Source organism: Schistocerca americana, chromosome 4, assembly GCF_021461395.2.
Source record: "Schistocerca americana isolate TAMUIC-IGC-003095 chromosome 4, iqSchAmer2.1, whole genome shotgun sequence".
NCBI lineage: Eukaryota > Metazoa > Arthropoda > Insecta > Orthoptera > Acrididae > Schistocerca > Schistocerca americana.
This window is the reverse complement of record NC_060122.1, coordinates 393092380-393236558: the sequence shown is the minus strand read 5'-3', so window position 1 is coordinate 393236558 and position 144179 is coordinate 393092380. Positions and strand designations below refer to the sequence as shown.

The 144179-nt window shown below is 43.8% G+C and overlaps 1 protein-coding gene across 1 annotated transcript; it reads left to right on the top strand.

Moving 5' to 3' along the window:
- Positions 1 to 43181: 43181 nt before the first annotated feature.
- On the top strand, positions 43182 to 131263 carry LOC124613508 (ionotropic receptor 21a-like). Its single transcript, XM_047142217.1, has 4 exons — positions 43182 to 44425; positions 95764 to 96013; positions 103777 to 103862; positions 129729 to 131263. Exons 1-4 carry the CDS (start codon positions 43182 to 43184, stop codon positions 129766 to 129768), a joined length of 1620 nt encoding a protein of 539 aa, XP_046998173.1. The 3' UTR covers positions 129769 to 131263.
- Positions 131264 to 144179: the final 12916 nt, after the last annotated feature.

The following is a 144179-nucleotide window of genomic DNA, read 5'->3' as shown; positions in this document are numbered from 1 at the left end:
CATTTGTAAATGGAGTGCAGGAAGAATGACTGCTGTAATTAGTCTATGTTGTATTTGTGGAAGCAATTTGTAGGAGGCCATATTACATTTCTAAATTACTCACTTAACACTGGTTCTTGAAATGTGGTGAGTAGGCTGGTCCTGAGCCCATCTCATCAGTACTCAATCTGCAGTCATTGCATCACAGCCAACTATCTGTGTGATCTGTTAATGTGATGTTCCTATATTCCTCATTATAACACTTATTCTTACTCAAAGTCTGATACTGCACATTTGTCTCCTGTGGACATCCACCTGGAAAGTTCAAATAGAGTTAGACTTCTCACATCATGTACTTACACATTTCTTTGTCTGTGTCTACATCTACTTCTACATCTATACTCTGCAAAACCACTGGGAAGTGCATGGTAGAGGGCATATCCCATTGTACCAGAATTAGAGCTTCTTCCCATTCCATTCATGTATGGAAGACAGGAAGAATGATTATACAACTGCATCCACATGTGTTATAATTAATCTAATGTTGACCTGTTGATCCGTTTGTGAGCAGTATGTAGGAGTTCATGGTATATTCCCACACTCATCATTTAAAGCTCAAACAAACCTGTTCCCAATCATGTTACCCTTCTTTGTAAGTGTTCAATGTCTCCTGTTAGTCCTAACTGGTGTATGTCACACACACTTGAGCAGTATTTTAGGATGGGTCATACAGGTGATTTGTAAGTAATCTCCTATGAAGGTTGATTGCATTTCCACCCCGTATTCTACCAATAAACTGAAATCTACCAATTGCTGTGTGCATGACAGAGCCTATGTGCTCATTCCATTTCATATTCCTACAAAGTATTACACTCACATATTTCTATGGGTTAACCAATTACACAGGTGACTCACTGATATTATAGACTCAGGTTACTGTATTTTCTTCATTTTCTGATGTGCATAATTTTATATTTTTAAATATTTAAATCAATCTGTTGATCTTTGCACCACTTTGAAATCTTATTAAGATCTGACAAAATATTTAAGCAGCTTCTTTGAAAAAGTACTTCTTTGTAAATAACTGTACGACCTACAAAAAGCCTGAAGTTAACATTGTCTTCAAGTTCACTGATATACAATATGAACAGCAAGGGTATCAAATCTTCCCTGGGGAACACCTACTGTACTTCTACAGCTGTTGATGACTCTACAATCAAGATAACTTGCTGTGTCCTCCCTACCAAATATTCCTCAAGCCAGTCACATATTTCACTTTAGACCTAATATGATTGTACTTTTGATAATAAGCATGGATGTGATACAGAGCCAAATGCTTTTTGGAAATAAAAAAAATACTGCATTACCTGAATTGGTCTCATAAACTGACATACAGCTGGGAGAGCGGTGTGCTGACCACATACCCCTCCGTATCCACATCCCGTGACGCCTGTGGACTGAGGATAACATGACGGCCAGTTGGTACCTTGGGGCTTCCAAGGCCTGTTCAGATGAAGTTTAGTTTAGTTTGCCATTATCTGACTGCCCTCATACAAAAGCTTTCAGTATGTTATGTGAGAAAAGTGAGAGTTTTGTTTCACATGAGAGATGTTCTCAGAATAAATGTTGGCTGGGATGGAAAAAGCTAATCACTTCTATAACACGTCCTGTAAGTATGTGGGAACTGCTCTTTCTTCCAACTACTGGGCCCGTGGTTTTTGTTGAAGGGATCTATGATACATTGTGAATAAAAGAAGGACTGCAAATTTGGTGTACAATGTGATAGGAATTGCACTGGGACATGGTGATTTGTTCAGTTTCAATGATTTTTAGCTGTTTCTCGATGTCACTGACATTCACACTTATGTCACTCATCTTTTCAGTGGTACAATGATTAAATTGGGCCAATTCTCCTGAATTTTCCTCTGTAAATAAACATCTGAAGGCATAGTTAAGCATTTCTGATTTGGCTTTGCTGGTCTCAGTTTTAGTTCTGGTCTCATCTGTGAGTGACTGGATGCTAGCTTTGGTGCCACTACCAGTCTTTACATATGACCAGGATGTCTTTGCATTTTGTCAAAGATTATTTGACAATATTTTGCTAGAATAGTATTAAAAGACATCTCAAGTTGCTTTCATGACAATCAACTGGAGATGAGATGAAAATTCAGAGCTTCCAGAGGAAAACAGTGAATCTCCTCGCCCTAAAAGGCACGTCATTCAAAATCGAATATCAGAGTCATGTTCACAGTTTTTTCCGATACTGGGGGCATAGAACGACCAGAGTTCTCTCCAAGGGGAACAACTGTAAACGATGAATTTTACAAGGGGACACTGCAACGTTTGCAAACCGATGTACGACGAAATATTAGAAAAATGAACCAATTGCTTCCTTGTGCATCACGACAATGCACCATGCCACACCTCACTATTTATTCGCGAGTTTTTGGGAGGGAAAAGTGTTCCTGTCTCTCCACATTCGACTTGCTCACCACATTTAGTACCATGTGACTTTCGGCTCTTCCAAAAAATTAAAAGGATATTTAAAGGGATCAGTTTTGACACTATTCCTGATTATGAGAGGGCCACTGCAGAGCAACTGTACCCTTTTCCAAAAGAAGCCTTCCAGAAATGCTTCTAGTCATGGATTCAACGTTAGGATGAGTGCATTGCTAACCAATGGCAGTAATTTGATGGAGACTAAATCAAATTCCATGTAAGCTTATTACTTTGTTTCTAATGAAATGACATGTCCTCACAGCTTTAAAGCTTTCTTGCGAAACTTGCAGAACTAGCACTCATGTAAGAAATATTGCGGAGATATGGCTTTGCCACAACCTGGGGGATGTTTCCAGAACGAAATATCCACTCTGCAGCAGAGTGGCGCTGATATGAAACTGGGAACATCCCCCAAGCTATGGCAAAGTCATGTCTCCGCAGTATCCTTTCTTTCAGGAGTGTTAGTTCTGCGAGGTTCGCAGGATAGCTTCTGTGAAGTTTGGAAGGTAGGAGACGAGGTACTGGCGGAAGTAGAGCTGTGAGGACTGGTCGTAAGTCGTTCTTGGGTAGCTCATTTAGCCGGCACGGTAGCTCAGTGTGTTCGGTCAGAGAACTGCCTGGTTATTGCAAAAAAAAAAAAAAAAAAAGTTCGAGGACCCCTACGTAATCCTTTCAGCCAGCGATATTCTCGAAGTGCAGCTGCAGCATTTCTGTCATTTTGATACTAGAGCCTTGCTCCTTTTGTCCAAGCTGATGTTGACACGTCAACAAGTGCACTGTGACTGGTCAGGTGTGTGAGACTACGATTCACGATGACTGTGATCACTGCACCTGGTGGACATAGTTGGAACTGGACGGTGGCGCTGTGACGCATAGAAATCATGCACCCGATACTCTGGACATTAATGCTAAGAAGTTTGGTACTTGTACGGTAATTAGTTTCCGTGTTCTCACGTGTTAAATAGCGAAAGTTTAACTATAACCACCCGGTGCTAAGGGATGAGAATATACACTTGAAGGTCGCTGAGACTGTAGATATTGTCATAAGGAATAGGTTAGTGGGCAGTTTAGTTGAAGAGGAATGGACATCCCTAAAAAAGGGCAATCACAGAACCTGGAAAGAAAACCATAGGTTCAAAGAGGGTAAATGTGAAGAAACCATGAGTAACAGAGGAAATACTTCAGCTGATCGATGAAAGGAGGAATTACAAAAATGTTCTGGGAAACTTAGGAGCACATAAATGCAAGTCGCTGAGGAACGAAATAAATAGGAAGTGCAGGGAAACTAAGGCGAAATGGCTGCCTGTAAAATATAAAGAAAGCGAAAAAGAAATGACTGTCGGAATGACTGACTCTGCATGGAGAAAAGTCAAAACAATCTTTGGATTTAAAAGCAAGGGTGGTTATATTTAGAATGCAAGGAGAATTCCACTGCTGAATGGGGAGGAGAGAGCGGACATGTGGAAATAGTACAACGAAGGCCTCTAAGAGAGCAAAGATTTATCTGATGACTGATAGGAGAAGAAATGGGAGCCGATATAGAAAAGATAGGGGGCCCAGGATTATAATTAGAATTTGAAAGAGCTTTGAAAGACGTAAGATCAAATAAGGAGGGAGAGATACGTAAAATTCCACCAGAATTCGAAAATCATTGGGGGAAGTGGCAACAAAACGACAGTTCACGTTGGTGTGTAGAATGTATGAATCTGGCGATATGCCACTGGACTTTGGGAAAAAACATCATCCACACAATTCCAAAGACTGCAAGGGCCTACAAGTGCGAGAATTATCGCACAATCAGCTTAACAGATCATGCATCCAAGTTGATAACGAGAATAACATACTGAAGAATGGAAAAGAAAATTGAGGGTGTGTTATGTGACGATTAATTTGGCTTCAGGGAAGGTAAAGGCACCAGAGTGGTAATTCTGACGTTGCGGTTGATACTGAGAGCAAGGCTGAAGAGAAATCATGATACGTTCATAGGATTTGTCGACCTGGAAAAAGCGTTCGACAGTGTAAAATGATGCAAGATTTTCGAAATCCTGAGAAAAATCGGGGTAAGCTATAGGAGAAGATGGGTAATATGCAATACGTACAAGAGACAGGACGGAACAATAAGAGATGAAGGCTACGAAGGAAGTGCTTCTCACGAGTAAAAAATGTGGAATGAGGGTAAATAGAAGAAAAACGAAAGTAATGAGAAACAGCAGAAACGAGAACGGCGAGAAATTTAACATCGGGACTGGTGAACACGAAGTAGATGAAACGAAGGAATTCTGCTACCTAGGCAGCAAAATAACCAGTGACGGACGGAACAACGAGGACATCAAAAGGAGGCTAGCACAGGCAAAAAGGCCATTCCTGGCCAAGAGAAGTCTGCTGGTATCAAACATAGGCTCTAATTTGAGGAAGAAATTTCTGAGAATGTACGTATGAAGCACAGCATTGTACAGAGTGAGAATCGAAGCGTTTGAGATGTAGTACTACAGAAGAAAGTAGAAAATTAGGCCGACTTATAAGGTAATGAATGAGGAGGTTCACCAGAGAATCTGCGAGAAAAAGAGGATATGGCTGGTTAGTTGATTGATTTGGGGGAGGGGACCACACAGACAGAGACCATCGGTCCGATTGAATTAGGTAAGGATGGAGAAGGAAGTTAGCCGTGCCCTTTCAGAGGAACCATCGCAGCATTTGCCTGAAGCGATTTAGAGAAATCACAGAAAAGCTAAATCAAGATGACTGGAGTAGTGTTTGAACCGTCGGCCTCTCAAATTCGATTCACGTGTGCTAACCACTGCGCCACCTCTCTCCATTGAGGATATGGAATACACTGACAAGAAGAAGGGACAGGTTGGTATGAGAATAACTTCGATGATACTGGAGGGAGCTGCAGCGGGTAGAAACTGTAGAGGAAAACAGACTTGGAGCTCACTGCTACTCTGAGATCAAGAGGCTGGCACAGGAGAGGAATTTGTGGCGAGTACAGAAAACAAATTATTCCGCTTCCTTGCTTGATACATACGATGCAGAACTCATAATAAAATACTCTAAAAAAACTATGAACAGACCTATTGTCGCAAGATAGGTAATGCACTAGAAAAACTGTGTGATTAAAGCATGTCATTGTCGAGTCAAAGCTGTCGACACATGGAACAAGGAAAAACTGCTTGAACTAGTACTCAGCGTAGTAGCTAGGGTCATGAGCACACTTGGCAAGATATGAATTTCGCGTCTCGCAAGATTTATTTTCTAGGAACAGAAAGAACACAACTTCGAATGTGCACCTTCAAAAACGTTGCCGGCCTGACTGGCCGAGTGGTTCTAGGCGCTACAGTCTGGAACCGCGCGAGCGCTACTGTCGCAGGTTCGAATCCTGCCTCGGGCATGGATGTGTGTGATGTCCTTAGGTTAGTTAGGTTTAAGTAGTTCTATGTTCTAGGGGACTGATGACCTCAGAAGTTAAGTCACATAGTGCTCAGAACCATTTGAACCATTTTTTTCAAAAACGTTGCGTCCCTGGCCACCTCCAGCTACGACGCTGCTCGTATTTATTGCACATACCGTGCAGTCCACGCCGTATGACATGTGACACATCTGATGGCGATGTCGTAAATGCTCTCACTTTGAGATGTTTGAGTTCATTAACTGCATCGGAATCAAAGATAAGCAAGGGATTGTTGTGTATTACATCCTTCGTGAGGAAGTTCACTTACTCATTTTCTTGAATGCCTTGATTCGATAATATCCAGAGGAAGTCACCGAAATTCCGAACGGATGTGGCTGAACTGCGTTCTTCATTGTCTTCATACAAAAAATACTGTCGTCTTCTGTACTGCTTGTGTGGCCCAATGGTAGAGTGCTCGCTACTTAAATTGGCCCATGTCTGTGAAGATGGTGTGGTATAGGTGGGGACACGTAGTGGTGGGGAATCCTACCTGAATGGCCACAGCACGGTGGGGGAGGTGCAGTCCAACAGCACACATTCAAATCTCCCGTAATGTACAGCTAGCAAGTCCTCAAACGATCGTGTTAACAGGTTATGCCATTACAACCAATAATCCGACAAATATAGAATTCCAAGGTCAACAGTTTCCCATTAGAGTAGCGAAAAGGAAATGATCGCATAAACAAAGGGCAAAAAAATGCCCAAATGTGTGTAAATTCCTGAAGGACCAAACTGCAGAGGTCATCGGTCCTTAGACTTACACACTACATAAACTAACTTAAAGGAAACTATGCTAAGAACAACACACACACCCATGCTCGAGGGAGGACTCGGACCTCCGGCGGGAGGGGCCGCGCAGTCCGTGACATGGTGCCTCTAACCGCGCGGCCACTCCGCGCGGCAGCAAAGGACAAACCTAAACAAAAAAGAGTCTGATCATGCACTAGCAGAAGCAAATCTCGTACAACAAAATACGGGTAAACATGTAGCATAGGAGACAACGCTGCTCACTACGATATTGACAATGTGAAATAAAGAACAGGGGTCACATCGAAATTATGTGTTAGTCCCATGATTCGAAAACATTACCTAAAATAAATTTTTCTTCTCCATCTTGCGTGTCTTTCTGCTACACTTTCGTATGGTCTACATCAGTCAATTAAGGTCCTAGCAGCACCGCGGGCTGGTTTCGGGGAGCTCAATTTCCAAAACAGTTTGAGGAAAGAGGCACGCTCTCGGTAGCTCGCATTGGCATTATCAGTGAGAGGTTGTGAGATCCTATCCCAAAAGCCGAATTCGTTCAATGTCTGTTGACATATCTACTTGGCAAGGACTCTGGATACCGCGTACTCTGAAATTTTACGCATTAGTGTCTTGCATGCGATTCCCTTTACTCATGTATTTTCGCAGAACCTTCCAAGATATTTAGGTCTCCCATTTGCTTTCGCTGATTGTACATAGTCTCCCATTTCATATCGCTTCTGATTATTGCCTCTGTCTACTCACACGATGGAATGAGCTCAAGATGACTATTATTCTGGTAATCAGATGCTTCATTACAACGGCTTAGTATTTTCAACCTCACCAGATACATTCCAAACATGGTGGGATGCTGACGGGGCAGCAAAACTAATTTAACGACGTAAATGTCTCTTAAATTTTTGTATGAGTAACGCAGTGCTATTCACCATGGGAAGTCACTACGCTAACAACGCGAACTGACTGGCGAACAATACACACTACACCACTTACTGAATGAAGCTAAAAATTTAGATCCAGTCAAGCCTAGAACAGTGACTTCTTCAAAAGGAGTTCATGATAAACCACCACACCTAGCAGTCTATTTACATTTAGAGCTTATCAGATTAGTCGGGCGTTCACTCCATCATAAGTTAACGCTTGGATGGATTAGAAGGCTGGAAAATCCTTAAACAGAGGTGCCCACCGCACGTCGTCTGTCTCGTAGCATCTGACCGATAGCTGTAGACTAGTGGTTCTTGACCTATATCTGCGTGTTGTATGAACTCTGCAATCTACTGTGTTGTGAATGGAATGGAGAGCTTTTGCTTTATTAGCGACTTTTTGTCATATTCACTGGCATATTCCAATCTCGCCCATCTTAATCCCATGGTCCTCGCAAGCGATACAGCAGAACTATCGCACAATATTCCTCGAATATTGATTCCCTAAATGCATTCAACAGAATTTCACGAGAAAAACATCGTCTTCGTCTCAGGTTCTCATTTAAGTTTGCTATGCATCCTTGTTGCACTTTATTTCGTGCTGTGCTGATTTTTTTCGACCTTTGTAAAGCGTATCTGAATTCGTTTGATGTCTTGTGTCATGCCGCTAGCTAGAACAGTTGTCAAAATTTTTCACACTGGCACCTTGCATGGGGTTTCCTGTATAAATAAACCACTCTTTCTCTGAATTTACCCAACAAATTTCTCTTCCGTTTATATTTCCTATTAATGAGTTCATACGTTCGTTCAGTTGCGCTGGTTGGTAACCATGATGTTAGGGGTTGTACTACAAAATTGTGATTAACTGAAGTAAATTTTAATTTCTAAATGGTAGTCGGATACTGGATGACAAAGGTAATATTGGTTGTGACCCAGAAAAGCGTAATAGGACGACTAATGTCCTCAGTGTAAGAAATTCAGGGAATAAGGTCAGCAGCATTAATAATATTTCACGTGCGTGTGATTTGATAGACTAGTTATCTGATAATGCGTTCAGTAGTGCGTCACAAGACTGTTTGTCCAGTAATGTATGCGTAATTTTCCCGGTCGATGCTACGCAAGTTAGAGTTCTCCCTCCCCCCCCCCCCCCCCACCCACCCACATCCACAACTGCAAGCCTCCTTCCCTACTAATACCGTATGGTTGATCTCTTTCCGTAATACTGAGTGTAGACTATCTTCGAAAGACTCTTCGATAAACATATCTGTATCTCCCTGCCATTAGAAACATCAAACCAATACTGCCACGCCCCTTTATCTTTGTCATTGCAAAGTCGTTAGCCTTAATGCTCCTTCAGCTTCTTCTTATAAACCCTCCAACTCACAAGCAATCTAATCAGTCTTTCAGAAAGCCGTTCAGTGATTTGTTCAAAGTCTTCCCAGCGTTTCACCCGACACTCAGTTCATCGTGATATAAGAGGGCAGCTGCTTTCTTAGACACAGGTGAGTTCTGTGATTTTACTACAAACGCAGCGGTAATTAACTAATATTTTAATATTTTCACTTTTCAAATTCGGTATTCAACCGAATTTAATAAATGAGTCTTCAGATATCAAGTGCAGAGAATGGTGGCGCCGTGTGCTGGGCAATGGACTCGAATTTGGGAGGATGACAGTTCATACTCTCGCACAGCTATCCAGATTTAGGTTTTCCGCTGTTCCTTTGAGAGGGACTCGGCTCATTTCCTTCCCCACACTTCCCCAACGCAAGTGTGTGCTCTGTCTCTAATGGCCTTCGTCGTCGATAGGGCTTTGTCTCCAATGCTTCTTTTCCCTTCCTCGGATAGCGGATTTTTGTCTGAGTATCTCGTAGGATCTAATGAATGGAATGGAAAGTCTAATGAGCACACACTGCGGATCGATGAGCAGCAGAAATGACATTAGCGATCAACTTGACAACAAAATTTGAGACCGCGAAGTAGAGGAAGCGAAGGAAATCTGCTGCCTCGCTAGCAAAATAACTCATGTTGGACGGAGCAAGATGGACATAAAAAGTAGATTAGTACAACAAACATCGGGCTTAGCTCGAGGAAGAAAGTTCTAAGAATATACGCTTGTAGCACAGCACTGTATGGAGGTGACTTGTGGACTGTGGGGAAACCGGAAAGAAGGGCTATAGAAGGATGTTCAAGTTGAGCGGTGCGATAAGACATGAAATCGGAAGGCTCTCTGCGGAACAAAGGAGGAGAAGAGCACGTGGAAATCATGAACAACAAGAATGACAGTAAGTATTTTAAGGTATCAAGGAATAATCTCCATACTACTTGAAGGAGCTATAGAGGGTAAACACTGTTGGGAAGACAGAGATTGGAATATATCCAACAAATACACTCCTGGAAATTGAAATAAGAACACCGTGAATTCATTGTCCCAGGAAGGGGAAACTTTATTGACACATTCCTAGGGTCAGATACATCACATGATCACACTGACAGATCCAAAGGCACATAGACACAGGCAACAGAGCATGCACAATGTCGGCACTAGTACAGTGTATATCCACCTTTCGCAGCAATGCAGGCTGCTATTCTCCCATGGAGACGATCGTAGAGATGCTGGATGTAGTCCTGTGGAACGGCTTGCCATGCCATTTCCACCTGGCGCCTCAGTTGGACCAGCGTTCGTGCTGGACGTGCAGACCGCGTGAGACGACGCTTCATCCAGTCCAAAACATGCTCAATGGGGGACAGATCCGGAGATCTTGCTGGCCAGGGTAGTTGACTTACACCTTCTAGAGCACGTTGGGTGGCACGGGATACATGCGGACGTGCATTGTCCTGTTGGAACAGCAAGTTCCCTTGCCGGTCTAGGAATGGTAGAACGATGGGTTCGATGACGGTTTGGATGTACCGTGCACTATTCAGTGTCCCCTCGACGATCACCAGTGGTGTACGGCCAGTGTAGGAGATCGCTCTCCACACCATGACTGCGTAGGATCCTACGGTCTTGGCGTGCATCCGTGTGTCGCTGCGGTCCGGTCCCAGGTCGACGGGCACGTGCACCTTCCGCCGACCACTGGCGACAACATCGATGTACTGTGGAGACCTCACGCCCCACGTGTTGAGCAATTCGGCGGTACGTCCACCCGGCCTCCCGCATGCCCACTATACGCCCTCGCTCAAAGTCCGTCAACTGCACATGGGGTTAACGTCCACGCTGTCGCGGCATGCTACCAGTGTTAAAGACTGCGATGGAGCTCCGTATGCCACGGCAAACTGGCTGACACTGACGGCGGCGGTGCACAAATGCTGCGCGGCTAGCGCCATTCGACGGCCAACACCGCGGTTCCTGGTGTGTCCGCTGTGCCGTGCGTGTGATCATTGCTTGTACAGCCCTCTCGCAGTGTCCGGAGCAAGTATGGTGGGTCTGACACACCGGTGTCAATGTGTTCTTTTTTCCATTTCCAGGAGTGTATTTGAGGAAGCTGGATGCAACTGCTACTGTGAGGTGAAGAGGATGGCACAAGAGAGAGACCCGTGGTGGCCAGCATCAGACCAGTCGGAAGACTAATGACCAAGCGCCTGCCCCCTCCCCCTCCTCCTCCTCCCTCCCCCCCATAGAAAACAAATGTGGTTTAACCTGAATTATAAAAAAAAATCACGTGTATTCCTCACGTACTAGACCACCCTAGTGGCTGTTTCATGAACCTGTGCACAGTGCATACCTGACCCATCCAGAAGATATTAAAAGGATATTCCCTGTTTTGCATGTCGAGCAATCTACAGCCAAGCTCGTCACACAATCGACAAAGTCTCTTGTTTGGACTCTGCTCTAGGCTCCAGACCAAGGGCTCCCAATCTGTCCTTGGAAGCATGCTGAAAATCGATAGCTACAGCGAGACTTCAGTGGGAAGATTAGGTGTCTTGAGCACTGCCACTAGTGTTGGAAAGACCGAGCATACGATGTTGCATTGTCTTTGTTCTGAAGACGTAGGATACACTGTTCCCTTGGACATGCATGGTTCTTTCATGTTGCCTTAACCGCCCTTGTTTTCAGTGTTCCATCGGTTACAAATTATATTTGTCACAAATGTAGGGTCTGCCGAAGTGACCGAGCAGTTCTAGGCGCTACAGTCTGGGACCGCGCGACCGCTACGGTCGCAGGCTCGAATCCTGGCCCGGGCATGGATGTGTGTGATGTCCTTAGGTTAGTTAGGTTTAAATATTTGTAAGTTCTAGGGGACTGATGACCTCAGCAGTTAAATCCCATAGTGCTCAGAGCCATTTGAACCATTTGAACAAATGTAGACAGAATAATATAAATAAAATAGCTATACCGATTTGAGTGAAAGTGCTCATGTATCCTTTTTTTTATTTCCAGTCTCCTTACGAATTTTTTCTTCTTTCAGGGTAGAGATTATGAAAGTAACAAGTAAATAGTAGATATTGATTATTTCCAAAGCAGCGAGATCCAATCCACAGACTTCGGGATTACGAAACTAAGCGCTTATTGGTTCTCTTTCTCTCCCCCCCTCACTTTCCGACCGCATCGTATTTTGGTCCCTTACTTTAAACTACGTAAGATGAGACTTTAACATTAATTGTTTTCATTACGTGGGCGGGGCCAGTATAAGCTGAATACTTTGTAGGAGGCCAAATAAATGCTTGATTTTATTTTAGATCAGCGCCAGGCTCCCTACAAGTTAACGATTTAACGAAATGAAGTCCAGCCAGGAGTTCACTGATCTGCCTTAACTGATATCGCTGAAAAATCTGAACTCTTATAAACGCGAATTACTGAAATCCTCAAACTCAAAGTAAATAATGATTTAAAATGATTTACTAGCCACTGCTATGAATGAAATCTGCAAAATAACTTGATATTTGAATCTGCCGCGTAATGTCGGCCAATTGTTGCCCTTCAGCGATAAATGCTTCTTTCTCTGCAAGTGAAACATGGAGATGAGGTGCTTATATTACCTTGAAATAATAACATGAGCTAGTTTTTATACATATAATATTTATACATATAATAATAATATAAATATACATTTAATTTTTTATACATATAATATGTAAGGTAATACTTTAATACACAACATTATCTAGGAGAGACAACAATAAGAACATCCGAAAGCGTTAAGCGCTACCCACAATCTCTAACGAACAAAAGAAGCAGAAGAAAAAGATTTGTTCTGTCTATCGTATATATATAATTACACAAAGATATAAACATTTGATTTCAATATATTTTTCACTACGATATTAATCATCAGCGATAAAGTTCTTTTCGCTTTACGTTACAGGTTTTCATAAATGTTACTAATATAGTTCTTCACAAATGCCTTTTAAGTCTTGTCTATTTTATGTTATTCACTATTTTTATGTTCATTGCGCACGCACTGTCCGTAAAAATCGCCTAAGGGACATTACAATCGGCTGTCCGAGCAAGACTCATGGCCAGACCAAAACTTCCAAAAATTGTTGTCCATGTGTCACACGTGTACTAATATATCCCATTAATGCTATTCCCGTGCAGGGGAGACATTTTATTTGTATGTCGCAGACCCGGTATTGGCCAATAAATATGAAATTGTATTGCCTCTGCTGTGAAGAACTACAATGTAGTGTTCCTACGGACGTGCACACAAATCGTTAGCTTTAGCGACGCTCCACTGAGAACGCTACGTATCTTGACCACTTCCACTAGAGTCGGGAAAGAACTGAGTACGGCTGCAGATAGAAGGCGATACAAGTCGTTGACGCCGACGAAAAAGACGTTCTGAAGGTAATTGGCACCTGTGAATTCGCTTACAGCCGGGATGGCATCTTCGATCTGACAGAGAGACCCTTTCCCCTGCAGTGATTCTATTTTTCTACAAAGCGGTACTCGTGCAATAAGTTCGACCTACGTGCCTCTAGCGGCCTCTTCTTTCCCTGAGCTCGACGACAGTAGGGCTGCTATTGGAATTGAAAAAGGGAAATGGTTTAGCTTCGTGATATATTTCTACTGAACTCTCAGCTGCGTCCGTAAATCAAAGATCGATTCCTACCGCTCGAAGCTAAAGCTACTCGATTGCTTCAGAAGAAAGGCTCTATGTTCATCATAATATAAATTTTCGCGTTATAAGAGTTTTTTCTAATATATCCTAACACACAATTTTGACTAACACATAATATTTATTGAAGCTATCCATCTGTCTCAGAATCGGAACTTTTACTGATAATCACTCTGTGGGCTTTCTTCGTGAGAGTGAAGTTTTCGTATTTGTCTTCTCTTTTAGAATTTATCCACGGCGTTACCAACACTTATCGGTAACCAGAAATGCGTTCTATTCGTAGTGATATTACAGGTTCTGTGCAGGATAGCTTCCATGAAAGAATATCACTAAACCTGAGATGAGAGCTCTGCTCAACCTGTTTTTCGATTCTTTCTCCGTAAACCATTCTAGAACAAATGAAGTATTACAGTCAATATACAGAAAGAAATAACTTGAAACATGTAATTTGTTTAATCCCCTAAGGCGATCTTTTAATTGATATTTATTAATTAATAATCGATTAATTACGATATAAAGCGTTCTAGAAAAATACAAGATCAGATTTTTAATCTTTGGTTAAAAGAATCTACAATCTGTATTTCCACTGCATCACACTGAAAATAGGCCTTCGATATCACTAGATATTGTAGAAATGGTCATTTAGTCTTAAGACTCTTCGTAATTCTGACATAAGGGCAGAAGAACGCTAGAAAAACGACGTCTCTTCCTTTCTCCCCCCACCACTCCAAATATAATTTTCCGTTACTCCCATTTCTAATGTATCACACTTACAAAGTATTTTAATGACGATAACAAAATATGTAAATGAACAAATAATATATAAAAATATATAAATCTATAAAGTGTTTTAATATAATAATAATTTATTTACATTGGTTCCAATTTTGAGACTGTTCTCATGCTGCTTTATCTACGGAAAATTAACTACAACGCTTCAAGTAAAATGTTAGTTTGTGAGAAGTATCATGACACCTACGAAGCTCCGACCCCCACACCCTGTTGATCAGCGCTTGTGTTCTGAACAATTCTGAATTCAGTGAGTTAGGCGAGTTATTACCAGTGTGATTGGAACAACAATTTCAGATGATTCGATGCCACTAAGTACTATGGTGTCAAAATTGAGGACGCCATGTCAAAGTGGAACAGACGTTTTTGTTTCGAGCTGAATGATAACAAATAAGTATAAAAAGACACTTTAATTTCGTGCTCAGATATATTAAAGATGACATAATGCCACAGTGCCTAAGAAACGCAATAAGTGCAGAAGAAAAATTATATTTGACGCTAAGTCCACAAAATGTTATACATTATTAGATTGTGCTGCAGTTCCAAGACTTTGTGAGAAAGTTGTGGAGGTTGAAGGGCTGCTGTTATCACTTGGCTGATGTGTCTTGCACTCTGCATCCATTATTTCATAATCAGAAACTATCATACTAATTTTTCTTTTGGCTTCTGCCTTATAAACTGGAGGTAAACTCCTTACAACTGTGCTGATGTGACGGAAAAATAAGTCAATATCATCATCTTCGTGTTCCATAAACGTTTATAGTAAATTTTGCCTAATTTCGTCCCTTTCTTTCCACATTTTTAATATTGTATCATCATTACTACGAACTTTACTGCGTTTTCTTTTCCGTGCTTGCACATAACGTTCATCGTTTGTTACCACAGATGTTTCACCATTATTTCCTATTGTATGTGTTTCTACCGTATCTTCTTCCTGTGATGCCGAAAGGTCCAGCTGACGAGTTCGATCTCCACTGTCTTCTTGCCTTTCTTGTATTGTTGTCTGTGATGATGTCAATGTAATACTGGTTCCTCCAGATCTGTGATGTGCAACACTGTCAAGGAACGATAGCTGTTCGTGTCGTTTTGTTTTTGAATTTTTTGAGGCAGCAGATCCCGTTCCTAATTTTCTTTTCTTCTTGAACCTCTGGTAACCCTTAAAAATTTCCACTTCTTCTTACAGTCATCACCTGTAAATGGAAATTATATTAGATGTATGTTTTCGTTTGTTTCAGATTCTTGGCCACAGGCGAAAGTTACCGGCCTTTATCATTTGCCTATCGTATATCACCATCTTACATATCAAGAGTTGTTAAAAATGTTTTGAAGATATTAAGAATAAGGCTGCTGCCCATGTTGATGCCACCTTCTACTGAATCAGATTTCAGACGTATTGAAGAAGAATTTTGGCTTAAATGCAATATAACTAACTGTGTAGGCGCTATAGATGGAAAACATGTTCGCATAAGGGCACCAGAGAAAAGTGGATCTCTGTTTTTTAATTACAAAGATTTTATACAATTGTTCTGCTGGCTATTGTGGGCGCAAATTGTAAATTCATTAGCGTTGATGTCGGCGCTTAAGGAAAAGAGCCTGATAACGGTATATTTCAGAAATCGGCTATGGGCAAGAAAATAGCCGCAAAGGAGTTTAATATACCTCCATCAAAATGTTTGCCAGGCACAAATGTGATATTACCACATTTCCTGATAGGAGACGAAGCATTTGCTCTCAGTGATTGTATGATGAAACCTTATTCCAGAAGAGTTGCTGCATCACATAGAGACAAACAGATCTATAATTGTAGATTATGCCGTGCTCGTCGAGTGTCAGAAAACGCCTTTGGGCTATTAAGCCAAGTATTTAGGGTATTTTATAGTCCTATTGCCGTGGCACCTGAAGTGGCTGACGACCTCGTTTTGTTGGCATGTTGTTTCCACAATTTGCTACGAGACGGTTATCTTGAAGAAAATGGTATTCCATTTTATAGCTATAGTTTTAACGAAGCAACCAGCCAAAACAACTTGCATAGCTTTTCTAGTTTTGGAGGACTTCTTAACAGCAGTGGTTTTGAAATTAGAGACAAACTTAAAGATTTTTTTCTCCAGTGAATACAGTTCTGTGGCGTGGCAAGAGGCAGCGGTTAACAATGGGTTGTGAATAACAATGGATTGTAAATAATGATTTATGTAAGACGAAACATATATACTGTTGCTTTTTAACATCTTCATATAATAATTGTTAGTGCACATACGGATCTATTTGTTAGTAAATAATTGGTTGAATATACGTACTTGTTTTATTTAACTCTTGTGCTATAGCTTTCCAGACGTTATCTTTCACTAAAACGTTTCTGTATTCTTCATCCCCTGCGTCATAAATTACAGAATATTTCGCCACGCTGTTAATTAACTTTCCTTCATCGGAGTCCTAGAAACTCATTTTCACTGAATTGGGTATGTTCGGCCAGTAAAAGCAGTCTCCGGTGGCTATGCGGTTCGGCGGCAGCGGCACCACTGGTCCCTGACCGGATGTGCGGTCTGCCGCCGAAGCAGGTATACGGCGGCAGACGACGCTGCCGCAGCGTTCAGCACGCCTCCCATTGCAAACATGGCAACCAGTGGTGCCGCCTGCAGCCGGTCGGAGCAGTCTGCGGTCGTGTTCGGAATCGCACCTTTACACACTTCGTTTAACGCTGTTGTAATTTGTTGATCCCTTCCGAATAATAGGAACTGTGCAAGTCTGCAAAATAGCTATTAGTTGCTGCAATCACCTCCTCGTTTGAATAAAATCTTTGTCCCACCAGCCATTTCTTCAAATTGGGGAACAAATAGTAGTCCGAGGGAGCCAAGTCTGGAGAATAGGGGGGATGTTAAACAAGTTGGAATCCTATTTCCAATAACTTTGCGACCACAACTGCTAAGGTGTGTGCTGGTGCATTGTCGGGGTGGAAAAGGACTTTTTTGCGGTCCAATCGCCGGCGTTTTCCTTGCAGATCGGTTTTCAAACGGTCCAATAACGATGAATAATGTGCACCTGTAATAGTTTTACCCTTTTCCATATAGTCGATGAGGATTGTCCCTTGTGAATCCCAAAAGACAGTCGCCATAAACTTTCCGGCCGAATGAATGGTCTTTGCCTTTTTTGGTGCAGATTCTAACTTGGTAACGCATTATTTAGATTGCTGTTTGGTCTCAGGAGTATAGTAATGTATCCATGTTTCATCCACAGTGACGAAACGACGCTTGAAGTCCTGCGGGTTCTTCCTGAACAGCTGCAAACCATCCTCGCAACACTTCACACGATTCCGTTTTTGGTCGAGCGTGAGCAATCGCGGAACCCATCTTGCGGATAGCTTTCTCATGTCCAAATGTTTATGCAAAATATTATGTACCCGTTCATTCGAGATGCCCACAGTACTAGCAATCTCACGCACCTTAACTCTTCTGTCATTCATCACCATATCACGGATTTTATCAATGATTTCTGAAGTTGTAACCTCCACATGGCGTCTAGAACGTTCAGCATCATTTGTGCCAATATGGACACTCCGAAAATTTTGAAACCACGTATAAACTGCTCTAATCGAAGTTGCAGAGTCACCGTAATGTTTATCAAGCTTCTCTCTAGTGTCCTGAGGCGTTTCGCCTTTCATAAAGTAATTTTTTGACAATCACTCGACTTCCTAGATTCACACGAATGCCAAACACAAAGAAATAGACCAATATGGCTGAAACGTAGTGTGCTTTCTTTCCGAAGATGCTACTAACTCAACATTACGATACGAGCCGATGGTGCCATCTCTCGGACTTTGCACCGAATTTTCAAACGCTCCTCGTATATCTATTAGAGTTGTGGATTTGAGAGTCTATTGATAGGGGCTCGCTTTTTATGTGAGAATAGAAACAGAGACGTCGAAAGAGAAGACTTTATAGTGCACACCCGAAATAGGGGGTTTGAGGAAGGGAATCGGATATGATCTTATCAGTGGAACCATTCTGGCTTTTGCCTTTGCCGCTTTTTGGAAGCTAAAGGTGGATGAGAAGACTGGGACTTGAAGCATCTCTCTTCCTTAATGCAAGTCCAGTATCTTACCGCTGGGTCTGCTCGCTCTGTTCTAACAGTGGAGACCTGGCCAGTCGCTTGCGTTTCATACTCAGCTGGAGGTAATGCATCAGACCACCTGTTTGCTGGAAGCGTGGTGCCAGACTTCCTGCTTTTTCCAGTATACCAGATCTGGGCACATCTGGCAACAGCCACTGCTAGATGATCGATTGCTGGCACATTGGGGTTGTGTGCGGACTGCAGCAGTATTCGGAGAGCTTGGCAGTTTCCTCAATGTGACACGCGATTGCGATGACGGGCGACCGCCTCACCACAACACAAACGGCGCAACCCACAAACTGAGAACGCTGTTACAAACTGTTGGCAGAGAGCACTCCATTCAAGATACCGCAATGCCCACAATCTCCAGCCATATACACTGGTGAAAGGTTCACACGACTGTATCTCCTACGAATAAGAAAGTAAGCAAAGAAATTAAAAGCGCCAACCACTTCGAAAGCTAACTAGGTTTCACTCTCACGCATAAGAACATAAGAAGTATCTAAACTAACCACGTCCACAATCTTAGTACTGCTGTCATTGCACGTGTTCTGCAAAGTAACTAATGCCAACTTGTTGGGGGCTCACATGCTACTATTACTTGACATTCAGAGGTTAAAAACTGGATCAGGCAACAATGGCGTTTGTAGTAGAGACATTCGATTAAATCTTAAAGTCAAATACGTGTTAAACTACCTCCTGCTAATTCAAAAAATTGAACTGAAAAAAGTAATAAAAACAGTAATAAACACGAGTAAAAAACTAGTTGCTTTCATATCCGGAAGCAGGGTTCAAATCTCATACAGGTATGCAAATTTATGTTTTTTTGTTGTTCTGTAGGTCACTGGAACAGAACGTCAAAGAGCTGGTAGAAGTTAAACTTTCGAGAAGGTAAAGACACTGGAGAGGCATTTCGAATGCAGCGATTGACAGTGGCAACAGGACTTAAGGAAAATCAAGACATGTTCATGCGATTTGACGATCTTAAAAAGAGCGTTAGACAATGTGACACAGTCCAAGAGGACCGAAATTCTGAGAAAAATTGAAGTAAATTTTAGAGAGAGAAGAGTAATATCCAATATACAGGGTGTTTCACTAAATGTGTTTACCTCTGTATGTTGCGAAGTAATAGGCGACGGAAATATTTATTGCGGTAGGTCACCATAAGAAACGTTACACTGTCTGCGGAGCTATGAACATAGTTTATTGTATTATTATCCAAAGAGTTACAGCAAAAAGATACAATTTTTAAATGGAACAATAGTTGTTTCTATCATGCACTGGAATCAGCAACACCAGCTGTGTGTACATCAATTTAAATTACATTCCTATCACTTTTAGTTTGGGAGCTAAAACCCTTCAAAGTTCCTGGAGCAGATACCACACACGCTGCGTATAACGCAATGCGCCTTCTAAATGTGGTGCGGCCGAGTTGTAACGTCGCCGGTGTCACGGAGCGAGAAGCTTCCTCGATGGGCTGTTAGACTGCCGACTTTCGCCGCTCACGACCGTATACCCGACAGTTCGAGCCACACAAACAAACGGAGCTCAATATACCACAGTTACTGACATCGGATGAGGATTGCATACACGAACAACGAGTACGTTGACATTTTGCTGATGCTCGGCGAGTGGCGACACGATGCCACTGAAGCAGCCATGGCGTACGTCGTGAGATATCCTAGGCGAAGAGCTCCGGCAGCCATTACGTTCTTACCTGCCGAACAACGACTTCGGGAAACAGGCAGCTTGGTAGCTCGCCGCACTAACAGACGAAGAGCTGCAAGAAGTGAGGAGACGGAGGTGTTCGTTTTAGCTGCAGAACACCACGATCCTCATGTCAGCTTATGAGCCGTTGCTGCAGTCACTGGTGTCAGTCTCACATCTGTGTGGCGTATAGTACACGGACACAGGTTTCAGCGTAGCCCCTGTCACTGACCCAGGAGCTGCATGGGAACGATTTCCGTGCGAGAGTTACATTCGTAAATGGGCCATGCGTAATTTCACGCTGGAGTCTTTACGGGGTGTTATGTTCTCTGATGAGTCCACGTTCGCAAATTATGGTGCAGTGAATCGCCTTAAAGTGCACTACTGGGCCACAGACAATTCTCGCTGGGTGCGACCTGTCGATCGTCAACGTAGGTGGTCTATTAATGTATGGTGCGGAATCCTTGGGGATGAAATCATCGGTCCACACTACTTCCCAGGTACACTGACAGGTGAGTTATATCGCGCGTTTATTGTCGACAGTTTGGGTCGTCTCCTTGAACATATGTGTCTAAACACGAGAGTCCATATGTGAACGAAGCACGATGGTCACCCAGCCAATTTTGCGCGTGCTGTTGTGGAAGAACAGGTTTGCAGGAAGGTGGCTGGGGTGCCATGGTCCTCATTCATGGCCCGCAAGGTCACCCGATTTAACACCATTATATTTCTTTTTGTGGGGATATCTAAAGGATCGTGTTTATGTCACCGAGCCCACATCCCCAGATGATCTAAAACGGTGCATCGAGGACGCATGTTGCTCCGTGACACCGGCGATGTTACATCTCGTCCGCAGATCCTGTAGAAGGCGCAATGCAGTGTGCATTCAGGAACATGGACACACATTTGAACATTTCATTTAATTCAACTTCCCACCGCCAGAACAGCTATCACCCACCACACAGCCATGTCTTATGTACAGCGTGTGGTATCTGCCCTGAAACTTTGAAGGGTTTTAGCTCCCAAAGTAAAATGATAGGAATGTAATTTAAATTGATGTATACACAGCTGGTGTTACTGATTCCAGTGCATGATAGAAACAACTATTGTTCCATTTAAAAATTGTATCTTTTTGCTGTAACTCTTTGGATAATAATACAATAAACTATGTTCATAGCTCCGTAGACTGTGTAACGTTTCTTATGGTGACGTCCCGCAATAAATTTTTCCGTCGCCTATTACTTCGTAACTTACAGAGGCAAACACATTTAGTGAAACACCCTGTATACGCGAACCAAGAGGTAACAACAAGAATGGAAGGCCCAGAACGACGTGCTCGATTAAAAAGTGTGTACGACAGATGTAGAATTTCGCCCCAACTGTTCAATCTGTACATCGATGATGATGATGTTTAGTTTGTGGGGCGCTCAACTGCACAGTCATCAGCGCCAGTACAAAGTCCCAATTTCCACATAGCCCAATTTTTTTCACACTCTTGTCCACCACTTTCAGGAATGATGATGATGAAAGGATTAGAACAACACAAACACCCAGTCGCCAGGCAGAGAAAGTCCCCAACTCGACTGGGAATTGAACCCGGGATCACGTGATCCAGAGGGGTCTCTGTACGTCAAAGACCCAATGATGGAAATCCAGGGGGCGGGCAAAAACATAGAAACATGAAAATCACAACACATTGTCAAGCTTCCTGCCGTGTAGGAAAACCGATGGCATTTCAAGCTTCCAGTAGTCTAGGAATGGATAAACATAGCTGCTATATGGTTTTCAAGAGAATCGTATACCACTCTTCCTACAAGTAGTGGCAAGCTGAAGTAATGATGATGGAGGTGGATAGCGATCACATACACTTCTCTCCAAAGTATACCACAAACAGTAATATCGACTGACACGCAAGTCTTTCACGACGGCACTGTTTGTATGAAAAGTTCTCGTACTTCTTGCCGAGTCATTTCAGGGTAAAATCTCGAGCTTTCGACGATTTCCACCGTAGTCATCGCTGCTGTGGTTGCCTTGTATAGCCGAAAGAAGGTTTCTGATTGGTCAGTAGTTGAGACGTGGTGTCGTAGATAATGTCAACGTCTGCGCTGGTGGCGCCACCGCTTTCGCCGTAGTGTAAACATTCCGATGAACATCTCTGGCTCTTCTCTGCATCGAGAGATCGCTTCCATGCACAGCTAAGATTATATCCGCCGTCATGGTTGAAGATTTTCTCACATATTACTGCTACCAGTTGTGAAAATTACCGAACTATCAGTTTAATGAGCCACGGCTGCAAAATACTGACACGAATTCCTTGCAGACGAATGGGAAAACTGGTAGAAGCCGACGTCGAAGATCAGTTTGGATTCCATAGAAATGTTGGAGCACATTAGGCAATACTGATCCAGCGACGTATCTTAGAAGATAGATTTGCATTTGTAGACTTAGAGGAAGCTTTTGAAAATGTTGACTGGAATAATCTCTTTCAAATTCTGATGGTGGCTACGGCTGCAGGTTCGAATCCTGCCTCGGGCATGGATGTGTGTGATGTCCTTAGGTTAGTTAGGTTTAAGTAGCTCTAAGTTCTAGGGGACTGATGACCTCAGATGTTAAGTCCCATAGTGCTCAGAGCCAGGGGTCAAATACAAGGTATGAAAGGGGAGCAATGGTTGGGAAAGGAGTGAGACAGGGCTGTAGCCTATCCCCAATGTTATTCAGTCTATACATTGAGCAAGCTGCAAAGAAAACAAAAGAAAAATTTGGAGTAGGAATTAAAATCCATGGAGAAGAAATAAGAACTTTGAGGTTTGCCGATGACATCGTAATTCTGTCAGACACAGCAAAGGACATGGAAGAGCAGTTGAACGGAAAGGACAGTGTCTTGAAAGGAGGCTATAAGATGAAAAGCCACAACAGCAAAACGAGGATAATAGAATGTAGTCTAACTAAATCAGGCGATGATGAGGGAATTAGATTAGGAAATGAGACACTTGTAGTAGATGAGATTTGATATTTGGGGAGCAAAATAACTGATGATGGTCGAAGTAGAGAGGATATGAGATGTAGACTGGCAAAGGGAAGAAAAGCGATTCTGAAGAAGAGAAATTTGTTGACATCGGGTATAGATTTAAGTGTCAGGAAGTCTTTTCTCAAAGTATTTGTATGGAGTGTAGCCATGTATGGATGTGAAATGTTGACGATAAATAGTTTAGACAAGAAGAGAATAGAAGCTTTCGAAATGTGGTGCTACAGAAGAATGTTAAAGATTAGGTGGATTGACCATGTAACTAATGAGGAGGTAATAAAAAGAACTGGGGAGAAGAGGAATTTGTGGCACAACTTGACGAGAAGAAGGGATCGGTTGGTAGGACATGTTCCGAGACCAAGAGATGAATACACAAAGCGGATTCAGAAGGATGTAGGTTGCAATATGTACTTGGGAATGAAGAATCTTGCACATATGGAGAGCTGCATCAAACCAGTCTCTGGACTGAAGATCACAACAACAACATTACTTCTACACCCTCTTTAATTACAGTCCCAGTATTTTGGAGCCTGGGAAAAACCTTTTTGTCACATAAAACAGTATTTTATGTTTGTTTGTGAGGGTGTGCTCAGCAACTGCGGATTTCTACAGCTAAGGATTTTTAATATGCCGTTGATGTTCTGCACAGCGGTCGGAAACGGTGCGGATGGACTGACCGATGTAATTGCTTTCGAAATCACATACATTGTTGTAAATTTCAGGAATCTTGAGCCCGAGATGCCCTTTAACAGGGCGTCGCATCTGCTTTATCTTCTTAGGAAGTCGGAAAACAGATCCGATACCTCGTCTTCCCAGGACTCTGCCTTGTTTGCAGGATGTAGCTCCGCAAAAGGGAAGGAATGAAATTGGTTGCTCTTCCCATGAGTGTTCAACATTTTCACGTTTGCTTTTCTTGGTGAATGCTGACTAGATATCCTGTGACCCACAGCCGTTCTTCCAGAACACATACTCCAGATGAATGATTTCAGAATCCAACTGGTCTTCCTCAGATACGGTTTTTGCTGTCTGTACCAGTGTACTTAAAGCCGTTCTCTTCTATACTGAATCGTGAAAACTCTGGGCGCTCAAATACAAATCAGTCCATGTTGGAGACGTCCATCCAACATTCGTCGTACCAGATGGTTAAACAACGGCTGGAGCGATGGCGTCACTCGCGCAGACGTTGACACCATCTGTGACAGCATGACGTAACTCCCGACCAATCAGAAGCCGTCTTTGGGCTATATAAGGCCACGACAGCAGGGATTTTGACAATCAGTTGCTCCTAGCGAAGACGATGGTGAAAATCCTCGCATGCTCTAGATTTTGCCCTAAACCGACGCGGGAAGGAGTCCGACAATGTTTTATACAACAGTTATACTGAGATCCGCTGATTGTGGCGGCGTCACAATTCACCCTCGTGCCCACAAACCCAGCCCCTGACTATGCGAGCTCTGTGAACAAGGGCCTTGTCGTCTCGGAAAACATCTTTACCACTCGGGAACAAATATTTTACCATGGGATGGACCTGATCCGTGGAAATGATCACATAATCCATGGCAGTAATGCGATCTTGCAGAGTAACCACTGAATACCACGATATGACTCTCCAAATCATTACCGAAAGCTGACCATGTTTCAGTGTTCACATCAATCAGTCTGCATCGTAGGCTTGGGACGGTCTATGGCAGACGTAAACTCGGTCAGAGGTTGGAAACAGTGTGAAACAAGACTCATCCATTCAAATGAATTTCTTCAATTGTTCCATGGTCCAGGTTTTGTGGCTTCGGCACTACGTTCTCCTGTTAAGGGCATCTGTGTCATTGATGTGTGGTTTTGGAATTGTGATTCCACGCTTATGGACCTCCCTTCGTATTATTTTGGTGCTGACATGGTTCCTGAGCGCGGCATTCAGTTCCGTTCTGACTTGTACCGCTTTCTTCCTGTTAGTTTTCGTCATAATCCTCCCTCACGATTATTCAACACACACTTTCGTCTGCTTTGTGATTTAACTAATAACATTTGCCGCTTCTTCTGTCTGCGGTATGAGTCTTCGATACGGTGCCTCTTGAAACTCCAAGGACTTTCCACTTTCAGGATTAAAATTCATGCTTCAACACACTTTCGTCTGCTTTGTGGTTTAACTAATAACATTTGCCGCTTCTTCTGTCTGCGGTATGAGTCTTCGATACGGTGCCTCTTGAAACTCCAAGGACTTTCCACTTTCAGGATTAAAATTCAGGCTTCAACAAAATTAATCTTGAAATTTGCTCATGACATAGGTATTGTAATGTCCCTGAAATACGTAATATTTTTGTAATATTCCGGCTGCGAGTACCAGCGATGATGCGCTACCGTAATTGAGACGACAATACTCTTTGCTGTGAAAAAAGAGCATCTATGTTTTTTGTAATTGTTGAACGTAAGGAATGCCAATTGAACATTGTTTTTTTTTGGAGGGGGGGGGGGGGGGTCAGATAAGTTTGCATATAGACGTAATCTGAAGTGCACAAGAGAAATAACTTGTAAGCGCAGTTATCAAGAATAACAAATTTAGTTTGTGGAAATGAAGATAAATATCGTTTACGGACATTTGTTCGATGTTAAATACCCGGACCTTCATAAAACGATTAGTGTGTTTAGCAGTCCAGGGCAGAGTGATTTCTTCACAAAGTAACAATACTGGGCGAATCTGCTGCTGTCACGGTCCGAACGACGCGAAATGTTTCGCCGTTAGCTTGTTTCTTAAAGACGTTCCCTCAGCGACCAGTTTGTCAGTAAGAAGATATCATACTGCCACTATTGTTCAACCTTCTCATTCTGAAAGTGTTTACAGAAAATCCTATGGCGACTGTGAGTACTTCGGCTGCCACGAGAGACAGAGTTTTCATAGCGAGTTGTAGCAGTTTGCTCCGACTTTGCCTGGCGTTCTCTGAGAACGGGAGAAACGGGAACCTCCGACCGCCAACTCATTCTGTACCTAACCCGTTCTCTCCTTGCAGCAGCCACGAAGAAAACATATTTTATCTATAGTCAAATTTTTTCACAGATTTTTGTATTAGATAGGTAAAATTTTTAAAATCTGTGCATCTAAGCAAAAAAAGTCAAAAGAGAGTTTAAACGCAGTATCTGTCTTACCTGTATCAAAGGCAAAGGTCAAGTTAATTAATTTTTCTTTACAACGTAGCAGTTCATTATACCATCTTCAGTGAAAGTAAAGCCGTCTACTAGTATCCAACATCGGCTTTAATTTGAGGAAGAAATTATTGAGAATGTACGTTTAGCAGAGCACTGTAAGGTAGTAAGTCATGCACTGTTGGAAAATCGGAAAGGAAGAGGATCATAGCGTTTGAGGTGTGGTACTATAAAAAATATTAAAAATCAGATGCACTGATAAACTAAGGAACAAGGAGGTCCTCCGCACAATCGGCGAGGAAGAGAACATACGGGAAACACTGACAAGAAGAAGAGACAAAATGATATTACACGGGGCACCAGGGAACAGCTTCCATGGTACTAGAGGGAACAGCGGAAGACAGTGACTGAAATAGTTTCAACAAATAATTAAGGAAGTATTGTGCAGGTGCTACTCCGGGACGAAGAGTTTATTTAGCACAAGAGAGGAATTCATGGCGGGATGATGATTCGAAAAAGAGCTTAAGCTGAATACCGAGATAGTTCTTTAGAAGAGGTTATCGATGATTTCCTCCCATTTTCTTGCCCTGAGCGCATTTGCATCGTGCCTGTAAAAAGCGAGTCATCGATAATCTTCCTTCCTTCGTAACCACTGCCCGTAATCAAATGAGGTAGCTTGAGTAAATGGTTGGTTTCGTCCACAGAACGAAAAAACGTGTGTTAAAAGAAGCAAAATAGTCTGTAGATAAAATTTTATGCTTGCAGAAGCCGGCCGGGGTGGCTGAGCGGTTCTAGGCGCCACAGACTGGAACCGCGCGACCGTTACGGTCGCAGGTTCGAATCCTGCCTCGGGCATGGATGTGTGTGATGTCCTTAGGTTAGTTAGGTTTAAGTAGTTCTAAGTTATAGGGGACTGATGGCCTCAGCAGTTAAGTCCCATAGTGCTCAGAGCCTTTTGAACCATTTTTTTTTTTTTTTTGCTTGTAGAAAATTATAAAAACAATTAATTCATTCTGAGAGTAAGTGTTTGTATATTCTTGCGTCAGACACTAATAAAGGTTATTCGAAAATGACGCAGAAACGTAACAGACAGATCACAACACTATTATAGGACTTGTTTGGGAAACTACTCTAACAGTGAACTTAAATTCACAGTAACGTAACAGGCAGTCATTGACAAAACGTGACGCGATAAAAAATTCAGAAATGCTGGCTACAATATTTTCAATGAAGTGAAGCTTTCAGCTTAATAGAACTAATGCAGTTCTTTTGATTTTTCGCTGCCACTTGTAATCTCCTGTAAAGTGAATAAAACCATTTGTATTAAAAAAATCGATGCTATTACAGATGAAGGACTTGCTGGGAAGAGACCTACTTGAACTTAAATAATGTATGAAACGTACACAAAAATTTACATGTCTTGCAGAAACGTATTATAAAAAGGTGATATCTCCAATCCATTTTATTGTCATTTCAATATTATCCTTAATACCAAAGTTAAACGACCCGAAACCGATTTTTTCTTATTATTTTAAGTTAGAACATCGTTTCAGTAGGGCCTAAAATTCTCAGCTTTGTAGGTGCATATTCTATTAAAGCATTTTCTACTTTTCCTAGACTGTTCTTTTTGCAGACGTCTAAATGAATTTTAATTTTTTTTCAGATTGGCAGTGTCTCACGTTTGATGTGATGCAGTGCAACGCTGTAAAATCTATGTCACGAGAAAAGCTGATGGTATCTATTCTGAGTGACGTATTTACTGCATAAACCTGACATAAAAGGAGTTTATTCGCAGTAAGTCAAAAACAAACACGTTTACATTAATTAAATTAGTCAAACTGAGAAATCAACACTAGTTGACTAGAACTACATCGTCAAAATCTGAAGTAACGCAAGACCTCTTCAGAGATGTATGAGAGAGTCATTTCGACTATCTGTAAGATCCAGATACCGAACTTTTTTTTAAATCAGGTCTTGTCGTCCTCAACAACAAATAATTAGTGTATTAGAAAAAGGTTGACATGATTACAGATCACAGCAATCCTACATAATTTAGAACAAAAGTAGCAGTACAAATGACAGTATATTATGTTTTTTATTCAGGCTCTCACGACATCTGGAATTTTTGTCTGAGAATGGTCTACAGGAGCGAAATCGACAGCCGAAATGAAAGATAATGCTTACTGAGACCTGGACTGCTACTTTTGTTAAAAGAAAATAAACTGCTTATTTTATATTTCGTATTATTTTTGCATTCCAGTTATAAAAACAGCTTTTAGACTCGCTTCAACTTGTGAAACATTTTATTTCTGTTTCGTCATATTGGAGAATTTAGTCCACCTGCTGATTTATAACATTATGTAATTTTTATATCAGATTATTAATACGAAGTTTATCAGAAATATTTTTCAAAACTATGGGTGACAATTCCTCATACCAAATCAAAAGTCCCAGAAACTTTTGTCTTAAGATTCTTCCTTTTATGAGTTATTGGGTGAAGTTTACATTCAACATATGTAGAGATAAGATACGCTCATAGCAACTTCCATAACTGTTGAATAATACCTGGTTTCTTCGCGCTAGAAGCCACACATACATTACACAAAAGATTCTCTTGATACCTATTCCTTCGTTATGGCAACTTGCAAGTTCTCCTACACCTGCAAATTCCATGTCCAGCAGAAAGTGAGTGACCATGATCGCGGTTTGCCTATGACTGTAAGTCTTTCACACGATCTTGCGTCTATTTGATATCCACAGTGTGTCACTTCGCGTCAGCTACTTCGTAATGCAAAGCCAGAGAAAGAATCTAAGCCAAGAATAGGAAGTACTTCAACCTAAACCTGGCAGTTAGGATGGCCCAAGATAAAAGTAACCGTTGAAGACTCCAATGAGTTTACAACGTTTCCACCTACTCTATTAAATGTGCAGCGAGGACCTATAATGTGACTAATAACTGGCACTAATAAAAATTTCTCTCGCCAACATCTTATTCCGCCATTCACACGAAAGCCTGCCAGTGCTGGCCAGTGGCTATACTTACCAGAAGCACAAAGCAGAGGTTACAGCACTTCCATGTGCATGTTATACATGCATGCTGCCAGGTAGTCTGCTATATGTGGACCTCAGCAATGTCCACCTGACCACAGTTCTCACACAGTGGCGCTCTGCAATCTTGATGTGGTAGTGCTAGCAAGTCACTCCAGATTCTCAGAGCCGTGTGATGGGTTCAGATTAATAATGGAAGGTTATCTGCCAGACGTTGGGGTAACCCATTCGCACTTTCCTCGACACCTCACCTGGTAATTTGCACAGAAATGCGTCCAGAGCGTGTTGCTCGCATTCTTGGACTGCTGTCTGATCCACTTCTACATTTCCTGATAAGGAGTGTATTTTCTTATTAACTTTGCGAATATGGTCTGCAAATTCCTCGGTACTCTTTCCTATGATTTATCAAGATGCTTAAGTAATTACCTGTGTAGCTTAGTGTTGCATTTTGATTGATAGTGTTCAAACAATCCACTTTGTAAATCCACGGTAGTTTCCACGTCACTTAGCTACTGTAGATATTACATGTACACACGAGCATGGCCTGTCAAGTTTAGCCATATTAGACTCTGTAATTGGTCCTCCAACCATTTAACCAAGATCTCAGCGCCTTTCAAAGAAAAACCCCGATGTCGTCTCCGGTTTTATTACGAAACAGTTGGATCAAAATTAACACAGTGAAGTCCAGTAGTGGGGTAGATGGACTAGCAGCGATGAGGTTTCTGCCCTTCTGGCAACCCTCAACTCATTTTGTTCCTCACTCAAACTAAAATTATCCTCTCACAACCGGGCGATAGTAGAGGGGTCTGAGTGCTTTCTGGCTGAAACAGCCGAGTATTCTTCTTATGTACACAATGACAAGACATTAGGCCTTATGTAAAGAAATCAGGCACATGTGGTCTTCCTGATATAAACAATGACATCTTTGTTATGTTTATGCAAGTGTAATTTATGACCCGAATGTAAAGAAACCATCCCCTAGTGGCCTTGTTATTTTTTATTTTAGTCCCGGATGTTTATCCGTCTTATCTCTTTCAGTTGACACCTGGAACCTCCCCTCCACGGGTCTCCACCACTCCTATTTTCTTATTGGATGAAAAAAAAAAAGACGGGAAATTCAAAGGCAGCATTATCCTATGGCCTAACGCCTACGGTGGTCACCTATATTACCCAGTTAGCTTATGATTAGAATATATGTTCTCTGTATCTTAATTAATACTATTTATGTGATGTCCTTAGGTTAGTTAGGTTTAAGTAGTCCTAAGTTCTAGGGGACTGATGACCTCTGAAGTTAAGTCCCGTAATGCTCGGAGTCATTTGACCCATTTTTGAATACTATTTATGAAACAGAATATTTTCCCACTTACCTTAATTAACACAGATGGAAAAAAGATCGTAACACCAAGAAGGAGTTGCGTGACATAAATGAAAGTTAGCAGGTGTGTTTCTACATCTGAAAAATGATGTCTATTCAAATTTCGCGCCTGTAGCATAAGAGTGGTGCCTCAGCGAGGATGTGAATTAGTTTTACTTTAAATACACGCTGTAACCGTCGTTAGCATTAGTTACCTCTGAGGTTGGACTTAAGCGTTGATGTTAGTGAAGAATGTCTTTAAGGCGAAAAAGGCACCATTATCAACACCTCACTAACTTTGAACGAGGTTGTGTAACAGAGCTACGAGAAGCTGAATGTTCTTTCTGCGACACTGCTGAATGACTTAGCAGGAAAGAAGCTACAGTAGATTACTGCTGGCAGCGATGGTCACCTGAATGCATCGTCGCAAGAAGAGAGGGCTCGATGGCCACGTGGCACTACCAAGATGGAGGCCATTGTGTTTGGCGTATGGCTCCGACACATCAAACTGCGTCTACAACAGCAGTAACAGCGGCAGTTGGCGCCACACTTATACAACGAATTGTTGGTGGAGGTCTGGCGTGTTTTCTGATGAAATCTAGTTCTGCTTCGGTGCCATTCACGGTCGTGTGTTGGTTAGTAGGAGGTCAGTTGAGGACCTGCAACCACCCTGTTTGCGTGCTAGACACATTGGACCTACACTTGGAGTTATGATGTGGGGTGCGAATGCGTATGACAGCAGGAGCACTCTAGTGATTAACCCACGCACCCTGGCTGCAACACTGTATGTCAATCTGGCGATTCGACCTCTGCGATTTGTGAAAGGAATTCCAGGGGGTGTTTTCCAACAGGACACCGCTCGCCCGCATAGTTTGTTGTAACTTAGCGTGCTATACAGTGTGTCAATATGTTGTGTTGGCCTGCTCGATCACCAGATCTGTCTTCAATCGAGCACACATGGGACATCATCGGACGACAACTCCAGTGTCATCACAACCAGCATTGGCCACCCCTGCATTGAGCGACAAAGTGCAACAGGCATGGAACTCCATCCCACAAACTGACAGCCGTCAGCTATACAACACAAAGCACGCACGCTTGTGTGTTTGCACTGAACGTTCTGGCAGTTTCATGGATTATTAATGTACCAGCATTCCACATTTACAATGGCTTATCTCGCACTTACATTAACCTGTGATTTTACAGTGTTAATCATTTAAATACACTATTGGAAATGGAAAAAAGAACACATTGACACCGGTGTGTCAGACCCACCATACTTGCTCCGGACACTGCGAGAGGGCTGTACAAGCAATGATCACACGCACGGCACAGCGGACACACCAGGAACCGCGGTGTTGGCCGTCGAATGGCGCTAGCTGCGCAGCATTTGTGCACCGCCGCCGTCAGTGTCGGCCAGTTTGCCGTGGCATACGGAGCTCCATCGCAGTCTTTAACACTGGTAGCATGCCGCGACAGCGTGGACGTGAACCGTATGTGCAGTTGACGGACTTTGAGCGAGGGCGTATAGTGGGCATGCGGGAGGCCGGGTGGACGTACCGCCGAATTGCTCAACACGTGGGGCGTGAGGTCTCCACAGTACATCGATGTTGTCGCCAGTGGTCGGCGGAAGGTGCACGTGCCCGTCGACCAGGGACCGGACCGCAGCGACGCACGGATGCACGCCAAGACCGTAGGATCCTACGCAGTGCCGTAGGGGACCGCACCGCCACTTCCCAGCAAATTAGGGACACTGTTGCTCCTGGGGTATCGGCGAGGACCATTCGCAACCGTCTCCATGAAGCTGGGCTACGGTCCCGCACACCGCTAGGCCGTCTTCCGCTCACGCCCCAACATCGTGCAGCCCGCCCCCAGTGGTGTCGCGACAGGCGTGAATGGAGGGACGAATGGAGACGTGTCGTCTTCAGCGATGAGAGTCGCTTCTGCCTTGGTGCCAATGATGGTCGTATGCGTGTTTGGCGCCGTGCAGGTGAGCGCCACAATCAGGACTGCATACGACCGAGGCACACAGGGCCAACACCCGGCATCATGGTGTGGGGAGCGATCTCCTACACTGGCCGTACACCACTGGTGATCGTCGAGGGGACACTGAATAGTGCACGGTACATCCAAACCGTCATCGAACCCATTCCTAGACCGGCAAGGGAACTTGCTGTTCCAACAGGACAATGCACGTCCGCATGTATCCCGCGCCACCCAACGTGCTCTAGAAGGTGTAAGTCAACTACCCTGGCCAGCAAGATCTCCGGATCTGTCCCCCATTGAGCATGTTTGGGACTGGATGAAGCGTCGTCTCACGCGGTCTGCACGTCCAGCACGAACGCTGGTCCAACTGAGGCGCCAGGTGGAAATGGCATGGCAAGCCGTTCCACAGGACTACATCCAGCATCTCTACGATCGTCTCCATGGGAGAATAGCAGCCTGCATTGCTGCGAAAGGTGGATATACACTGTACTAGTGGTGACATTGTGCATGCTCTGTTGCCTGTGTCTATGTGCCTGTGGTTCTGTCAGTGTGATCATGTGATGTATCTGACCCCAGGAATGTGTCAATAAAGTTTCCCCTTCCTGGGACAATGAATTCACGGTGTTCTTATTTTAATTTCCAGGAGTGTATGTTGCTTAGACTATTGTATTCCAAAAATTTAGTTACTCCACATTAATTATTTTTTTCTGTTGCAAATTTTTTTCTGTCAGTGTATAACTTTATGACCGCTATCAAAACACAGCTGCCTCTGTATTTACACCATTCATATTAATTAATATAATTTGTACCCACTGTCAAAATATGGCTGCCTCTATATTTAGGTCACTCCTATACTAATTACTATAGTTGATATCCCAAAAACGAGGTCTTGGTTGTCCAGGACTTTAACTTTGACACCTGATTGTATGTCCACGTCCCATTGCTGTTTGTGGCAATGTTTCACAGTTTTGGGGCCAATTTGATTCAATTTTGTCACTTTTCTTCTAATATTCTAAGTGCCCACATTTCTAGATCATCATTATCGCTGTGTTAAAAACAATGGCTGACGCACTATGACATCGCCTAAAAGGAGTTCAACACTTTGACATTACTGTGGAACATGTAAAAGCAGCAGGAAATCAGTGTAGGGGAGTTACTACAGACATTTATGCACACATATAAAACTTCACAAAGTCCGCTAATATCCAACACTTGTGCTGCCTAACACCACTACACACAAAAAAGCCACGCAGATGTGCTGTGGCTGCAAGGTCGACCCTCCTGGTAGTGGCCACAGGGTTTCCAGAGCTGCAAAATGATTCAAATGGCTCTGAGCACTATGGGACTTAACATCTGAGGTCATCAGTCTCCTAGAACGTAGAACTATTTTAACGTAACTAACCTAAGGACATCACACACAACCATGCCCGAGGCAGGATTCGAATCTGCGACCATAGCAGTTGCGCGTTTCCGGACTGAAGCGCCTAGAATCTCTCGGCCATAACGGCCGGCGCGTGAACCATTCAACGAAACATCATCGATACGGGCTTTCGGAGCCGAAGGCCCACTCGTGTAGCCCTGCTGACTGCACGACTCAAAGCTTTACGACTTGCCTGGGTCCGTCAACACCAACATTGGACTGGTGATGACTGAAAATATGTTGCCTGGTCGGACGCGTCTCGTTTCAAATTGTATCTAGCGGATGGACGAGTACGGATATGGAGACAACCTCATGAATCCATGGACCCCGCATGTCAGCAGGAGACTGTTCAAGCTGGTGGAAACTCTGTAATGGTGTGGGGCGGGTGCAGTTGGATTGAACTGATTTGGGGGAAGAGACGGAACAGTGAGGTCATCGGGCTCATTGGATTAGGGAAGGATGGTGAAGGAAGTCGGCCGTGCCCTGCCAAAGGAACCATCCTGGCATGTGCCTGAAGCGATTTAGGGAAATCACGGTAAACCTAAATGAGGATGCCCGGACGCAGGATTGAACCGCCGTCCTCCCGAATGCGAGACCAGTGTGCTAACCACTGCGACACCTCGCTCGTTGTGCAGCTGGGGTGATACGGAACCCCTGACACGTCTAGATACGACACTGGCAGGTGACACGTACGTAAGCATCCTGTCTGATCAGTTGCATCCATTCATGTCCATTGTGCATTCAGACGGACTTGGGCAATGCGACACCTCACACGTCCGGAATTGCTAGAGTGGCTCCAGGAACACTCTTCTGAGTTTCAACACTTCCACTGGCCACCAAACATTATTGAGCATGACTGGGATGCCTTGCAACGTGTTGTTCAGAAGAGATTTCCGCCCTCTCGTTCTGTTACGGATTTAAGGAGAGCCTTGCAGGATTCATTGTGTCAGTTCCCTCCAGCACTACTTCAGACATTGGTTGAGTCCATGACACGTCGTGTTGCGGCACTTCTGCGAGCTCGTGGAGGTCCTCCACGATATTAGGTGTACAAGCTTCTTTGGTTCTTCAGTGTATTTTAAGAAACCTTTTCACTGACAATAAATCGGTTTTCGTACATCTTACAGTCTGATGTCTTCGCTTGGTAAAGGACTGATTTTATTTTCCCGATTAATCGTAGTTACAGCGCTGCATCAAATTAATTAATACATTGCACACTATTTTAAAGGGCTTACAGAGGTAAAAACGCATTCCGTAAACGTTATGTATGGTTGATTTTAGTTCATACATTGCAGTATATGAAATATGGGTAAGATATCGCAATTTTATTTAAAACTGAGAGGAGACTGTTACCTCATTTCGTTCTAGAGTTATTGATTTTTATATCCAATGAACGGTGGCACGCAACGAGCCCGTTTCCATCCCTTGTAATGAGGAGTTATGTGGTCGTGACAATCGTCGTAATTCACAAACGGTTCGGAATATCGGAACAAGGTTTCTTGCAAATTACAACACGCAAAGAGGCACAGACGTTGTATAATAAATCCTCGAAACTTCCTTATTCACCATGGTATGGAAGTAATTCGTCGGTAGCAATGAGAGGTCGGGGCTCAGGACACAGGCCGACGTCAAAAGCACTGTAAAAACCCAAGCGGAGCACGTATACACGTCCAACCGAACCTTGAGAACGTCGGAGCAGGATATATATATATATATATATATATATATATATATATATATATATATATATATATATATAGTGACCAGTTGACTGCAGCATAATATAGTGTTCACGATAAAATAATCCGTTTTTATTGCTGAGTGCTATGGGAAGCACAATTCGCGACAAACTTGCTCTGAGCTCCTTGCGCGAAGGTTTAAGTCTGTTTGGCAAAACCTACAGAAAACTCTGCAATACAAGACTTAGTGGAAAAATGGCACAAAATAGGATCTGTAGCGAATAAAACGCGTGATGTGCATTAGCAAAGATCAATCGCGCTCACTCTTATTCTAAACCATTATCACAGCTAGTTTCATTTTGCCCACCAAGTATAACTATATTTTTATGTTGGTGATCAGGTGCTAGTCTTTGTAGAAAGTGGTGGTCATACACTGAAGCGTCAAAGAAACTGGTATACGCATGCGTATTCAAATACAGAAATATGTAAACTGGCAGAATACGGCGCTGTGGTCGGCAACGCCTATACAACATAAGTGTCTGGCGCAGTTGTTAGATTGGTCACTGCTGCTACAGTGGCAGGTTAACAAGATTTAAGTGAGTCTGAACGTGGTGTTATATTCGGCGAAAGAGCGATGGGACTCAGCATCTCTGAGGTAGCAATGAAGTGGGGATTTTTCCGTACGACCATTTCACGAGCGCACCGTGATTCAGGACTCCGGTAAAACATCAGATCTCCAACATCGCTGCGGCCGGTAAAAGATCCTCCAAGAACGGGATCAACGACGACTGCAGCAATCGTTCAACCTGACAGAAGTGCAACCCTTCAGCAAATTGCTGCAGATTTCAATGCTGGGCCATCAGCAGGTGTCAGCGCGCGAACCACTCAACGAAACGTCATCGATACGGGCTTCCGCAGCCGAAGACCCGCTCGTGTACCCTTGATGACTGTACAACATAGAGCTTTAGGCCTCACCTGTACCCGTCAACACCTACATCGGACTGCTGATGTCTGGAAACATGTTGCCTGGTCGGACGAGTCTCGTTTCAAATTGTATCGAGTGGATGGACGTGTATGGGTATGGAGACAACCTCATGAATCCATGGACCCTTTATATCAGCAGGGGACTGTTCAAGCTGCTGGAGGCTCTGTAGTAGTTGGAGTGATATAAGAACACTGATATATCTAGATATGACTGACAGGGGACACGTACGACTCCTGCATTCATTCGTGTCCATTGTGCATTCCGACGGACTTGGACAATTCCAGCAGGACAATGCGACATCCCACACGTCAGAATTGCTACAGTGAGGCTCCAGAAACACTCATCTGAGTTTAAACTCTTCCACTGGCCACCAAACTACCCATACGTGAATATTATTGAGCTTATCTGGGATGCCCTACAACATTCTGTTCAGAAGAGGTCTCCATCCTCTCGTACTCCTACCGATTTATGGACAACCCTGCAGGATTCATGGTGTCAGTTCCCTGAAGACCTACTTCAGACATTAGTTGAGTCCATGCCACGTCGTGTTGCGGTCCTCCCGCGTGCTCGCGGTGGCCCAACACGATATAATGCAGGTGTATCAGTTGCTTTGACTCTTCAGTGTATTTACGTCCTCAATCTGGTAAGAGTTTCGTATTAATTGGACCTGCCTTTGTACAGTTACACCACGTGCAGAAAGGTCAAGGAGCTACTAACATTGTCCGGCAGGTCAATGTGTAATGTGAACAGTAATGGCGTATTCACAGATTGTCAAGAATATTGCCCACTGCGTCTGTTGGTAATGATGTCTCTCAATCAAGAAAGGCGTACTGGGTTCTGTTTTCCAGTCTGCAGACTAATTCTATCCATAGAGTTCTGGCCTTCGTGAACGACCAGAGCTTGGTGAGTTTCACACTATCGGTGCTTGTATCAGACGAGATATTATTCAACCTGGTTCAACACAAATGAGCTTAACGGGCCATGACGACGTCATAGCAGAGACTTCTTGCAACAGTAAAACTTTCTTCCCAGCTTTATTATGTTTGGGGTTGAACTTTCTCTTAGTGTGGACGATTACGTGTGTAACAGCAACGGCGCCATATTACTATACACTGTGATGTTTTTCTATTGTTGTTGGTGCAATATGTAAGTGTATTGCATCGTTACATGCGTCAAACCATTCGGTCTGCCTGCGCGACTAGCTTCTCAGCGGACGTGCCTCTAAATGTCTCGCCTCACAGATCAATTATCTATCGCTGCCTCATAATTGCGATACAGTGTCTCACTTATCTTGTTTCACCAAGCGAGGTGGCAGAGTAGTTAGAATACTGCAGTCGCATTCGGGAGGAAGATTGTTCAAATCCCTGTCTGGCCACCCAGACTTAGGTTTTCCGTGATTTCTTAAGTCGCATAAGGCGAATGCCGTGATGGTTCCGTTGAAAGGGCACGGACAGTTTCCTTCTCTGTCCTTCCATTACTGTACTTCATCTCTGGTGACGTTGTCGACGTCCTGTTTTACTCTAACCTTCCTTTCGTCTTATCTATGTCCTAGAGGTACTTGTACATAAAAGAAAAAACAATCTTAAACTTCCACTCTGTAGCTGCTGTCATCTTCTATAATGCTTATTATTGTTATATTTTACATGTTTAGTGTATTCTTCTTTTAATTTTCCCTTTTATTTCCTATATGCAATACAGACATATATTTGCCTCCGTTGATATTATTGTAGTTCGTTCAGAGCGTCTTGAACGAATTCTCAGGGGGTTGTGGCGCGACACCCAGCACATCAGTAGCTGAAGGGGTAAAGAGTTGCAACGGGAAGAAGACACACTTCCGTCAGATAGAGCTGGAACTATACATGTGCTTACTGCTTTGGCAATGCGAGACTCGACAGCCACCTCGTAACGGCTATGGTACGCATGGGTATTTGTTAAATCGTCAATGTTGGCAACGGAAAGACACGAAACGTTAGCGACCGAAGTCGCCGACTTCTGCCGATCCAGAACCAGTGATCCCTGGTTCAGGACGTTGCGAACAAATAGCGGTAACACACAATTTTTGTACTATTATGTAATCATGTTGTTGTCGTATTATTATCACTAGTAGCCCACCAGTGAAAGAGAACCTTGTTACCAGTCAGACCACGTAACAAAGTTTAAACATCTTGCCAACATGATCTGTAATGTTAATAACAGGCCCACAGACAGCAACAAATACAACCCGGCTCCAGGCGTTTATTTCAATACACAGTAGGTGTTAAGAAAAAGCGACTTCCTTTTGTTATTGTTAATATTTTTCTCTGAAAATTAACGGGAACGGCTCACCATTTTACTCTGTCAAACGGTGAAGCACAACCTTGTTACTTTTTCCAGTTACGCTTCGTTATACGAGGGTGAGTCAAATGAAAATCTTAAATTTGTATTAACAAATCGAAATTTCGCTCCTTTATCCTGCAAGTTGGTAAGCTTGCTACAAACAGCGTGCAGGATGGCCTGTAGGTGGCAGCATAGTGCAGATGCACACATACCGTCGCAGTATCAGTATAAAGATGGTCGCCCCACTTGCGACTTGCACCAAGGAAGAACAGCGTTCAGTTATTCGGTTTTTGCATAGTGAAGGTGTGAAACCTATTGAAATTCATCAACGAATGAAGGTTCAGTACGGTGATGCATGTTTGTCACAGCAGCAACTCGACGAATGGAGTAGGAAGTTCGCAAATGGTGTGACATGAATGGAAGATGCTCCTCGTCCAGGTCAGGCACAACGAGTTGTGACTCCACAGAACATTGCAGGAGTTGAAGCCATAGTGAAGGAAAACCGCCGAGTGACACTGAATGACATTTCAGCATGTTTACTGATTAGTCATGGGTCAGCACACCACACTGTGCGTGATGTGCTCCAGTTTCAAAAAGTGTCTGCAAGATGGGGCCACGGCAGCTGACTCCTGAAATGAGAGAACGACGTGTTGATGCTTGTGAAGAACTTCTTCGGTGCTTTGAACAAGAAGGTGATGTCTTCCTTGCAAGAATAGTTACTGGGGACGAAACCTGGGTTCACCTCCACCAACCGGAAACGAAGAGAGCGAGCAAGGAATGGCGCCATTCCTCATCACCAAAACCAAAGAAGTTTCGAACAGAACCATCAGCAGGTAGGTTATGCTGACTCTTTTTTGGGACGAAAAAGGCGTCATTTTGGAGCATTACATGCCTAGAGGGAACACTGTCTCCAGTGCATCATACACAGATCTCCCAAAAAATCATCTGCGGCCTCCAATCAATTCAAAGCAACGTGGATTGCTGTCAACAGGTGTCCTTTTCCAACATGACAATGCAAGGCCCCACACTGCCCGTACAACAGGTTCAACAATCACAAACTTGCATTTTGAGTGTCTTCCTCATCCATCATACTCACCAGACCTTGCACCAAGAGATTTCCATATGTTTGGAGCACTCAAAGACGCAATGGGAGGAAAGAAGTTCCGTTCTGATGAAAAAGTACGCCACGCGGTGCATGAGTGGGTGGGCGGACAACCAAAAGAATTTTTTTAAAGGGAATTTATGCACTTTGTAAGCGCTGGAGAACTTGCATTGAGCATGGGGGAGATTATGTTGAAAAGTGATACAGCTTTGTACCACTTCTGCACAATAAATAATATTTAAAAAAGTATTTAAGGTTTTCATTTAATCCACCCTCGTATCTCAGTGTTTCTGTTAGTGGCGACATATAAGTTTTTTCTTCGTTTCTTCGTAAGTTGTTTCCTGCATCTTTCCTACATATATCTGCCTCTCACCCACCTCTTCTCTTATATCTATTACTGCCATGACATACCGCTAACGTCTGACTCTTACTTCCTGTGCATTATCTCTGTTATTTTTCTTCACAAGCAAATATAACTGTTTATTCCATTAGAGCTATTCCAATTTTACTGTTTATATCATAACTACACTCCTGGAAATGGAAAAAAGAACACATTGACACCGGTGTGTCAGACCCACCATACTTGCTCCGGACACTGCGAGAGGGCTGTACAAGCAATGATCACACGCACGGCACAGCGGACACACCAGGAACCGCGGTGTTGGCCGTCGAATGGCGCTAGCTGCGCAGCATTTGTGCACCGCCGCCGTCAGTGTCAGCCAGTTTGCCGTGGCATACGGAGCTCCATCGCAGTCTTTAACACTGGTAGCATGCCGCGACAGCGTGGACGTGAACCGTATGTGCAGTTGACGGACTTTGAGCGAGGGCGTATAGTGGGCATGCGGGAGGCCGGGTGGACGTACCGCCGAATTGCTCAACACGTGGGGCGTGAGGTCTCCACAGTACATCGATGTTGTCGCCAGTGGTCGGCGGAAGGTGCAAGTGCCCGTCGACCTGGGACCGGACTGCAGCGACGAACGGATGCACGCCAAGACCGTAGGATCCTACGCAGTGCCGTAGGGGACCGCACCGCCACTTCCCAGCAAATTAGGGACACTGTTGCTCCTGGGGTATCGTCGAGGACCATTCGCAACCGTCTCCATGAAGCTGGGCTACGGTCCCGCACACCGTTAGGCCGTCTTCCGCTCACGCCCCAACATCGTGCAGCCCGCCTCCAGTGGTGTCGCGACAGGTGTGAATGGAGGGACGAATGGAGACGTGTCGTCTTCAGCGATGAGAGTCGCTTCTGCCTTGGTGCCAATGATGGTCGTATGCGTGTTTGGCGCCGTGCAGGTGAGCGCCACAATCAGGACTGCATACGACCGAGGCACACAGGGCCAACACCCGGCATCATGGTGTGGGAAGCGATCTCCTACACTGGCCGTACACCACTGGTGATCGTCGAGGGGACACTGAATAGTGCACGGTACATCCAAACCGTCATCGAACCCATCATTCTACCATTCCTAGACCGGCAAGGGAACTTGCTGTTCCAACAGGACAATGCACGTCCGCATGTATCCCGTGCCATCCAACGTGCTCTAGAAGGTGTAAGTCAACTACCCTGGCCAGCAAGATCTCCGGATCTGTCCCCCATTGAGCATGTTTGGGACTGGATGAAGCGTCGTCTCATGCGGTCTGAACGTCCAGCACGAACGCTGGTCCAACTGAGGCGCCAGGTGGAAATGGCATGGCAAGCCGTTCCACAGGACTACATCCAGCATCTATACGATCGTCTCCATGGGAGAATAGCAGCCTGCATTGCTGCGAAAGGTGGATATACACTGTACTAGTGCCGACATTGTGCATGCTCTGTTGCCTGTGTCTATGTGCCTGTGGTTCTGTCAGTGTGATCATGTGATGCATCTGACCCCAGGAATGTGTCAATAAAGTTTCCCCTTCCTGGGACAATGAATTCACGGTGTTCTTATTTCAATTTCCAGGAGTGTATTTGTAAGATTAGATGTCATACTAAATGTAAGGCAGCTTGTAACATGTGTCATGATGAATGTAGTAATAAAATATGAAGAATCGTTAGGTACATGTAAGGGAAGCATTAATCTTGTCAGCACAAATTGTCAAATCAATCCAATTTCACAACTCGGTAAATGTGCGTTATAAGTGGCAAGCTTTGTGTGTATTCCGTTGTGAAGTTTAATGATGCTATTCCTTTCTTTCTTTAACAGGGCATGCAGACTATAGGAAAAATCATGATTGTTGGAGTTTTTCTGCTTTCTGCACCATCGCTGATCGAAGCCAAAATATCCTGGCCCCCACGCACACACTTCATTGAACTAGAAGATGGAAGAAGTACAACGCAACAATTATTACAGACAGTGAAAAAAATTTCTACGAGATTCTTCAACAAACACAGTCACGTTCTTTTAATGAGACAAGGCTTGAACACTAGCCAGATAGCTGGGCAAATCATTTCTCATATTACTGACGGTTTCAACAGCAATGCGTCATTAACAGTTACGTATTTACCGCCCGATTCAGAATTAATTCCTTTGGTGAACTGTAGTGAAAACCAAGCTAATTATTCAAAGCCCGATGTTTACATATTAACTGCTCAAGATTTTTCGGAAAGCGTGTTCAATGAATGTTTCCAGTCGTTACAACATCTGTCACTTTGGAACCCAACTGCAAAGTTCCTTCTGGTTGGTGACGATGTATGTTCTCTTAACTTTAAAGAAGAAATTGCAGAAATTTTTAAACTATCTTGGAAAAAGAAAATTTTAAACATTGTTGCGGCAGTTACATGTAGAGAAATGAACTATTCTTCTACAAGTGTTCTGACTTATGATCCATTTCTGGTTAAAGATAGTATATGGAGCGACTCTTACACCCCAACACTACTAGAGATCGAAGACATGGATGACATTTATTACGATAAATTCATGAATCTTAATGGCAACGATGTTCGCGCCTCAATGTTTACTGTAAACCCCAGCGCGATAGAAGACAATACCACCGTTTCTAAATTTCGTGGCTGTGACGCCCAGATGACAGAAACGTTGGCGAAATATATGAATGCAAATCTTGTTATGTTGCCAAATGACGGGTCAGGCTTTGGGAAATGGAACGGTACTGTTAACACCGGAACGGATGGCGACGTCATGTTTGAAAGAGCAGACATCGCACCAAATACTCGGTACATAATTGTCGAAAGACTGAAAGTTCATGGCTACACTTACCCTCATGACAAAGAAGACCTGTGCATCCTTGTGAATAAGTCATCTCGTATTCCTCAGTACCTCAACATTATTCTGCCGTTTGCCATAATAGCCTGGATGACAATTCTTTTAAGTATGCCATTTACAGCTTTTTTCTGGAGTTTAATTCGTCACTTTGGTAATGGCTCATCAAGGGTGGAAAAGTTTGCGTACGTGTACATTAACAGCTTTCTTAAAATATTTTCTGTGTTTCTATCAATAGCTGTGCCATCGCTTCCATCCGTTGGCCGCGAGCGCATACTGTTCGTCATGTGGACGTTCTTCAGTCTTATAATCACTAACACGTTTCAGGGATCGCTGACGAGCTACCTCACAATTCCAAAGTACATGCCAGACATCGACACGATGGAACAGTTGTCCAGATCGGGCTTAAAGATCCTCATTCACCCGGAGCTGCTGCCCGTTTTCAAACTAGACACGGGGAACCCCGTGATAGATGCCCTCAACAGGAATCTCATACCAGACATTGACATGGAAGGATACCCAGAGAAAATCCAGAGTGATGGCGGCACGTGTGCTTTGGTAAACGCATACGTCGGCCAATTTTTGATACGAAGTAGACATTACGTGAGAAACGGTTTCCCGTTACTGCATTTGACGAAGGAGTGTCCTCTGCCCGCAGTTGTCGCTTTTGCTACTCAGAAGTATTCCCCGCTACAGCCTAGATTCGACTCGCTGATAAGGCGCATCGTAGAAGCCGGGCTTTACAAAAAGTGGCAGAAAAATACGCTGGACGAATCGATAGCAGCGGGAGACCTCCTGCTTATTAGCAACCGTGAAGGAAAAGCTGATACGGAACGCATTACTATGTCCCATCTTCAGATGCCATTTTACTTACTGTTCCTTGGTTACTTCCTAAGTTCTGTACTCTTCTTCACCGAGTACGTAAGAATGAAAGTGAACATTAATAGCATAAAAAATGAAGGAAACAGAAAATTTGGAAGACGTCAGAATAATCAAACTTCGGAACACGGCAGTGGCATTTCCTGTCAAGGTCCGTAGAAGAGACTTTCGACTTTCACGTGCAAATTGTTATTGAAGCATTTTATTTTTAATTTCTTTATGGTAATAATTTGGAGAATCAAACTGCAGCTGCTTTAATATTTAGAAGCACTACAGGGTCTGTAATTGTTTGAATTTACATGTACGGAAAAAAACTGAAAACACGTAGAACAACAAGAATGTTTCGCAGGAATGTAACAAGTGCTCTATGATGATCCTATGACAGGAATTTACGTGAAGAAAAGTCCCGCAGGAAAGTAACAATTGTACTTCGATAATCCTATGACAAGGAGTTACATAAAGAAAAGCAGAATGACCGGAATTTAGTACGTGAGAAAATACAAATAATTTCTGTCAGGCCGTTTTAAAAAAACCTTCAGAGACGCTAAAATAATAATGATTATTTGACCCAAAAGCCAATATTTGTAATTATTCTAAAAGTAATGGATTATATGCACAATTTCTGCGTATCTTCCTGCTATCGGCAGGATTTGTGACAGTCCTTTGGATCATATCCTGCTTGAATTAAAAATGAAAACAAATTGCTTTAATGTTTCAGTAATGTTATATACAAAATAAGAAATATGAATAAATTTGCATGTAACGGAATACATTATGCAGTGAATGTTTCCTCTGAAATGGTTGCTGCAACGTTTAACACCTTTATAAGAGGCTGAAATGGCTACTGTAGGATTATGCTTGTCTCTCACATTAATTACTCGTGTACGCGTGTATATACAGATTTATCGTCCATTATTGCTGTAATAACTGTAGTATTTTGCCAGGAATTCATGAAACTTATCGTTACATAGCCTATCAAGAAGAAATTATTGCATCTGTATTCAAGTAAAGCAACAAATAATGTAAAACACAATGTAATCGGCAGATTACGAAGCTTGATAATTGCATAATGAATCGAATAAAATTGAGTGTGCCACTGAACATTGTTTTATTTATATAACTTTGTCTAAAACTGAAAATTTACTCAGTTTATTACCAGCTAAATGAAGTGTAATTTGTGTTACATGGTTTGTATAAAAATGAAATACCTAACTGAGTACTGTGGATGAGAAAGAAAGTGTAGAGCTTCTTTAAAAGGAAGTGTGACCCTGCTTCCTTAGAGGCATATTTTTAAAACTGTGATTCCTGGACTACAACAAACGCCTCTAGACGATGATATGATCCGTCAGTCAATACTGTAGGTGGAAGCAACCTCTTCAACTGCTGAACGACGAGTTACTGGCAGGGAACATGTCAGTTACTTCATGCAAAGTCTTATGGAAGATAGAAGCTGCACCGTGAAAGGTTTTCGTAAGGGGAAAGCCACCTACTTTAAATGCTACAGGAGCATTTTAAAGATAAATTTCACACGTATCATAGAGGAATTTCAGAGAAACACACTGTTTGTCACATCACGAAGAAATTTTATTTATAAAAATAGTTTGTCAATTGTATTGGTAATGTATCAATTTACTGAGACATAATTTCCCACAGAACGAGATTATCAGTCATTTGTCTAACAGATCGATTGCAAAGACTTTACCTTTCACAGATACATTTGTAAAGCTTGGACACATGAAATGGTGCGTTGTCGTTGAGTATTAAGAAACGCATCGTTGAGTAAAATAATACGCGGTAGATAGAACAGCAATAGGGGGAGAGGCAGCTGTAGTCGTGTCTTGGGCGAAATGTGACGGTGATCGGTTGGCTTACCTGACGAGCTCTGAGTCAGAGCAAGTGGTCCCCTTTTGAAAATGAGATGTTTTGAGGAACAATAGCTAAGAATTTAAATATTATTGGAGGAAAGATTTTTCGAATTTTTATTGTGACGCAGAAACGACTCGTCGACCAAAACAAGTTTGTCACATTTCTTTGCGAGCAGTTAAGTATTATTGTAATTTACTGATTTTCAATGTTCAGTGATTTCGACTGTTAGGTGAAGGAGACCATTTATCAATCATATGTCCAATGCACGTCTCTTAGTTTAAATGAGAGTTTGATATGATAATTTAAAAGTAAAACTGATAGCAATATAATACTTCAATAATACTTGCTGTGTATTGTAGGGTGAAAAGGGATGAGTAATTTTGTTAAAAGGAGTTTAAATGCTAGATTTGCAATTCTGAGAAAATTAAATAAATTCCGATTTCATTTTATGCTTCATTTGTAATCACCCTCTCCCTTTTCTTAAATGACATTCATTTAGAACACATCCAATGAGAACTAAGTGCATTGTTAGCAAATGAGTAGAATGACAAGTGGATAGGGTGTTCTTTTCCTTGACAAACGGTAAATTATACCAAGCATCGCAGCGCTTTTCTCTTTCAGCTCGTTATGCCGCAACAGCATTGCTATTGGCAGTCACGCAGATACAGGACAGAAACGAACGTCCATTGCAGGTAAGACATTATCACGGCCTAATTACAGAACTCATCAGCCGCCTGTTGTGAAATAAATCGCACGTGAACACGTTTCTCGACACGTAATGTATAGCTACCATGAGTGAGCATTTCCATGACAAGGTTAGTTTCATTTAAACTGTCAATGTTCAAAGTTCCTTTCATTGAAAATTTCCAAAGTAAATAATTTTCATTTTATTAAATACTTTCGCAATTTTCCGCAATTAAGTATTAATCGTTAGATACTCTCAACCGATGCACTTTGCACTTTGCTGTACTACGCAGAAACCTCTTCATTGACACTGCCATGGTGTTTGGCGTGTGGATTTAAAATGCTGTTGTTGTAATGTACTTGTACTTGAGGACTCTGTTAACTGTGGAAACCAGCAGAAAGAGATTTTATTTGTACTACTCAGACACAACTGACCTCTACCTATCTCTCCACCTCTGTACCCTGTAGCAGAGCGTATACACACAGTACTCTGCATACAGAATGTGCAACAACATCAGCATAAAAACGCAAAGCTCGCTACCTGGTTCCAGCCCCAGAAGAAATAAAGCTGTGTCAGGATAAGACTGTTTCTCTATCAGAATTGTCACATCCTGACAACAATACATTTTGATTAACTTTTCGGAAGCACTATTTACACTTTGCAACAGAATTGAAGGACCACTTCATCGGAACTCCATAATCATCTCCCTTGCAAACGCATAAATTTGAAATTTGGCTGAAAGGTGCGTACAACCTTACCTTGTATTGGTGCAAAAGCATGTCGTCCTGCAACGTCACCATCGGGCTCGTCGAAGCTTCAGACAACAAGATGTCGATACACTCAGTGAAAAGAACAGAACTCAGACGTTTGTGTACAGTGCAAAGTGAGTTAGTGACGTCAAAACGGCAAAAGTTTTCACCAGAATTCTGTACAAGACCACCGTGAAGTTTCATACTACAGCAAGGTCGTCACAGCTCCTCTTACCCACATTTTACCACTTATTTTGACACCTCTGCGATGAAGGTCAGAGCTGTGATACCCAGCGTTGAAATCATGCGATATTCTTATGGGTACCCGAGGAAGTGAGACACTTAAAGTAGTAGATGAGTTTTACTATTTAGGAGGCAAAATAACTGATGACTGTCGAAGTAGGGAGGATATAAAATGTAGACTGGCTATGGCAAGGAAAGCGTTTCTCAAGAAGAGAAATTTGTTTCAAATGGCTTCAAATGGCTCTAAGCACTATGGGACTTAACATCTGAGGACATCAGTCCGCTAGACTTAGAACTACTTAAACCTAACTAACCTAAGGATTCGAACCTGCGACCGTAGCAGCAGCGCGGTTCCGGACTGAAGCGCCTAGAGCCGCTCGCCCACAGTGGCCGGCGAGAAATTTGTTAACGTCGAATACAGATTTAAGTGTCACGAAGTCCTTTCTGAAAGTATTTGTAAGGAATGTAGCCATTTATGAAAGTGAAACATGGACGATAACTAGTTTAGATAAGAAGAGAATACATAGAAGCTTTCGAAATGTGGAACAAAGGGCGTTCAAAAAGTTTTCCACAGTCGTCTCTATTTTTTTTGCAGGAGGAGAAAGAAATTTTTTGTGAACATACTTGGAACATTTAGCTATAAGATGGTGTATAAAAGTATTTTCTTTTTTTTACAGGTGAGCCATAATGGACCGTGAAGTAGATGTCAGGTTGCGACAACGGTGGGTGATGGAGATCCTCTTCAAGATCGGCATTGACTGTGCCACATCGATTCACAGGAAGTTGCTCCCTGTTAATGGGGAGAACACCGTGGATCGCAGCAGTATGCAGTGATGGTTGCAGAGGTTTAAAGGGGGTGATTTCGCTCTACTGGACAATCCACGATGCGGTAGACAATCGACGGCAGTGAGTGATGTGAATAACGCGACCATTGATCAAATCATCCAGAATGGCAGATGTGTGACGACACTACAGCTTGCTGAAATGACTCGTTTGTCATTGGGTAGTGTGGTATCACTGGTACAGTCACTAGGGCACAGAAAAATCTGTGCACGTTGGGTGCCTAGATTATTGAGAAGAGAAGTGAAATCGAAGAGGAAGAATGTTTGCGACGGTCTCCTGAAGACCTTTACTGAAGAGTGGAAACAGTGTTTTGACGGGATCATTACCCAGGATGAAACATGGTTGTTTTTGTCCGAACCTGAGAACAAAAAACAGAAACATCTGTTGTCATCTGGGTTCCCCCCGGAAGAAGAAACCAAGACTTTCATGAACACCAGGCCGAAAGGTGATGGCCTAGTTCTTCTGGGATCAGTGTGGTGCAATTTTCATTGACTTTTTGGAACCTGGTTCCACAATTCACCGGGACCGTTACTGTTTGTCACTGGACAAGCTATGATGTGCCATTAAGACCCACCGACCACAGCTTCAGGTTCAGCTCATCAGACTACACCATGACAATGATAAACCCCATACAGCTCTTATGACGCAGGAGAATGTCAGGAAAATGGGTTGGCAAATTGTTCCTCATGCTCCCTATAGTCCGGACTTGGCTCCATCTGATTTTTACCTCTTTGGTCGTCTGGAGGCCCACCTGCGCGGTAAAACATGTGATAGTGAGAAAGACCTTATTTCCTGTGTCAAGCGATGGCGTAAAAGGCAATCCCCAGAATGTTACCAGAGTGCATTTATATCATGGGAAGAACGGTGGGCCGCACGGGGTAGACGCGCGCTCTGGGGCGCCTTGTCGCGGTTCACGCGGCTCTCCCCATCAGACGTTCGAGTCCTCCCTTGGGAATGGGTGTGTGTGTTGTCCTTAGCGTAAGTTAGTTTAAGTAGTGTTTAAGCTTAGGGACCTAAAACCTCAGCAGTTTGGTCTCATAGAACTTATCACAAAATTCCAATTTTCCAAAGAACGTTGGGTCAGATGCGTCACAGCTGATGGAGGCTACATTGAGTAGGCTCAATGTACGAGGTGCGTTCAAGTTCTAAGGCCTCCGATTTTTTTTCTGTGGACTGGAAAGAGATAGAAACATGCGCATTGCTTTGAAATGAAGCCGCGTTCATTGTCAATACGTCCCAGAGATGGCAGCACCGTACGGCAGATGGAATTTTACCGCCAGCGGCGAGAATGAGAACTGTTTTAAATACTTAAAATGGCGACGTTTTCCGTACTTGAACAGCATGCAATCATTCGTTTTCTGAATTTGCTTGGTGTGAAACCAATTGAAATTCATCGACAGTTGAAGGAGACATGTGGTGATGGAGTTATGGATGTGTCGAAAGTGCGTTAGTGGGTGCGACAGTTTAATGAAGACAGAACATCATGTGACAACAAACCGTAAACCTTGGGCTCACACAAGCTGGTCTGACGACATGATCGAGAAAGTGGACAGAATTGTTTTGGGGGATCGCCGAATGACTGTTGAACAGATCGCCTCCAGAGTTGGCATTTCTGTGGGTTCTGTGCACACAATCCTGTATGACGACCTGAAAATGCGAAAAGTGTCATCCAGGTGGGTGTCACGAATGCTGACGGACGACCACATGGCTGCCCGTGTGGCATGTTGCCAATCAATGTTGACGCGCAACGACAGCATGAATGGGACTTTCTTTTCGTCGGTTGTGACAATGGATGAGACGTGGATGCCATTTTTCAATCCAGAAACAAAGCGCCAGTTAGCTCAATGGAAGCACACAGATTCACCGCCACCAAAAAAATTTCGGGTAACCGCCAGTGCTGAAAAAATAATGGCGTCCATGTTCTGGGACAGCGAGGGCGTAAACCTTACCCATTGCGTTCCAAAGGGCACTACGGTAACAGGTGCATCCTACGAAAATGTTTTGAAGAACAAATTACTTCCTGCACTGCAACAAAAACGTCCGGGAAGGGCTACGCGTGTGCTGTTTCACCAAGCCAACGCACCCGCACATCGAGCTAACGTTACGCAACAGTTTCTTGGTGATAACAACTTTGAAGTGATTCCTCATGCCCCCTACTCACCTGACCTGGCTCCTAGTGACTTTTGGCTTTTTCCAACAATGAAAGACACTCTCCGTGGCCGCTCATTCACCAGCCGTGCTGCTATTGCCTCAGCGATTTTCCGGTGGTCGAAACAGACTCCTAAAGAAGCCTTCGCCGTTGACATGGAGTCATGGCGTCAGCGTTGTGAAAAATGTGTACGTCTGCAGGGCGATTACGTAGAGAAGTAACGCCAGTTTCATCGATTTCGGGTGAGTAGTTAATTAGAAAAAAAATCGGAGGCCTTAGAACTTGAATGCACCTCGTGTAGCTAAATGTTCCAAGTATGTTCACAAAAAATTCATCCTCCTCCTGCAAAAAATAAAAGAATTAGAGACGACTGTGCAAAACTTTTTGAACCCCTTCGTACTACAGAAGAATGCAGAAGATTAAATGGGTAGATCACGTAACTAATGAGGAGATAGTGAATAGAATTGGGGAGAAGGGGGTGGCACAACTTGACTAGAAGAAGGGATCGGTTGGTAGGACACGTTCTGAGGCATCAAGTGATCACCAATTTAGTGCTGGAGGGAAGCGTGGAGCGTAAAAATCTTAGAGGGAGACCAAGATTCAAAAGGATGTAGGTTGAAGTTATTCGGAGATGAAGAGGCTTGCAAGGGATAGAGCAGCATGGAGGGCTGTATCAAATCAGTCTCAGGACTGAAGACCACAACAACTCCCGAGGGGAACATTTCAGAGACCATGTTTTTCAGATTCAAAACGGAAACGTCTCAGGAGTGGCGTCAACGTAACGCCTTCCTTCCCTGGGGTGTTGATTCTCACACCTTTCGCGGTCGAAAACGACAGTTCGCAGTGTGATGAGCAAAATGACTTCCTTCTTGACTACCTTTGGCACTGTTGACACAAATTGAGCCATTCACCACTTCTCGACGGACGTTAAGTGGCTATTGAAAGTGATCTCACCCCATTATAGTGCTGTGCGACTGCCGTTTTCACTTTGGTGTACAGCGTGGGACCACTAGAGATTTTTTCGAAACAATTCGACGAAATTTTAACGTGGTCCAAAGCAGTAAATGGTCCTTAAGCTTTCACAGTGCTCGTGTTTCATGCTCTCTTACGGCTTGATCAGGAGGGATGTGACATTTTTAATTAGCCCGGAGGCATGTTAAGTGGTGATCCATCTTCAGGTGCCTCCGAATGCTTCACAGGTTTTCTCTGTAAAGGTACGTTTCTAAAATTGTCAATAAATTTGAGTTGGTACCACCGAGGGTTTTGGCAAACATGTGGGGACTTAAAGGGACATTTTGCCGTTTTGTTTTCACATGTGTCAAAGTCGCACCACTCCATGATCACGCCACAGGAAGGCTTGAAACAGAAGCGTTGAGAAACCATAGGTAGCCTTTGCAGCTTTGGATCGCATTAAAATCTTGTCGAATGGTTCTGAACAGTCCATAGCGACTCCAACGTGTACACGACAGCAAAAATTCCTGTTACGTTGCACTTCAAAGGGATGAAATCACGGTCATCGGTGATGTAGACCAACAATATCGACAGAGAATGTCTGAATCGTCTGAGGATACCAGTAGTGTCAAAGGCTGTAAAGAACGTCTTTCTGTTACTCGTCGCACTGCGAACATTCAGTTTCTATTGCAGAGGTGCCAAAAGAAAGGGTCAAATGGATGAAATGTAGGTTAGAGGCGCTGTGACGACCTTCACGTCGTGTAACGCGTCCACGGTGGTGATGGGCTGAATTTTGGCGAAATTTGGTACCTATGTGACATCATTAACCCGTTTCACACGTCACATGAGCTTCTGAGGTATGGCATTTTTTTTCACAAGTGTCGACACCTTTTGTCTGAAGCGTCGTCGAGCCGCAGGAGACAATAACAGTTCATTACAGGTTATCGAAAAAGTGATCTTCTAATTCGCAGTGTACAAGAAGCTGACAAAAATCATGGGATATCTAATATTACCGTGTCGAGCCCCTTTCTGCCCGGCGCAGTGCAGCAACTCGACTTCCATGGGCCCAACAAGTCATTGGTAGTCCCCTCCACAAATAATGCGTCCATAATTATGAAAGTGTTACCAGTGCAGGAATTTGTGCACAAAGGGACCTCTCGACCGTGTCCCGTAAATTTTCGATGGGGTTCATGCCGGGTGATCTGGGTGGCCAAATCATTCACTCAAAATGTCTAGAATGTTCTTGAATCCAGCCGAAGAACTGTCATCCAGAAAAAAATCCATCGTTATTTGGAAACATAGTCCATGAGTTGCTGAAAATGGTTTTTAAGTAGCTGATCATAACCATTTCCAGTCAATGATCGGTTCAATTGGACGAGAGGACGCAGTGTATTCCATGTAAACGCAGACCACACGATAATGGAACCACCAGCTTGCACAGTGCCTTGTTGATAACATGGGTCCATGGCTTCGAGTAGAGTGCGTTACACTCTAACCTGCCAACTGAAATCGGTAATCATCCAACCAAGTCACGGTTTTCCAGGCGTCTGGGGTCCAACCGATATGATGACGACCCCGGGAGAGGTTCTGCAAGCGACCTGCTGTTAGCAAAGGATCTCGCGTCTGTCTCTTCTGCCATAGCCCATTAACGCCATATTTAACTGCACTATCTTAACGGATACGTTCGTCATACGTCCCACGCCGATTTCTGCCATTATTTCACTCAGTGCTGTCCGTCTGTCTGTCTGTCAGCACTGACAACTCTACGCAAGCGCCGCTGCTCTCGGTCGTTAAGTGTAGGCCGTCGGCCTCTGTGTTGTCGGTCTGCCTCGGCACACTCTTGACGCTGTGGATCTCGGAATACTGAATTCACTGACGATTTCAGAAACAGAATGGTCCATGCGTCTGTACGAAGTCTGTTAATTCCCGCCGTGCGCCAATAATCACTTCGAAAACGTTTACACGTGAATCACCTAAGTACAAATGACAGCTCTACCAATATACTGCTCTTTTATACCACTTGCACGAGATACTACTGCTATCTGTACACGTACATATCGCTGTTCCATGATTGTCATTTCATTTACTATAAAAATTACACTAAAACAACTAAGCCACTAGTTCTTACGTTATAGGGGAAACGAAAGCCATGAGAGCAAGATAACTCGTACACAGGATCTCACCAATGTTTTTCACCACTATAATCAAACCTATTCTCCAACCTGCGAGTGCCGAGAAAGAGTTCTTGTACGTCCACTGGTCTCGAGTGCCCACTAGGAAGTGCCTTTCATAATGATAACATCTCTTGACTATTCAAACAAATTTCGGGCTTGCAGCCGGTCGTCCTATTGAACGACGACCGGCTGCAAGCCCGAAATTTGTTTGAACAGTCAATTCGACGGAAAAATTTTAAAATTCACATCTCTTGAGTAGTTCGTAAAACTAATATTTGTGACAGCCAATCAGAACCCTGTGCCATCTTCCACTCCCTATAGCTTTCAATGTCATGTTATATATTGTAGATTAAGGCTCTGATGACGATCCGTTCGCCTTGCGAGAAGGTAAAGGCATCAGCGAGGCAGTTATGACGTTGCGATTGATAATAGATGAGAAACTTAAGAAGAATCAGGATTCGTTTATTGGATTAGTCGACTTTGGGCAAACGTTCGATAATGTAAGATGGTTGAAAACGTTCGAAATTATGTGAAAAATGGATGTAACGTACAGGGAAAGATGGGTAATATACAATTTGGACAAGAGCCAATTGGTACAAGAGCCAACTGGGAACAATAAAAATGGAGGACCAAGAACGAAGAGCTCGGATTCCAAATGATGTAGTCGATATATCGAAGAATCAATTACGGAAATAAAAGGAAGATTCAAGGGTGGGATTAAAATTCAGGCTGAAAGGATATCAGTTATAATATTCACGGATGACATTGTGTCCTCAGTGATAGTGAAGGCTTGCAGGACTTGTTGAACGGAATGAACAACGAGAACATAATATGGTTTCAGAGTAAACCGAGGAAAGACAAAAGTAACGAGCAGTGGCAGACATGAGATTAGCGATAAACTTTACATCAAAATTGGAGACGCTAATAGTAGACGAATTTATGTAATTCTGTTATTTTAGAAGCAAAGGAACACATGATGGACGAAGCAAGGAGGACTTAAAAAGTCTACTAGTATCAAACTTAGGTCTTAATCTAAGGGGAAAGAAGTGAGGCTCTGCATTCGGAGCACAGTGACGTATGGTAGTCAATCACGGACTCTGGGAAAACCGGAAAAGAAGAGAATTGAGGCGCTTGAGATGTGTTGCTGTATAAGGATGTTGTAAATTATAATTTTATTACGATAAGGAAGGAGCAGTTTCTCCTCGGAAACGGGGAACAAAGGAGCATATGGAATAAACAGACAAGATGAAGGTAGAGGTCGATAGGTGATGTGTTAAATCATCAGGGAATATCTTCCTTGCTACTACATGGAGCTACAGAAGGTAAAACCAATTGTGGAAGACAGACACCGGAATGCATGCAACAAAAAAAAGAGGACTTTCACTGCAAGCGGTGTTGGTACGATAGAGGAATTCGTGGCCTGGCCTGAGTCTATGCAAAAGTAATTAATTTTTTCAGATGACTTGGTGAGAGAACGACTCTCTTTGCCTACGTGTCTTGACCTTAGAAAGCAATTTTTGTACTGAATAGGACACCTACCTTTTAAAATGCAGGGCAGTGAACCGTTGACTCAGCTATGGCGGACTCTAGTATTCTTTAGGCGCACAATGCCACCCGGACAGCTGGGATCCCACCCGGTTGATCCTGGATCAGCGCCATCAACAAACATCTGTCATTCCACTTGCCCATACATATAGAGCCATTGTGTCTCTTTAAACCCTCGGCCAGCCTGCCTGGTCCGCTTTTCGTTCCTCTATCCAATCTCACTTTGGAGTAACCCCAGTGCTGATTATGGCCGTCGGCAACCTAGCCAAGCTGACACAAGTGAAACGTGCAGAGAACTTGGGAAAGGGGGACTGGAGAGATAACTGTTTACGACTTAGGATGCAGCGCTGACAGATTTTATAGTAAGATTTAATTTTACTATTTTTTTTTCTAAAGTGGACAGCAGTCGAGCGGATGCAGAGCCCATCCAAACACCCGATGTTCCTTCATCGAGCCAGGTGCTGGACGCAAGGATCCGTAACGCCACTACTCAAGCGGCATGTATGGCAACGATGGCACGCACTCCATCAGCTACCGAAGGAGTAAGGCGCAGAGAAAGTGGAACTATCTTGCTCCGTAACAGAACTGAATAAGTGACTAGGTCACAAAGCAAGACAACACCATTGTGTTCGATGGAACAAACAGCCAAAGAGCAACACATTACTTAAACACTGACATAAAACTCAATAGAGAAACATGAACACGTCATGATTTCATATTTATTATTGAGTAGTGTTTTACGCATTGTCATTAGAGTAAACCGGAAACAAATGAAAGAAAAACAGGCCACAGTAAATTCTAAACAATAAAAAAACACACATAATGAACGCAAACGAGCATTCAGCGTTAGTAACGCAGCTAACGTTTCTCTACATGCCCACTTACTAATCCAAAGTTTTACGCGTAACAAACAAACAGAAGTCGCTCTCAGACACACCCAGGATTACTCAAATTGTTGAAATCGTCATCTTAATGAACTTGGCACCACTTACTACTATGTCAGTAGGTCCTTATAAGGAAACATGTCTGCTCTTGCAGGCATTAGCCATAACTTAAAATCAAATGTACTGTAATAGTAAAGTGCGCGGTAAGCTACTTCAGTTACCACCAAGTGAGTATTGTTCTTGCAATAGGTCTCCACAGCAGAAACGTAAGGTTCGCCACTGAGAGACGAGGGCGACAGCGACAACAAACATACGTACGTTGTTCCTTAGTGTTACACGAGGTCATCTAAATAACTGTGGAGACACCCGGAAAAAACAACATGAACGAGCATAAAACATGTTCACGCAATGGGATACAAAATCAGTGCATTTTTAAAAGCAGTCAAAATTCACAACAACAACTCTGAGATCACACGTCAATCAAAAACAAGTCAGCCTCAATTTACAACCGCACCACATGTCACGAATATAAGGAAATACGAAGACGACACCCTCAAACATACCATCGTACTTGTAAGTAGAAACAACGACATCATAGCAAACAAAAAATCCAAGCATACAAATACAAAAGTGTGGTGGACACAGCTCTTCACAAACCCGTTCACTGATCCCGTCACTAAGTGGACATCTGACGAACAGTGATCCCTCCAGTCTTAATTTAGTGACTGGTATTGGGTTCGGTTGTTCAGGGGAGGAGACCAGACAGCGATGTCATCGGTCTCATCGGATTAGGGAAAGACGGGGAAGGAAGTCGGCCGTGCCCTTTCAAAGGAACCATCCCGGCATTTGCCTGGATCGATTTAGGGAAATCACAGAAATCCTAAATCAGGATGGCCGGACGCGGGATTGAACCGTCGTCCTCCCGAATGCGAGGCCACTGTGCTAGCCACTGCGCCACCTCGCTCGGTATATTGTGCATAGACTCACACGCGATACCTCCAGGTCATCCTCTCGGGAATAAGCGAATTATTTCGTCGTAAGGAAACACAACTCGTTTCCTGTCACTAAGAGACTGAATCAACCAGATTTCAGACAGTAGCTACACGATCCTAAATTAATACAACCCGGCAGATTGTGAAATCATATGGTACTTTCACATGGTTGAAATAGCAAATACACATGACATATGTGCCTCATTACCAATCACACGCACAGGCGACATATATACATAATCCCTGCTCGCAGGTCACATCGGAACCACTCCCCAAGGATCTATGCTCGATTCTCGAACGCACAAGGCGAAATAGACCAGGAACACATCAGCCCTTTACTCTTCTTGCATAAGCACGCTGACAACTGCATGTGACTAGCCAGCCACCAGCAACAACTGCAATCTGGTGCTGCTAGAAGCTACCCAAAGCTACACAGTACTTCCAAATTTCAAAAGAAGTCAGCAGATACTGTGACAGCAGACAGAACAATTGAAAATCACTTCCGCGCTACATTGCCCGTAACGTTGTGATATCATTCCCGTCACATGAGCAGCTAAATTCAGCTCTACTGCCTCGACGACACCGCACGAGGCGGCCATCGCTACCACCTAGTTCCGTACTAAAACACGTTCCGCACGAGAAGCCCTTATGGAAGGTGGCGGGATTATTCAAATGCGCGCAAGGCGGGGTCTCAAGGCATAACAAGACTGAGGGACCTGACATCGACACCCGGCACCGTGTTCCAGCCGGGCGTACCTCGACTCTGCAGCGACGTGTTCCAGACGGCGTAGCACAACACCTTCGACGACGGAGACGAACCAGCGGCAGCCTGCGATTAAGAGTTGTTGTATACTCCGACAAAAAACACAGTTAAAATACGTAAGTAAAACTTAAACTCATAGTTTTGCTTTTTTAACTTGTTAGAAATCATGTATCTGTTATTGATGAGAAAAAGTGTATTTTGTGTGACACGAAGGACTGATTCAAAATTTTTTTTTCACTCTCGTATGAGCAAACTTATGTAAATGTTTCTGTACGAACTACTAATGTAATCTAACTTCTGAACCCTGACCAAGACTGAACACTCTCGTATCAGCAAACTTATTTAAACGTTTCTGTACGAACTAATAATGTAATCTAACTTCTTAACTCTAATCAAGACTGTGAACTAAAGCTGCAAAACTGTTAGAAATTTCTGTCATCAATAGCGCTGATTATAGTAACTGTTATAGCTATTTAAAAATGTAAAAATATTACGAAATATTACGCATTTCTAAATGTGGTGTGTATTTGAAACATATTAAGTCTGAAAATTAGATTATGGTAGTCTGGTGCTCGGTCCTTTTTTCAGATTTGGTTTTTCAGTGACCTAGCCCAAATGGGAGAGCACATAGCCAACATCAAGCCCAACGAAGTGTATGATGATGCACACTATACCCGCAGTTGCAATAAAGCAAAGCGTAGCACATATGCATATGATGAAAAAATTTATAAATGTATATACCATTATCTACACTGATGGTAAAAAATCGCCACACCAAAATATAAAGTTCCCCAGACCATAACTCCAGGTGTAGGTTCAGTACATATAGGGCACAGACAGGTTGTTTACAAGCGCTCACCTGGCTTCATAACTAACACACAGCCATCACTGGTATCGAGACAGAACCAGCTTTTATCAGTAAACGCAACAGGTCTCCATTCTGCCCTCCAACGAGCTCTCGCTTGACGCCACTGAAGTAGCAAATGGCGATGGTTTATGGTCAGTGGAATTTAGGCAACAGAGCGTCTGGCTCAGAGCTGAACTTGAAATAACATATGTGTAACAGTTCGTTGTGTCACGGTGGTGCCAACTGGCGCTCAAATTGCTGCTTTAGATGCACCAGGTGCGCCGCAGTCATACACCGAACACAATGGTCTTCCGTCTCGGTAGTGCCACGTGGCCGTCCGGAGCCATCTTCGCTTTCGACTGTGATCACCGCTGCCAGCAGTCATGTACAGCGACTATATTCCTGCCAGATCGTTCTGAAATACCGCAGAAGGGACATCCAGCTTCTCGTAGCCCTACTACGCGACTTCCTTCGAACTCAGTGGGGTGCTGATAATGGTGTCCTTGTCGCTTTAACGGCTTCTTCACTAGCATCAAATCATTACGTCCATTCTCAAAGGTAACTAACGCTCACGACTGTTGCAGCGAGTATTTAAAGCAAACCTGATTGGCATCCTCATAATGGCACTACTAGCTCCTCTCTTAAGGGACTGGTGCGAAATCTGAAGAGACATCATCTTTCGAATCTAGGGACACGCCTACCAACTTTCGTTTATGTCTCACTCCTTCTTGGCGTTGCTATTTTGTTTGTTTGTTATTTTTTGGCGTCAGTTTTTGTGTAAACTACCAGTATGCGAATGAACATTTTAAAAGGTGAACTCTATCACCTAAATGGCTTATGAATCAAAATGTAACAGATAAGCTAATGGGGAATGCTAGTAACAAACATTATAAATATTTGATCCTAACATTCCCGAGTGCTATGTAGCGTCTTCATATGAATCGACGTATGCAATAACATAATATCTTTAACGCAGAACAGTGAGAAACATGCGTGGAATATGAATATTAATTTGAATATCTGTTACGACAAGACTGCAATAAACGCTATTTATCCGAGAATAATTGGGAATAAATTGTATTTATGCAGGCAAAGAATAAATAGTATGTCGTAATGTCTGTGGATAGTAAATTGTGCAATGAATTCTGATGTATTTTTATTAAAATGCTGAACAAGAGCGGATGTTAGAGTAATATTTCTTCTCTGGATGTACGTAGCTGAGGGTAGACGCTTAACATTTGCGCTGTTGTATACAGGTCTGTATTGTAAGAAGGGCGAATAATATTTGAATTAAACATTACTTTTCTGGTTGTTAGTGTAATAATAGCACCCTCCATGTCAAATATTTATGCATTTTCAGATTTTACTTAACAGTGCAGCTTCGCTGAATAACATCGCCGGTGCGCAACAATATGGCACCATTACACTGCAGACTAAATTGATAGACAGGCGCGCAGTCCTACGGAAAGTAAATTATACATTCAGATTTTCAGCGTATTAATGAACGAGAGTAACATAACATAAAGTAAGTTTTTAGTTTCTTCATGAGTGTTTCTGCAATAGGCTGTGGCCTGTAGTTACGCAGCGATAGAAATAATTTGATTAAGAATTTTATTCATTAACCTTATTCGAGGCTCTACAGTATTAAATGTAAGATAACAAAAAACTGAAATGCAAAGATTTGAACACAATTATCAGAAGGGGCAACTTTTTTTTCGTAACGCATGAAAAGTCATTTTAAAATGTAAAAGCAAAAAGAATTAAATAGTTGATAATAGTAGAGGGTTAACACGCAAGTGCGAATCGAATACGAGCCATCAGACTGCCTCGAATTACCTGCGATCAGCGATCAGAAACCGATCGCTGCGATATGCCCACACACGTGCGATCTACGAAGGGATCGATCGCCCATGCGACGGATTGCTGCCATCCGTCGCTCGTGTGTGGAGGTTGTTAGCGATGGACGTCTCTTCGGTAGCAGTCGTTTCTTCATGATGATGCTTGGATGACAATGCAGGAATGACACTGGGACAACAGGTTACGTTTACAGTCCCGGACTGGGGGAAAGACTCAGTATTGTAGGCGCAAAATACGAAAGCGAGGGGTGGGAGAACTCACTTATCTTCCCGGTTAATTCTTAATCAGTCTTTGTTTTATTTCATTTTTTGCCTCCGCCCTCGGTCTGCGCCCTTAGTGGCGGCGTATCTCGGCAGCACCTCTGAATGGCCCTGCTTACGAGTTCTTAAGTATGAAACGGGTCGAGGAGGTTAATAATTGCTGATGTGAAACTGTCGTAGTTTGGAATCTCTGAAGTACTTGCTGCTTCCAAGTCGCACTGGCCATGAACGAGTTGCAGTTGTTTGTCTGGATAGTGCCTTGTGGGGAGCAAGTTGATTCTGGGTTCACTACCTAAAAATACCCAGTGGTGGAATGGGGTGTAACCGGCAGGGGAGAACAATTAAAACATTTGAATGAGCTCCGACAGACGTTTTTACCTATCTGGCCCTTCAAAGTGATTGTGCCACAATATCTCTGCGAATATGCTACGAGTTTTTTGTAAAACGCGAATAACCTAGACCGCTTCTTTTTTCACATCATCACGATACTTTAACGTAGCAAAGCACCCACACAATCATTAGCGGTCTTGCGGAGTACCGCCAAACCACCCGTCTGAAACGAGAGGTCGTGGGATCAAAACCCGCTTGGAACACGGATTTTTCAGTCTGCGTTTTAACCCAGCATTCGTCTCTCAAGAATGTGAAGAGTCATCTGAAACGCATGGTTCGGATTCCGCGTTAAACTGTAGGTCCCCTTTACCCGGTTGGATAAGAGAGACGGATGTAGCCGAAGTGACGTCGAGTTGAAAGACTTCCACACGGATACTGAGTCACACGAAATGCAGTAATTATAATGACTATGCCGTCTGTAAAGCGGAGAAGTTTTCTGCGACTGCACGCGAATCTGCGAAGACGTAATCCTCGCAGGTTTATCCCATTCATGCCGCACGTCACAGCTGGCGCCGTTCCCAAGGTCCGCAGTGACGTCATCTTTACGAGCAGCTACAATGCCACAGAACATCTCCAGCGCTTTACCTGCAGCCTCTTGTCAAGTTTCCATTGTTCCCTGGGCTGACTACTGCGTACAGATTAACAGGTTACAGTTACACTGATCAGGCAAAACATTATGACCAGCTAACTACGAGACGGTATGTGCACCTTTGGAGCGGATAACAGCGGCAGCCGTCTTGGTGTGGAAGCAGTGAGGCCTTGGTGGGTCGCTGGAGGGAGTTGGCACCACATCTGCACGTAGAAGTCACCCAATTCCTGTAAATTCCAGGGAGGGGGACAATTAGCTCTGACGCTACGTTCAATCACATCCCAGATGTGTTCGATCGGGTTCAAATTTGGCGAGCTGGGGGGGGGGGGCAGCTCATTAACTGTAACTCGCCACTGTGTTCCTCGAACCATTCAAAAAATGGTTCAAATGGCTCTGAGCACTATGGGACTTAACATCTGAGGTCATCAGTCCCCTAGAACTTAGAACTACTTAAACCTAACTAACATAAGGACATGACACACATCCATGCCCGAGGCAGGATTCGAACCTGCGACCGTAGCTGTCACGCGGTTCCTGACAAGCGCCTAGAACCGCTCGGCCACGCCGGCCAGCTCTCGAACCATTCCATCACACTCCCACACTCCTAGCCTTGTGACATGGCGCATTATCTTCTTACAAAATGCCACATGATCTTCAATGAAGGGGTGTACGCGGTCTGCTACCAGTGTACGATACTCCTTGGCCGTCATGTGCCTTGCACGAGCTCCACTGGACCCATGGATGCCCACGTGTATGTTCCATAATGGAGTCACCGCCAGTCTGTCTCCGTCCCGCAGTACAGGTGTCAAGGAGCTTGAAACACCCCCGTTATGGTCCTTTATTGGGTTATGCGTGATTTACCAAAGCCGCCAAATAGGTAATTATTGTTGTTATATGACCGTGTGCTTAATGGATGGAAGGCTATCGGTTTTTCTGCTGTGGTTTCGGGGGCATTTCAACCGAGTGTGGCTGTTCTGAGACTGAATAGTGGAGTGATTGAAAGTTTGCCTATTATTAAGGACCACAAAGGTTGCGATGTACAGACTGGTATGTATTTCTACTAACACACAAATTCTGAGGCAGTTGCTACCGTCTCCTTACACGTTTAATTACGGTTATGTCTTTTTATTGGTTGCTGATTTCAAGTAGTTAGTCACACGCAATGATGATGGTTAACATTTACAACAATCCTCACTGCAATCCATGGTTGTTGCTGGCCGACGCATTTGACGCGAAACACGTGATTCGGCACTTGTCACTTTTGATTTTATATCACTCGCGAATCGGTATCGATGAGGATCAACCCCACGACGATCAGGGAGACGCGCTCATTTGTCATACTCCGGTGAATTTACCGTTTACTACTCACTCGACCACCATTCTTGCCCGTCTCTCCAGAACTACTTCGCACTCAACACTCTCCAGTACTACTGTTCCTCACTCGACACTAGTCTCACTGCCTCCTGCAGTGCTCGACAATCGACTCCTTTGCACTATCGACCTGGGCATCTGACACTAATATCTATGTTCGTGGGATCACGGATCCCATACAAGCTGTTCCCCTGAAAGACGACGGATTCGCGCTCTCCTATCGGCATCAGACCATGGAACGCTCTGCAAATGCACAAACGTTGAATAGTCAGATGTCAATTTCAGTCCTAGGTGCCGATGTCGTGATGTTAACATTGGCACTTGCATGGGTCGTCGGCTCCCAAGGCCCATCGTTGGGAGTGTTCAGTGTACTCCTTGTTCGGACACACTTGTACTCCGACCAACAGTAAAGTCTGATGTTAGTTTCGCCAGTGTTCGTCGCCTGTCCTGTTTTACCAGTCTGTCCAGTCTACGCCGTCCGATGTCTGTAATGAGGTGTGGCCGCCCAACCCCACGACGTCTGGACGTGAATTCACCTTGGTGTCGTCACGTGTTGAACACACTGACCACAGCACTCCTCGAACACCCGATAAGTCTTGCAGTTTCTGAAAGCCATCACAATATGCTCTTGGTCAAACTCAGAGATCTCGCTCTCTTTCCGCATTCTACACACAGACAAAACGCTCACTGATATACACTCCTGGAAATTGAAATAAGAACACCGTGAATTCATTGTCTCAGGAAGGGGAAACTTTATTGACACATTCCTGGAGTCAGATACATCACATGATCACACTGACAGAACCACAGGCACATAGACACAGGCAACAGAGCATGCACAATGTCGGCACTAGTACAGTGTATATCCACCTTTCGCAGCAATGCAGGCTGCTATTCTCCCATGGAGACGATCGTAGAGATGCTGGATGTAGTCCTGTGGAACGGCTTGCCATGCCATTTCCACCTGGCGCCTCAGTTGGACCAGCGTTCGTGCTGGACGTGCAGACCGCGTGAGACGACGCTTCATCCAGTCCCAAACATGCTCAATGGGGGACAGATCCGGAGATCTTGCTGGCCAGGGTAGTTGACTTACACCTTCTAGAGCACGTTGGGTGGCACGGGATACATGCGGACGTGCATTGTCCTGTTGGAACAGCAAGTTCCCTTGCCGGTCTAGGAATGGTAGAACGATGGGTTCGATGACGGTTTGGATGTACCGTGCACTATTCAGTGTCCCCTCGACGATCACCAGTGGTGTACGGCCAGTGTAGGAGATCGCTCCCCACACCATGATGCCGGGTGTTGGCCCTGTGTGCCTCGGTCGTATGCAGTCCTGATTGTGGCGCTCACCTGCACGACGCCAAACACGCATACAACCATCATTGGCACCAAGGCAGAAGAGACTCTCATCGCTGAAGACGACACGTCTCCATTCGTCCCTCCATTCACGCCTGTCGCGACACCACTGGAGGCGGGCTGCACGATGTTGGGGCGTGAGCGGAAGACGGCCTAACGGTGTGCGGGACCGTAGCCCAGCTTCATGGAGACGGTTGCGAATGGTCCTCGCCGATACCCCAGGAGCAACAGTGTCCCTAATTTGCTGGGAAGTGGCGGTGCAGTCCCCTACGGCACTGCGTAGGATCCTACGGTCTTGGCGTGCATCCGTGCGTCGCTGCGGTCCGGTCCCAGGTCGACGGGCACGTGCACCTTCCGCCGACCACTGGCGACAACATCGATGTACTGTGACCTCACGCCCCACGTGTTGAGCAATTCGGCGGTGCGTCCACCCGGCCTCCCGCATGCCCGCTATACGCCCTCGCTCAAAGTCCGTCAACTGCACATACGGTTCACGTCCACGCTGTCGCGGCATGCTACCAGTGTTAAAGACTGCGATGGAGCTCCGTATGCCACGGCAAACTGGCTGACACTGACGGCGGCGGTGCACAAATGCTGCGCAGCTAGCGCCATTCGACGGCCAACACCGCGGTTCCTGGTGTGTCCGCTGTGCCGTGCGTGTGATCATTGCTTGTACAGCCCTCTCGCAGCGTCCGGAGCAAGTATGGTGGGTCTGACACACCGGTGTCAATGTCTTCTTTTTTCCATTTCCAGGAGTGTACTTTGCACCTTGCTTGGCTGGGACTCGAACCCTAATTTCCCGCTTTACGCGCGTGGTTACCTTAACTGCTTCCTCTCATTCTCTCTCTCTCTCTCTCTCTCTCTCTCTCTCTCTCTCTCTATTTCCCGCTTATGGAGAGCGGCCACCTTATCCACATTGTTTCATGTTTTTTATAAGTTAGTGGACTCGAGTAGTCCTAACAATAGTGAACATAATAAAATTACTATACAAAATGCAACCTCTGTGATAGAGTTTTATTTTTATTCGTAAACAGTGTAAAAGAGAATACAATGAAATTGAGAATACCCTACCGGTAATGCAACAAAAACACGGCGACTGCTCGAAAACAACAGAAAGTAAAGGCTGTTCGTTCCCAACTTTCCACAGCGGAGATTCGAGTTCATCTTAAATACAATTTTGTTCAACGGTTCATTTCGAGATTCAGATCAGTGTTCCATTACATTCAACTTCTCTTATCGGGAACTACCCAGAGCCACCTGGGGAGGGGGTCCTTGAAGAAACTGTCAAGTTATTAGCAAAAGTCTGACGATGTCTGGAACAATACTGCAGTTGATCGTGTCATTCCTGTAACAAATTCCAGAAGTCAAGTAAATATTATAGCTTCTTCCGAAAAATGTACAGAAAGTCCTTTTTTCCACCACTTCGGTTATCCGAGAATGACTAATGGTCAGATCCAAACAACGATATCTCGTCGTCCATGTATGATACCTGTACTCGTAAACTTCAATAATGCTATTCCCATACATGAGAGACATCTTATTTGTAAGTCGCAGGTCCGTTAATGGCTAATAAATAGGAAATTGCAGTGACTGAGATGTAAAGGAGTACGATGCAGTGTTTCTTCGGACATACACGCATTTCGTGTTAACAAAATGTACTCGGATCTAAAGACGTGTCTTACAGTTAAAACCAGTAATTCCATCTCCTATTCCTTAAGGAATCGAATTCTCATGTTTCAACAAGAGCTAGTTTTTCACTACTTCAATATTTGTGTCAAGATATCTCTTAAACTGTGTGGTGTACAATGTTGTAATTAATACAGATATATTCAGTGGTAGATAAGTTCTGCAGAGTCTGTTGCGAATAGATTTAGTAGCACTGAAGTAAGATTAAAACGTCATGCCTGATAAGTTTTACTAAATGAACAGCGAAAATGCAATAAGGGAAAAAGTTATTTCCTTTCATTCTTTTACCTGGCCTATCTGAAAGAAGAAGTTTCGCAAATGTTTGAAATTACGTGTTAAGTTCGTTGGGAGCCGCTAAGTGCTCTCATTCTCAAATATTTGATGAATACCATTGTGGGTAATTTGCGCGCCATGACTTACGTTGCCTCATGCCGTGTACACAGTTTCCAACTTTAATATTTGTTTTACGATGTTAAACCTGTAACCTAAGGTACGATTACACATCGTAATGAAAAGCAAATATGTTAATTTTTTAAATATGGTCAATAATCACATGACAAACTGAAAATCAAATTTTTCTTGCCCTTGGAATCCGTTACTGAGGCGAACTGGAACTGTATGACTGTTTCCCACATTTAGTAATAAAAAGGAAAGAGGCTTTCGCAGAGTCCTTCCACGCAGTTCTCGTGTAATGAAGTAATTGTTCTTATACACTAGATGCTAATTATGAAAAACTAATTAAAAAACTGAGTATATTTCATGAGAAGAATGTCGGAAAATTTGGGTAACAAGACATGACGTTCGGCGCGTAGAAAAGGAACTAGGAAAGTTCCCAAATCCAAGATACACCCAAAAAAGCAAAAAACGGTGGAACACAAAGGATTTATCCGAACAGGGTGGAATCAGCAAATGTGATGTTCACATACAGACAAAAAATGATTGCTATTTCAGAAAAGTTTGATAATTTATTCTAGAGAAAGAGCTTCACAAACTGGACAAGTCAATAAAGCGTTTGTCCACCTCTGGCCCTTATGCAAGCAGTTATTCGGCATGGCACTGATTAACAGAGTTGTTGGATGTTGTGATATTAGATCTCCAGTTGGAGGGCCCTGCTCATAACGCTCCAAACGATCTCAACTGGGGAGAGATCCGGCGACCTTACTGGCCAAGACAGGGTTTGGCAAGCATCAGGACAATCAGTAAAAACTCTCGGCTTTGGCGGGTGGGCATTGAAATACGACTATAAGCGCAGGAAGGCTTGCCATGAAGGGCAACACAACGGGGCATGGAATATCATCGACGTACCGCTGTGCTGTAATGGTGCTGCACATGACTACCAATCGGAGCCTGCTATGAAAAAAAAAAAATCCCAGACCATCACTACTGGTTGGTGCATCATATGGCGGGTCACAGTAAGTTTGGTATCCCACCAGTGTCTGAGGAATCTCCAGATACATCGTCGCGCGGTTGTAGGGCTCATTTCGAAGCGGCACTCATCTCTGAAGACAATTCTACTCCAGTCAGAGAGATTCCTGGCCGAAGACGTGTCTGGAGTTTCCCTGACGCCCGCCATAAGGCGCAACAATCAGGAGTGATGGTCTGCTGTGCCATTTCTTATCATAGCAGAACAGTGGTACGTCTATGATATTCTACGCCCCATTTTGTTGCTATTAATGGCAAACCATCCTAGGTTCACACTTCAGGAAGATAACTCCCAGTCGCATATGGCGAGAGTTTCTACTACTTGTCGTCTTGCTTGCAAAACCACGCCTTGACCGGCAAGGTCGGCTGTTGAGTAAGTTTGGAGCATTATGGGCAGGGTCCTCCAATCAGCTCGGAATTTTGATAATCTATCGTACCAACTGAATAGAACTTGCCACAATACCACTTAGATCAATTCCATGCCGAATAACTGCTTGCATAAGGACCAAAGGTGGACCAGCGCGTTGTTGACTTGCTCAACTTTTTTTTAATACATCATCTAATTTTTCTGAAATTGTAGTCATGTGTTTGTACATATAAATCAAAACTACTGACTTCCGTTCCTCTCGGATAATTCCTTCGTGGTGCGTCGTATTTTGTGTGAGATGTACATCGCACTTTTCAAAAACAGAAACAGAAGCGCAGAAAATTTCTTCTACAACAGAAAAACCTTTAATATGGTGACGTAGTCTCTGGGAAAAGTTTAGCAGGTGTCCGATGTCATTCCTGACGAGGCTGTGAGGAGCCTTGGAAAAGTGATGGGTGGTGGCTTATGAACTGCAGTAGGCCAGCACAATGCATGTGCGAGTCCATCAAAGAGATTTCGAGACTCATCAATAAAAAATAGAAAAAATTTAATTTTGTAAACCCTCGTCGCCAGTTTTGTAAGGGCCTCTTTGCTACTGCTGTAGAGACCGAATTGCCACTGTTGTTACGGAAGGCCGAGTTTGTGATTCCGTGAAACGACTTCTGCTGCAGAACATCGCTAAGACAATTTCTCCGTGACACTATTGTAGAGCTAATCCCCAGGGCCAGGTAACAGGACAGCAGATCGAAGATTCTAGAACACTCCAACTAATTAGTAACAAAGTCACACAAACGAGTTAAAAAGGTTTACTTATCTTTGAGACTTGTTGAATGATGAAGTCTGTAATATAACTTAAAAAGGCCCTCAATGTCTAAGTGCAAATAATAGTAGGTAAAATTCACAGTAAAGAGCAAACGCAACTTACAACAACTGTCTGTTCACTTCTAAGAGTTCACTAAACGACATTCCCTATCTAAGTCAGTACGATGATCGATAACGAAGTGGGTGAGAGCTGCTCTTCTATCTTCCGAGTAGGCTTCTGTCCGTTGTCGTCCGGTCATTGGCAGATTGTACTCGTCCGGCAGTTGGCAGAGGCGAAGTCGATATCTCCATCTTCTGCGCCGCCCGTGACGCTAGTGGAACTCCATGGCACTGGTGTCAACTCGCATCTTTGCACCTGGCTGTGTCTTGTTCGAACGATACAGCAGTTAAGATGGTAGTTTTAATGCTTCAGGTGTTCCACACAATTCCCCTCACTTGTGTAGAATGCACAGCACGTTCATACAGCCACGTGAAACTGCCGAAAAGTTCCTCTTTCGGCTGTTGTTCACCTCGCGCATCCAATTGGCTTGAATGTCGGTTATGTAGTCAAAGCGTTGGACCCTTCACATGAAATTCCGTACTTTGTCGTTCTGTGGACGGTTCGTCTTGCTAATACCAAGTCCAGTGACCTGCGACGGTTTTTACGACAAAAGATATGGCCGCTGTTTGCAATTCAATCAAGTCACGGTACGCGTCCACGCATCGTTGGGTTCGGAAGTCAAGGTGTGCAGGACGAACTTTGCAAACATTTTTCTCTTTTTCAAAAAATTCTGGAGAATGTCTTGAACAACTGATTTGATTCAGTGCGGTATGTGCCCAATATCGCTGATACGAACGGCCGTACGTACACTACTTAACACTGCCCACTTGCAACTAACTAGTCGGATACACATCTGTTGTTTGTTTACATTTGTTAGTTCAAACTGCCACCGTAGATATTTAACTGACGTCGCTTATACGCTGGGAATAAAATGGACTCTGGACTTTCTGGTCGGACGGTGTATTCATGAATTTTCGAAGTCGGAAACGTGTTATTAGAAACGTTAGAGTTTCGGGACTGGTTTGGAATGTCAGTTTTTGGAATTCTGAGAGGAAAGTTTCCTGTGACGCACAACGCTTGTTCTCAGGTGAATCATATGGAAAGGTTACGGTCGTGATTACGGCCGCACGACGGGAACAACCGAATGACAGTTGGAGCTAGACGCATGGGGCATTCCATTTCAGAAACTGTTGGGGAATTCAGTACATCGAGATCCACAGAGTCAAGAGTGTACTGAGTATACTAAATTTCAGGCATTACCTCTCATCACAGAAAACGCAGTGCCCGACGGTCTTCACTTAACGACCGAGAGCAATGAAGTTTGCATGGAGTTACCGGTGCTAACAGACAAGCAACACTGCGTGTCAAAATCACGTAAATCAATATTGGATGTACGACGAATACAGGAGTGTGCGGCGAAATTTGTCGTTAATGGACTATGGCAGCAGACGACTGATGCGAGTGCCTTTGCTAACAGCACATCGCCTGCAGCGCCTCTCCTTGGCTCATGACCATATCGGTCAGATGAGTATCAAGTTCAGTTGGTGAAAGCTGATGGTAGGTTTCGAATGTGTCAACAAGACACTGTGTAAGCTTTTGGTGGCTTCTTTATGATATGGGTGTGTTTACATGGGAAAGACTGGGTCCTTCGGTCCAGCTGAACCAATCATTAACTGGAAATGGTTACGTTCGGCTACTTGGAGAGCACTGTCATCCTTTCATAGACTTCAAGTTCCCAAACAACGATGGAATATTTATTGATGGGAGTGCTTCATGTCACCAGGACAGAAGTGTTCGCGACTGGTTTGAACAACATCCTGGACAGTTCGAGCGAATGATTGGGCCACCCAGTTCGCGGGTCTAGGATCCCGTCGAAACTTTATGGCACACAATCGAGAGCTGAGTTCGTTTACAAACTCCTGCACAGGCAACACTTTCATAATTGCGTGTGGCTATAGAGTCAGCATAGCTCAATATTTCTGCAGGGGACTTAGAGCGACTTGTTGAGTCCATGGCACGTCGAACTGCTTCACTACTCTAGGCAAAAGGAGGTCCGAAACGATATTAGGAGGTACCGTATGACTCAGTGTGTGTGCAGTTGCAGTGAAATGCTAATAACTTGCGTATCCGAGCATGCCAATTTGATGTTTGTTACATGCCCCTTCATGATAATACACTCATGCTCACTAATTAAGGATAATGCTGGTACTTGGTGAAACAACGCTCTGGTGAGCGGTTTGCGGGTTTAAATCATCTCAGGGTATGGCCATGTGGTACATTTGACCTGCGGTCGCCGCACGGTGGCGCTGGCAGCAGTCCACATACGCAGAGGTGCGTTGGTGCATGTCAGAGTACGGTGCAGCGAGTAAGTGTGCAGACCTTTTCACACGTGCTAGTGGTGACTGTTGAAAATGGCGCGAAGAACACATACATATCGATGACGTTATGAGGGGTAGAGTACTAGGGTGACTGGAGGCTGGTCAAACACAGCAGGTCATAGCACGGGACCTCCGTGTGCCACAAAGTGTGAAGATTGTGGCAACGATTCCAGCAGACAGGGAACGTGTCCAGGCGCTACAGTACGGGACGTCCACAGTGTACAATATCACAAGAAGACCGATATCTCACCATCAGTGCCCGCAGACGGCCACGGAGTACTGCAGGTAGCCTTGCTCGGGACCTTACCGCAGTCACTGGAACAGTTGTCTCCAGATACACAGTCTACAGACGACTGAACAGACATGTTTTATTCGCCCGGCGACCTGCAAGGTGCATTCCACTGACCCCTGGTCACAGGAGAGCCCGTAAGGCCTGGTGTCAAGAACACAGTATATAGTCATTGGAAAATGGTCCCAGGTTACGCTCATTGACGAGTCGAGGTGTAGTCTGAGCAGCGTTTCCCGCCGGGGTTTCATCCTGCGTTAACCAGGAACCAGATAGCAACCCCTTAATGTCCTATAAAGGGGCGTGTATGCAGGTCGTGGTTTGATGGTGTGGGGTGGGATCATGATTGGTGCACGTAACCCCTGCATGTCTTTGACAGAGGAACTGTAACAGGTCAGGTGTATCTGGACGTCTTTTTTCACCAGTATGTCCGCCTTTTCAGGGGTGCAGTGGGTCCCATGTTTCTCCTGATGGATGATAACGCACGGCCCCACCGAACTGCCAACGTGGAGGAGTACCTTGAAACGGAAGATATCAGGCGAATGGAGTGACCTGCCTGCCTTTTCTCCAGACCTACACCTCATTCAGCACGTCTGGGATACTCTCGGTCGACGTATCGGTACACGTCTTCAAACCCCTAGGACACTTCAGGAGCTCCGACAGGCACTGGTGCAATGGGAGGCTATACCCCAGCAGCTGCTCGACCACCCGATCCAGAGTATGCCAACCCGTTGTGCGGCCTGTGTACGTGGGCGTGGTGACCATATCCCATATTGATGTCGGGGTACATACGCAGGAAACAGTGGCGTTTTGTAGCTCGTGTGTTTCGGGACGGTTTTCTCATCACCAATACCGTGGACTTACAATCTGTGTCGTGTGTGTTCCCTATGTGCCTATGCTATTAGCGCCAGTTTTGGGTAGTGCCACGTTGTGTGGCACCACATTCTGCAATTATCCTTAGTTTTTGAGCATGAGTGTATTTTAATGGACGGTAGTGTAGACTGTGAAACTGTGAAGAAATGATCAATTCAGTCATAAACTTTTGTTATAAGTGCTAGAAGAACAATTAATTACTGTTAGCAATGATAAATGATGACTGAGGAGTTGACCAAACCGTGTTATGGATTCTGTGCTAGGAAAAACATAATCCAAGAATCAGAGTAATTTAGTATTGTAGTGACTTCGCAAGACACGTTTTGAATGTGCTGACGCCCTTCGAGTGTCCTAACACTCAGTGACGGTCGACGACAACGTCAACTCCTAACTACGCAAACAGACAAACAGAGAAGGCGCAGATCAACATCGGAAAGAACAGTCGAAGCAAGTCTGGTAATTGAGCTACGGAGAACCCCAGTGGGGACACGGTGCGCAGCAGAAGGAGCTAGTGTCCTGAAATAACCTTGGAAAGCGACGCAGTGGGAGAAGAAAGAGCCGGTGCATCCAGACACCGCGCGGCGTGCCAATCAGTTAAGTTTGCCAAGGCCGGCGGCGTGTGATGCTGCAGCGGGCGGGCGAGAAGAAAGCAGCGGTGACGCGCCGTGGGCCAACCAGGTGACAGAGTCCCACAGCCGATCACGCCTCCCACGCCAGGTCCGGCTGCCGCTCTCACCCTGCAGCTGGCATAATAATTCGCCCTGCTCCCTGCTGCCACTATGACAAACTCTCTCTGCAGATTCGTAATATCGGGGGACAATCAAGGGAATACATGACTATTTTTACTTTTAGCAGTCACAGAACATGCTTTTAATCATTATCATATTTCGCCATACATAGATAATCTTCAGACAATGTAACTGAATATTTTTCTGATCTTTAAAACGCTTAAAATTTTGCACGTAATATTTAAGGGAGACTTAAAGCAAGGTTCAAAAACATGCTGTTCCTAAGCACACTGGACAAAAAATTTAGTCTACCCCAGGAGACACCAAATCTAGTCTCAACTTTCCTAGCGTATGCCATATCCAGCTGAAACCACTTATTGACAGTTATATCCCATAGGAAAACGACAGTGCAAAGATGTTTACACCTACATTTCTCTTGTTGTTTCAATTAGTTCCAGGTACGTTATATGGGATTAAGAGCTGGTGATTTAGCGGACGAATCGAGTTGCGACAGGGGAGTAATGGCCCACCCCAATCAGTCCCGTATGCATGCATACCTTGTGAACACCTGAGTGTTGAAACTTACTGGCAGACTGAAACTCTATGCTGGACCAGGACTCCAGCCTACGACCTTCACCTTTCGTGGGCAAGTGCTCTACTGACTGAATTATCGAAGTCCAACTCACGATCTGTCCTTACTTCCACCAGTACCTCTTTTCCTGCCTTCCAGATAAACAGAAGTTCTCCCGAATACCTTAGTTAATGAACGAAGTAAGGCTGCGAGGAGGGTTGTGAGTCGTGTTTGGATAGCTCAGACATTCCCGCGGAGGGCAAAGGCCCAAGTACGAATTCTAGTCCGGCAAACAGTTTTAATCAGCCAGAAAGTTTTAAATTAGCGCAAATTCCACTGCAGAGTGAAAATTCATTCAGGAAACGATTTCCTAGTATGTGGCTAAGCCATTTCTCCTCAATATACTTTCGACCAGAGTGCTAGTCCAGCAAGGTAGTTAGAAGAGCTGTGAAATTTGGAAAGTAAGAGATGAGGTACTTGTGGAAGTACGGCTGTGAGGGCGCATCGCGAGTAGTGCTTGCATAGCTTAGTCAGGGGAGCACTTGCCCAGAAAGCCAGACATCCCAGGTTCTTATTTGCTGGGAAGTTTCACATCAGCCAAAAATCTTCTGCAGAGTAAATATTTAAAACTGACACTTCTGTGTTTCTATCTGAAAAGCCAAAAGTGTCCAAACATACACTCCTGGAAATTGAAATAAGAACACCGTGAATTCATTGTCCCAGGAAGGGGAAACTTTATTGACACTTTCCTGGGGTCAGATACATGACATGATCACACTGACAGACCCACAGGCACACAGACACAGGCAACAGAGCATACACAATGTCGGCACTAGTACAGTGTATACCCACCTTTCGCAGCAATGCAGGCTGCTATTCTCCCATGGCGACGATCGTAGAGATGCTGGATGTAGTCCTGTGGAACGGCTTGCCATGCCATTTCCACCTGGCGCCTCAGTTGGACCAGCGTTCGTGCTGGACGTGCAGACCGCGTGAGACGACGCTTCATCCAGTCCCAAACATGCTCAATGGGGGACAGATCCGGAGATCTTGCTGGCCAGGGTAGTTGACTTACACCTTCTAGAGCACGTTGGGTGGCACGGGATACATGCGGACGTGCATTGTCCTGTTGGAACAGCAAGTTCCCTTGCCGGTCTAGGAATGGTAGAACGATGGGTTCGATGACGGTTTGGATGTACCGTGCACTATTCAGTGTCCCCTCGACGATCACCAGTGGTGTACGGCCAGTGTAGGAGATCGCTCCCCACACCATGATGCCGGGTGTTGGCCCTGTGTGCCTCGGTCGTATGCAGTCCTGATTGTGGCGCTCACCTGCACGGCGCCAAACACGCATACGACCATCATTGGCACCAAGGCAGAAGCGACTCTCATCGCTGAAGACGACACGTCTCCATTCGTCCCTCCATTCAAGCCTGTCGCGACACCACTGGAGGCGGGCTGCACGATGTTGGGGCGTGAGCGGAAGACGGCCTAACGGTGTGCGGGACCGTAGCCCAGCTTCATGGAGACGGTTGCGAATGGTCCTCGCCGATACCCCAGGAGCAACAGTGTCCCTAATTTGCTGGGAAGTGGCAGTGCGGTCCCCTACGGCACTGCGTAGGATCCCACTGTCTTGGCGTGCATCCGTGCGTCGCTGCGGTCCGGTCCCAGGTCGACGGGCACGTGCACCTTCCGCCGACCACTGGCAACAACATCGATGTACTGTGGAGACCTCACGCCCCACGTGTTGAGCAATTCGGCGGTACGTCCAACCGGCCTCCCGCATGCCCACTATACGCCCTCGCTCAAAGTCCGTCAACTGCACATGCGGTTCACGTCCACGCTGTCGCGGCATGCTACCAGTGTTAAAGACTGCGATGGAGCTCCGTATGCCACGGCAAACTGGCTGACACAGACGGCGGCGGTGCACAAATGCTGCGCAGCTAGCGCCATTCGATGGCCAACACCGCGGTTCCTGGTGTGTCCGCTGTGCCGTGCGTGTGATCATTGCTTGTACAGCCCTCTCGCAGTGTCCGGAGCAAGTATGGTGGGTCTGACAGACCGGTGTCAATGTGTTCTTTTTTCCATTTCCAGGAGTGTACATCATGAGGACGTCGATAAAGCATATACTTCTTTCATGTTCACAGTAATCTCAACAAATGGGTCCAAGTCGTGGTACAAAAAACATCACAAAGGCACTTCCTTTCTGAACCACACCCTAAATATACTGCAAGTTAAATACCCCATTGGGCCATTAATGAACTCGATACCCTGAATCACTTGGGGAGAGACAAAATGACGACTCGTAATGCCACTCTAATGACCCCAGTCAGTGTACTGTTGCGCCCCAGAATAGTACCCCAGGCGAACACTAAAAACTGATTAAAGTCCTTCACTGGCGACACCAGAAATCAAGCCTCCTGAGTCAATGATCAACAGACTGCCCACTAGAGGAAACTCTGACGAGGGCAACGTGACTGCAGAGGCAATTGTAACATGTGAGTCTGCCCGTGTGGCAAAAGCTGAACGAAGCACAAAGACAGCATGACAAGAGAAAGATGCCCGCCATACTCACGGCAGAATAGAGTGTCACGAGAAGGGCCAGATACGGCACAACAGTGACCATTGAGTCACTGACACAGCAGAAAAGAGCGTCTGGAGAATGAAGTTACTAAAGCCTGAAGCCACCGGGAGAACTGAGAGCTGACCAAACAGGAAAACTGCCACACATGATTTCATTACCGCAGCCACCACAGTAGAGCATACGCGAAATGCCAACGCAAATACTATACTCGACCCTCTGCAAGTCTACCTCGTTGAGCTGCTGTTCATCATTGTCCAGTGTGAGCCGAGCCAGCTACCATACCAGAGGACACACAAACTGCCCATGACGAAATGACTATGACATGAGTTATTCACTACAACACCAGTACTGTTAGACACGTGTTGGCTACTGCTGAATTGGTCCGCATACCGCCGGCCGAGTGAGCTGCCAGCGTTGTAGGAAGACAATTCTCTATTTTTGAACAACAAATATGTCGAAATATATCAGCACACCTGATGATGCCAACAAGGTCGATAGCTGAAATATTGTGTCCTTTGTACTCTCACACCAGGCTGTTCACCCGAGATGTATTTAGTGATGAAATACGCCTGGAGAAACTGAAGAATAACAACAAATACGTCACTGTGAATAAGATTTTTTTGGCTATCTCAAGCACAAAACCATTCTTGGACCCCTATATCTGGTGTCAGTAAGCAGTTGCCAGCGGTAGAGACATTTACACCTGGTGCCACACCCATTTGTCTCCAGCAGAAGCAGTTGACATCATAAGCCACTTACGTTATTCAGCAGCTAAGGTTTGCAGTTCGCTACAATGTGGTGAGTGACTGACATTTGTTGGCTTTCTTGTTGTTTCCTTTGTACTGGCCATATTGAGCCGTAGGGACCTTCATACTACTTTAATAATGTCGTTTGACAGGCTGCAAGAACCTGCGCATTTGTCTTACTGTGGGAATACTAGGGAGGTTTATCTGAAGCCAGTTAGATGTCTGTATTGTTATTTGCTGGGCATGGCATTCCGTATGTTCAGGCTGTGTCTGCTACATGTGGCAAGTGAAGAAGGTTACATCACGAAGCACGGCAGTGCACGGACTCCCGTTGGGTCATGATATGGTGCACAGGTTTAAGTGCAGTTTTGTTCTTACTTTTGCATTGGGTGGTTTTCTTATTTTTCTTTACAACGGCTAGTGGAGCTTACACAAATGCCTGACACACGGGCAACAACTTCGAGAAAAAGAAAAAAAACAATGGAAGCTCTAACGGCGCGCATTGCCATGTTGTTGGAGACTACAGACCAGCATAAGCAGGACATCGAGCATCGAGGCATTGCGTAAGAGAGGAGAGGAATTGGAAGCCGCTTGTGGGGAAGCATATTCTAATTCAGGGGAGACCAAAACCGTGTTGAGTGAACCCACCCCTTCCGTTAATCCTCCAGCAGCTAACCTTATAGCGCCATTTTCGGGGAACGCAATCGAGAATGTATTTGCTTTTACTGCTAACGTGAAGCTTGCCGCCGATTTGAGAAAATGATCAGGCAATTAGCTTGGACCTCTGTCAACATAGCCTCATTCAAACATTAGTCGATTTATGTCTGCATCATAAGGTTCTTCAAGTCAAATGGCTCTAAGCACTATGGGACTTAACATCTGAGGTCATTAGTCCCCTAGACTTAGAACTACTTAAATCTATCTAACCTAGGGACATCGCACACATCCATGCCGGAGGCAGGATTCGAAGCCGTGACCGTAGCACCAGTGCGGTTCCAGACTGAAACGCCTAGAACTGCTCTGCCACAGCGTCCGGTCACAAAGTTGTTCTTGATTGAAAATGTCAGTTTACGAGCATAATTCTCGTCGTTTGCGGGAGGTGTTACTGTTTTGTTTCAATATGATGAAAACAGCGGCTGAGTCTCATCGAATGCTCTCAAGTATGTATGGTAAGGACGCTATTAGTGAAAGAACGTATCGTGAATGGTTTCGACGCTTCAAGAACTGTGATTTTAAAGTCGTTGACCGGCATAGTGATGGAAGAGAGAAAGTTTTCGAAGATGCCGAATTGGAGTCATTGCTGAGTGAAGACTCGCGTCAAACTCAAGAAGAATTGGCATGATTGGTGGGAGTGACACAGCAAGCCATTTCAAAACGTCTCAAGGCTTTGGACATGTTTCAGAAAGAAGGAACTTGGGTCCCGTGTGAGCTGAAACCAAGAGACGTTGAACGGCGTTTGTGTGTTTGTGAACAGTTGCTTCAGAGGCAAAAGCGGAAGGGATTTCTACATCGCATTGTGACCGGGGACGAAAAATGGGTTCATTACAATAACTCTAAAGGCAAAAAATCGTGGGGTAGTCCCGGCCATGCTTCCACGTCGACAGCTAAATCGAGTATTCATGGCTCCAAGATCATGCTCTGCATTTCGTGTGAGCAGCTCGGCGTCGTGTGCTATTAGGTGCTAAAACCAAGTGAAACAATCACAGGTGCTCGTTATAGAACGTTATTATTGCATTTGAGCAGAGCATTAAAAGACAAACGGCCGCAATACAGCGAGAGGCACGATAAAGTGATTTTGCAGCAGGACAACGCTCGACCCCACGTTGCAAAAAAGGTCAAAACGTACTTGGAAACGTCAAAATGGGAAGTCCCATCCCACCCGCCGTATTTTCCAGACATTTCTCCCTCTATCACCTATTTAGATCAATGTCGCATGGCTTGTCTGACGAAAACTTCCGATATCATGAAGAAGTCACAAATTGGATTGACTCGCGGATTGCTTCAAAATATGAACAATTTTTTCGACGTGGGTTTCGTACACTTCCTGAAAGATGGGAGAAAGTAGTGGCCAGCGATGGAAAATACTTTGAATGATACATGTGTAACGAATTTGTTTCATTAAAGCCTCAAATGTTGGGGGAAAACGGCGGAAGCAAAGTTGTACACCTCGTACAAAACCTTAACAGTTTTCACTTGGAAAATTTGGAGGCTTTACTTTTCAGCACACCTTCGTATTAGACTTTTATTAATCAATGATCTCAGTTGCAGCTGTCCTGTTGGCGGGGGAGGCTAAGTCTGTGGAGCTACAGGTCTCGCTAGAGCACTGCAGCACCAATTTCCACGTTATCACTGATGGGGTGCAAAGACCACCACCAACCTCCTGGCCTACTGGAAGCTAGACTAGCGGTAGCAAGACGGTTTTCACCACACATCATCGAGAAGGGGGTGAGAGGGGGGAGGGGGGTTGTGGCAGTAGTGCTGTTTGCCCCATATGGAAGACTCATGTCATCTCGATGTAGTAGTTCACAGTAGAAACCAGTCAGTTGCTGACAATGGAAGAGTGGACTCATTTCTGAGAGAAAATACTGCAAGTAGCAATGCAACGGACGGCATCCTCGATTTTTTGAGAATAGAAGCAGAATAAAGGCTCAGAGAAACATACGAAACAAAAAGAGCGGTGAAATTTCTGTAGAAGTTCCTCCAGCATTTCGTGACGATCTGTTTTTGGTTCTGTGGTGGTATTAATTTGGTGTGAATCCAGCACCAAACGGAGTGAGCCGTCGGACTTTTCTACCATCGTGAAGGACTGTTGTACGTAAAGGTTGCAGGTTCAGTGATGTTATCGTCTAGCATCCTCTTGATCTCTAAGAAAACTTTGTGGAAGTAGGCCAGGGCAATCTGGTCGGGCGGCACGAAGAATTTTGTGTGCCCGTGCACTCGGAATGCGTAATGAAATTACGGACTGTTCCGGTTTTCGGCAGAAATACATCCGCGTTTTCAAGTATGATTCCTTCAGATACGCCGGCCGATGTGGCCGAGTGGTTCTAGGCGCTTCAGTCTGGAACCGTGCGACACTACGGTCGCAGGTTCGAATCCTGCTTCGGGCATGGATCTGTGTGATGTCCTTATGTTAGTTAGGTTTAAGTAGTTCTACGTTCTAGGGGACTGATGACCTCAGATGTTAAGTCCCATAGTGCTCAGAGTCATTTGAACCTTCAGATAAACACTGTCATTCGTTAGAATGTTTTCTAAGTTTCGTAACATGTTATCAATTACAGCGCACTTTATGTTGAGTTTGTTCATTTTCTTGCGCGATGCGACTACACTCATGACGCCAGGACTGATTTCTATCCTCCTGCCGGTTTCTGGTGTGATGTAGGCCGAGGCATTCAGCCGGAATTTTCTGACGTGTTGCGTGATCAGCAAATGTAATTTTCCCCATAACATCACTTTTGCAGTGTGAGCTCTCCTCGTCCCATGTCCAATACAGCCTGATGTTGCTTCAGGAAATCCATTCCAAATATTATTTCAATTTCCAGCGAAGGGACGACCAGAAAGTTGGCTTCCAAGGAGTGCCCTTGGCAGCTTAACATTCTCCATGTGCTTTCCTCTCAGTTCGTCGGTGATTTTCGTTTCCTTCAGAGTAAGTGCTGGCCATGGGTGATTCGTATTGTATCTCTTGTCAACAGATACCAATTTATCGTAACGTGGCTTCCACTGTCCACGATTCCAGTCAGACTGATGTTGCCTACGGTTATGTGAATAACATAATGTAGAACCGGTCGTGACATGACTTCCTTTTCCTCACGCAAAAGCTCTCTTGTGTCTTCATATTCTATCATGATGTTGCTCGTTTCGATAGTTCCTACGACCTTGTTTTGAGCTGTTTTCACAGTAGCCGAGCATCAGTTTCCATTAAGACTTCTGTTACGTTTCCCCTGTGACGGGTTGGGCGGCCTAATCTCGATGTGATGATCTTGTTGGTTTTTCTTGCTGCCATTGACTATTGTTCTCCCAGTTGTTTCTTTCCCGCTGTGGTTCCCCAGTATCCCTCTGGAACTGGTTTGGAATTCGTTGTTCTCTCCAGTTTCCGTTTTGCCGTTCATTATAGCTATTGTTGTAATTGCCTCGTCTATCTCTGTTCTCCCACGGTGGCTGGCTACTCCCTCTACAGTTCGAGTAGTTGTTTTCCTGTGATCGATGATTTCCCCCATTTCGTGTGTTGTCTTTCGTTTCTGACGAGCGTTTCCAACTTCGTGATTGTTTCTGTTCCTGTCTCTTGCGATTTATATTTCTTTGACATTCTATCTAGCATAGCGCTTTCTTAAACTATTCTGTAGAATCGCTGCACCTTCTGATGAGAAGTTGTTGGTAGTGCAGAGATAATTTGGCATAACAGTACCAATCCAAAAACCGATTCTTCTTAACTGTCAACTCAATGGCTTCACCGATCTACGGAATTTTTACGCCTCTAGGTCTTTGATCAGCATAATCTCCTGTTTCATTCTTTCTTGAATGTCCTGCTACCAATATGTGTTAAGGAAGGCGTTCTTGAACTCTTTATATAAGCTACAGCTCTCAGCAACATTGCGCATATATCCTACGATCGACACCTCTAAAATCCCACCGGCAGATTCCAGTCTGTATTTCAGTGACCACCATCCGGTAGCACCTCATCGTACTGAGCTACCCTACTTTTTTGATGTAATGTATTGTTATTCTCTCTATACATTTGGAAATTTTGAATTGATAAGAAATGTTTGTGTCCGAATGAGTCGACATTTCCTGCAAACGAATTTTCCCTCGTCTCTGCAGCATGCGTCTCCGAAAATCGGTGTCGAAACGATCCTTGTGCGCTGTTAACACCTCCTTTTGGGTCGTCGGATTGACGAAGAAATGTTTCCTGATGCAATAATTTACCAGCAGCCGTATGTATTGTAGAAATTTATTTTATGAACTTTTTATGTGCTACCAGTTTCAGCGTTACACTGATACCATCTTAAGGCCCCATACGTCATAGTCGTAAAATCGCTATACGCGGAAGGAGCCATATAACATATAACAGACTCTCTGTGTCGCCTGGCCACCAAGAGCTATTGCATAGCGATTTGATTCACGGATCCAGTTATATGGCTCCTTCCGTGTATAGCGATTTTACGACTATGACGTGTGGGGCCTGAAGATTGTATCAGTGTAATGCCGTAAATGGTAGCATATAAGAAGTTCATAAAATAAATTTCTACAATATATACGGCTGTTGGTAAATTATTGCATCAAGAAATACATGCCAGCGGTTGTCCCACAGTCCATAATAGATCAACAAAGAAAAAGAAATGTTTCCGACAGCCGAAGGCGTCTACAATTGTGTCCAGGTTCGCTTTCTGCCATACTTTGCGTCACTGACGGCATGCGCTCTGTCGTGTGCTCTATGGCGGCAGATGTTTTCTCCTGCGGCATTCGTCTTTGTGCTGGTGATGTAGCCTCACATTGCGCATCGAAACGTCGTAATGCATGTACTTCTCTCCTTCCCTGATTATGCGGGAGTGCTGCCGTACCAGAACGTGATTGTAATCGAGCAATCCGCTGACACTTCCTGGACATCTTTTACTGCTCATTCTGCTGTGAGGTGATCCGAGTCTGCTCTTCTTTAACCTCTGATATTTCTGCCTGTTTATTCTCGATCTGTTCGATGCGTTTTATTTTCTGACTAAATTTCTTGCGTTTCCTGGGCGATCCTCCTTCACCATTTTTAGAACGAGGCAAGAACCTTTCTGGTTTCGCTCATTTCGGTTTTGGGCTGATTTACTTGTTCTTTAGCTAACAAAGCTTCTAGGGTAATAATCTTGCCACCTGGCATCGCGTTTTGCCTCGTTCACGACCTCTCGCGCCTCTGTCAATGTTTTCTTGACGCTGTCTACCTCTGACACTTGTGACTTCGCTCTTAACCTGTTCTCTTCTTCCAATAAGCTGTTTACCTAATATCCGCATGTCTTTCATTTCCGTAGTGCTTAATTCCCTTATCTTTTCCGTGCCTGTCTTCTCTCTCTCCTGCCTTTTCTTCTCCGCTTCAATAGCATAAGACCCTCAGACTGAGATTCTCCGATTGTACCTCCAGGACTAGACGAACGCCATTTCATTGCTCTGCGACGCTTTGTTGGTGACTCTGCTCCACCACACTCACTAACGCTACATCTTACCATGCTTGCAGATTCTACATGGCACTCTGGTGCGGTTTCACCTTCGCTTTCGTTGACTGACTGAATTACTTCGTCGTAATCAGAAAATTCTGCGCTCGACATATCCGCAATGTCAGCTACTACATTCGACTGAGAATTCTCCACAGCTTTCACTTTATCAATGCTACCGGTCTGACACTGAAGTATTTGCGACGAGATTCGAATATTCTAACTACTTTGGAGCAAAAGTGCCTTGCTTCTAGTGAGCGTACATTCAGGTTTGTACTCCCGAGAGATTCCAATTGCTCCTCGTCGCAGTGCCATACAAATCTACCCTGAATGTTGCTCTCGCGCCCCACTGATTCTAAACCACTGACAATGCATATCACATAAAAAACAGCTCTGATCAACGATAACATGCCAAACCACAGTTACTCTAACCATTACGCACTTTAACACAACGCTGTTCTCCGTTAGGAAGAATCAACAAGTGACTCAGAAATCAGAACAACAAATGAATGAAAACACAAACAAACAACTCACACAAATTTACAAATCATCGAGGTATTTAGCGCCAGCAATTCTTATGGTTACGCGAAAATAATTTATCTCAGTGCACCAACTGAATTTCAACATGGACAGAGACGCTGTAGCGAAAATCGCATCTGACGGTCACAGAAGGTGCATCAATTCAGGATTCTGGCAGCGGTCGCCAAACTGCAAAACTACACTGGTCTTGCTGCAGGCGACTACGTTTGTACACCCTGACAGCAATCGGTCTATCTAGTAAACCTTTCACTTGTCTACCTGGCCCATGCGTCAGCTGTTGTTGTCAGCTGCATTGGAAGTTATCAATTTCATCAGAATGTAATTAAACTGAAACAATTTAATGAAATGGTGGCCATATCGTTATTGTAGTCAATTATTTTTGGGTGATCAATACATCAATATGAGATTGATCTTTTATAAAAAATTATGCCAAAAGTTTATTGATCATAAAACTGTACAAGCAACACAAGTTACGCGAGATGAAAAACGAACTGTGAACTGTTGGAAACACACAAAGACGCAACAAATAGTTAACACTCCACTAGGAGGTCATTGTTTGGCAAAGACTAAGGTTTGTCTGAGTAATCTTTTTACTCGTCTCAAAACAAAGATAACGCAATCTGAAATCGTGTAGTGCTGAATGGACTCTGATAGATTTATTCTACACAGTAGTTGCACTACTTTGGTGCAGCTGAGGCCAAGTGGCAAGGCTGTTATTCTGTTTGCCCTAACAAGCCGGGGCAGCAATACTACACCCCCTTCTCGATGAGTAGCGCTGTCTCAGTCGACAGTTGTGGTGCAAGTTTCTGGAGAGCAGCGACGTACGCCGCCTGTAATTCGTTATCGCGAGCACGAGCTATGCAAAGTCATAGCTGGCGATCTGTTAGTCGGATAGCAGTTAATCTCTAATGGAGCTCTGATATCTTGGCAGATTCCGGCGTGTGACACTTCTGTTCGCCAGTCACATCATGGACCAACTTGACTCAAAGACAGGAGATTAAATGTCAAGGTGGCAGACCTGACACAAATAAGATTGTCTTCGGCACAGCGAGACGTCCAAGATGACTGAGGCCTAAACTGTCGGCACAGGTAAGTGTTCACAATAGGCTCCCCAGTAAAGACCAATGCCAGTCACACTCAGGACGAGTGTCCCAAGTACAACCCACTCATATGAAGGTTGAAGACCAGAATCCTCTTTCCATAAAACCATGGTAAATTTTCCAAATGCACTCACTCCACCGCCCCCACAAGGGTTTTTTGGCAATCACAAGACTCCACGAGCTCCACGTCTCTCTTCTAGCTCATGTCCTCTACTTACTGGCTAGTCCTAATTAAAGTTCTTTTCTTTTCCGGAGAAGCAGCCAGTCTCTGATTCGTAAGTTTTCGGACAGAGAGGAGAAGACGTTAAGTTCCAGACTTCGTCTTTCCCATACTGTTTTAGGCAGCATATATTGAATATCTTTTTAGGACTAAAGTGAACAACACTTTTGTTACAGAGATAATTATTTGGACGGGCTGAACATTACACAGTATCTGACCAGCGATCTTGGCTGAAATAAGAGGAGTGCTTTTCTGTTGCAACATAGGCCGCTTCAGAGTCGCATTCTGTTGTAAAATTCTTTCAAAGGCCCGAGGCTTCCAAAAAACTAGGCGGGCAGAGAGACAATACCATCTGATAGCTCCCTTAATAGTGCTCGGTCCATGGTGAACATGGAAATTCGCGAATTTTTGTAGCCGCCATCTTCTTCACACAGGGCATTTACAACACTATCGAAATGCCTTGCCCAGGCGACCCACATTTCTCTTGTGTCCCTGCCCCTGCTGTGGCTAGAGAATCTAACAGCTAGCTCCAGGTAGGCATTTTTTCATCTGTTCAGCTGAAAGCTTTCTCTGCACACTGGTGCGAGAATTTCCTGGGACCAACGTTCTTTCTCCAGTGAGTGCTTTGAGATGTTCCTTCCCCTAGTGGTTACACATGGCTCTCAAGCCACAAATGTCCACTGTGAGATTTATTGTAAAATAACAAAACTGCCTGCTTGTGGTCAACTCCAGAAAATACTATTTGAAGGAGAACCACCATAAATGTCCAGCGTGCATTAACAACGTACATGCTCCCGTCAATGCCTTCTCAAGTTGATAACTTCCTGTTGTCTCACAAAAATCGTATAATGGGTGTAAAACCAACATTAAAGAGTAACCTGGTATGTGAAAAACAGTGAGAGAGTGACTTGTCCTCTTTCAATGATACTGGATCATGTCAGAGCCACACATGTGGCTAGCAGGGCATAGATGTAGCAGGTTCTTCAATGACCATACGGCATGACCTCTAAAAGCACACTTCGAAGAATACAGTGTGAAAAGTACTGGTGGAACGGAAATTACATCCGTGTCACACAGTCTGTCAGGAGTACTATACCACCAAGCTTTCTACACTTTGTACTGTACACAGGTGGATTGGTGTTTTCAGTCGCTGCAATAGCAGCATGGAATACTTTCATCTTATTTCACTAGTGACGATTCTCATTCAACCTGTGACCCAGAACTGTACAGAAACAACCAATAGGACAGTATTCCTCACCATTCAATTTCACTGGGGCACATAGCCGTGTGATGGTTCGAGATGTGCAACCACAATTGCTGGAGACTGTATCTTTTGTCCGTGGGAGGATGTGGTTTCAGTACGACAGTGCGCCAACCCACTTCAGTATTAATGTGCATGAACATGTAAACATCATATGCTATGATCATTGCATTGGAAGTGAAGGTAAACTTCCAAGATCGGCGCAGATTTTCACTATAGGTTACGCAAAGGCGGTGGCGTATGAAATTCCAACTAACGAGCAAAGAGCAACTGGTTCCTAGGGTTCCACTTACTTATATCATTGCCGCGCGGTTTGAGGCGTCATGTCACGCACCGCGGCCCCTCCCACCGGAGGTTCAAGTCCTCCCTCGGGCATGGGTGTGTGTGTGTGTGTGTTCTTAGCATTAGTTAGTTTAAGTAGTGTGTAAGTCTAGGGACCGATGACCTAAGTAGTTTGGTCCCTTTGGAATTCACACACATTTGAATACTTATTTGAACTTATTTCATTGCAAAACAGATAAATAATTACTTGAGAGTCTGACAGAATTTTATTCGTCTTTGTAATGCATGCAGGGAGAAGGCCGCTCGTCGTTTGGAATGCTGTTACAAGATTGAGTTGTCGCTGTAATGTGTAAGCTTATATCAATGAAAAAACTAAATATTTTGTGGCATACTGCATATTACAAGCGATTATCTGGTAATTCACTGATCAGCTGTTACTAGCACTTAATAAGCGTATTGCTGCTCATGGTATTGCACATGGCAAGAATATTACAGACTGCGCAATGTTTTTGTGCGTTAATCAAGTTACAACTAAGAAGTCAGAAAGCTACGGTCTTATCTACCTGTTGTACACCTCCAGGAACCACAGTCATTTGCGCGCAGCTCTTTTCATTGGGCAATAAGCGTCTACCACGGTCATGTGATTACTCTTCTTGCTAGTTGATATGCATCAGCAACAGTGATGATTCTTTGATTTTCTTCAAATAGAGCAATTTCTCCTCCGCTGTCATGAGTAATTATATGAGACCTTACCACTCATTCTCCAAAGCGATTATTCACCGTAACTGCACTACCACATTGTCTGGTAACGTTATCCAACGACACATCAGGGCGTCGAAGTTACACCGGAAATCACCTGCTATTAAGCCGCTCTTTCTGCAATAAATATGAACTGTGCAAGACCCCGACTCGAGCTAACAAGCCTTTTGGTCGTGTTAGTAATGTCCCGGCTGGAGCGACCGAGAGACCGATTGCTTCACATGAACTCAAACAATTAAAAGAATTAGTCGCGCAACGGATTGAATAATGAAAAAATAATGGCCCTCGGTTCTTATAAAATCATAAATTACTAAACTGAAAGTCTCGGTCCGAAATAATTCCAAATTTATTTGCTTTTCATGAGTACACACGCTTGAAAAGGGAAAGACCACGTGAAAAAAGGGAAAGACTGCACATTAACAGGAATAGCAAAGATACGAAACAAACATTGAATATAAGTACGATTTAATTGAATATATATCGGATTGAATATACACTAGTAGGATGTGAGTGACCGCCATGTCAATAACGCATCCTCTAAAATTCATAATCACAACTGGACGTACAACGACTGCTCTGATCAAACAAGGAAACACGGTGCAGATTTCACATGCAAATGCCTAAACCTGCTCGGTGATGGGTGAGCTATGTGACTAGATTTAACGCCGCTGCCTGACCATATTTAGTGTGAAACGAATCATAAGCGCTTAATTATGACCCTCCAGTGATAACACAAACTGCAAGCTACTGTCACCAGAATCAACGAATCAAGGAGACATGGTCTGCATCTGCTGCAACTTACCATTGGCAGCAACTCATCAGTGAGAGACAGAAGGCTGTGGCTCAAGAAGCGGCTCCCAGCCAATATCGTCCACTTCCACGTCTCTATCCAGACTCTCCAAGCCGCGAGCTGCAGTGTCGTTTCCACATCATTATCCAGATCTAAGAATTCCACACGACCTCTCTGCTCCGCACAAAGTGCTTCCAGCACTGGGAATAGCTCGGCCAATGATCAACTAACAGGAGTTTTTAAACTGAACTGTAACACTCCATCTAGCAGATATCTTTTTAGTCTCCCAATGGCTGCCTTCCCAGGCATGTAATTTTGAGAACCGGATTTCCAAACTCCCACTTAGCTAATGACTTTTAAGTCAACCAATGAGCTGTCTTGCTGTATTGCGAGGGAGAGAGAAATTTTCGGCCCGCGTGGAAGGCGTTTAAGCATCACCTAACTTCCCCCTCCCTCCTTCCCCCTCCCCCCGCGCCCCCGAAAGGTAGGGAAAGGAAAACGTTTTTAATATTGCATGCCACATAGCTTCCCACGTAAGGCAGTGAGATGGTTATATTTCAGCCAGCCCAGCTTCCCTCATTCTTGGAAAAGCTGGTTAGCGATAAACATGAGACCAGAGTATCCATTGAGCAGAGATTCCGACTCATAAAATAATGTATTTTGCGTTGGATCAGATACATGTCACTGTCCCCCAGAGCGAGAATGTTAGAAGAAGCGCCCAACCACACGCAACAGGAGTTGCAGTTATGAAAATGGAAATGTCGTGTTGCTAGGGCCTCCCGTCGGGTAGACCGTTCGCAGTTATGAAGAATTTGCGTACATACATCTGGCTTGAACCGTAGCTGACAATATCGCGCGCTGTGCAGCTTACATGTCTGAGATTGCTCACCCATGGCTCCAAACAGTCATTAATTAGAGGATGGGAAACTAAATACATAGAATGACGAAATGCCTGTTAGCGACTTGATCTTTGCAGCCACTCAGATACTGCACGATGTTAACATAATTACCAGTCGTTATAGCGGTTTAAATAAATCGGTGTAACTGCAATTATATACGGATAGTATCATTCTAAAAACCTCATTACATGTCTGAGTTGTAACGCTGCGCCTCTGCCGCCACTGTGACTAGATGCATCGTCTAACATCATAGGTACTGCCAGATATATGGCGAAGAATTTGGCCTGCAGTCCGTCCTTGGTACAACTCACGCTATGTGCCACTGTAATCTTTCAAAACGAATGGCTCGTTAAATTAAGTTACCTGATAATTTAGTGCTAACAATTGTCAGAAATTATTTTTATAAAATTGAGAAACAATTGTGTCTAGCTAAGGACTAGTGGAGCAAAGAAAACAGAGAAACCATGACATTATTGTTTAACTGCTGTTAATTTGAAAAGAAGTGTTGCCTCTTGTAAGATAGTTGCCTTACCGCTCTGTTTAATGCTGATTTAACTGCAATAAGTTAATAATGTTGGGTGCTAGTCAGTCAATATTTATGCTAATACTAGTACAGCTTGTTTTATGCCTTTTGAAACAAATTAAAAGTTAAAACGTGTTTCCTCTGTTGGACTCAGTGTTTCTACTCCAGCAGTCCTGTTTATTAGTGAAAGCTGTATCAAGATTCCTACAGTACTTCCTGATATTACCTTTCACATCTGGACAGAGAAACACCGAAGGAGACTGTATAATTTGCATAGATATGTAGCTATAGATATGTATAGATTCTAGTCAATTTTCGCTGCTCTCTGCAATTGCGGCTGCTGTTTACCGCTTTTTCAGCCAAATGGCTCTGAGGTCATCAGTCCCCTAGAACTTAGAACTACTTAAACCTAACTAACCTAAGGATATCAAACACATCCATGCCCGAGGCAGGATTCGAACCTGCGACCGTAGCAGTAGCGCGGTTCCGGACTGAAGCGCCTAGAACCGCTCGGCCACCGCGGCCGGCTGCTTTTTCAGCCAGACAGCACCTCCTGTGTAGATGACCACCTTGTAGCTCTCATCATTAACACAAGACGTCACTCACATTTCTATTAAAAGTGGAGCAGATAGCAATACTTACAGGATATATAAAAAAAGTGTTCCATATTTTGATAGATAGTGGTATGGACCAAAGGTAGACAAAAATGCCCAGCTAAATGTAGGTTCCAAAATGCGTACCTTAGGAACTATGAGCACTTGTTCATCTTCGCTATTGTGAAACACACTTATTCTACTTCAAGCTCTTTGCTATTACGAACAACCTACCGACTGCAGTAAACAAACGAGAGCACATGGATGTGCTGTTATCCATGGATACAGCATGCAATAAACCTCTGTTAGTGTTGTTACTGCAAACTATATTCACCTTTCTGGGTAAGTTCTGAGCATCAACGTCTGTTGCGTTAACTGGTACCCCTTTAAGTGTGCTCCACATTGCTAGATAGGAAGAGCCCCTTGTGACAAAAACTTCACGGGCGTGTCCCGTTATAAGAATAGCACAAACAAGCATTGTGTCAAGCGCTAACTGTACTACCATAGCTGCTCAGCTGCATCGGTGCATCAGTTGAACATCTATTTTTGAAGACTTACCACTTGACATATTTGTACCAAGTCTGTTTCTGACATCTGATTATACCTGAAGCACGGCAGTAAAATTTTTGTAACAAATATCAGCAGTAGTAATCGCATGCCCAAAACATTTTCTTTTATGCAATTCAACATTTCAACGTTTTGTTGACGAAGGAGCGGAGGGCATTTTATTGCATGAAGAGTTTATTACAAATATGTCACAGACGTAGTACATATGTTTTGGAGACTAGTTTCGAACCGATTGGTTCATTCTGAAGCATGACCTACTGAGGCTGCATTGAAACTGCCTGATCTTAATGACAACTGTGACATTTATCTGCCGTCACAAGTGATGCATGTATTGCCAATCAGGCACTTTCAATGCAGCCTCAATAGGACACGGTTGAGAATGAACCAGTCAGTTAGAATTTAGTCCCCAAAATATATGTACTATATCTGCGACATATTTATACTATCCTCTTGATAATTTCTTATAGTTGTAGTGTAGTTGTAGTGGGACGTGTACATGGTTGTTACTTAAAGAATGTTCGAAAAACGACTATAAGAACACACGGAGAACTACATAAGGTGAGAAACATACGGATCCGCTGTTGTGGAACGTGCTTTGTAGTCAGCAGACCACCAGATTCGTTTCGGTAAGACTCAGCTAATGGTAGCCACAAGCGGACATTATGCAAGGCTAGACAGGGCACAGACGTTACTAAACATCCACTAATTTTAATCGGAAGGAGGAGGATGTGAAGGTAGACTAAATCTGGATTCCGGCGCTGAAGGAGATGTGTACCAGTCTTTCACCATCGGATGATAATAATAACTGACAACAGCAACCGACAACGGCCAATTCCGATCGAGTATTCAAAGGCTGTGATATCACGCGTCAGCACAGGAGCACACTGAAACGAAATTTTACTTCAGTTAGAAGCGACTCAGGGTGTGAATCGGTATTTCGAAAAAGATATAACCCTCCAGTGAAGGTGTCCTCCGCAGAGGAGGACGAAATGCTGGGTGTGAACAAGAAATTCATTTGACCATGGTGTAACACCCAGAATACGCTATCGGAAAAAAAGTTAATACACCTGGAAAGACGAAGTCGATTTTGTTCGGATGGCTTCATAAGCCACCTAGAGGATAATAGATGTACTGATAACTGTTTCAATCTCGTCCGCGAATACATAGCGTAGTGGCAGAGCTACCAGAGTGCCATCTGTGTGTATCCTTTAATAGGGAATATTACACCCAGAAGGTCCAGTGTTGTGCAGACATGTGAAGCAAGCAGGCAGCCATGCCACGTAGACGTATTCTTGCTTCCGACAGCCGGTAGCGAATTTGAAAGGGGTCAAATTGTGGCCTACCGAGTGGAGGGATGGTTCTTTTTGGAGAAATGCCACAGATTTGGTCGTGCTGCGTCAGTTGTGCAACGATACTAGTGTCAGTGGTCACGTGAGCACTCTCAAACATGTAGACGAGGGTCTGTACGTCCACCCAGCAGACTCTCACCAGGGTAATCGTAAGAACAGCAGTGGCAGATCAGACAGCTACTACAGCACAGATAGGAGGGCTTGTGAGTCCAGACATGTCAACACGAACTGTTACGAACCGGTTATTAACAGTGGGGCTACAGGCAAGCACACTTCTAGCTCGTCATCCATTCACGCCACAGCGTCGAGCTGCACAACACAACTTGTACCATCAGATCACTTGGAAGCTGAAATAACGCACCGTGTTTTTCAGTGACAAAAGCCCATTCTACCTGCAAGCAAGTGATGGTCATTTGCATGTGCGATGTATACCTGCTGAGCGCTGTCTCGTAGGGCGCATTCGTCCAATAGAGACTGGCCTTACCAAATGTTCAAATGTGTGTGAAATCTTATGGGACTTAACTGCTAAGGTCATCAGTCACTAAGCTTACACACTACTTAACCTAAATTATCCTAAGGACAAACATACACACACCCATGCCCGAGGGAGGACGCGAACCTTCGCCAGGACCCGCCGCACAGTCCATGACTGCAGCGCCCCTGACCGTTCGGCTAATCCCGCGCGGCCTGGCCTTACCCCAGGCGCTACAGTCTGGGATGCTCGAAGCAAAAACTGTCGTTTCACTTTTGGTGTTTCTAGAATGCATTTGTCCAAGAGAGACTGGCCTCATCCTAGGCGATACGGTCTGGGATGCGACAAGCAAAAACTCTTGTTTCACCTTTGGTGTTTCTGGAGACGATGCTAACCAGCGCTCGGTACGTGTAGAATGTCTGCACCTGTTCTTTTGCCGTTTTTGCAACAAGAAGGTGAAGTGTCGTTCCAGCAGCATAATGCTCACTTAGACAATTACCGTGAAACTGAAAGTGCTCTGCAAGACGTGCAGCTACTTCCTGGGCCATCACGATCTCCAGACCTGTATCCAATCGAGCACGTGTAGGATATGATGGGACGAGAAGTGATTTTCAGTCAGGAACCACGCGACCGCTACGGTCGCAGGTTCGAATCCTGCCTCGGGCATGGATGTGTGTGGTGTCCTTTGGTTAGATAGTTTTAAGTAGTTCTTAGTTCTAGGGGACTGATGACCTCAGATGTTAAGTCCCATAGTGCTCAGAGCCATTTGAACCATTTGAGAAGTGGCTCATGTCACTTGTCAACCAAAACCTCTTATAGAACTAGACGAATAGGCTGTGCAGGGGTGGAATAATGTATCCCAGGGCAGGATTCGCCATTAGTACGATCGACTGAATGCCAGGGTGAGCGCCTGCATTGTCGCCCGTGGGGGCTACACCACGTGTTTATACAGGTGTTTCAGCATGGGTTAATACCTGGTACCTCACAACCGCTTGTGCTATTGATTTGTAAATACAATCATTTCATGTACTCCATATGCCCTGTTGCAATAATACACTACGAGCCATTAAAATTGCTACACCAAGAAGAAATGTAGATGATAAACGGGTATTCAGTGGTCAAATACATTATACTAGAACTGACATGTGATTACATTTTCACGCAATTTGGGTGCATAGATCCTGAGAAATCAGCACCCAGAACAACCACCTCTGGCCATAATAACGGCCTTGATACGCCTGGGCATTGAGTCAAACAGAGCTTGGATGGCGTGTACAGGGGTACAGCTGCCCATGCAGCTTCAACACGATACCACAGTTCATAAAGGGTAGTGACTGGCGTATTGTGACGAGCCAGTTGCTCGGCCACCATTGACCAGACGTTTTCAGTTGGTGAGCGATCTGGCGAATGTGCTGGCCAGGGCAGCCTTACACGAGGCTTTACAACAACGTTTCACGAGGCAACGCCAGTCAACTGCTGTTTTTGTATGAGAAGTCGGTTGGAAACTTTCCTCATGTCAGCACGTTGTAGGCGTCGCCACCGGCGCCAACCTTGCGTGAATGCTCTGAAACGCTAATCATTTGCATATCACAGCAACTTCTTCCTGTCGGTTAAATTTCGAGCTAGTGTCGGAGGGTCCATGCGGCTTTTCGCCGATGATGCTGTAGTATACAGAGAAGTTGCAGCATTAGAAAATTGTAGCGAAATGCAGGAAGGTCTGCAGCGGATAGGCACTTGGTGCAGGGAGTGGCAACTGACCCTTAAGACAGACAAATGTAATGTATTGCGAATACATAGAAAGAAGGATCCTTTATTGTATGATTACATGATAGCGGAACAAGCACTGGTAGCAGTTACTTCTGTAAAATATCTGGGAGTATGCATGGAGAACGATTTGAAGTGGAATGATCATATAAAATTAATTGTTGGTAGGGCGGGTACCAGGTTGAGATTCATTGGGAGAGTCCTTAGAAAATGTAGTACATCAACAAAGGAGGTGGCTTACAAAACACTCGTTCGACCTATACTTGAGTATTGCTCATCAGTGTGGGATCCGTACTACGTCGGGTTGACAGGGGCGATAGAGAAGATCCAAAGAAGAGTGGCGCGTTTCGTCACAGGGTTATTCTGGTAAGCGTGATAGCGCTACGGTGATGTTTAGCAAACTCAAGTGGCAGTCTCTGCAAGAGAGGCTCTCTGCATCGCGCTGTAGCTTGCTGTCCTGGTTTCGAGAGGGTGCGTTTCTGGATGAGGTATCGAATATATTGCTTGGCCCTAATTATACCTCCCGAGGAGATCACGAATGTAAAATTAGAGAGATTCGAGCATGCACAGAGGCTTTCCGGCAGTCGTTCTTCCCGCGAACCATACGCGATTGGAACAGGAAAGGGAGGTAATGACAGTGGCAAGTAAAGTGCCCTCCGCCACACACCGTTGTGTGGCTTGCGGAGTATGAATGTAGATGTAGATGTAGATGTAGGTCATCTTCGTGGTGTACCAATTTTAATGCCCAGTAGTGTAAATCTGGAGTGAACTGGAAACCTGTAAAAGGTAGTACTATTTTTTTTCCCGCAGTCTAATAAGTGATTTCAGCAAGAGTTCCACGGCTAGAAAAACTCCCACACGTGGAGCTCAGTGGTTCGATGCTGCATCACGTAAACAATGCCAGATATAGTGATTCCCCATCCTTCCATAACGCCTGCGCCTTTCCTCCGCCAGCAGACGCGGCGTAATTCCGGCTGACGTAAGGCGGTGGAAGCTCTCAACGGCGCAGTGGCGCAACCGCGGTGACCGCTGCCGCCTAAACCCGAGGCATGCAGGGCGCCTGGCTGGGGCTATGCACGGCGGGGCGCTGAGCCACTGGAAGTCCTTGGGCGGGCGGGGAAGCCAGCCCAGGGCGGACGACCGCGTCGCGCCGCGCCGCGCCGGATACATACATCCCACGACGGCCGCCCTGCTGGAGCAGTCAGACACCGACAGCCGCCGAGAGGACAGCCGCAGGACGCACCAGCACTACCAGCGACGTCTCTCGCCATGGACGCGACTTCTCCGCTCAGAACGCTGACACTCGTAAGTAGTGCTCCCGTCTACATCTACACGTCGACACAGTACATTCTGTGCCAGGAGATTCTTCTGGCACTGCTATCAGTCCCCCCTTTTCCGTGTTCCATTTGCGAATGGAATCTTGGAGCAATGTCGGTAGATAAACTCCCTTAAGAGCTACAGCTTCTCTGAGTTTCATATATATCACTTCTACATCTACACTACATTTATACTCCGCAAGCCACCCAACGGTGCGTGGCGGAGGGCACTTAGCGTGCCACTGTCATTACCTCCCTTTCGTGTTCCGGTCGCGTATGGTTCGCGGGAAGAACGACTGCCGGAAAGCCTCCGTGCGCGCTCGAATCTCTCTAATTTTACATTCGTGATCTCCTCGGAAGGCATAAGTAGGGGGAAGCAATATATTCGATACCTCATCCAGAAACGCACCTTCTCGAAACCTGGACAGCAAGCTACACAGCGATGCAGAGCGCCTCTCTTGTAGAGTCTGCCACTTGAGTTTGCTAAACATATCCGTAACGCTGTCACGCTCACCAAATAACCCTGTGACGAAACGCGCCGCTCTTCTTTGGATCTTCTCTATCTCTTCAGTCAACCCAACCTGGTACGGATCCCAAACTGATGAGCAATACTCAAGTATAGGTCGAACGAGTGTTTTGTAAGCCACCTCCTTTGTTGATGGAGGAAGTAATACGTTGCTGACTCATTTAGGAACGCACGCTCTCGGAAATGCAACAGTAACTCTCTCTGTGACACGCAACACCTCTCTTGTAGCGTCTGCCACTGGACTTCTTTGAGCTTCTTCGTAACTTTGTCGCGCAAAGTAAACGATTCCACGATGAAAAAGCTTCGCTTTTCGACGGGTCTTCACTATATTTTCTACCAATCCAAAGTGCTCAGGTATCCAGACCATTGAGTAATACTCAAGAATCGCTCTTAAAAATCTCTTGTAAACCCCTTTTTTCATGGATGAATTAAATTTCCTTAAGGAGGTAGGACGTCAAACGGGCCGACTTGGAGCAGGAGAGGCACCACAGGACATTTCAATTTCCACTGTCTATACTTTTACAAATAAATTCATAAAACTTTGTCAGCATGACCAGGAAGAATTCCGAATTCACACTCATAGCAGTCGAAGTTCGAAAACATAACGAAGTAATTTTATTTACATGTGAAATTTCATCATTTTCTTTTCACTTACTAATGGCAGCATTTGTTGCTATAGGTACACTTTTCTTCATAAGTAAGAGAGATGGTTCGATGAATTTTGCACAGCATATAAACCATACTTAAAGATGTATTAAATTCTAGAATTTTCCAAATCTGTTAAAAACTGTGGTAAAAATTGAGGTAATTAACGAAAATAATTGTGTTTTTTTCTGAAGATGAAGTTTAAAATACAACAGAGCATTTGTTTTTTCATAAATTAAATAAATTCTAGAGTTTCATGCACTTGTAAGCATGGTATGTATGCTGTGCGAAATTCATCGAAGAATCTCTCTAACTTATGAAGAAAAGTGTACCTATAGCAACAAATGTAGCCATTAGTAAGTGAAAAAATGATGAAATTCCGCACGTAAAAAAATTATTTTGTTATGTTTTCGAACTTCCACTGCAATGAGTGTGAATCCTGAATCCTTCCTGATGACGCTGACAAAATTTTATGAATTTATTTGTAAAAGTATAGACAGTGGAAATTAAAATGTCCTGTGGTGCCTCTCCTGCTCCAAGTCGGCCCGTTTGACGTCCTACCCCCCTTAACGATAAATAAAAAAAAATGGTTCAAATGGCTCTGAGCACTATGGGACTTAACATCTGTGGTCATCAGTCCCTAACCTAAGGACATCACACACATCCATTCTCCAGGCAGGATTCGAACCTGCGACTGTAGCAGTCGCACGGTTCCGGACTGAGCGCCTAGAACCGCTAGACCACCGCGGCCGGTCCTTAACGATCCTCCAGTGAATTCTTGCCTTGCATCTGGATTTCCGACAGTAAGCTTAAACCGGTCATCCCACTTCGGATCGTTCTGGAGGGGTACGCGAGGTTTCTTACGAGTATCACTGTTTCCAATGATTCATCGCCACCATTGAAATCGAACAGTATGGGGTCTCCTCGCTCATTTATGCACAATATATTTCATACTGCAATTTCAAAAAATTACCGGGTCTGGAGAACGTATCATCTCAACCCTTGCGTGCTACAAGCGCACTTTAAGAAGGTAAAGTATGATTACGGTTCAAGATCCTGTCACCGACCTGATCACGAACTAGGACTGCGAAAGGGCGGAGAAAGAAATCTATCGTGTCCTTCGCAACGAACCACTGGAAGCCCAAGTTTCGGTAACAGGACGGGGATTTGAGCCTCTGCCCTCCCAAAAGCGGGTCCTATGCCGTATTACAGCGTCCCTTCGCTCCTAATGGCTGCAGGAAACATAATGATATTGGCCTGTACTGACTGCTTTCCGGTGGCCAACAATTTCAGTTAGCAAAACAAGTGTTTAACGCATATAGTGTAAATCGATCAACTGTACTCCGCTAGCTGCTGTACTGTGCTTTCGAAAATTATGGAATAAACAGCGCTCGGCAGAGTCCGACAGTGTCAGACTATATACACCATTAACGGCAATCTTTTGGAGACCGCCATATCGTTTAAATTCGTTCGGCTAGCACTACGAAACAATACGAAATGGAACGAACAACTGGAATCGGTAGTAGGAATTTCTCTTTTTTAGAATTAGTGGTAAATGCAGTGTGTGTGTGTGTGTGTGTGTGTGTGTGTGGGGGTGGGTGGGTGGGTGTGTGTGGGTGGGTGTGTGGGTGTATGCGTTGAGGAAACCGCATACAGAACTATAGCGTGACTAATATTTCCTATATGGCAGTCACTTTAGACGCATTTTATACTGACGGAAGAAAATCGCAACATGCTCGTCCCCGGTAGCTGACTGGTCAGCGCGACAGAATGTCAATCCTAAGAACCTAGGTTCAATTCCCGGCTGAGTCAGAGATTTTCTCCGCTCAGGGACTGGGTGTTGTGATGTCGTAATCATCATCATTTAATCCCCATCGACGCGCAAGTAGCCGAAGTGGCGTCAAATCGAAAGACTTGCATCCGGTGAACGGTCTACCCGACGGGAGGCCCTAGTCACACTACATTTATTTATTTATCGCAACATCAATAAATAATTAATGTAGAGTAAATAAATTTCAAGAATATATTTTTATAGGTAACATATTTCATTGATTAACTTTGCAAGATCACAGATTAATGCAAGCGCAACAAAAGCCATTGCAAATGTGAGGTAGTGGTATAGGAAAAACCGGTCTAACCGTGAATATGTCGAATGCAAGCGTGAAAACATATATGCACTGTGTAGTACAGGTGCCAGATGTCAGTCTGTGGGATGCAGTTCAATGCCAGTTCTACCTGGTCGGTCAATGCAAGGACGATTAACGCACTCTGGGGATGACGCACAAATTAGCATCCGATGTAGTTCCGTATTTGCTCGCTTGGAGACAGATCTGGTGATCTAGCAGGCCAAGGCAACATGTCGACACTTTACAGCGCGTGCTGGACTACAACAGCGGCATGTGGACGAGGGTTAGCCTGTTGGGAAACATCTCCTCCAATGCAGTTAATGAATGACAGCAAAACAAGTCGAACCACCTGAATGACGTTACAAATTTGCAGCAAGTGTACGTGGGGTAGCCACGAGTATTCCTACTGCCGTACGAAGTCGAACCCCGGACGCCAGGTGTAGGTCCAGTACATCTAGCACTCAGACAGGTTGGTTCCAGGCGCTCAACTAGCCTCCTCCTAACCAACATACGGCCATCAGTGGCAGAATCAACTTTCATCAGAAAACACAACAGACCTGCAACCTCTCCTCCAATAAGTTCTCTTTTGAGACCTGTGAAGTCACAAATGGCCGCGGGTTAGGGTCAGCGGAACGCACGCTTCAGGGCATCTGGCTCGGATCTGTTCTTGACCGATCTGTAACGGTTCCTTGTGTCGCTGTGTTACCAACTGCTACTCAGGTCATTGCTGTAGCTGCAGTTGCACCAAAGAAGTACGCCGAACACGATGGTCTTCCCCCTCGGTTGTACCCCGAGGCCGCCTAGAGGCTGCTCTTCTTGGAAGCGTGTCATCATTGCCAGCCTGTAAAGTGGCTACTTTCCTGCAAAGTCTTTCTGCAGTATCGGAGAAGGAACATCCTATCACACGACCTCGTTCAAACTCAATGAGATGTAGATAATGACGCCTTAAAGACATTCATGACCACGTCAAGTGCCAGAGATAACTAACGCTCGTGACTGTCACGTCGTGCATTTAAAGTAAACCTGATTTGCATTCTCATAGTGACGCTGGTGGCGCTGTTGTTATGCGAATGGCCCAAAACTTGAACAGACATCATCTTTCAGATGCAGAAACACGATTACCAATTTTCTTTTGTGTCGAACACCCCCTTCTTGGTGTTGCATTTTTTCTCCAGCAGTGCATTTATGACAAGATACATCCTTTTTGACAGATGGCTGAAAGCAATAAGACATCCATGTTATTCCACCCACGATTAGGCTACTCATGCAATTACGAGGCAATTTTCAAACTTCTTATCAGATGTCGTAGTCTAAAATCGAACCACAGTGTGCCAAAGTATTGGACGCCGTCAAAGGTTGTGGCAGAACACAAATTCGTCACAAGAGGCTTCCATTTATCGATCCTGTGTACAGCCACGAAATTTGGCGCTGTCGGATAGTTTGGCTATTGCTTTGGATATCAGATCATGAGATGTGCTAAGACGGTTCTGATTCCCCTCAGGATGGTACACAGGCCGAAATGGAATGAAGTGGACATGGGTTACATTCATGAAAATATTAATAGCTCAACCACGCTTTTAGCATGTCTACATAGAAACATGCGTTTCGGTAGAGCATAGTCGCACTATCAGACACAAACCATCACAAGAATTAAAATGTTGCATCGAACAAAATCTGCAGACCGATTCATAAACATCAAAAATTCGGAACACGGTTGTCTGCGTTTACTTTTGGCACTTGTCTTGTCGGCCACTGCCTTCGCCGAACAATACAGTATGTTGAACTGTGCAGTGTCGTTCGTCAAGGCTATCACAAGCTTGTCATCCTACACGATCAAAAACCATATACGACTTGTACAGGCTGGTTATAATTAAACTTCCGGTACTTGAGCCAGTATAGTTTTCTGCCCAGAAAACTATTTACCACATGAGAACCCGATCTTATAGGATGCTCAGACTGAATGCAGTAGGATTTGCGTTGTTAGTAGTGTTAGTCTCATTACTCGCCGTTGGGCACCAGTACTGGTGCGACGGTGCAGGGCTGAAACAAAAGCATTGGTGTGCATTACAGTTGCAGACAGTCAACATGGGTCTGGACAGGGCGAGAATGGCTTTACTCGTAAAGCAATTTTATCAAAATAACATCAAAAGTGTTTGCTCTCCCTGAGTATCGACACATTAACTCGATACGGAGACGTCCTTTTTCCGCAATGCGGTAGAGTACCTGATTCGGAAGTTCTAATTGACTGGCTATTTGGAAATTGCTCCTGCGCCAAAAGTTGTTGAAGTTACTGTAGCCATGGCTAAGCATGCTGCACGCAATGTGTGATCTTCAAGCAGTGTACGGCCTGTGTCACAACAGCTGAACATTCCATGGTCCACCGTTCGAAAAGTACTGCGATCAGCTGTGAAATGATATCCGTACAAATGGGATCCGTACAAATTTCTAGGCTCTCGTCGATGCAGATGGCCATCACATTGAGAACGTTTGTAACATGGGACATAACCATGGTGCGCCATTAACAAATGTTACCTTGTCATGTGGAAATTAAAATGTATTTCTTTCAATGGGTGACTCGTTATCTTTTTTGCCTATCTCTTTAAAAACGTTCCCACAAAGTTTCGTTGTTCTACGATCACCAGTATTTCATGAGCGCTCTGTCAAATACCGATAGTTTAATTACGAATATAACGCACATATGCGGTTCTTCAAATCTTCTGAGAAAATTTGTTGTTGTTGTCGTGGTCTTCATTCCGAAAACTGGTGTGAAGTATCTCTCCATGAATCGCTATCCCGTGCGGGCTTCTTCATCTGCGAACTACTGCAAATTACAGCCTTCTGAATGTGCTTACTGTATTCATCTCTTGGTCTCCCTCTGCAATTTTTACTCCCCACATATCCCTCCAGTATTGGTAATCCCTTGATGCCTGAGAATGTGTCCCATCAACCGATCCCTTATTTTAATGAGTTGTGAAGCAAATTTGTCTCCCCAGTTCTATTCAGTACTTCCTCATTTATTAAGTGGTTTAACCACATAATCTTCCACATTCTCCTGTTGCTCTACCTTTCGAAAACTTCTGTTCTGTTCTTGTCTAAACTGTTATCGTTCATGTTTCACTTCCTTACCTGGCTACACTTCATACAAATACTTTCAGAGAAGACTTCCTAAAACTTAGATCTGTATTCCATGTTAACAAATTTCTGTTCTTCAGAAGTGCTTTACTTGCCATTGCCGGCCTACGTTTTATACTCTCTCTACGTCGGCCATTATCAGTTATTTTGCTGCCCAAATAACAAAACTCACTTACTGTCTCGTTTCCTGATCTAATTACCTCAGCATCACCTGATTTAATTCGACTACATGTTGACGTTGATTTTATATTCTCCTCTTAAGGCACTCTCCTATCCTTTAGATGCTCTTCCTAGTTCTTTCGCTGTCATCGGCAAACTACGAAGATTTTGCTTCTTCTCACTGCACATCAATTGCGAATCTAGACGTTTCTGGCATGTGTCTTACCTGCCATTTGCTTTATGTGCTCGTTTGACTTTAAATCGCTCCGTACGCGTGCACGTAGACATTTTATGGATGCGACTGCTTCCAATGATTGTTCTGCATTCGTGCAATCATATAATAATGAGTGTTTCTGCCCAATACGTTACATTTATGTTGAGGACTAACTGCCAATCGCTGCACCAAGCATCGATCTCTTGCAGGTTTTCTTGCATTTCGCTACAATTTTCTAGCGTTCCAACTTCTATGTATACAACAGCACCATCCGCGAAGAACCTTTTGGAACTTTCAACCTTATTCGCTAGGTCGTTTATATACGTTGTAAAAGTATTGGTTCTCTAACACTTCCAAGGTGTACTCCCGAAGTTACTTTTACGTCTAAAGATTTCTCTCTGTTGATAATGATATCCAGTGTTCATTCTGCTACAAACTCGTCAGTCCGATCACACAGGTGGTCTGATATTTCATTCGCCTGTATTTTGTTCATTATACGGGAGTGCGGATAGAAGACTGAAGAGATACGGAAGATCCAACGAAGAGCGGCGCATTTCGTCACGGAATCGTTTAGTCGGCGTGAGAGCATTACAGAGATGCTAAACAAACTCCCAACACCAGACTGTTTCACTTAATACTCTCAAATGCTACACAGGCAACGACAGTACTACTGCCAGCCAAAGATCACATTGCTTGTACTCAGAACCAGTGTGGTGTAACATATCGACTATTAAAAGATTCCGTCTGAAAAATATCCAGTATACATGAGGGAAGTATGACTCATCGAATAAAACTAGAAATCACATCGCTCTTATCGAATACAAAGAATAATCTAGAGATCTTACAATTAAACAGCACTAAAGTGACAATATTGCCTCTTACATGTTGTACTGCGATAACCTGGACCATACTATATTTGACTAATTGCTGGTTCTTCCCGGTGTCCACAGATGTTGGCGATCTTGCTGCTTGTCGTGTTACTGTCGTTTGCATCCGATGCTGAAGCGTACATGGAAGTGGCAGCTACTAGGATTAGGTAAGTAAATCATTCAATAGCTATATCTGTCTCAAAAATCTACAGTACCGTTCAATATTACAATTATGCCTATATCAGAAAACCCAGTATATAAATCACCTTCAAAGTCTACAAACTGAAACTAAAGATTACCTGTGCTGTGATTTAAGATAATAATAGATACCAGACACTTTGCATCTAATCGTGCAATAACACCATAATCAGTAACATGCATACTTCGGATACTGAGCGTCAGATAGTGACATTAGGGCTAAAGTATGAGTCACAACGCAAAGCACACATAGACAGAGCTGAAGAATATAGTTTCTCTTATTTTGTTTCCCCTCTGAAAACGACTGTTTCTCTGGGTGACCCCCTCGCCCACACCAAAAAAGTGACCTCTCTTATCATAACACAGACGTTTGGAAGTACCTCGAGCTCTGTCCTCTCACCAGTTATGTAGCATGTGATGGCAATGATGTATGTATTGCACCAACTCTAAAATAAACTACGCTACTTTAACGTTACTACGCGGACAGACGCATCCACTGTATACACCTTTTATTTCGTGAACGTGAGTCATTCCTTGCGTCCCTGTATCGGAGCTCCCATGGCGTTGTAGCCGCGGCCAAAACCTTCACGTACTATTGAAGATGTGCGGCTCTCGTGACATTACGCGACGCAGTGCTCCGCTGATTTAACTGAACGTGTGGATGGATACTTGTCTTGCTCTGAAAAAGCCAGTTTCGTTGTGTGGTGTGCGTACTGTAAGACCTTCGATACACACAGCATCAGATTATTTGACTTGTCGCTCTAACGAAGTAGGTGAGTGTCAGCAATATGTCTCGTGGTCTTATAGTGGCGTGTTTATCTTCCGCCGTTAGGTCTGACGAAAGAAATGTCACTTGCACACTTAGAGTAGCAGATTGACAGTGACAACTTTAAACAGAACTTGATTGATTTTCACACACATTTATTAAAATAATAAGCATAAAAATAACTTAACTTGGTTCTGGATGCTATTTACAATTGACAATCTGAAGTTCCTTTGGTCTTGGTATGTTAATCTTATTCTCACATATCTCTGATACTTGAGGAAGTGTGTATTCATTTATTTTCATGGCTATGTATAGGAATATGGTAATCTTATTAGGCGCAGACTGAAACTTGACTACAGACTAATGCAGACTAATGCAGACTGACTAATCGGAGGTCTGTACACCCGTTATAGTACCTCACGCATTCGGGTATCACTGCGTGAGTGTGATCCGTGAGGAGAAAAGGTTCTACGTTAGCAGCGATCTCATTGGCCGCGTTACATATACACGCGGATCGGCGGAAGCAGAATTTGGTCCGTCTCTAAAACAGCGCCATCACGTAGTGCGGAGATGGACGAGCACTGCGCCTGCGCTGTGGGAAAGTTGTGTACGCGCTGACTACGCGGGACTATGTACACGACACTTTGACACAAGATATCTGACACGGCTGTTCTACCTTGCAGGGACGACCAAACAACGTCAGTCCTATAGGGCGTTAATCAGGTAGGGTCTTTGAGAACCCGGATGGCGTTGTCTATGCCCCCGCGAACCCACCGATTCCATATTCACATTAAAGTCGTGGGACCTGGACCAACGCGAGCACCAGGACCGCGGATGATAAACCGAAGTCTGTATAAATTTTGTACTGAACAACAAATTATCTCGCTCATTTGTGTATACCTAATTATAGATCGTTGATTGATACACGTTGCATGTTCTGGCTTTCCTTGAGCGTCTACTCTTCTTCCTTTCACATCCGTGGGTGCATTCGTTACACACCTGACTTGAGGCAACAGCGAGAAGAAATTCGTCTGTCGACATACTGTATAAGATTTTCCTGAACGATTCCCAAACTCTTTGTCTCTGTCATTAGCCATGGACGTAATAGACGTACTGCGACTTAGTTCAATCACAGTGTCGTTTCTGCAGAACTGTGACACGGAGGCAGCAAATTACTTTCTCCTTCTAACCTTATCTGAGTAACAAGATCACACACACACACACACACACACACACACACACTATACGCATGCGCACCCCCACAGCCATATGAGAATGCCTGTGATCAAGGTTATTGGGAGCCATGAAGTAATTTTGTTTTTACAAAGCCTACTAACAGGAAGGAAAGTCGCTTTTTCATTAGATCCCACTGCCAATTTCCGTCTTACCGCTACACGAAAAGGCTTCGGGCTTACTTTCTATGGAATCGTGTATACAGCGAGATATTCGTTATGACGATGTAAAAGCGGTGGGAAATTCGTCCTTTGTTCTCTTCCAGACATAACAACGCTATCGCGTCATTAGCTCCAGGAAGCACTCTGCCCTTTTTTATTACGCCTGCCATTAACGCCAGGCCAGGCATTAAGGTCAGCCACATGTGTGGCCAGGTGCCTGGCGCACTGCAGCACACAGCTTGAACGACGACGGAATGCGAAGTAAATTATGAATCAAATTAAGCCGGCGGAAGTGGCCGTGCGGTTAAAGGCGCTGCAGTCTGGAACCGCAAGACCGCTACGGTCGCAGGTTCGAATCCTGCCTCGGGCATGGATGTTTGTGATGTCCTTAGGTTAGTTAGGTTTAACTAGTTCTAAGTTCTAGGGGACTAATGACCTCAGCAGTTGAGTCCTATAGTGCTCAGAGCCATTTGAACCATTTGAATCAAATTAATTCTCATTTGTGAAGAACAGCATAGTTCATAAAGTGGGAGATAATGACCTTATAATGAGATCCAGGATGAACCTTTCACATTGCAGTTGAGTGGATGCTGTTTTGAAACTGTCTGGTAGTAGAACATTGAATGTCTGACTGGAACTCAAGCCGAGAGACTTACCTCTTCTAGGCAATACTCTTACCAGATGAGCTATCCCAGCACTCCTCACAGACCAGGTGAAAAATTCGTCGTGCCTTTTCCTCACACGATATTCGTCAACCATGAATGAAGCGCAACAGGTAGATTCCGTCTTCCTAGATTTCAGGAAAACATTTCACACAGTGCCACACTACAAATAGTCAACCGTGGTTCGAGTATATGGAACAGATTCTCATATGTGTGAGTCGCATGAAGACTTTGTAAGTAATAAAGCCCGGTACGTTACTCTGGATGGAGAGTGTGCATCAAAGACAAAGGTATCAGCAGGAGCGCCTGAGGGGAAAAAGGGACCAATCTTGTTCTTGACACAGAATAATTTTGCTAAATGGGGAAAAATGCAGGAAACTATACCTGAGAGGATAATGAACGACAAAGGTCATATGGACATATGGTCAGAGATGTGCTACAATGGTATCACCCATTTTAAGATGGAGGTAAGATATCTTTGACAGTGATCCAGTTATCAGCACCAGGCAGACGGTTAGCCAGCATCAGGTAAGCCAGACGACAGTATAAGACATTCTCTAAGACGACAGCCACTATTTGTATCACATAAAGAAATGTATATATTTGAGTGGTGTATGTTCTATCATACATGTCCGTCAGTGTACCTTTGGCACTGAAGTAGCGCAGACGTCTTGTTTATGTCCTCACTGCAGTAGGTTGGAAATTTGAGTCGGTCAGGAACCGTGTCAGGATGGCCGAAGTGGTAAACGCAACTGCTCATGAGAAGTGGCAAATCAGGATTCGAGTCCTAGTCCAGCACAAACTTTTAATTCTCGGCATTGCATTACCACAGTGCTCGATGTGGCTGGTAGTACCTGTGTTTCTCTTATTACATATAACTGTTTTGTTGCTGGTTCATTGCACAGGCCACCATGCTGCCACGATTGCTCTTACCCAACCTATCCGCAGACGAGGCTACCTTTATATGGGATGCATCATAACCTTCACAACAACAGAGAATTTCGTGTAGTGCTAGGAGTTAACCATCAGCTTTGGAGCAGTCTCAATGTGTGGCAGGAGATTATTGGCGACTGCCTTGTGGGGCCACTCATACTACCATAATGCCTCCCAGGTGAGGCATGTCTACAGTTTCTGTGGCTGAACTTGCCTCTCCTGCTGGAAGACATGTATTTGGTGGTAAGGTAGCTGTAACATGATGGCGTGCTCCAGTTCCCTAGCCTCTTGAATGTGAAAGTAAAACAATACAGACAGAATAGCCCCTCTTATCCGTGGTTTCCACATGTGCTACAGATCATTGTAACACAGGCTGTGAAAGATGTTTTAGCACCAGCTTCAAATGGGTGACCCCCTTTGCAGTGCATTTTCGACCATATGCCCATGTGACCTTTTTTGCTCTCATCATTTCAGGAATCGTTTTCTGGTGTTTGTTTCCATTTAGCAAGATCACCTTGTGGTCTAGAACAATCTGACGGATAGGATAAGAAGCAACACGTGACTGTTTGCTGATGACGCTTTACTGTGTGGAAAAGTGTCATCACTGAGTTACTGTAGAAGAATACGGGATATTTTGGACAGAATTTCTATTTGGTGTGATGAATGGCAGCTTGCTCTTAATGTATAAACATATAAGTTAAAGTAAATGAGTAGGAAAAGCAATTCTGTAATAATCGAATACAATATTAGTTCAGTGCTGCTTGATACAGTCACGTCCATTCAATATCTGGGCGTAGCGCTGTATAGCAATATGAAATGGATGAATACGTTAAGATCAACTGTAGGGAACAAGAATTATCAACTTCAGTTTATTGGTAGAATTCGAGGCAAGTGTGCCTCATCTATATGTAGAGAGACTGTGCGACCCGTTATGAAGTACTGCTCTCGCGTTTAGGATCCCCGCCAGGCCGAATTCAAGGAGGACATCGAAGAAATTCAGAGGCGTGCTGCTAAATTTGTACCGGTAGTTTAAAACAGCACAAGAATATTACAGAAATGATCCGTGAACAGGACTGGAACCGCTGGGGGAAGATGATGTTCTTTTCGCGAAACACTATTGATAAGTACAATTAAGATTTTCACGACTGCATATCCTGATTGCTGATGAATTTTCTGGCCTGTATGGACATGTTCGAAGAAACTTTCCGGTTCCTCATGTTTTTATCGTTGACAGGTGACAATCGACACTTAAGTTTGATCTCTGACTAGTATAATCTCTGCTGATCACGTGTAAACTCGACCATTCCCTCTTTACGCAATATTTATGTCGCTCTCCGACGTCTGACCCGTCAGTCAGCAAGACTCAGCTTTGTCATAAGCACCTCGGAAGATGTCCAGCGCAGCTCTAAAAGGAACGCCAGGAACCTAAAGTTTCTTCGACCACGGAGTACAGCCCGGAAGACTCACCAGCAACTATTGAGAGAGTTTAGAGAACAGACGTTTGCAACAGAATGCAGGACGATTCTACTGCCTCCAGCATGTATCACACATTAGGACCACGAAGCCAAGATGAGAGAGAGCAGGGCTCATATGGAAGTAACAGGGCGCGACGAAAAGTAATGCCTACAAATCTTCATGTGAAAAGTCTTAAGGCTTTTTAGATTAAACAAGCGTTATTAACATTCTACAGCTTTATTCTTCGTATCTAGATATTTATTGCTCGGTTAGTCATTCTAGAGACGAAAACCTTTATCCCAAGTGTACACCAATTTATTGACACCGTCGCTAGAGAATGGCTTCGTTGATGGAGTCACAACTTTACCTTCGCTTGCACTGCTTCATCACTGTCAAAGTGGAAGTGTTCGAAGGTGTTCATTAAGTTTTAGAAACAGATGAAACTCGGATGCAGCGAAGTCGAGACTGTACGGAGGATAATCTATGACACCGAACCCAAGGCGTCGGATTGTTCCAGATGTCTCAGCGCTCGAGTGCGGTCTGGCCTTTGCATGCTGAAGGAGAGGGTGTTCTATGTGTGGTCGAATATTTCGCATTCGAAACTCGATTCCAACACCTGTTTCTCACTCTCCGACATAGTTACGTTACACACCACCATGCTACACGCTACTATTCGGAGCTGTCTTTCAGCACAGAGTTGCAACTGGCGTCAGGCGAAAAGTGGGCCGAGTAATATGCATGACAGCCCGCCCAGTTGGACGTGCGGTCCATCGCACGGCTTTCCGGACGGGAAGGAGCGCCGGTCCCCGGCATGAATCCACTCGGCGGATTTGTGTCGAGGTCCGGTGAGCTGGCCAGTGTGTGGATGGTTTTTAGGCGGTTTTCCATCTGCATCGGCGAATGCGGGCTGATTCCCCTTATTCCGCCTCAGCTACACTACGTCGGCGATTGCTGCGCAAACAGGTTCTCCACGTACGCGTACACCACCATTCCACTACCACGCAAACATAGGGGTTACACTCGTCTGGTGTGAGACGTTCCCTTGGGGGGGGGGGGGGGGTGTCCACCGGAGGCCGAACCGCACAACAATCCTGGGTTCGGTGTGGGGCGGCAGAGGGGTGAAGTGAACTGCTGTAGTCGTCGTGGGGACGGAGCCTCTCCGTCGTTTCTAGGTCGCCAGTTAACATAACATAACATAACACAATATGCATGACACGTAATATCTCAACCGATATTGAGAACAGAATAAAAAATTCGGAAGCGTTACTTTTCAGCACATCCTTGTAATAGAGGTGATCCAAAAGTTTCTGTTTGAGGGCGTTGCTGCAGCACATATACGACACCGCTACTCCGATTCGCTTGTGTAAAAGCATCGACACGTAAGCAAGGGGTTGGTGTGGTATTCGAACAAGATCATTTTGATCGTCGCTTATATGGGGTGATTGAGGTGCTCCTACCGATGGGCTTTATGCTACGTGCAATGCCTTCAAAAAGCATGGGCAAGATTTTCATATTCTCTCGCTCGCTTTTATTCCTACAGAAAAGTGAAGAAGACATCTTTGTAGGAAATTTAATACTGTTAAATTTTGTTCTAGGATACGTTTACGCCAGAGGCCCCAGTTTTCGAGTTAGTCAAGAAAAACGTGTTTGAAGATCATTTCTTTTTTCTTGAACAACTCGAAAATTATGTGTTCTAGCGAGAATGTGTGCCAGTACAAAATTTAACTATATTAAATTTCGTGCAAAAGGATCCTGTTCCTGTAGGACTAATTGTTCACACGTAGCAAGTGAGACAATATGAAAATCTTATGCTAGGTTTTTGAAGACATTGCGGGTTGCATAAAACCTGTCGGTAGAGGCAGGTGTTCACCCTGTATGCAGACGGTTGTCTTTCCCTCGTTCCATTTGCTAGTGGAACAGAAAAGAGAATGACTATCAGCGTTACACCTTATGGTGACTTGTGGAGTATGTGTGTAGCAGTGGATGTGAACCAGCCTTCACAGCTTCATGTTTGCCAGTGTTCCTCTTAGGAAAGCTGGAAGCTCCGCGAATAGGAGAGACGTACTGGTGGAGGTGAAGCTATAACTGTGAGGACAGGTCCTAAGGCGTGACTGGACGGGCTAGGCTTCTGGTTCCAGTCTTCGTCCAGAACATGTTTTTAAGATGTCTGTGAATTGATACCTGTACACACAGCTCACTACGTTTCGCGTCAGTATTGAATTATTAAAGTGATTTCTGGCAGCCTTTCATTTCTAAGGACGTAGCAATGATCGCTTACAAGAAAAAATACGGTTCTCCTCAATATCAATTTAAAAATATATGAGAAATGTAACTAAATTGAAAGCCCAATATTATGAAAAGGATACATTGCCACTCACTGGATAGTGGGAATGCTGAGTCGCAGATAGGCACAACAAAAAGACTGCTAAGCAAGTAAACTTTCAGCCAAAAGGCCTTCCTCTGAAATGGACAAGACGCACACACATTGACGCAAACATGGCTCACACACACATGACCACTGACTAGACTCTGATCTGGTCTTGGCGGCCAGAGACAGTGATCATAAGTATGTGAGTCGTGTTTGCGTCAATGTGTGTGTGTGTGTGTGTGTGTGTGTGTGTGTGTCTGTGTTTTGTCTATTTCAGAAGAGTGGGTTTGGTTGAAGGCTTACTTTGCTTTGCCTGTCTGCGACTCACCATGTCGGCTATATGGTGAGTAGCAATCTACCCTTTTCATATTATTGTCATTATTCCATCCTGGATTTCCATCGTTAAATTTAAAAGCCTAAATCAGACATTTCCCTTTATGAGACACTCATATGCACACGCTACCGGAGACGTAAATTATTTTTCTTCAGTCTTAAGGTACTATAACTATCGCTAACGTACGTAGCGAATTGGTACATCTCCGCGATTTCCCAAAATTCTAGGATGGTTACGTTGAAAACGTTACTGCCAATTCCTCGCGCTATCCTTGTTCAATGCGAGTTTCCATTTAGTCTCCAATGACCGTGATAGGACGCTAAAGTATATTTTCCCTTTCTTCTGTAACGGCCGCTCTGTGTTCCATCGAATGTGTTGTCGTGATGACACATACCTGTCACATTTGTCAGAGACCATCGAATTAATCAACTTGAATTCTATATTTATTCATTTAATTTAATTTTATGCAATTACTTATTTATTCCATGTGCTGACATTGTAGTCTCTGTATTTGGGAATACGATTCGGCTGGTTATCGACTCCCAATCAGAGATTATCTCTGTAGTGATAAGTTGTAACAGCACATAAGTCACCTGGACACACTAGGAAATATTGGGGAAGATATTTCAGCTATGCAGCAATGAAACCAGAACTCCCTTGCCTGATGCTTCTCTGGTTTGCAGTTGCAGTCAGTTTCATTATGAAAATAATAGACTCGTACTTAGAAGCTGATTCGTATCTCTTTCTATGGCCTGACGGCATAGGAAAATTTCAAAGCCTGAAGATGACATAAAGGGAAGATGAGAGATCCAGCAAAATTCTGTCGCTTTAGAAGTCCAACAGCATGAAACAAATTTTTCGGAGAAATAATTAACTCTAAAGTTAGTAAACAGCTAGCTGTAGAATCACTCCGAAACGTACTTACAGAAAACATAGATAAAATATGGTTGAGAAAATAATCCGAAAATGTGGGAAAGACGAAAGAAAAAGCCCATAAAATATATAATGTTTTTCCTTTATAAAAAGCTTGTTTCCGACTCTATGGAAATTATGAATAGAATCTTAAGTATCACTTGCCAACGTCACATGCGAGCCACTACCAATAGGTAATGCAACAATGTTGCCACATATAGACTGGTGGTAGAAACGTCGTTTCGGTTTCCAGACGAGGAGTAAAACGAGAATTTAGTGAAGAACGTGACAAAAAATATATCATTGTACTAGAATTATTTTAATAATAATAGTAATAATAACAATATTAAGTAAGATCCAGTAACTTTGTTGCACGATGCACTCCTGTAAAGAAACTTGGAAAGATCTGGACGTGTGTCCAACTGAAAAAGGAAATTTGTAAAGATGGATGTCATGAATTGATATATATATATAAATATACACATTGTTGGTTCTCTGTCAAAATCTTTCATTTGCTAACTATGACTATCAGTAGTTAGTGCCTTCAGTATTTAGAATATTTTATTTAGCTGGCAGTATTTGTGAGGTGATTCACGAAAGGTATAGGTTGTTATTAGTCAGGGCCATTATTTTGTAAGCGTTATTGAAAGTCAGATTGCGTTGAGCTAAAAAATATTGTTTGTCAGTTTAGTGATGATCATAATAAGTAAAGAGAAAACTGTTTGAGGATGTTGTGTTTTGCTCAGATGTTTCTGTAGCAAATAGCGTAGAAGTTTACCAGCAAAGTATTCTTAATTTTTCTAAGGGGACGTTTCAGAGCTTAGACTATTAAAGGAAGGCTTCTTCTCGTTTTCTGTGGGGTGGTGAGGCATTTAACAGTTTATCATTTATTTAATAAAAATAGTTTTTTATGCTGTGTACTATTTGGTATAAAAGAGACTCGTTGCTCTGTATGGATGAAAAATAAACTATCCAACCCATTAGGTAATGCTGCCTTTTAACTGGAGAACGACAGGGACATGCCAGATTATAGCGACACTGTGCAGTACATAGTGTTGCACTTCTCTTGGAAATAACACGTTCATGACGTAAAAAAATTTACATGCCATCTACATACATTAAGCGAAGAAATGCGTCAGAACATGTTGTCTGGGGTAATACAGCAGGTTATGGTCTACGTAAGCTAACTAATTTTTCTTCTGGGGCTCTCAAAATAACAAGAAGCCTGCATTTCTTATAACGAGACATTATAAAGATGTTTTCTTAAGTTGTTGCCCACTATTTATTTGAATGGGTGTTTGCTTGAATAGTACAGAAAATTGACATTAAACGGTCACTAACTTTTGGTTAGAGATGTGTGAAAACTAGCGCAATGAATGTCTGAGGAGTTCTAAGACCCTGCGCTGTAGTACTTCCGCTTTCGTAGTTATTCCTCCATTCACGGTTTCAATGTGTCTTATTCTCACACATTTTGCCTGAAAGCACATCATTTTACGTCTGCTTTCTCGCAACTAATGTTAGAACGACAACTATTAGCCGCCGCGTACTACAGAAGATGCAGCTCCTGAGCACTGAGACATACATAAATTGTAAGAGAAACAGCGATAAATAAAATAAAATTGCTTCATTCATCACTGCGGTGGTGAGGGTACAAAGATGCTTTAAGCTTTGTTCGTTATCTCCTTACGGTGGAAATCTGACTTTGGATTCACATACTTCCAGCTGTATCAATCTTCACAAATCAACAAGTGGACTATAACCGACACTACAGTTTCTGCTCATTTCGTCTCCGGTAAAGCGTCTAGTTGCCGTCTCAAGGCATGTTGTCTTACATTCAGAGAGGTAGATACATAGATAGATAGAGAGAGAGAGAGAGAGAGAGAAAGAGAGAAAGAGAGAGAGAATGATAGAGAGTGAGTGAGAGAGAGAGAGAGAGAGAGAGAGAGAAAAAAATCAGAGTTAACAACTAAACAAATGACATTCGGTAATCTCAGCACCAGTCTTTGGAATTTCTCTCCTTTTTTTATCAAATATGCGGGTCTCAGGGAATATTTGCTTAATTCTCGGTTCGATTTAGCGATCGTAGTGACGCAGTGGTTGGCACACTGGACTCCTATTCGAGAAGATGACGATTCAAACCCGCTTCCGCCCATCCAGATTTAGGTTTTCCGTGTTTTTACTAAATCACTCCAGGAAAAAGTCGGCATGGTCCCATTGAAAAGGTACGGCCTATTTTCTTCCCAATCCTGGAAACTTCAACTTTCCGAGCTCGTACTCCATCCCTAACGACCTAAAGGTCGTACTTCCTTCTGCTGCATTTCATCTGATCCCGTGACACCTGCCCCTCTTCATTGAGCTATCCTGGCATGACTCACGACCCGCCAGTACCTCATCTCCTACCTTCCAAACTTCACAGAACTTCTCCTGCATACCTTAGCAAATCTAGAAGAACGGTTACTGTGGAGACATGACTTAACCACAGTCTGGAGGCTTATTTCCAGAATGAATTTTCACTCTGCAGCGCAGAGTGCGCTAATAGGAGCATTTGCCCTCGAAAGGCAAAGATCCCTGGCCCGAGACCAGGTTTGACGCACAAGTTTTATCTGACAGGATGTTTCACACATGCCTTAGGATTAAGTGGGATTTCTCATTTATTACCAATGTTTTAAACACGACGTTGACATGAGGGAATAAGTACGCACTTCGGAGTAAATCTGTATGCAGAATCGGGACAATGCTCCAGCAAAATTGTTAAAACAGTTCCACGTATCAATGGAGTGGACTGAAAGGATCTCATTAATTAAAAAAAAAAATGCTCTCATAATCGGCAAACAGAAGGCAGAAAGGATGGTAAATAAATAATATTCTGTTATAAACTTAAAGGGAAATAAAGTCGTCAAGGTACTGTTAGCAAACCATTTACGAGGTAGCCCATGTATTCTCCTGTTGCTACATCCACGCTGCACATATAGCCGCACTTACTAGGTGCGTTGAACTGTACATGTGCGCGTCACTCACGTTCCCAGTACAAAGTCTGACAGTATTACAGTCAAGTTTCACGTTGACATATCTCATTTAGTTGCCATTATTAAAAGAGCACTAAGCTCAAAGTGGCAACAATGTGTACGGTTTTTATATTTCTGACAAGATTAAGGTTTAATAACATTACTCAATAAAGCAAACGTATTTCAGATACTGCAGAACGCAAATGCCAAACAATTTAATAGGTGTATAGCGGCCAAAATATGTGATACTCCTATTTTTCTAGGCAGGCAAAATGTGTGATAATAAGACACATTAAAACCGTGAATGGAGGGAAAGTTCGAGTCCTATACTTCGCTTACTGAGCCCCTTAAGGAAACTGGCCCAGAAAATAATGTAATTTTCCAGAATAAATATAGGAAATGAGGTATTGTTGGAAGTACAGTTGCGAGAGTGGGTCGAGAGTAGTGCGTTTATACCTTAGTCTGCTGCAGGTACAGTAGCTCGGTATGTTCAGTCACGGGGCTGACCTCTGTCTTAAAAACAAACAAAAAAAGTGAATTTCTCGTCGATGAGATTTGATATTTTGCCACATCTGCACAGAACCACTGACGCAAAAACGACGACGAGAAACAGATCGAAAGAGCGAAAAAAAAAAGAAGTCGCTAGGACACTTATCGGCGACAACTAAGATTTGAAGTTCGAGTCCAGTTCCGAGACACAGCCTGCTAGGAAGTGTCTCAAGTTCCAACGTATTTTCGTTTCTGAGTTTTCTGTTACTAAAATAGCAGAAAATTTCTATGTATACAGGGTGGTCCATTGATCGTGACCGGGCCAAATATCTCACGAAATAAGCGTGAAACGAAAAAACTACAAAGAACGAAACTCGTCTAGCTTGAAGGGGGAAACCAGATGGCGCTATGGTTGGTCCGCTAGATGGCACTGCCATAGGTCAAACTGATATAAACTGCGTTTTTTTACATAGATGGCCAATCGAATAAACTCACTTCTCAGAGAAAGTACACTTACATTTACATAACATCGAATATTGCAGTCAATACTTACCCGCCAGGGTAGGCGAGAGCGCTAACGCGCTGCTTCCTGGACTCGGGTAGGCGCCCCGGCCCCGGATCGAATCCGCCCGGCGGATTAACGACGACGGCCGGTGTGCCGGCCAGTCTTGATGTGGTTTTTAAGCAGTTTTCCACATCCTACTAGGTGAACACCGGGATGGTCCCCACGTCCCGCCTCAGTTACACGACTCGCAGACATATGAAACACATTCACACTATTTCACGATTCACTCAAGACGCAGACAGCTGGGGTAAACTAATTCCGTCCCGGGGGGTATGGGGTGGCGGCAGGACGGGCATCCGGCCACCCCTTCAAATTAACCACGCCACACCCATAATTAACCCTGCCGACCCTGCGCACAATGCGGGATAATGGCAGTAGCGAAAGAAGAAGAGATTGTTGTCAATACTTCTGTTGAACCAATAAGAAAGTGTCAGAAGCGATTAGCAAACTCGAAGGTGAGTAAAATAATATTTTGATCTATTGGAACGCGAACCAGCAACACATCACCTACAACACTTTACAGCATTGCGCCTCCACTGGTTATGTTATACTGACCATTACTTAAATGCGGACATACTTCACATCTTACCAATTTTAATCGTAGACGTATTATTAACTGACATTGGACTATTGCAACTTGTACCAAGTACAATACGTTTTTTATGAATCATCTGTGTGCCGTTGCCTTGAAACGGCATACTTTCATAATTTACTTACAGCAATTCTTTAACCATCAATATGACGTTTCCCGTCATTTTATTACAATAAATCACACAACTGACGATGAGTTTTCGAGAGTGCTTAGGAATGGCATTTATATCACATACACATGTGGAAAATATCACAACACTGGACTCGCATTCGAGAGGACGACGGTTCAAACACGCGTTCGTCCATCATGATTTAGGTTTTCCGCGATTTTCTTAAATCACTTGAGGTAAATGCCGGGATCATTCTTATGAAAGGACATGGACGACTTCTTTTCCCATCCTTCTCTAATCCGATGCAACCAATGACCTCGCTGTTTGGTCCCCTCCCACGAATCAACCAACCAGCCAACCAAAATATCGCAACCCCGCGAGTCTGTACTGAAGAGAGGTGGCGTCATGTGACATAGATGGTGTCCTTGCATCTCACTGATTTACGTTCAAACGAGCGTTCAGAATGTCTGACTTGCTAAATATTGCGCCGCACGTTCGGAAAGACTCTTCAAAGTGCTTTATCCAAGCTACGACGTCAAAACCTCGGCACGCTCAATGCTCACGTTCGAAAGCACTATTCGTGTACCGACTGCTTTAGAGATGACGAAGTAAAATATTACGTGTTTGCAGAAAATATTAGTTTACATACTTATCCTACCATTTCCATAAGTCATGAAAAAATTATCAGTGCCGATAGGAACTGGTTAAAAAGTTGTTTTAATTTTTGGACATACACTACTGGCCATTAAAATTGCTACACCACGAAGGTGACGTGCAAAAGACGCGAAATTCAACCGACAGGAAGAAGATGCTGTGATATGCAAATGATTAGCTTTTCAGAGCATTCACACAAGGTTGGCGCCGGTGGTGACACCTACAACGTGCTGACATGAGGAAAGTTTCCAACCGATTTCTCATACACAAACAGCAGTTGACCGGTGTTGGCTGGTGATCCGTTGTTGTGATGCCTCGGGTAAGGAGGAGAAATGTGTACCATCACGTTTCCGACTTTGATAAAGGTCGGATTGTAGCCTATCGCGATTGCGGTTTATCGTATCGCGACATTGCTGATCGCGGTGGTCGAGATCCAAAGACTGTTAGCAGAATATGGAATCGGTGGGTTCAGGAGGGTAATACGGAATGCCGTGCTGGATCCCAATGGCCTCGTATCACTAGCAGTCGAGGTGACAGGCATCTTATCCGCATGGCTGTAACGGATCCTGCAGCCACGTCTCTATCCCTGAGTCAACAGATGAGGGCGTTTACAAGACAATAACCATCTGCACGAACAGTTCGACGACGTTTGCGTGGACTATCAGCTCGGAGACCATGGCTACGGTTACACTTGACGCTGCACCACAGACAGGAACGCCTGCAATGGTGTACTCAACGACGAACCTGGGTGCACGAATGGCAAAACGTAATTTTTTCGGATGAATCCAGGTTCTGTCTACAGAATCATGATGGTCGCATCCGTGTTTGGAGACATCGCGGTGAACGCACATTGGAAGAGTGTATCCGTCATCTCTATACTGGCATATCACCCGGCGTGATGGTATAGGGTGCCATTGGTTACACGTCTCTGTCACCTCTTGTTCTCATTCATGGCACTTTGAACAGCGGACGTTACATTTCAGATGTGTTACAACCCGTGGCTCTACTCTTCATTCGATCCCTGTGAAACCATACCTTTTAGCAGAATAATGCACGACCGCATGTTGCAGGTCCTGTACGGGCCTTTCTGGATACTGAAAATGTTTGACTGCTGTCCTGGCCTGCATAATCTCCAGATCTCTCAACAATTGAAAACGTCTGGTCAATGGTGGCCGAGCAACTGACTTGTCACAATACGCCAGTCACTACTCTTGATGAACTGTGGTATCGTGTTGAAGCTGCATGGGCAGCTGTACCTGTTCACGCCATGCAAGCTCTGTTTGACTCAATGCCCAGGCGTATCAAGGCTGTTATTACGGCCAGAGGTGGTTGTTCTGGGTACTGATTTCTCAGGATCTATGCACCCAAACTGCGTGAAAATGTAATCACAAATCAGTTCTAGTATAATATCTTTGTCCAATGAATACCCGTTTATCATCTGTATTTCTTCTTAGTGCAGCAATTTTAGTAGCCAGTAATGTATTAAGAAATTATTACCTGAAGAACTATTGTGAAAGTATTTAAATCCTTTTGGCAAAATCTGTTAAACATACTCACCGTGCTACTGCGTTGTTATGTCAGCTGCTGTACTCGGAGTCTGGGAAAAAAAGAATGTGGCGGATCATAGAGAAGCCACTATGTGCTAGGTCTTATTTCGAGAACAGTCTTTCACTTGCGGTAGTCTGGGAGATTGAGCATGCGGTTGTGATATAACACCCGGCAAAAATGAGCACCAAATGGAGTGGCTGCCGGCGCTGTTTGCCGTTACGCGGCAGGTTTCCAGCGGATGCTGGGATGGGAAAACCAAACAAGTAATCTGCGGATGCGCTGACGTAGGCGAGAGGAGCGCCGGGTAATGACCAGGATCTGCCGCTAGCCAAACAAGCCGTGTTGTGTTGCGGGCGAATTTACGCAGCTGACCTTCAGGCTGTGGAAAACTACTCCCTGCATAACGTTTTTTTGTCGCACGAGTAATTCAAAGTGCTTCAGTTTCCTTGAGCAATCTGCCTTCATCCATCGTCATGCCAACGCAGACCTTGGCAGTGTTCGTGCATACCACTCCTTTCGATTTTTGTTTCCTTTTCACGTTAGACCAGTCAGGCCTCCTGTTTGCAACTGTTCTTTTGTGTTTGTGTCGCTAATGGTAGTTCTTGTCATCTTCATATTAAGCTGTTTCAGGAGAGAGTGCAGGCAGTATGCAGACAAATGACGTATCGGTCTGATTATTGTTAGTGACCTTTTTTTACCCCAGTCGTGTTTCATCCGTACTTCAGCTTGTAGTGTTACATTCAGCTGTCTACGAGCGAAGAATTTCTGTTAAAAAGATCCTCCATAGATTTTCACAATCTGTAATCGCGTCAACGCTGGCAAAAGCTTCCTCTAAGTCTACAAATGCTATAAATGTTGGTTTGCCTTTCCTTAATCTTTCTTCTAAGAGAAGTCACTAATTTCTCACGTGATCCTATGTTTCTTCGGAATTCAAAGTGATCTTCCTCTAGGTTAATCTCTGTCGTACTATTATACACACATCAAAAGAAGTTTTGCATCACCATGGTTCCAGAACGTTGACTGTGGATATTTTATCACCGACACAGTCCCTTTGACTGTTCAGAGATGTCACTAAACGCACCTAAAGACGTAAACAACCATGCATGAGCAGCGCCTATTGTACGGAGGAAGTCCGACAGCCGATCAGTTTCAGTCATTCCACCTAGAAGGAGGTACACTGCTCGTGTTGTCTTAGTTCAACCATGTCTAGACGTTCAATACCGCGGTTCGACCGCGTCCGCATTGTTGCTTTGTGCCAGGAAGGACTCTCAACAAGGAAGTGTCCAGGCGTCTCGGAGTGAACCAACGCGATGTTGTTCGGACACGGAAGAGATACAGAGAGACACGAACTGTCGATGACATGGCTCGCTCAAGCCGCCCAAGGGCTACTACCGCGGTGGATGACAGCTACCTTCGGATTATGGCTCGGAGGAACCCTGACAGCAACACAACCATGTTGAATAATGCTTTCCGTGCAGCCACAGGACGTCATGTTACGACTCAAATGTGCACAATATGCTGCATGATCTGCAACTTAACCCCCGACGTCCATGGCGAGGTCCATCTTTACAACCACGACACCATGCAATGCGGCACAGATGGATCCATCAACATACCGAATGGACCGCTCAGGATTGGCATCACGTTCTCTCCACCGAAGAGTGTCGCGTATGCTATCAACCAGACAATCGTCGGAGATGTATCTGGAGGGAAACCGATCAAGCTGAACGCATTAGACACACTATCTAGTGAGTGCAGCAAAGTGTAGGTTCCCTGATGTTTTGGGGTGTCATTACGTCGGGCCGACGTACGCCGCTGGTGGTCATGGAAGGCGCCGTAACGGCTGTACGATACGTGAACGCCATCCTCCGACCGATAGTTTAACCATATTGGCAGCATATTGGCGAGGCATTTGTCTTCACGGACGACAATTCGCGCCCCCATCGTGCACACCCTGTGAATGACTTCCTTCAGGATAACGACACCACTCGACTAGAGTGGCCTGGATGTTCTGCAGGTATGAACCCTATCGAACATGCCTGGGATAGATTGAAAAGGGCTGTTTGTGGACGACGTGACCAGCTAACCACTCTGAGGTATCTAGTCCGAATCGCCGTTGAGGAGTGAGACTATCTGGACCAACAGTGCCTTAATGAACTTGTGGATAGTATGCCACGACGGATACAGGTGTCCGCAACTCGTGGTCGTGCGGTAGCGTTCTCGCTTCCCCCGCACCGGTTCCCGGGTTCGATTCCCGGCGGGGTCAGGGATTTTCTCTGCCTCGTGATGACTGGGTGTTGTGTGATGTCCTTAGGTTAGTTAGGTTTATGTAGTTCTAAGCTCTAGAGGACTGATGACCATAGATGTTAAGTCCCATAGTGCTCAGAGCCATTTGAACCATTTTTTGGATACAGGTATGCATGCATGCAAGAGGAAGTGCTATTGGGTATTAGAGGTACTGGTGTGTACAACAATGTGGACCACCATCTCTGAAGGTCTCACTGTTTGACGGCATAACATGCAATGTGTGGTTTTCGTGAGCAGTGAAAAGGGCAGAAATGATGTTTTGTTGATCTCTATTCAAATTTCCTGCACAGGTTCCGGATCTCTCGGAACCGAGGTAACGCAAAACTTTTTTTGATGTGTACATAATCAATCTAAAAAATTCTGGTGTGAGCAGGTCTCTTTCATTTATACAATCTTCTTATATGATTCTTAAGGGGAGCCGGAGGTAGTCAAATCCAAAAAATTACGATTTTTTTTGCTACCGAAAATTAATTGGAACATTCCTCTTTAATGTAAACTTTGAATTATTGTTCTACTCGCCCTAGAAGTGGAGTTATTACCATTTTCCCCCACGCCTGCAGAGGAAATGGGCGGCCGCTGAATGCATCTAAGACCCTCTCGTGACTTCCTGGCGAACTGCTTGGGATTTTCTCTACCTGTTACGCATACAGCGCCGTATGTTACGCATACAGCGAGTGTGCAAGGGTTGGCTACATTGTTTTCTGTGACAAATGAAGCGCTAAGAGCGCGGAACATCGTCTCTTTGCAGTTTACCGTTTCGAATTAGTTCAGTGTTGCGCCTGTTGTTGGTAGTATTACACTTCTTGTGTAAAGCGTTGTTCTGGTTACGATGCCACATTTTAGTAACCGTGTATATAAGAAGAGGAAGAACGTAGGGAAAAGAAAATTAACACTGATACGAAGTTGCGATACTACAATTACTGAAACAGTGCGTTCTTCTGCTAAGCAACACATAGCCGGCCATAGCCCTGTGACATCTTCTAGCAAGAAGCTGACTGGTGGAAGTGACAGATTTCGTGAATATGTTAGTGACAGTGATGATATTAACTAAGTACTGAATATTGGATTATTATCTTCTGTGCTGAAAGAAAGTGTTCTGTGCAAAATGTGTTCAAGTGTACGAGTGGGACTAGAGATAACAAAGCACTTTGGTTTAGCTTGTGAGATGAAGATAATCTGTGCATGTTGCAAGTATCAAGTGACTTTCTACAATTCACATGCCAGTCTCTTTGGTTAAAATGGACGATCTAGAGTGTTTGATGTGAATGTTCGACTTGTGTATGGTCTTCGATCCACTGAAGAAGGGTCTGCTGCTGGTAAACTGTTTTATGGTATTATGAACTTGCCATTGCCTCCAAGCAAATTTGGGTACTACTGTGAACTGGTAGGATCCTCTGTTGAAGATGTGGCTTTGAAAACCATGAAGGAAGCAGTGGAGGAATCTGTAGAAATAAACGGTGGTTCTAGGAATTTGGTAGTGGCATTAGATGGTTCCTGGCAAAAGAGGGGTCATAAATCCCTGAATGGGGTTGTAATTGCTACTTGTGGTGATAGTGCAAAAGTGATAGATTTTGCAATATTATCAAAACATTGTAGGTGCAAAAATAAAATCAAAGGAGAGCACAGTGGAACCTGTGAGGCAAATTTTAGTGGATCAAGTGGAGCAATGGAAGTGGATGGAGTGAAACAAATACACTCCTGGAAATGGAAAAAAGAACACATTGACACCGGTGTGTCAGACCCACCATACTTGCTCCGGACACTGCGAGAGGGCTGTACAAGCAATGATCACACGCACGGCACAGCGGACACACCAGGAACCGCGGTGTTGGCCGTCGAATGGCGCTAGCTGCGCAGCATTTGTGCACCGCCGCCGTCAGTGTCAGCCAGTTTGCCGTGGCATACGGAGCTCCATCGCAGTCTTTAACACTGGTAGCATGCCGCGACAGCGTGGACGTGAACCGTATGTGCAGTTGACGGAATTTGAGCGAGGGCGTATAGTGGGCATGCGGGAGGCCGGGTGGACGTACCGCCGAATTGCTCAACACGTGGGGCGTGAGGTCTCCACAGTACATCGATGTTGTCACCAGTAGTCGGCGGAAGGTGCACGTGCCCGTCGACCTGGGACCGAACCGCAGCGACGCGCGGATGCACGCCAAGACCGTAGGATCCTACGCAGTGCCGTAGGGGACCGCACCGCCACTTCCCAGCAAATTAGGGACACTGTTGCTCCTGGGGTATCGGCGAGGACCATTCGCAACCGTCTCCATGAAGCTGGGCTACGGTCCCGCACACCGTTAGGCCGTCTTCCGCTCACGCCCCAACATCGTGCAGCCCGCCTCCAGTGGTATCGCGACAGGCGTGAATGGAGGGACGAATGGAGACGTGTCGTCTTCAGCGATGAGAGTCGCTTCTGCCTTGGTGCCAATGATGGTCGTATGCGTGTTTGGCGCCGTGCAGGTGAGCGCCACAATCAGGACTGCATACGACCGAGGCACACAGCGCCAACACCCGGCATCATGGTGTGGGGAGCGATCTCCTACACTGGCCGTACACCACTGGTGATCGTCGAGGGGACACTGAATAGTGCACGGTACATCCAAACCGTCATCGAACCCATCGTTCTACCATTCCTAGACCGGCAAGGGAACTTGCTGTTCCAACAGGACAATGCACGTCCGCATGTATCCCGTGCCACCCAACGTGCTCTAGAAGGTGTAAGTCAACTACCCTGGCCAGCAAGATCTCCGGATCTGTCCCCCATTGAGCATGTTTTGGACTGGATGAAGCGTCGTCTCACGCGGTCTGCACGTCCAGCACGAACGCTGGTCCAACTGAGGCGCCAGGTGGAAATGGCATGGCATGCCGTTCCACAGGACTACATCCAGCATCTCTACGATCGTCTCCATGGGAGAATAGCAGCCTGCATTGCTGCGAAAGGTGGATATGCACTGTACTAGTGCCGACATTGTGCATGCTCTGTTGCCTGTGTCTATGTGCCTGTGGGTCTGTCAGTGTGATCATGTGATGTACCTGACCCCAGGAATGTGTCAATAAAGTTTCCCCTTCCTGGGACAATGAATTCACGGTGTTCTTATTTCAATTTCCAGGAGTGTATTTGAACGTTCAGTTCCCAGATACAACGTTAGGTACAAATACTACCTTGGGGATGGTGACTCCAAAGGTTTCAAGACTATAGAGGAACTGAAACCATATGGAAATGAATTTGCAGTTGAAAAGTTGGAATGCATTGGGCATGTGCAAAAGTGTATGGGGGCACGGCTTCGAAGGCTCAAACAAACTTTGGGTTCAAGTAATCTCAGTGATGGAAAGACAGTAGGAGGGAGAGGCAGGCTTACTGATGAGGTGATTGAACGTCTACAGAGATACTATGGGTATGCTGTAAGGCAAAATACTAGTAATGTTAGTGACATGCGAAAAGCAGTGTGGGCATTGTTCCTTCATACTGCCTCTTCCAATGAATACCCTCAACACAGCCTGTGCCCAAAAGATTCCTGGTGCAAATATAATGCAAAAAAGGACTATGATCACAAACATGGTTTGCCAGCAGCTGTGATAAATGCAATAAAACCAATTTTTCATGACTTAGCACAGCCAGAATTGTTACACAAATGTCTACACGGAAAGATGCAGAATCCTAATGAGAGCGTAAACAATTTGATTTGGAAAGGATTCCTAAAAGAGTGTTTGTAAGCATAAAAACACTGCACTTTGGCATTTATGATGCAATAGCAACCTACAACCAAGGGAACAGTGTGAAGTGTGAAGTTCTGAAGGCATTAGGATTTACAGCTGGGGTGAACACTGTACGAACACTTAGAAATATTGACAGAGAAAGGATAAGAGGAGCAGAAAGAAGAGAAAGGCATATGAAGTATGATGGAACAACAGGCCAGAAATGAAGACAGTAGAGGAAGCTTTTGGAGGATGAAGAAGAAGACCCTGATAATCCATCCTATAGTGCAGGAATGTATTGAGAAACTTTGATAGCCATTTCCCGTAAATCATAATTTTTCGAATATAAGGAACATTTCCTCAAAATCCACTCAAGCTAGAGAGATGAAATTTTTATACAGCACGCCTAGTGGTCGAACTTACATTGTAACACAGCCATTTGGCAATATGTTCAGTAGTTTCATTTCAGTTTAATTACAAAGCAATTATTTGTAAAAAAAATTGGGTCATTAGTAAAAAAATAATTGGAAGGAAACTAGAAAAGATACTCGAAAATCCCTCTGTCATAACTGAAATATTAAACCACTCTATTTGTGAAAAAAAATTCAAATTTTTCTATTTGGTAGTTTATTCATAAATGTTCCTCAAACTTAGTGATTTTAACATGGGCAGCATAGGCACCTCCAGCTCCCCTTAAACAAAGTGTTTGCGATAGTTAAATTATGCTCTCTGCAACAAGGTGGCTTCCTATTTCATTCATTTCCCCCAGGCCATATTCATCAATTGTTTTTCGTTCTTTCCCTTTTCCTACTGTCAACCATCACAATTAAACCTTCGACTCCCTTAACTGTCTGCATAATTTCTTTTATCGTATATTTCTTCGACCTCTTCATCAGATGCGGAGCTATTTGGTGGATGAACTTATACTAATGTGGTGCGTACTGAATGCATGCCTCCCTGCAATAATGCGTTCACTATGTTGTTCACAGCAGCTACCGACTTTCGTATTTTCTTATTCATTATTAGACCTATTCCTGGATTACCCCTAACTGAGGCTCTAATCATAACTCTGTATTCACCTGCCCAGAAGTCTTTTGCTACTGTCATCGAACTTCGCTAGTTCCCACTACGTCCAGTTTCAACCTATCCATTCAATTTTTTTTTAGTTGTTTTTGTTTCCCTGACAACGACATCCTCCTGAGTTGTCCCCGACTAGAGATCCGTTTAGGAGATTATTTCACCTCCCAAAAATTTTACTCAAGAGGATGCCATGATCATTCAGCAATACAGCAGAGCTGCAATGCCCTCGGAAAAATTAAGCTTGTAGTTTCCTCTTACTTTCATCCGTTCGCAGTACCAGCACAGCAAGGCTTTGATAGTCGTTGGTTGGTATTGAACGGCCATATCAGTCAGCCACCGAGATCGTTTTCCCTGCAAGTATTGCAAAGGCTGCTGCCCCTCTTCAGGAACCATACATTTGGCTGACCTCTCATCAGATACCCCTCCATTGAGTTTGCACCTATGGTACAGCCGTCTGTATCGTTGAAGCACAAAAGCTACACTACCGCGGCGAGATCCATGGTTCGTGGGGGAGAATATTCGTTTTATCGATTTGCGTTAACAGAGACAGTAAAACAGGAAGAATAACCAGTATTCCAGCGGCGACTCGCAAGCCAGCCTTTCCCGTGTTGTCTGCTACCGCCATTCGACACTGCTTATCATTATTCAGTTGCTGCTGAAGTATTGGTTATTGTTTCTGTTTTACTGCCCTTGTTAATACATATCGATAAAACGAATATCGCGCTAGATTAATTTGGGACCGCTTTGTCGAATGGAAACATACGAGGCTTGGAACATTGATAGTGGTTTGTTGGTTTGTGGGGGTTGAGGGGACCAGACTCCAAAGGCCATCGGTTCCGAACTTTGATAGTGGTAACTATTTATTTACAGCTCGTACAAAATAGATATGTGTTTCAAAAATTTACTGATCTTCAAAGTAGTTACCAGCATTGTGTATAACCCGTTGCCAGCGATGTGGACGTCGTAGGATACCCTTAGCAGTGCCAGTTGTGTTGACAGTTCGAGCGGCGCGGTCTATTGCTTGACGAATTCGTAGCAGTTCTGAAGCGAATGCCGTGAAGTGTTTCCTTCAGTTTAGAAATCGAGTTGAACTCACAAGGGTTTAAGTCAGGGGAGTGCAATAGGTGGTACAGTACTTAGCGGCTCCATCAGTCAAACAAATCTGTAACAGCGTGCACTGTATGTGTTTGAGCATTGTCCTGCAAAATGATGGTCAGGTCCTGCAGCAAGTCTCATCACCTGTGTCTCTATGCTGGTCGTAGGTTGTGTTCCAAAAATGAACAGCATAGAGACGACACTTTCTGTAGGACCTGACCATTTTGCAGGACAATGCTCAAACACGTACAGTGCAAGCTGTTAGTGATTTGTTTGACTAATGGAGCTGCTAAGTGCTATAGCACCTACTGCACTCCCCTGATTTCGTCGGGCATTAGACCGCGCCGCTCGAATTGTCAACACAACTGGCACTGCTAAGAGTATTCTACGACTTCCACATCGCTGGCAACGGGTTGTACACAATGCTGGTTACTACTTTGAAGGTCAGTAAAACTTTGAAACACGTATTTTGTACGGGGTGTAAATACATAGTTGCCACTATTACAGTTCCAACCGTCGAAAAATTCGTCTTTAAAAATCTATCATTTGTCACGAGAAAGAAACCAACGCTTTTCAGTGACACTAGTTGTCACGCGAAATATCTGATGAACAGTATATGTTTGGATCTGCTCCAATTACGCATTGCATAAGGAAAATTGCTAATGTTTGCCCAAACAGTAGAGAGAAAGCACCTGATGACTCTTAGGGGAGAGGCCGACCGGAGTGGCCGAGCGGTTAAAGACGCTACAGTCTGGAACCGCACGACCGCTACGGTCGCAGGTTCGAATCCTGCCTCGGGCATGGATGTGTGTGATGTCCTTAGGTTAGTTAGGTTTAAGGAGTTCTAAGTTCTACGGGACTTATGACCACAACAGTTGAGTCCCATAGTGCTCAGAGCCATTTGAACCATTTTGAACTCTTAGGGGAGACCGTATGTACATTACGTACATCATTATTCGAGGTATCTAATACGACTATCACAGTTGTCTTAAGCTACAGATTTAGTCTAATTATTTATGTAACGTCTACGGCTGAATCCTGAATACGCTTAGAAATGCCGAGATTTTAACGGAGACATCAATAATAATATAAACTATTTGGTAGCTCTTACAGAAAAACGTGTACAAAAATCTCAGTTTCGTTCGAAACCTCGAAGGAATACAGTAACTCAAGGTAGAAATGGGAAACATACTGAGAGCTCAGATTAAATGCTGATATATTCGCCATCGATTTCTGTTAAGTAATTCAAGTAAAGCCGGAATTACTACCTATCCGTCTCTGTACTCCACTCAATCTATGATACTTTCTTATTTAATTAAGCAAAAGTTACAAAGAGCAGGGCACTCGCAACACTAAGAAATAAATTCTCGCAACTTTCCTGGATTTTAAGAGTGTGAGAGCAAAAATAATAATGCCTTTTCGCGCCGAATGACGAAAGAAAGATATAGAAAAATGCGAAGACGTGTTTTATATTATCTGAAAAACTATAGCTCTTCTGACGTGCTCAGCTAAAGTTGGCACTACATTCCAGACACTTTAACATTATTGAACGGTCAAATCACTGTTCTAAAGCGCAATCTCGGAAGACGGGTATCTTCTAAACAGCCAAGTCACAGAATGCGTGATGTAAAATCACAAATGAGGTAGCATTACACTTATCATTTCAAAGGAATAGTTGCATAACTACGCAACACACCGTAGGTAGTTTATGCTGTGTAGTTTGTTTAACATCACATTCCTGTTTGAGATTCGCTTATAACAGAAACGAGTATATAAACAATAAGTACATGGAACATTAGTCATCAACTGTGGCACACTATTCAAATCAAATTATTAACACTTCTTAAAGACGCCTTTTTGATGTGTTTCAGGGACCGTCTAAAAGTGCACGTCGGTTTTCCGTCGAGGTAGTTGGAGGCGTGGATCACCAACCATGAAACCTCTCACCAACCACCAGCCAACCACTGACGCCAGAGATCTGTCCACTGTCCAGTACAGACAACAGTGAATCAGCTGACGCTTCAGACACATTATTCAATGAACTGGACTTCATTACATGTTGTACAACATGTCAGAATAATATTTAAGTTCCTGAGTTTCCTTCAGAGCCTGAAATACTGGACGAACCATTGATTTCAGGTGTTGCCTCGATGGATTTTGTCACTAATGTTTCACTGTGTGTTAGTAATAGGGCTGCTTTCAGTGTGAAAATTTAGCATTTCATTTCCTGTTATCTAACAGAAAACTCGAAAAGAAGCGCTAAGTTAATGTGACTTACAGTTCCTCAATGGCAAATGGCCAGTAGTGTCAAATAATCATGTGGTTAGGTCAAGGTGCACAGTCACAAAAAAAATCTGATCTCATCGCGTATCCTCATCGGTGTCTTGCTCACAGTATAAGTTTACTAAGTGATCAAGTAACTGTGAATATTAATTATCCTGTAGAGGATGGGATGGTACAAGCTGAAAATTACGGATCTATACTTGTCCACTATAATCTCAAATACTGAAAAAATATGACACTATGAATACAAGGATCATGAGATGGAAATGTGAATGGCTGTCAACATAGAGAAAATAGCATATTTCATGAATTAATTAATTACCTTAGTGTTTAGCTGTAGAATATTACATTCCTTTACAAAAAGAAGAAAGTACTATTATCTAGAAACCTCCATCGCGGAGTAAAAACTCCTATCTCCAAATACAGAAACTATGATTCCAGTTAGTTAGCGGATGCCTTTTTCCTATCAGTTCCAGCAAGAATAAGAGTTCTTTAGGAATGATACCTACTGTCCTTCGCTTCAAGCTTCTCTAGCTGCACCAAGAATATTTACCCGTATGTCGCACCTTATGCAATGGAATGGCAACAATTCAGCTTCCTGATTTCAAGTGTTATTTCTCAGTAATTAACGACAGACATTGGTATTAAAGCTCCGAAATAAGCTTTCAAATAAAACGAGTGGTGCAACAGTGGAAAGAAGATTGGAGGAACTTGTGAGACTGCACGAATATTAAGTGATACTAATGTATCAGAATGACTGTATTTTATGTTCTGCTGTTATATTTCTCCACACACGTTACCTCTTTCACATTTTTATCATCATTACAAATTTCAGTATGTGTTTTACAAATGAATCAAGTTTTTCAGTTTGAGTGAAGTACTTTACAATTGATAGTAGCGTACGAGTGACTGATAAAAAATAGAACTTTTTTTTAAATCTTTAAATATTTGTAGACTATGCTTTGCATCTACCTGAAAATTACAGGAAATGTATGTAACATCATTATTTATTCATAATTCTTGAAGCATTCGCAATGTGGTGTGTTTATGTGTTGGTGATAACTTGCGCACATATAAATGCTTATTTTGTACTTTTCTAATAAAAATATTTCATATCATCCTTTGTTATGTCTCTTTTTTATCTATTTGATCCCTTCTACAAACATAGCAAAATGAAAATACTGCAAAAGTGGCACAAACTGCTCGTTAAACAGAAATAAATTTTAATTTGCATGAAAAAGAAGACCACAAAAACCGTATCTTTTTCACTTCCACACTTAACTCTAAGAGAACCAATTTGATTTTGCCATAGTATTTCATTTGCCGCTCGAAATGCGATTTAAACTGCGTATTCACGTTTGGTAAACGTCTGCAAACAGAATATCAAATACATCAGAAAGGTAAGTGTTAATATGGTAACTTACTGCCCGTATTCTATTAGTCTAAATGAGTCACATTTGTCTACTTATCCTGGGTGTAGCTACAGCATCGTGAGACTATGATTAACTGTTTGGATTAGATTAGATTAGATTCAGTTTTCGTTCCATAGACCCAAAAAATGAGATTATTCTCGTGGGTGTGGAACGTGTCAGAAAGTATGACATAAAAACATAAAACATTTGAATATGATACTTACTACCCTGATCATTTGTCAGGAGATAGTCGAAAATAAGCCAATACAATGCAGTAAACTGAGACAGCTAATATTTACAGAATTAACACACTGTCAGAATGAAACACTGTTATCTACCATTAACAAATTTATCATACGCAAAATACCTAATCTTGTCTGTTGTGACAAAGTGTTGTCAAAACTGAAATCTAACAGATATTTTTACTTAAGTTGACTTAACAGTCTCTGTTAAGATATTCATCTGTGGGGTAGAAGGAGTTGCCTATCAAAAAATCTTTCAAACTCTGTTTAAACCGTGCTTTATCTGAAACCAAGTTTTTAATGGATGCTGGCAATTTATTAAAAATGCGTGTTCCTTAATACTGAACCCCTCTTTGAACCAAGGTAAGTGATTTTAGGTCTTTATGTAGATTCTTCTTATCCCTAGTATTGATACTGTGTACTGAGCTTTTGGTTGGAAATACAGATGTATTACTTGCAACAAATTCCATTAAGGAATAAATATACTGAGAAGCAGTAGTTAGAATACAAAGTTCCTTGAACAGGTTTCTCCAAGATCTTCTTCAATTTACGCCACAAATGATTCTTATCACACGCTTTTGCACGCTAAAAACTTTTGCTCGGTTTGATGAGTTGCCCCAGAATATGATCCCATACGACATAATAGAATGAAAGTAAGCAAAGTATGCAAGTTTTTATATTTGTATCTCCTACATCAGACATTATTCTCACGGCGCTTAAGCAATTCTGTGGTGTGCCCTTCCCAAAAGAATTTATTACCGATTTGTAATCCTGTGTCATATTTATCCAAAATTTATACGTATTAATTATATTTCCACATCCAAAATACGTAACACACACACACACACACACACACACACACACACACACACGCTTGGATGTTTTGGAAACCAGCCTTATGAAAACACAATTAGTTGATTTTTACATTTACCTAGACGTGTTTCGATACTTATGTGTCATGTTCTGTGGGTCAAATCACTGGATTAACAGGTGACCATCGACAATAACACAACACCTCCCACTGAGTAGTATGTTGTCATAAGTGTCTGCTCAGGTCACATTTCGCCACATTTTGCGAAAGTACATGTGAGGTGATGTAGTGTGTAGAAAACACGAACCAGAAACGCGAAACAGAACGAAAAATTTTGAAGATGACATGCTGTCAAAAAACGACGAAAACGAGCACTAAAATCGGTGTATAATAATACAGTTCAGTCAGCGATGTAATTTTAAGAAATAAAAATTTGACCCACAGAATATGACACATAGGTGTCGAAATATGACTGGGTAGATATAAAAATAAACTAATTGTATTTGCATAAGGCTGATTTTCAAAACAACCCAGTTTTTAAATCGCAAACACGGAAGAACCAAAAGAGGAGCGTCAGGCCTTCGTAAAATGAGTAAAACACACATACATATATGCACTACGTTTATGAAATTAGCTTACAGATTAAACAGCACTACGAAGTGTTTTTTGTTGCTTGTTAAGTGTTGCAAACTTAATTCAACGACTAAACTGTCTGCAAAAAATGTCGGTAGCACAATGTTATTTTCTTACCTTTCCAAATTAAACAAATACGTCAGAGCACATACAAAATTTTCGTTAGGTGCTATAACGGTATCTCGTTATCTAAAACACGTAAAAGGTGTTAACATTTCAACAGCATCTGAGTTTTTACAACTTTTCAGTAATACTTCACCTTTGTTGTTGTTGTGGTCTTCAGTCCAGAGACTGGTTTGATGCAGCTCTCGATGCTACTCTATCCCGCGCAAGCTTCTTCATCTCCCAGTACCTACTGTAACCTACATCCTTCTGAATCTGTTTAGTGTATTCATCTCTTGGTCTCCCTCTACGATTTTTACCCTCCACGCTGCCCTCCAATACTAAATTGGTGATCCCTTGATGCCTCAGAATATGCCCTACCAACCGATTCCTTCTCCTAGTCAAGTTGTGCCACAAATTTCTCTTCTCTCCAATTCCATTCAATACTCCCTCATTAGTTATGTGCTCTACCTATCTAATCTTCAGCATTCTTCTGTAGCACCACATTTCGAAAGCTTCTATTCTTTTCTTTTCTAAACTATTTATCGTCCACGTTTCACTTCCATACATGGCTACACTCCATACAAATGCTTTCAGAAACCATTTCCTGACTCTCAAATCTAAACTCGATGTTAACAAATTTCTCTTCTTCAGAAACGCTTTCCTTGCCATTGCCAGTCTACATTTTATATCCTCTCTACTTCGACCATCATCAGTTATTTTGCTCCCCAAATAGCAAAACTCATTTACTACTTTAAGCCTCTCATTTCCTAATATAATTCCCTCAGCATCACCCAATTTAATTCGTCTACATTCCATTATCCTCGTTTTGCTTTTGTTGATGTTCATCTTATATCCTCCTTTCAAGGCACGTAATTAAACCATTCTTCATCTGGAATAACACTTTTTTTCTGTACAGAAAATAGTGAGAAAATCTCGCATATGGGGAAATATTCATTGACATCCCACAGGCACTAAGGTTCTGTAGCATCAGTCTGGCGGCATTCGGTCAAGGTGTTGATGGTGTAACACTTGCCAGAGTACTAGTCACTTTTGAAATAGAACCAATTTCAGTTACCACAGTCCTGCATTCGTTTCTTCTCTGGACAAAACCTATCTGCAAGTCCTTGTCGGTGAGTCTGCAAGAAACCATCTTTGGTTTCCAGTGCTGGGTAAGAACACGTTTGCTTTCATCTGCTCGTCCATAGCCACATAACTAACGAAACTAGTCACAACGGAAGGACCACAATTCAAGCAAGAAAAACATTCACGCGCTAGTAGGCGCCGGTAAGACGCTCTGTAGTAAAACTCGTACATCGAACCAAAGAGCTTGGAGCCAGATACCCCTCTTATCATTTGCTAATCCCATCTCTACTTCGTAATGGATTGAAGACTTACGTTACTGTAGATTTTCTATATTCGGAGCGATGTATATGGAGAAATGGTGATATCTGCTTCATACTACAGCTCATGCACAACCCCCAACCTGCTGAACTGTACAGCTTTAAGTCGCAGGGTATTAGAATGGAAGCGTGTAATGTTAACAATAGCGAAAACCAGACTGAAGTGTTGTGATGATTCTGCCTTTAGGACGCTCAACAGCAAGGCCTTCAATGATCTTTCCGGACGATCTCCTACCTAAGAGTACGGATTAGCAGATTTCTTCATAATGTTTGGCTATGTCGACACAAATATGTGGTTCATATCTATTATAATCCTTCTTTCGTTTGGGAAAACGTATTTATGACACACTGCCTGTTATGTGGCTACCTAAACAAAACGGAGGGGCCGAGTCATCCACTCGAGGTCACTGAATTACTTTCCCCAACACTTTAGGCAGGAGGCATAATACTCCACAAAATTTTAAAGTGCTTGTTGTACTGCTGTCGTTGTCAGACAGAATGGGAGCAGTGGTTCAGAGCGTTAAAATTCTATGTCTTCTGGTCCTGCAAAACACTCGTATACTTTATTCTTCAAATTGTACATATGTCACTCATCATAACTCCAATGTGTATTCAAGGACATGAGTGGATGAAACTGATTTGTTGACACATTTAGATACACAGATTTCTTAAAGGATCTCAAGCGACTAATTTTCCCTTCTATCCCAATCACAGTCATCTTTTTTGCACAACATTGTCAACATTTTCCCAAAGAATACCTTTGTTTGAAATATTCCGTGGAGCGACGTACGACGTTGGGGTCTCTGCTACACCTTTGTTAACGTCAGAGCATCTGTCGCTGCCTCCACTGCACCTGTCGAAGTCCAACGAATACCTCAAACAGAAATTAAGAAATACAAGCAGAAACTTGGTCTAGTACGTGTGACGTAAATAAATCAGTGATTACCACAATCGAAAAGTTACTTAATGGTTAGACATGTTACTTCAAAATTTCTATACAGAACGTATAATCCTTCATATTTAATGGCGAGAGTACAGAAATTTTAAATCAAAGAAGATATTCATGGTAATCTTCAGAATCGAAAAATCCGAAATTTCTGTTTCCTCACATGTTGCACATGACTCCAGCCATACAGACATTTACCCCCATACCATCATATGAAACACAAGTAGCTGTAATGTTTATTATCGGAAGTAGTATACCACATGCTTCACGTATTGGTGGATCATCCCGACGAAGGAGGGAACACATTTCTGTGGATAGTGTCCTGTTCTTAATCAGAGTATCACTTCCTTACATCGATATGGATGGCACGATGTTCACCACATTTGGGTAGAACATCTAACATATACGTACCCTCATACAAACTGTTTCTTACGTGTGAACACATGACAGATTTATTACAACAGGCGCTAATTATTATCATTGTAAATGTACTGCATCGCACTGTCACGCGTTACCTCACATACTGATGATTGTAACAAGAATTACACCTTCGTAACAGTTTACACGTCCCAGTGCAGGATTTGTGTCCACCAATTACACTAGTCTTTTGTAATTTTTTAATTTTAGGAATGCTGTATTTTATAAGAGAATTGCTTCTTCAGTGCATGCCCACTTTTGTAACTACATAGAGATTTACTTACAAACATATACGTGAGGTGTAAAATGCTCAGAAGTGATAGGTATAGAATGTCCAACGCATTGTCAAAAATATTAAGAAAAACAGGTCACTGGGATGAGCAGTACCGATTTGTAGTCCGATGGTACTGCGAATAATCGTCAATAACAAATACTGTAAGAGCCCGAAGCCCACAAGACATCAGTGGAAGGAAATAAGCAAATTACGTCAACTTATTTACTTCTGTATCTCCTAAGTTGGCAATTATTCTCAGTGTAAAAGCAGCCGAAGATGTCTTATACGTTTCTTTCCAGTTTACGTTTTCGTCAATGCACACACCTAAGAAACTATAATTTTCTACCCTGTTTAATTATTCTTGTTAGTATACTATGTTAATAGGAGGAGGGATGGTTCTGACAGTACAAAACAGGATGTACTGCGTTTTTTCAGAGTTTGAAAATGGCCTATTTGTGCAAAACTATTCAGCAACTTTCACAAAAACATCATTTATTATTTTCTCTGCTGATGCTTTTTGAGCAGCTTCACAAGAATGCTTGCGTCATCTGCGAACAAGACTAATTCTACGAACTTCCAGCATGCTGCAGCTGAAAAATAGGTCCGGAAATAGTCTTGTAATTGAAATAAATGGTTGCAGCTTCGTCACATGTTGCATTGAAAGGTATCTAGTTTTTTTTTTAATTTCTTGATGGTGACTAGTTTCTGACAACTGTGTCCATTTTCTAACTATCCGTTCTGTAAGTGCGACAAATACAGGCGATATCCCATGTACAGAAACTGCCCCTTCAGTAATCAAAGCGGTATATGGCCGGCTTAACAGCAGCACGTTACACCCCATAGGACTGACATTACAGTTCTCGGCACTTATTTGATTATCCGATCTGTCAATTTTAGACATGTTGTCCATACTCCTCGAACTTTTTACAGTTTTTCTTATTATTTATAGCACTGTTTATAATAATAAAGTATTTCTGGGTCATTGCGTTTGCTGGCTATTTTGTAGATGTCCTCTTTTCGTTGTAAAAGGACTCTGATAACTGTAATAATCCAAGGTTTTTATAATGAATTTTCTTAGGCTGTTTCCGAAGTGTACATGGTGGAAAGTTATGTAATGTCACAACTCTACGTCATGATTTGACAATCCGTTTAACACAGGATAGACAGGAGTCTCTTTAACTACTGATGGTTGAATGGTACCTAGAGTAATTCGCATCACCCGTAGGGAAGTTTATGACTGACGCCACATTGTAAGTCGCTAAAAGTACTTCTAAATTACTTTTCATGACAGATTCCTTCAAGAAATTTACTATAAATTGCCAAAAATTAATAATCCCTTCCTGAAAGAGAACACTATAATTCATCAGTATTTTTCATGAAAATTTTACTTTTGCACAGTAGAGACCTGTAACAATGACAGATACCACATTTCTCAATAGTAAGTTACAAACACATGCTTCTATATCTTGCTGCACCCTAGAATGATATTCGGAGCGGATGTGATATGATCTTAAACTTTTTCCCGGTCGGCGGCAGCTTTAGAGTTGAAGCCAAGGCAAGCTAACACGCAATATCTAGATTGGAGTGGAAACAGGGAACATCAGCCGATATCGCATATTGCATGGGTACACAAACGAGTTTGCCGCCACACCACCGGAGCTAGAGTACCAAAGTGCCGATGGAGCAGGACGTCAAAGAGTGACCTGATATCATGAAGCCAGTGCATATAGGCCACATCCGGTCAATTTTGCCGCAAGATAAGGTTATTGGCATGGACTGTCTGATATAAATAATCTGACTTCCGAAGCCCGGTTTTCGGTTTCCAGCTAAGCAGCCCCGAAGTGGGACCTGTGACGCTCCATCAGCCGTCCACCTAGATGTCTTCATCTACATCTACATCTACGTGATTAATCTGTTATTCACAATAAAGTGCCTGGCACACGGTTCAATGAACCACCTTCAGGCTGTCTCTCTACCGTTCCCCTCTCGAACGGTGCGCGGGAAAATCGAGCACTTAAATTTTTCTGTGCGAGCCCTGATTTCTCTGATTTTATCGTGATGATCAGTGCTCCGTATGTAGGAGGGTGCCAACAGAATGTTTTCACAATCGAAGGAGACAACTGGTGATTGAAATTTCATGAGAAGATCCCGTCGCAACGAAAAACGCCTTTGTTTTAATGATTGCCACTTCAATTCACTATGTCTGTGGCACTATCTCCCATATTTCGTGATAATACAAAACTAGCTGCCCTTCATTGAACTTTCTCTATGTAATCCGTCAGTCCCACCTGATGAGGATCCCACACCGCACAGCAATACGCCAAGTTAGGTGTAAGCAATCTCTTTAGTAGACCTGTTGCATCTTCTAATGTTCTGCCGATGGCCTTTGGTTTTCTCTACCAACAACATTAAATTAATAGTTTATTCCGATTGTCAAGTTAACCTCTACCCATACTGTTGTGGACTGGCAAGACAGCCAATCCACTATGACAGGAAGCCGAAAGGCACACGTTTAAGCTCACGCAGGCTGGCGTAAGGTATGTTTTACAGCATCAATAGTAACTGGTAATGGCGCTTTGCTAGGTCGTAGCAAATGACGTAGCTGAAGGCTAAGCTAACTATCGTCTCGGCAAATGAGAGCGTAATTTGTCAGTGAACCATCGCTAGCAAAGTCGGCTGTCTAACTGGTGCGAGTGCTAGGAAGTCTCTCTAGACCTGCCGTGTGGCGGCGCTCGGTCTGCAATCACTGATAGTGGCGACACGCGGGTCCGACGTATACTAACAGACCGCGGCCGATTTAAAGGCTACCACCTAGCAAGTGTGGTGTCTGGCGGTGGCACCACACATACTATTTCGCAGGAAGTATCTACTTCAATTTCACTACAAGGTAAACTCCACCACCCACTGAATTAAATCTATCCTTTCTGAACATTGTTAGGTCGTTTGAAAAAAATTCTGCTGAACTTATTTCCGGCTTTAGCCAGCTTTCTGCACCTATAACTATTTGGGTTTCAGTGATTTCTATTAGGGCTTGGAGATCTTGTTCTTTCCGAACACAGCTACGACAATTTACAGCTACAATACCGATTGTTGCTAAAACTTCCTTGTTATGTTTTACCTGGCCACTTTTAAAGGGACACCGTATCTGTGGCTTCCTTAGACCCTCTAACCTGCAAAACCACCCAGTCCCTTCCACACAATCCCTGCTACCTGTGAAGCCCGCTTCCTGTGTGTAGTGGACTACTGACGTATTAAGCGGAACCCAGAAACCCGATGGTGCAAGTCAAGGAATCTGCAGCCTGCAGGCTCACAGATCTCCCTGAGCCTCTGATTCAAACCCTCCACTCGGCTCTCCACGACCACAGTCGGTTCTATCGATGATGCTGCAGATGGTGAGCTCCATCTTAACCCCGCAAGCAAGATGGGCAGGCTTTACCATTTCTGCTAGCTGCCCGAAACCAGAGAGTATCTCCTCCGATCCAAAGTGACACAGGTCATTAGTACCGACATGAGGCACCACCTCAGTTGGCTGCACTCTGTACTCTTCATGGCATCTGGAAGTATCATCCCAGTATGCACACAGAGTGAACACTGGCTTCCTTCCCCTCCTTGGCAGCCGTGTTTCTAAGGGGCCTCATTACACCTTGGAGTCCCCAACTACCAGTAAACCTACCTTCTGTGAATGCCCAGACCTTGTGGCTGAGGAGCGTCCCCTGGAACAGGATGGACGACTGCATCTGGCTTTGAGACTTCCTCAGCCACAGATAACGCCCGATACCTGTTAATCAAATGAACTGGAGAGGCACTATGATCAGCCCCTTGGAAAGTCTTTCGCTGCCTGCCTGACTTTGCAATGATCTTCCTCTCGACCATTGGTGAAGGGTCAAAACCAGTGCAGGCAGTACCCGGGGCAGCCACAGCAGTGTACCGATCGGGGGGGGGGGGGGGACTTTTGGGATATGCTCGATGTCCTTTGTATCTCTGCGTCTGGCGCCACACAGTGATGCCCCTTGGCAGCAGCCTCAAGCTGTGTGACAGAAGACAACACCGCCTGGAGCTGCGAGGGAAGGTCACCTACTCAGCTCACATCTGCACTCAACTATCACAGTTTCTATCCGTTACTGAAGTCGCTCCTGCTTGCAGTTCGTAAAAATATGTAAGAAACGAATGGTGAACTCTGCTTTTTAGCAGCAGGAACTGGAGGTGCTCTCTCACTGATGGTCTAACCGACACGTCAATCTATGATGCAACAGCCAGCCAAATCTGAAGAAATTGGCCATCTTTGCCTTCGCTGATGAGAAGACTTCAGGCCCCTTGGAGGCCTATCAGATTGTACCTGGTGAGCTGTTGAACTGCCATAATCCCAGAATTGCCCAGTAGCTGCCACCCCTCACTAAGCATCTGCGAACACTTAAGCCGCTGGCTATTCTCTCATTGAGACATGACGATCTCAACGAGAGCGTCATGGTAACATGATAGCTGTGCTGCTGGCCAACAGGACACGTGAGGCAGTGCATCCGGGCAATAACCGTCTGTAATGTAGCTGTCCGCTGTGTATGCAGTGCTGTCACCGTAGCAGCCGAAACTGCTGGTCGTGCAGGCGTCGTTTCATGCCGGCGTGGCTACCACTTTTGAACTCACCCGGCTACTGGCAGCAGCGAAAGGAGACAACTTTGTACCAGTAAGTAATAATCATGTATTATCAATATCTTACTAGCGGCTTCTGGCGTTCAACAGATCCTCACCACTGCACCCCAGTCCATGCCACTGTGGCAGTCACAGAAGCCACAGCTCTCGCCCTCTATAATCCTGATCTATACAGAACCGGCCTAAATTAAAATAGTAGTGAAATATTTATCACACGTATACAAATGATCATTCAGATCTACATGAGCACAGTTCTTATGACTTCAACCATAGCAAATTTGGCTTTGAAAAATCTACTTTGAAGACTTCATTGGTCATACAATATCGTTTGCATAAGGGCCAGAGGTGGACCAACGCATTACTGACTGGCTCAATTTGTGAAGCCTGATCCTTTCAATAAATGAACCAATTTTTCTGAAACTTTAATTGTAATCACATTTACTAATTTCCATCCCACTCATATCATTCATTCATAATGTGTATTTTTCTTTTTGTCGTAGAATGCATGATTTTACAGCATCCACATAGCAGTACACTTATTGTTGTCTTGGGACATGTGCTCCACTAGCATAGAACACCACTGTAGTTGGTGCCCGAAGCATGGATTTGTAAGTGCCTCGGCATTGTGAACCAGGCACAAACAACATGGGCAAATCCGGCTGCCGTTGCTCCAAGCAGAGGCGCCCACTTCACCAGCAGGTCGTGTCCACTTCGCTAATACGAGGTGCGGCCATTGTGAGACTACTTCTATTTGTAATGTCACATGGCCACAAGCACATCGTGCTGTATCCATTTGCTGACATTGTATTTAGGGTGTCACACTTCCACAGCACGGACAGTTGCAAGCCAATCCTCCATCCTGGACACCATCGCCTTCAGAGTTTTTCTATGAGCTACCAGCAGTTTCTATTGGTTATGAACTGTAGATTAAAATTGAAGAAACTGCAAAAAGGTGGGAATTTAAGGTGATGGGACCTGGATAAACTGAAAGAACCAGAGGTGGTACAGAGTTTCAGGGAGAGCATAAGGGAACAATTGAGAGGAATGGGGGAAAGAAATACAGTAGAAGAAGAATGGGTAGCTCTGAGGAATGAAATAGTGAAGGCAGCAGAGGATCAAGTAGGTAAAAAGACGAGCGCTAGTAGAAATCCTTGGGTAACAGAAGAGATACTGAATTTAATTGATGAAAGGAGAAAATACAAAAATGCAGTAAGTGAAGCAGGCAAAAAGAAATACAAAAGTCTCAAAAATGAGATCGACAGGAAGTGTAAAATGGCTAAGCACTGATGGCTAGAGGACAAACGTAAGGATGTAGAGGTTTATCTCACGAGTGGTAAGATAGATACTGCCTACAGGAAAATTAAAGAGACCTTTGAGAAAAGAGAACCACTTGCATGAATATCAAGAGCTCAGATGGAAACCCAGTTCTAAGCAAAGGAGGGAAAGCAGAAAGGTGGAAGGAGTATATAAAAGGTCTAGACAGGGGCGATGTTCTTGAGGAAAATATTAGGGAAATGGAAGAGGTTGTAGATGAAGATGAAATGGGAGATATGATACTGCGTGAAGAGTTTGACAGAGCACTGAAAGACCTGAGTCGTAACAACGCCCCGGGAATAGACAACATCAAAATTTACCCATTATAAGAACGAAATGTGCAATCACCATTACATATTCTTCACTGGGCACTACGACTGTAAAGACAGATCTGTACACTTTAAGCGTATGCGTGACTTTAAATGTTTCTTAGAGATTCACTTTCACAAAGTCATTTTTTGTTGTTGTTATTTCTTCTTCTTAATGGAGAGTCTCTTCCTATCCCTCTCCCTTATTCAACTTTCTGTGGTTTGATGCTCCTGTCTGTGAATCCACAAGCCGTGTCGTATTTCTTGTCGGTGAGAGGTGCGGTTAGCCCGTCAGTGGTTGCCTAGAATGGTCTGCGCACGCAAACCTATCCATGTGGGCTAGAAGCTGAGAAGTATCCTGTGTTTAAACATAGTTTGCAATTTTCTGGAATTATTTTCCAATACTCACATTACTGGATTCCATGCGACTTTATTCCCCATAAGTTATCTGAGAAATTCGGAAATTCTTCTTCCTGCTTAAGTGCCTCGTCCTCCAAAACTCTGGCCACAGCTAACATGAGATGGTGTTTCGTCATTCTTTTCTGACCGACGATTCTGTGCTCAGTCCAGATCACTGACTTAGTTCTTCAGCCAGGGCAACCCTGTACCTCCTGGGCTACGTCTGCCTTCAGTCTTTCCTTGAAGCTTTAGTTGCAAAGTGTTGTATTTCACGCATTACATGGCCAAATTGTTAGACTTTTCTTCTCAACACGGCATTGAGAGTTTGTAGATGTTTGCTCATATGTCGCCTTATTACCACATTTGTGAGTCTATCTGTCCACGGCATCCGTAATACCCTTCGATACGCCCAGATTTGAAATGTGTCCAGTTTGTTACCTACTACTGCGGTAAATGTCCATGATTCAACTTCATAGAGTAGGGTACTGAACACGTAGTATCGAAGCAATCGAGCAGGAAGCTTTATCATCACGGTGACTCAGTGCTCCCATTTTCTGGAAAGAACTTAGGGCATTTTCAATTTATTTAGAGAAGTCCGAGTTATCATTGGTCTGACAGTCAAAATATTTACATGATGAAACTCTTTAGATATTATCATTACTGGACGCGAGGGTGCCCTGTTTGCTGCAGAAGCCTTGAACTTATTCTTAGTTCGAATATAATAAATTTTCTTGAGATTGAGAAGCTTATGTCCACGAATCAGTATGATTTTAGAAGGTATCGATCGTGTGAAACTGAGCTTGCCCTTTTTCTCACATGATATACTGAGAACTATGGATGAAGTGAAACAAGCTGATGCCATATTTCTAGATTTCCGGAAAGCATATGACATGGTGCCTGATTGCAGACTATTAACGAAAATAGGAGCATATAGAATAAGTTCACAGATACATAAGTGACTCGAAGACTTCTTAAATAATAGAACCCAGTATGTTGTCCTCGATGGCGAGTGTTCACCAGAGACAAGGATATCGTCAGGAGTGCCCCAGGAAAGTGTGACAGGACCACTGTTGTTCTCGATTTGGCGGACAGGGTGGGCAGCAGGCTGAGGTTGTTTGCTGATGATGCCGT

Bases quoted from the DNA above. Each gene is read 5' to 3' on its own strand.
- LOC124613508 (XM_047142217.1), top strand. From the start codon at position 43,182: ATGGATGACATTTATTACGATAAATTCATGAATCTTAATGGCAACGAT. The intron at 44,426-95,763 runs GTACGTAAGAAT...CGAGGCATGCAG, and splicing joins TCTGTACTCTTCTTCACCGA to GGCGCCTGGCTGGGGCTATG. The intron at 96,014-103,776 runs GTAAGTAGTGCT...CGGTGTCCACAG, and splicing joins CGCTCAGAACGCTGACACTC to ATGTTGGCGATCTTGCTGCT.